The sequence below is a fragment of the Melitaea cinxia genome, chromosome 30, assembly GCF_905220565.1.
Source record: "Melitaea cinxia chromosome 30, ilMelCinx1.1, whole genome shotgun sequence".
Lineage (NCBI taxonomy): Eukaryota > Metazoa > Arthropoda > Insecta > Lepidoptera > Nymphalidae > Melitaea > Melitaea cinxia.
This window is the reverse complement of record NC_059423.1, coordinates 304,641-448,819: the sequence shown is the minus strand read 5'-3', so window position 1 is coordinate 448,819 and position 144,179 is coordinate 304,641. Positions and strand designations below refer to the sequence as shown.

Here is a 144,179-nt window from a genome sequence, read left to right as displayed (position 1 = left end):
TACAACATTATGTAATTAATTAATTTAAATTAAAGTTAATTTTTATAATACATTACAACATTACAATTATTATTTTTATAATACATCTATAAAAATCATACTATTACAAAACAAAAAAATAATTTACAATTCAATAAATTCAAACTTCAAAACTAAAGAATTCCATTAGTCCTAAGTAATATACTCGTGATAGTCTGTAATCTTAATAAAATGTATATTGTAAAAAAAAATTATTATCTTTACCTCTATATGCTAATGTAACATTCTTAAAAGGTTTTCACAATCTCATAAAATCGGAAATCACGCAAAACAAAGCAAGCAAACCACGAAGTGCCGCTAATATTAAATAATGTTCTTGCACACAAATTAGCGTACAAAATTATTGATACATCAGAGTTTAATATGAATTTACGTGACTATATCATTGACACTTCGGTCCTATTTGTCGTAGAGTGATAGTATAATATATACCTTACCTTACCTATAACCATACTCGATACATGGCGATGCAACTCTAAAAGAATTTGTCAACTTGATCAATTCCTAAGATAAGCATGGTTAACTTAAAAAAATCTTCAGGTTTATTATATATTAAACATAACTAGATAACCGGGCAGATGTTATGGCAAATGGATGGGGTCCCTGTCAATCAGACATATCAGACACTGACCTTTCTTGTGAACTATTAAATACTCGAAGTTGAATTCATCACCTTAGCCTAGCAGTCGAAAAATGGCGTGAACTCATGTGTGTTGCCCGTAGTCACCTCTCTGGGCAGGAGGTTTGGTGACCGCAGGGCTGGCTTTGTCGCACCAAAGACATTGCTGCCCGTCTTTGGCTTGTGTATTTCAAAGCCAGCAGTTGGGTGGTTATCCCGCCATCGGTCGGTTTTTTAAGTTCCAAGGTGGTAGCCAAACTATGTTATCGCTTAGTCGCCTCTTACGGCATCCACCGGAAGAGATGGGGTGGCTATATTCTTCACTGCTGTAACCACATAGCAGTTTTTACATATTCTAAAATTTTCTAATATTCTGCGCAATTGTTTCAAATTTTCATTCCATAAGAAGTATCTACAAAGTATTAGAAAACAAAAAAAACCGTCCAGTTATGGTCGAGTTTTTTATATTATTAACAACATCCACGGGATCTTAGTTGCCCATGCTCTGTACTACATATTTTTTTTTTCTTATCGATGTACGTTTTTTTACAATAGTTTAACTTCAGACCAGCAGCGCTAAGACTGTCTAGAATCGCTAAAATATGAAATGAAATAAAAATGTGGCGACATCTATCGCGCGAAATACGAACGACTACAAACTACGTAATTAGAGAAAAACTGAAGTATGCTACATCGCGCTATCAGAGTTTTCAAAGTTATTAAGTATACTATATACAAGATCCCGACAACAACCGTTAGGGCCGTTAGCCCGCCAGACACGACACCCGTCTGGTGGAGGATCCTCCCTTTTCGATGGCGAACGCGATTCTTCACACCACGTTCTTTTCTTCACACTACAAACTGGTGACCCCGAGCATGAACATCAGCGCAGCCTTCGCATGCTACGTCGTCATGACGTCATCATCACTTGATCCCGAGCATGAACATCAGCGCAACCTTCATCGTCATCATCACTTCCTCAAGCTTTCGAGCAGCGAGTAGCATCCAATATCTACGGCTTCAGCCAGCCAGCATCTACGGCTACTACGGGTATCCTGACCACCAGCATGCAGCGGACGCGCATTCCTGGTCATCACCCACAGCCTTCTCAGCGACTTTGGCACAGCACACTGCACTTCGGCCGGCCAGCAAGCAGAGACGAACTTCTCTCCTGGTCGACGCAGCAGCCAGCCACTACGCAGTACTGCACCACTCCGACTCACTGGAGCATATGCAGCATCACCGCAGACAGTTCCGACTCACCGTGAACTATGCGGCATCTGGTTCCGACTCACTGGAACATTCCACTGGCCCGGCAAGCATCACAAGATGAATGGACGACTCAACCTGCTATCGACCTCCGGTCTCGGAGGGGAGTGATGTGGCGACATCTATCGCGCGAAATACGAACGACTACAAACTACGTAATTAGAGAAAAACTGAAGTATGCTACATCGCGCTATCAGAGTTTTCAAAGTTATTAAGTATACTATATACAAGATCCCGACAACAACCGTTAGGGCCGTTAGCCCGCCAGACACGACACCCGTCTGGTTGGAGGATCCTCCCTTTTCTTCACGTCTCCAAAAAAACATTTATTTCGTCCTAAGGTGATATCACCTTACAAAAGTCAAAATAATGTCAATTACATAAATAATAATACAAATAAATTAAAAAAAAAAAAACTCGTCAATTATAAGAAAGTTAAGGCAGCAAAAAAAATCAAACAATAAAATAAAAATTTATATATACATTGGGTACACTACAGACTTAGGTAATATACCCAGTGTTATGTGCAACCTTAATATATAATAAATATAGTCCGACACATACAAATATATGATAAATACATATATTTCATAGTGTTTTTTCGAGTTTAGCTCTAAGCGACAAAATTTTCACAGCATTTTTATTTATATACAAAATATACATATTATGAAATTATGTAAATTACTAGAGATACTAATTATATTTTAGTGTATAGCAAGTTGTTGATATTCAGTTTAATCACTAAAATGTTGGATTTATAAGCATTGAAACCTATGAATAATGTTGAAACTTAAACAAATAAAAACTCTTTAGTAAGTAAATTTAGTTAGTAAATTTTTTTTTTAATATTTTTTTTTTTTTTTTTTTAGTAAGTAAATTTCGTCAATCAAAAATTATCTTCAAGTGGACTTCAAAAGCACTTGAGTCGTCATTATACAATTAAATAATTACATATAACTTTCAATTATTTAATTATAGTTACTGTGAAGGTACCATCAATTCGGAACGTAGATTCTGCAGAGAAGAATCGGCGAGAATCTCCACAGCTACTCTTTTATAAATCTCCTTTCATAAAATGATTTATAGTAGCGCATATCTAATTGTAATAAGTGGATAAGCAAAAACATTCTTAACTACTCTAAAAGTAATAAAAAATTATATATGCTATAAGCATTTCCTTTTGACATAACGAAAACATAAAAATATATTCCATAAAAATAAATAATACCAAAAAAATTTACACAAAATGATCTTAATGACCATTACATAAATAAATATAAACATTCAAAAACACAACATCTCAAAACAAACTCTCTAAAGTGGTTATTCAATAGAATTTAATAAAAAGTATAAATGAAAGTAGAAAAACAAATTTAAAATTTGCTAAGTATCTAGTCCGAACTAGACAAAAACATTAGCTTCTTACTTCCTAATATAAGTATGAATCTATATATATAAAAATGATTGTTTATTTGTATGTCCCTTATAGAATCGTAAGCTATCCATTTGATCATGTCATGATCTTCAGCAAAGTGTTGTGCTTGAGACCACAAAGATTTCTTAGTTAGTACGACCAAAAATATATGCTGTGTGGTTACGGCATCAAAGAATACAGCCACCCCCTCTTCCCGTGGCGACTAAGGGATAACACAGTTCCACTACTACCTTAGAACTTAAAAAGCCGACCGATGGCCGGATAACCATCCAGCTGGCTTTGAAATACACAGGCCGAAGACGGGCAGCAGCGTCTTCGGTGCGACAAAGCCAGTCCTGCGGTCACCAACCCACCTGCCCAGCGCGGTGACTATGGGCAATACACATGAGTTCACGCCATTTTCGGTGCGAACTTGTAGGGGCCTATGTCCAGCAGTGGACTGCGAAAGGCTGCTGTGATGACGACCAAAAAAAAAAGCGTAGCAACGCGCGTAGGGTACAGCTAGGATTTACATAAATGTTTACACTCACGTAATACTAGTTAATATACTCTTGTTAACATGTTATGTAATAATGTATGTGTTTGATATATGAATATTGAATAACATTAACATTTCACTGCTTTCTATATGTAAGAGAAAGCTCGAACCTTAATCCACCACGCTGATCAACTGATTGTTGATATAATATATATATATATATATATATATATATATATATATATATATATATATATATATATATATTGAAAATCTGAAAGCAGTCCGACTGGACAAGTACCTCGACCTTACAGAAGATTACAGTTAAATAATACTGCTTTCAAGCATTTGTATTCCTGTGGTAAGTAAGGTGGCTAGAGCTCTCGTAGGGTCGGCAACGCGCTTGCGATGCTTCTAGTGTTGCAGGCGTCTATAAGCTACGGTAATCTCTTACCATCAGGTGAGCCGTACGCTTGTTTGTCCACCAAGTTGTACAAAAAAAGACCATCGGGTGTCTTTGATAACAACCGGAACCGACAGCTTAATGTGCTCACTGAGGCACAGTTTTAAAGGAGCACTTTATTTCTCAACTCGATTTACAATCATCTACTTAATGAATATGTAAGTATATAATTACCTATAATATTATATCATATATTTGTATTTATGTGTGTACGTATGTATGTGTATATATGTATGTATGTAAGTAGTGTGTGTGTATATGTATATGTATGATATATGTGTATATGTATGATATCTATATGTATCTATGTAAGTGTATGTATTTATACCTGTATGTAATATATTACAGTTTTTTAGCTATTATGTTATTAATTCTTGCACTGTGTTCCCCGCTATATGACACTCTCTCTCATGACCATTGGTTGACTGGAAGAGATCTCTTCTAGAGATAAGTCACCTTTGCCATCAACTATATGTATAATTTTTCTGTACATTATTTTTAGTGCAATAAAGTATATATATATAAAAAAGTATAATAAAAAAAAAAAAAAATAAAAAAAAAAAATATATATATATATATATATATATATATACAGTGGGGAGACATTGATAATGATTATTACAAATAACATACGTATAAACAATTTATTATAATAAAAATAATATTCATTATTGCACACCATTAAAAGATACAAACAAAACTAGTACAATTAGAGGAAGATGTACAAAGGCGGTCTTATCACTAAAAGAGCGATTTCTAGCAGACAATCTTTGGCTATAGTACAGGGCAAAAAAAAGTGACACACAGCGTGCATACCAACGAAACGTCCCGTGAAAATCGGTCCAGCCGTTTCAGAGATTAGCCGGAACAAACGGACAGACAGACAGACATAAATTGTAAAAAATGTTATTTTGGAATATGTACCGTGTAAACATCCATATGCATTTAGTAAAAAGCGGTTATTTTAATATTACAAACAGACACTCCAATTTTATTTGTACAGATCAATTTAGTCTAAATAAGGCTTTTGATTAAAGAACATTGTAAACTCATAAGATCCACTCGAAAACCGTTAAGCTTTTACCTCCGACCTGTGTATCGTCTAATACACCCTAGAGATAGATTAAAGTCAAGATCAAACCATATTTACACCATTAGCGAAAGAAGCACCATATAAATACATATTATGTTTGTGTTGTGTGTACTAACAAAGTAAAAGTGTACAGCTTTTTCGTTCTATTTACAAGGACTTAAACAATATAGCTTGGCCTACAAGGCGTTATTGATACTAATATACCCTCTAAAGTGAGAATAACCAATGAAATTGACACCTTTCAGAAACAGAAATTTTCCTGAAAATAATGGAAAGGTCAATAAATAAAATTATTTTTAAAGTCTTCTGTATTATCTACGTTAATGGATGATGAAATAATGCTCTGTCCTATAATAAAACAATATCCTTATAGTTTATACTAAAATCGGCCGTGTATATTTACAGAAAATTACCTAGATATCAGTAGATACGTAAAACGAATACAAGATAACTCACTTTTTATCTATATGTATGCTTCAGCCTGTAATATCCCACTACTGGGCATAGGCCTCTTTCCCCATATAGGAGGAGGATATCTGTAATATTGTTACGAACACACAAAGAAACTAGCGCCATCTAGCGGTAACCATCGAAACCACACAAAGACAGCGATAACATGAAATTCTCTACTCAATACTAGATGGCGTTAGAGGTACTATTGTGGAACTATATAGAAGTATAGTCTCGAAAACCGGGTACATGCGCGAACTTTCCAGAATGGTCTGGGCCTCGTCTCGGCCGATATAAATAGCCGCAGCGAGGCGAGCGAGTACAGTTCAGTTTGAGCGATCTTCGAAGCGACTTCAAGAGTGAAAACTAGTGATCAAGAGTGGTACTAGCGAAACCTACGACATTGGCTACGACTGAGGACATTGTGAGTGCTTAGTGTTTGAACTTAGTGCTTAGTGTTTGAACCTAGTGCTTTGTGTTGGACCTAGTGCTAGTGAATAAAGTCTTGAAAAGAGTCAGCAGGTCTTTCTCTCCAAATCCTTCGAACCCTAACACGTAACAACTGGTGTCGGAAGTGAGATTTGGAGATGCCATTGACTCCGAGAGAAGACTCCAAGGACTTCAAGGGCGTCAGGACAAGGGCACAACGAGCTGCGGAGGCCACACCTACTGGGGACCAAGCTCCGCCCACTCGGGCTCAGGCCCCGCCCACTCAGGCTCAGGCCCCGCCCACTCGGGCTCAGGCCCCGCCCACTCGGGCTCAGGCCCCGCCCACTCAGGCTCAGGCCCCGCCCACTTTGTCTCAAGCTCCGCCCACTGGATCCGCCTACCTTACCACGTCCACCAGCGACACCGTAGCTTCTACAGACTCTCAAGTGGCTCTTCAATTAGGAAATTTAATTAAATTAATGGAGCTGCAAAGGGCTGAAATTCGTGCTTTGCAAGAATCACAAGAGCAGCAAAGGGTTGAAATTCGTAGTGCTTTGCAAGAATCACAAGAGCAAACAAGTTTCAAATTGCAAGAATCACAAGAGCAGCAAAGGGTTGAAATTCGTAGTGCTTTGCAAGAATCACAAGAGCAAACAAGTTTCAAATTGCAAGAATCACAAGAGCAGCAAAGGGTTGAAATTCGTAGTGCTTTGCAAGAATCACAAGAGCAAACAAATTTCAAATTGCAAGAATTACAAGAGCAACAAAAAGAGCTCCAAGAAAAAACGCTTTGGGCTGTAAAAGATGTTAGCGACGCGGTGACTAAGCTTCGAAAAGATGTCGACGTAGTGGAAGAACGAGTTGCCGGGTTAGGATTGGATCTTGAAAATGTGAAAACCGGCCTCACTGAACTACAGAAGAGAGTAGTACGCCTTGAAACCATGGGAATCGTGATGTCTAGCGGAACTACCGTAGTGGCGCAAGGACCAAAAGTGAAAGTGCCTCCATACGACGGCACTACTTCGTGGAACGCTTATCGTCGACAATTCCAGGCTGTTGCTATTGCCAACGGATGGACGGAAGAACAATGCCTGACCGCTCTCACTGTTGCGCTCAGAGGGCAGGCTTTATCGGTTCTGGAAGCACTGCCACATACAGGAAACGGGTTCCAAGACTTGATGGAGGCACTTGAATCCCGATACGGGGAGCGACACCTGGAGCACGTATTCCGTGCCCAACTGCGTGACAGAGTCCAACGCTCAGGGGAAGGGCTACAACAATGGGCGTTGGAAATTGAGAAACTCGTCAGAAAGGCATACCCAGGAGCAGACACCAAGATGGTAGACACGAATATTGTTCAAGCATTTGTCGACGGAATCAAAGACCTGGAGGTCAGAGCTGCAGTGAGGCTTCGTCACCACACCTCGTTAAAGGAAGCATTGGCGCATGCTTTAGAGGTCGAGGCTGTTCGCCATGACATACGGCAGACCCATAAGATCCACGAGGTTTCTGAGGAAGTCAAAGAGGCGAAGGCTCCCACGAAGAAAAGCTATGGAGTCATGTGCTACAAGTGCGGCGAGAGGGGCCATCTTCAGCTCAACTGTCCGCAGAAGAAGACCCAGATAGCAAGGATGAAGAGGATCGAGGAACAAATAGAGGAGCTGAAGAAGCAAGGGGCTTCGCCCCCTGCCCGGGATCAGGAGTATGACTTCAAGACGAAACACCGCAGCGGAAAAATGCATGGGAATGCCGACGCACTCTCACGAAGGCCGTGTTCGGAAGACTGCAAACATTGTGTTAAGCAAGAATCTAATGAAGTAACATTAAAGCTAACAAGAACAAGTCCTTTGGGTATCTGGGAGAGTGATGCTATGAGGGAGGCTCAAGAAAGAGATGACGACCTTCGGCACATCATCACATGGAAGAAACGGGGTGACGTAAAACCTATCTGGAGTGAGGTTGCACCCACTGGCGCTGTCACTAAGGCGTACTGGGCTCAATGGGACAGTCTGATACTTCAAAACGGAATACTCTACCGGAAATGGGAGAAGACTAACGGCAGAGAGTTCCACCTTCAGATAATTGTCCCAAGAAAGAGAGTACCAGATGTTCTCCGCGAAATACATGATGGCGTATCAGGAGGTCATCTAGGTGTCAAGAGGACGTTAATAAAAGTGCGAGAACGATTCTACTGGTTGCATTGTCGAGATGATGTACAGGATTGGTGCCGCAAATGTACTACATGCGCTGCTGTAAAAGGACCTCAGACCAGGAGCCGTGGGAACCTGCGGTTGTATAACGTCGGTGCACCGTGGGAACGAATTGCAGTTGACGTAGCGGGGCCATTTCCTGTAACGGAATCAGGAAACAAGTATTTTATGGTCGTCATGGACTACTTCACCAAATGGCCCGAAGTGTTCGCCATACCAAACCAAGAAGCTACAACAGTCGCTTCTAAGTTAGTCGAAGAAGTGATATGTCGCTTTGGTGTACCTCTAGAAATCCATTCTGATCAGGGCAGGAACTTCGAATCGCAAGTATTCCAGGAAGTGTGCAGAATTTTGGGTATGCATAAGACGAGGACCACCGCGTACCGTCCACAGTCTGATGGAATGGTTGAGAGATTTAACCAGACCCTTGAGAGGCATTTAGCGAAATTGGTAGACGACAAACAAAAAGATTGGGACAAGTATATACCGCTCTTCCTTCTGTCGTACCGAACCGCCGAGCATGAGAGCATAAAAGCTACCCCGGCGTATGTCAATTACGGTAGAGAATTACGAATACCAGTAGACCTATTGACTGGAGGGTCACCGGAGGAACCAAATACCGTACAAGACTATGTCAGCGATTTAAGGGAAAAAATGCGCTATATACACGCCTTGGTTCGGGAAAATGGTTTACAGTCAAGTGAGAACATGAAAACCCGATACGACCGGAAATCGAACACGAGCGGCTTCAAGGAAGGGTCACTGGTGTGGCTGCATAACCCGACCCGCCGGAAAGGGAAATCTCCAAAGTTGCAGACCAAGTGGGAGGGTCCATACAAAGTGGTTACCCGACTGAATGATGTGACTTACAGGATTCAAAAGCAACCAAGAGGGACATTCAAAGTGGTACACATAGACCGTCTGGCGCGTTACCATGGCAGTAACAACGATGCTCGGGACGAGCATCTCTAAGAGGGGAGTAGTGTTACGAACACACAAAGAAACTAGCGCCATCTAGCGGTAACCATCGAAACCACACAAAGACAGCGATAACATGAAATTCTCTACTCAATACTAGATGGCGTTAGAGGTACTATTGTGGAACTATATAGAAGTATAGTCTCGAAAACCGGGTACATGCGCGAACTTTCCAGAATGGTCTGGGCCTCGTCTCGGCCGATATAAATAGCCGCAGCGAGGCGAGCGAGTACAGTTCAGTTTGAGCGATCTTCGAAGCGACTTCAAGAGTGAAAACTAGTGATCAAGAGTGGTACTAGCGAAACCTACGACATTGGCTACGACTGAGGACATTGTGAGTGCTTAGTGTTTGAACTTAGTGCTTAGTGTTTGAACCTAGTGCTTTGTGTTGGACCTAGTGCTAGTGAATAAAGTCTTGAAAAGAGTCAGCAGGTCTTTCTCTCCAAATCCTTCGAACCCTAACACGTAACAATATATAATGCAAAATTCTAGAGGGTAGACGAATGTTTGGATGAATGAAGAATGGCCACAGCTTTTTGTGTTCTACAGTCGAGATCTTGTTCAATTTTTAGATCTTTATATTCGCCAATTCTCAAGGAATCAGTCCCTATACAGTACATGGTACTGTTCTACGAATGTCGTCAGTTTTAACGTGGGGTTAATTCTTTCACAGGTGATAATAAAAATGCAAAGGAGGCGACCATCCAGACTAAAAACGAACTAAACAAATCAAAATGCCAGTAGTTTCACCGTCTAGATACACCCCGACCTCCTCTACTCTTACGGGGTCTTACCGCTCGACCCTGACCTCTTCCTCCAGCATAGACAAGCCCTACTACAGAACTAGCAGTGGTACCTACGTAACGTCCACATTGAGAAGTAGTTATGGAGACAGGACCACAGAGTACAGGTCGAGGTACAGCGAAGTCGATGGTAAGAGGGAGAGGAAGACATCCTTAGTGGAATATTCCAGAAATAGCAGAGCTCCAAGTGTGACTGAATCTGATAGTGGTAGATACAGGTCTGAGCGAAGCGAATCCAGATCTAGAGATGTATCGACGACGAGGAGCGAAAGTTCCAGAACATCAGATCTTAATCGCGGTAAAAGGAATATCATAAGTACAGCGGCACTGGCGATGTCGACCGCGGAATTATATAATAAGTATTCCCCAGCTAACTACGTCCCTCTAACTCAGAGGATACAACAGCAAAGTCAGAATAATTACGGAGAGATTTCTAGATCTAAGTCGATCTCGAACGATATCGGCAGACCACCGGCGCCTGACTGCAGATCTAGGAAGCCTAGGAATTCAGCGGCCACGATAACTGAGGTAAATATGACCAAATATGGAAAATATTAGCAATGCCATCTATCGAGGGTAGTTTTAAAATTTAACGGCTTTCAATGATGGCGTTGCTCTTGTTTTTCAATTCACATAAACATGTCAATATTGGCTTGTTTATCAGTGGGATTTTTCAATTTTTTCGAATATCGTACCCAAAGTTTCCATAAGATGACAATGTCAGACAAACTTCATTCCTATTTATACCTCATCCAATCTTAAAATTCTGTTAGATACTAGTCTCATTTCAATACTTAAAACAGATTTCCATATTAATAAACGATTCGTTTTACTCACAAACGTTCGCAAACAAAACGGAAACGTTTTCCAATGTAGACCAAGTTTAGTCCACTAGGAATGTCATTTTGCAACCCTAATCTTCAAACTTTCGAATATATCTTTCCTTATAATCTAAAGTACCATCATATGTCATTTGCTTTTAAAATACGTCCTTCAGGGATCCAAATTACCTGAAAAAAGATACGGACACGATTAGTGACTGTCATTTGTTTTTTTAATAAATTACTGTAAATACCAAAATAAATTGATATATACGTTATTGGGATTTCAAGTAAAAGTTAATTTATGACGCTTGTATACTCAACGTTATAATACAATTCTCTGAATTATATAACAAGAAAACTTTACTTAGTGAAAGTAAATTGTAAATGCAAATATTAACTAAATTCCGTTTTGAGATCAGTAATGGTATAATGAAACAATTTTTTGGATGAGGCCTCCCGTGACAATGGTTGCTGTAAAGTGTCTGAACGTCGGGCGTCTAAAAAACTTAGTGAACCGCGATAAAATCCAAAAAGTTGTTTCGTTATCATGAGTGAAATTCGCTTAAACATCACAAATCGGTAATGTTTCTCGAATTGTTTAAGTTCATTGCGATGATACATAGTAACTTTGTGACGTACGTGTATGTTACCAAAAATGGATGTAACATTCGTATCGACGTGTTTCCCCCAGTCTGAGTAATTTCTAGTTATTTATTTATTTACCCAAATTAACACATGGGTTATTCATTCATGAATGATAGTAATTATCATAATTGTATTAAATTTTCCTTCCGTTTTTACCGAAGGCATATTTCCAAACATGGTTACATTTTTTTTTTTTTAGTTTTCTTTGTCTACATAAAATGACAATTCAAAAGTGCTTTTGAAGTTTGCTTAAATAAAGATTTTTTTTATTTTTTTTCGATTTTTGATATGTCAGCCCTATCCTTAACGAACTCGTCATAATTTTTTTCAAGTTCTGAATGATTGTATATATAAAACTCCCGCTGGTAAACAAGTCGCGTGCGTGTGAGTTGTGTGTTCATGTTCTTAACCATCGCACTAAACGAGTCATCCAAAACAGCTTCAAATAGAATCACGCGCCGCTCGAAAGACGTTCAAAATTATTTTTAAATATCCAACGAAAATTCCAAAATTTTTAGATGATCTCTTTTAAGGGTAGTTGTAATTTCAGCGCCTTTCGTTCGGCCCTTTTTAATAGCATCGTAGCGTTCCAATCAGACCGAGGCATGTGCGGTTTTGTTAGAACTAACACACAATCACATGGCGCTCTACCCATGACTGTATTACCATTATCGCTAAGTGTAAATTTTCAACACAACCAGAAACCGGAAGGGAGATGGTATAAGGATAGCTCGCCGACAAGCTACAGCAAGCGGAACTCAATGTCGAACGGTGTTAAGGACAGCAATGGTAATGAGGTACCTTCTGTATCTGATATACGGAAGAGATTCGACCCTAAGATGACAGTTACGAAACTACCCGCAAACGACACGAGGTATGCCTCAAAGACGGTCGAGCACTACCTCAATCAGCTGAAGGATTGCGAGAATGGTTCAGTGGGGTACACGAAAATTAGTCCTAAGGATGATCAACCAGTACCGGTTCACCTCCCTTATTCTGAGAAGAATGGTATACATAGATGGGAAGGTTCGCCCACTTCTAGGTCCAATTCTAACTCTGATCTGACTATTAGCAAAACTATATCTGAACCAGTGTCTCTAGCTAAACCGTCTGTAGATAAGAGTAATAATATGACCACATCCCTGACGGCTAAACTTCCATCCGATAGACTAGCTAGTATCAAAAGCCAGTTAGACCCCAATAATCCGATCGGGAAGATTCTAGAAAAGTCGACAGTTATCCAAGTAGAAAACGGTGATGCAGATCATTCTGAGCGTAGGAAAATACGGAACAGTCCTGAGACTAAAATAAAAGATTTGAAAAGCGATATAGAAAAGCAAACTAAGACACCTAAACATACGACTAATTTCGCTTCTTACATACAAATATCGCAGCCTGTAGCGTCTGGCGCGACGCCTAAAACTAAACACGCTGATAGTGACGAAGCTAAAAAGGAACCTAAAAAGTCTCTCAATTATATCGATTCCGAAGAAGATCGCTTAGTCCTAGATAATGATATTGAATCTCCAAGCGGTACTGGGTTTGAAAATAAAACGTTCGAACACGAGAACTACCTCAAGAAGAGAACAGAAAAGAGTGAATCTGAAGATCTAGAAAATGGCGTCAAGTCGATGGAGACTAGCACCGAGAGCACTATCAGCGAATCCACAGAAGATTCCAGTCCAGAAACTCCATCTTCTAGAAGAAAGATCCTGGACATTAAGGATTACGACAGCGTCAAAACGGTAAGTGATCATTTTATTACCATTCAAATAAGGCACGAAATTGTTTTCCAAGGATTTCAAATACTGTATTAACAACAAAGTTGGATATATAATCCAAATACAAAAAATTTAGCATATTTTTATAAGAAAAAGTGTTACAGAATTACTATTATTCGTTGTTTTATTGATATATTTTAGAAAAGTTTAAGATTGCTGGATAACACTGGGTGCATTACCTAAGTTTGTAATGTAGTACATAATGTTAAAATCTAGCAATTTTTAAATTGTGTGTGTTTCGGTTACCATAACTTAGTTACATAAAATGTAGATTTTCTTGACGTTCATTAAGTATGTATAATCATAATATGCCGAGATAAATGATTTAATTTTATATCAATAACATTGTCAGTTTTTGTTTACGCTATTACAAGACTACATTTTAAAACTCCAAAATTCTATTATAAGCTTTTAAGCTTTAATTTCTAAAATCTCATCCTAAAATTGAGTCAAAATGGTTTTTGAATTATCACGGTCACCATAAATACTTCTACTCATACGATTGTCGCGATGTCATTTTGAAACTCCCCATATTTCGGCGACGTTGCCGCCATGATCACGGGTGACCCGAATATCAAAATATAATGATGAATGAATATCAAAATGGCAATTGCCCATCTCATAAGTCCCGTAAAAGCACAAAAGGTAGCTGAAATCTGCACGAAAAGTACATGATTGACTTTTTTGCAATGTCATGTATGAAATAAATAATTCTTCTTAAACTAGAAACTTTGCTAATTAGAAGCTAAATTTGGGGGTAATTACAAGGTCTTAATATATTTCAAAATGGCGTACGTATTCTTTAAAGGGCACACATAATTAAAGACAACAAAATAAGACTTTAAAAGAATCAAAAGTTTATTGGCATTTACAATGAGGTCGTTTGTGTTGGTGTGAGTGACTCATGCGCACGAATTTGAGAGTGTGTTGGATGAAATTTTTGTCTGTCATCCCGACGAATCTTATATATGTACTGGCGTTACACCGCGGCTTTACTGCGTTAATTTGAAAAAAAAAAACGTATTTAAATATTATATAGTCTATAAACCTTCCAAGTAAATAAACTATCCACCTCAAAAAGATTTTTTTCAATTCGAACCACTTCCTGAGGTTAGCGCAATCAAACAAACAAAACTTATAACATTAGTGTAGATGTATATTTATTATTTCTATAGTTTTTGCGCACTATATTAAGTTTATGAATAATAAGTATTTTTTTTTTCTATTATAGTTTAAAAATGTAATAGTTAGGTATTTTGGAAACAGAAAGGAGTGTTTATTTCAAATAAATTGTGTAATTATATTTAATTTTCATAGTTTTTCACCATACTAAAGCACCCAGAAGTAATACTAATTTTAGATTATTTACTTACAGACTTGACTTACAGAAACCATAATAATAACCTGTAAATGTCAACAAAACACAGATTAAGTATTTAAAGTAAAACCTTTTTACGAGAACTTTTTTTTTAAATCGAAAAGAAAAGCAAAACTCAGTCAGACGCCAGCGTCCTCCTTGAATAGATTCCAAATCTATAAATAATTTGCGCTAAATGTAATGTCTAGGAATAATACACGCGGGAAATGTTGACGTGCTACGCTTTTCGCGCCACGTGCTCGTCTGACGTTCCGCCATCTTGGATCTAAGTGACAGTTACCTTTTTTTTTCTTTCGCTGTGATAGTGTTTTTGGTGTATATAAACTTTTTTGTAAGAAATTATTGTTTTTAATAAGATGAATTAAAGTCAATTATGGAAATCTAAATTTTATATTTACAAAATTTATTTGCATAGCATAATTTAAAAGTCGGTCGCTTCGTTCACTTTGTTCCATCTTGCGAACTTCCAAACGCGTGAAGTTTAAGTACCTAGTCGTTACTTTTCTGAAACTTTACAATTTTCTGAGAAATTTCTTAATTTTACTACCATAATCTTCGATCAATGTTAGAATACTTTCTTTTCCGCCTAGCAACACATCGAGCGATTTATTTTTATTATTATAAATTAAAATAGCCTATATACGCATTCAGCTATTAGCTTACGTAGCTATCGTACGCGTCTACGGGCTTTGGACGATTATCAGTCCGCTGATAATGCAAACTCAAAGTCTAGCTTTGTCGTGATAAAATTTGAGATGGTGACTTTGTTGGGTTATGTTCTAATTGCAATTGTTTTTGCTGCACTATTTTCCAAAAGAAGATAAAAAATCTTGTTGATGCAATGTGTCAAATTGCAGACTCAGAGACAAGTATTGTTTAGAAATTTTTCGTCCGATGTTGTCAAGTATTTAATCAAATCCCTTATCAGAATCTGCTAGAATGATTTTTGATTTTTATAAATTATCCCTTGTTGATTGATGTAACTAGATTTTAGTAATTGAGGTATTTTTGTTTAAGTTTTTTTTTTTGTGCGTGTTGCGATTAATTTGTAAAAGTTACAATGGGACTGGCGTGTCCATGTAGGACAAAATTCCCTAAAATTAATAAAAAAATAAAAAAAAAGATTTATTACTTTAAAATTGAAAAAATGTTCTATGTACCAACAAATTTGTCGTTAAATTAGTTTGTCAAACCTACAGCTACCGCCGACTCTTCATCAATGCAGAATCTCCATTTAAAAAATTTGTAAAATGTACATCACATCATCATTATCATCATCACATCAGCCTTTCGCAGTACACTACTGGACATGGACCTCCACAAGCTCACGCCAAAAATGGCGTGAACTCATGTGTTTTGCCCATAGTCACCACACTGGGCAGACGGGTTGGTGACCGCAGTACTTACTGGCTTTGTCGCACCGAAGACGCTGCTACCCGTCTGTGTATTTCAAAGTCAGCAGTTGGATGCTTATCCCGCCATCGGTCGGCTTTATAAGTTCCAAGGTGGTAGTGGAACTGTGTTATCCCTTAGTCGCCTCTTACGACATCCACGGGAAGAGAGGGTGTGGCTATATTCTTTATAACCACACAGCATGTAAAATGTACGTGTACGTTCAAAAGTTCAAGTTCAATGAGAAAAAGAAAGCTGTAAAGATTTGATTTAACAAGTCAAAACACTTACCAATGCTATAAGTTTTAATCGTTGATCAACTATATCTCAAACGTTTTTTTTATAAATAAACTAGCTGTACCCGGCAGATTCACTCGCGGTCATAATCGAAATAAATTATAGCTTATATTTTAAGTTGGAAGCGTCACGAGCGAAACATTAAAAATATATTCAAGGATGGATAACCTAAATATTTTCAATAAAATTCTTAAGCCCTGTCAAATCGGTTGCTGATAAAACTGTCTGGCATATGATGGTTTTCCAACACATAAAAAATTCTGATATACTATTCTTTTTTATATACAACTAAGTCGGCAAACAAGCGTACGGTTCTGATGGTAAGCGATTACCGTAGCTTATAGACGTCTGCTGCGAAGATAGCATCGCAAGCGTGTTGCCGTCCTTATCCCAACAAGAGCTTTGATTTCTTCTCTTCTTCTTCTTGAAATTCTTTCTCACCATTAAATTCTATTTTATTCCATTTTAATTTCACAAGATGTGTATAAAAAAAGTCGTAAATTATTAGATTTGCGGAGAAACAGGTCCTAATTCCCTACTCTACCTTCTGTGGTTAAAGTCTATTCGTAACTTTTGTGCTGGACAAACGTTATCCACAACCACAGAAAAGACTCGTAACTAAAACGTGAAGTAATAGTAGAAAAAAGAAATTAAACGCAGTACTGTTTGTACGCGCATAGCTTCCGACTTGGGTAGTAAGCTGGTGAATGCGTGACGAGAGCGTTACGAAAAGTGTGATCGGGCGAGGTGAAGGGAACGAGAGTGAGAGGTGTGAGCACACATTTTCTTTCACTCCTCTCATAGCCGTTACGTTTCGTATATCTAAGACACAGCGCAGACCTATTGTGCAGAAGTCTTACTTCACTCGTGTGGTCTAAAGCACATTCGTTTTTTTTTTGTATTCGTTATTAGTAGGACAAGGTTTGAGTGAAAGAGATTTAAAAAAAAATCTATATATTCAAAAGAAAAAAAAAATATGTCGGCCGAAAATCTCCGGGTTGGCTAGTTTTATTTTTTCGTATAGATATCATAGTATTTCTGATACTCCTTTGGCGATGCGTGTGAAACGTAGTGTGAAGAATCACGTCGGCCATCGAAAAGGGAGGATCCTCCGACCAGACGGGTGTTGCGTCTGGCGGGCTACTGCGCCCCTCCCTTACCTTCAACACCAGCTGCTACGCCGGAACATGCGCCTTCTGCCTCGCTTGTACCAGCCGCGCCGGTGACCAGATCTGGACGCAGGGTTCGCTTTAAGCAGATCTTAGATCTCTAAATTATGATCATTTTCTTTTTTTTTTTTTTTTCACCTGCGGTTTCCTTTCTCCGTGGGGGGGTGGTGTGGCGTTTATATCAGAACGCACCCATTAAAAATAGCGGCAACACAGTTGCCCGCCTATACTGCTGTCATTAACAGAAATAAAGATTTTACTTCCGAAGCTTCTGGAGTTTTACTTCCTTAGACTAGTTGCTCATAATTCGCTATTCTAATTCTATCCGCCAAACTCCCAATCCTTTCTGGCTGCCACTAAACTACTTTTAAAAAAACTATCTCACGTCAAACGTCTGCCAAAATTTTTCCGATGTCATTTTCTTAAACGATTTCTTTGAGAATTTATATAATTATATCTTTTGTAAAAGTTTTATAATTGTGATACGAAAAGGGAATTATTACTTGAATGTTGATATATTTATTTAATCTGTGTGTAATGTGCGTTTGTCTGTGTTAGGATTCACCCCTTATCCCTTTCAAGGTATTTTCGGTAACGTCAATATTATTGTCTGAGGTTTGATGCGTTTTTGATACTTAAGGGCTTTTGCATCCGTTGTTAATAAGGATATCTGGTGGATAACGGTATCCAATAGATAAAAGTTGCAAACTTAATTTTTTTTTTAAATTCGCTATCAGTGAATCTATAAGTTGTCGTTTATCAGTTGGATTATAAACTTTTAACGACTTGGTTTACTTCCAATCGATAAAACCTTTTCTAAATCCGAACGTTATTAACCGACTTCAAAAAATGAGGAGGTATCTCAATTCGACCGTATATATATTATGTGTGTTCGCGGATAATTGTCGCTTATGAACCGATTTTGCTGATTATTTTTATGATCCCAAGGGTGGTATCATGATAAGGAAACCAAGATCTGATGAGATCGAGAGAAATCGAGGGGTACCTTCGAAAATCGTTGTGGAAACTAGTGCATTTGTTAATTTTTTTCGTCTACTTACGTTGCATTACTTATCGATGTAATTTAAGTCGTTTTTTTTTTAATTTGCGAGCAAACACACGTTTTTTTTTTTTTTTGTTATAACTATAATACTCGACTTGACTTAAAATCTGCTAAATTTTCTTCTAAAGGCAATTTCTAGGCTTCAATTTAACAGACCAATGTTGAAAATCTATTTTTATTATAGTTTCTGTTCAGCAACTGAGTAGTTTGAAGTATTACAGCATAAAATTCTCGTTAGAATAGTTTTGAACTACAATATCCCACTGCTGGGAATAGGCCTCTTTCCCTGTGTAGGAGAAGGATCAGAGCTTAATCCACCACGCTGCTCCAATGCGGGTTGGCGGATGTATTCCCTACTATGAGTAACGATCGCTATCAGGTGTACATGATAACAACCGGGATCGACGGCTTAACGTGCTCACCGAGGCATGGTGGGGAGACCCACAAGGACTCACAACCAGACCGGAAATAAATATTTGTATAAACACAAATAACAACTCCAAACGGGAATCGAACCCGCGACTGTCGCGCGAGTGGTCGTTATTTACGGTTACTGCTCATCAATTTTTGATTTGACGTGCTGTGTTATAGCCTATATACATCTTTGAAAAGTAGGCTTTGTAAACCAAACGGAAGTGTTGGTATCGGTACAATCTGAAATAGGCTTGTTTGAAAAAATGTTTGATTATTAGTTTTTAACCGATGTTAAAAAAAAGAGTTTCTCGATTCGATAGCATTTTTTTATGAGTATTACTTCATTGAAAGAATCGAAGTACTAATTATTGTTAATGTTGCTTGTTTATTTTATTTCTTGTTTGGTGTACAATAAAGTGTAAATAGATAAATAAAAGAAGTGAACTTGGGGAGGCCTATGTCCAGCAGTGGACTGCAATGGGCTGAATTGATACTGATATCTCATAACTCTTACTGCGGCAGATCATGCTTGGCGCAGTTGCGAATGCAAGGAGGGATGTTGGGAGGCCTTTGCTCCGTTTTAAAGACTGCGCCAAGCGCGATATGGTCGCTTTTAACATAAATCACAACAGCTGGGAAAAGTTAGCCGAGAACAGAGACCAATGGCGTAAGAGCGTGAAGGATCAACAACATCACGATGAAGCCTGGTTTGGACTCTTATCGGACAGGAGAAACCAAACACCAGAACAGCGACATCAGTGACACTAGCACATCTTTTCCTTGTTCGGTGTGTGGTAAAATCTGCCACTCCCGTATCGGCTTGTACAGCCATCAGAAGAAATGCTCTTCCGACACCGTTTAAATCGTCTGGAATAGACGTAAAGGCCTATGATATATACTGGGTGTACCGATTATGATCATTATTTTTCCGATCGATTATTTAAAAGCTGGTGCTTGTGTACCATTGAAATTTAAGCGAGATCTGGCAACTAGTTTTTGAGTTGCCACTAAAAATGGGTAGGTATTTAATTGATCATTCTTCCACCTAGGTAACGTTTCTATTACTTGTCGATTTAATTGAAGTCATAGAAGTTTTTTTTTTCTTTCTTTTTGTTTGAGTATTATTACAATTATTTTTGTATGTGTAATATACCGAGCTATGTAACAGCAGTACATATCCATGTGATATATTCTTAAACGTTACGTAAATGAAGCCGTATATAACATGACGTTAGTGATAACACGTAACTAAAACGTGTACGTAAACTGCGTAAACTGCGTAACGTAAACTACGTGTCAATCCCTATCGTTAAACGTCTCGTTTCATGCCTGTAATTTTAGGTTATTATTTTATTTTTATTTTTTTTCTGTACCTTTTTCATTTTGTTTAAAACGTAAAAATGCATATTTAAAACCAATTTCAATCTAATCAAGTATTATTGTTTGCTTTGGAAACTAATTGGTGATTTTTAAAAAAACGTATATTTATATAGTGAGTGTGTATTGGAACATATCAAATGTCACCGTACCTATCCTATGTGAAATGGATTATGGATGACCTATTATTTATTTTACCTAGCAAGCGTTATTTATGTTGAAAGAATATTTTTATTACTTACTTTAGAACTCAAATATAAACAAAGCTGAATTGTACTCTAATGTATCGGAATAAGAACGAAATTCCTTTCAATGTCCAGAGCATTTCACTTTGCCGTATAATATATTAGTCCTATGTATACTTCACTATATCCATTTAATTTTCATGTTTCTTTTTCTGTATTCCGATTCTGTATGGTATGTGGTGTTGGTGCGACCGTGTTGTCACCCGACGGCTCAAGCGGAAGATCGGCGCTGACAGCTCTGCCAGCATATGCCGAGCTTGAGACCGGGTTTGCAATATCCTTATTGTATAATTTAAATGTTTAGCTTAATGCATATGTATTATTGATTTGTGTGGATGTTGCAAATAAAAAAGTATTATTATTATTATTATTATTATTATTAAAACGCCCGGTTTCCATTATTCGGAAAACGATTCGTTTCACTTACGGGCCGTTAAATTTTTTACTATCGAAATTTAATATTTTTTTAATGAGACACGGAAAATTTTTAACGGTCCGTAAGTTAAACGAATCGTTTTCCGAATGTAGAAACGGAGCGTAACTACATACTAGTAAAATGTCAAGATAAACGCTTTGAATGATCTTGTAAAGATTACGTATGGTTTTGATTGTGAAATTTGGCATCGTCGTTTGGCCGAGTGTATCCCGGCGCCTGCTCAGTACACTGCCGGCCCTCGTAATGGCAGTCCGGTGACGTCACAACGAAACCGCGCAAAATGCCCTTTCCGCCGGGAATCACCTAAAAACCGCGATTTTTTAAAGGTTCTCCTCATATCGATTGAATTTTTTCGGTACATCATAACTTTTTACTGGGTGTACCGATTTTGTTGATTCTTTTTTTAATCGATAGCTGGTGCTTGTGATTCGGTCTGATTTAAATTTGATCTAGATATCATCGGTACTTTTTGGAATATCCCTAATAATGCCTATTTAATTGATTATACTTTTTCAACTACCTACGTTGGGTTACTTTTCTTCGTTTGCACGATTAAGTTTTGTGATTTTTGGGTGCTTAATGTTTTTGGTTTTGAACTGTGGACTTGAATTGTTGTATTAATGAAGTGACCTTGTCGGTAAAATAGTCGTGTGCCAAATGAAATCGAAGGTGTGTCTGAATCGGTGTGTATGAGATAAGGAGTTTTGTGTGACGTGATCTAGTGTCAATAAATCTGACACTGATTAAAATATTCTAAAGATATCTGAACTTGTGATAACGTTACTATGTGAAGAGCAAAATTACTACTATTTTCTTTATCTGTATAATTTTGTCGAACATTGTTGCCTCGACCTTGCTGATCGATCACCTTCATGTATTCTCCTCTGGGTTTCTTATTATAGCATTAAAAAGTAACCTATGTGCTATCATGGTTCTCCAGCTATCCACATACCAAGTTTCATTCCAATCAGTTCAGTAGTTTTTGCGTGAAAGAGCAAAAAATATCCATTAATCCTCACAAACTTTCGAATTTGTAATGTTTGTGGATTCATTGTGACATTGGCGAAATCATCTGTGTATTGGCATCATTGAAAGCCGTTCAATTATGAATGAATATAATGTATTATAGGGTTTTGATGTTAATTACTCAAATCAAAATATCTCACAAACTTTTTTAGTCTATTACAGTTCATAGTTAGATAGGTCCCCAAGTTCGCGCCAAACATCTCTGTTGTGCGTAATCTTCATTCAAATGTTACTGTACAGATAACATTCTGTATTTGGTTCTATAAAACCTAAGTCTAGTTGTTTCCTTGATAATGAATATCATTTATAATATATTCACCAGTTGAATTGAATACGTAATTATGACATCAGGCTGTCCATTGATACAAATTTTAGCAAATCTTTATTCAAACCATATGAATGAAAATCAAACTATTTTTAAAATGACAGTCAAAGCAAAAATAAAAATCTAGAACTTTAACATCATCAAAATAATTTACTTTCGAATATTTCAAAGATAATATACTTCTGGACATCCAAAAGGGTTAGAAAAATATAGCTCTAGTCAAATAGTTAGTACTAGCTCTTCTTCGAACTAAAGAGGTCCTTTTTGTTAGATATTCAATTTGGGACAGTGTCTGTAATCCAAAAAATACTGGTGATCAAACTTTAATTTTATGCCCCAGTATCTTGCTCAAGTGCTAAACCTGATGGTGTTTTGTGGAAGTGATTCAAGAAAGTGAATTTTAGTAACAAGTGTCAGTGATTCTTGTAAACAAATTCGTTGTTTGTGCTAGTGACGAAGATTCAAGTAATCTTCTGCAAGTAAGTGGTGCTGAAAATACAAATCAGAGTAAACGATAGTGGCCATTTTTCCCCCCAATTGTATTATATGAATGACTGAATAGTGCCAGTGACTTGAAAACAAAATTGTGACAGTAAAAAAAAACTTCAATAATCTCCTGTAAGCGCTGGAGATCCAAATAAGGGTGAACGATAGTGACCAAGTGCTTTGTCACGCTGTTCCAAATTGGGTTGGTCGTATGCTCTGGTACTTAGAGCTGGTGATCCTGGCATGTGTGACGACCGGGGTGCTGTCGGCGCTACGCAATGAGGTGTGGTTGCCGGCGATGCTTCGAACCGCGGCCTCGGACTGTGGCTCGCGCAAAACTACCAACTTATGGAGTCCACTATCAGGTCTCACGCTAATTTTTTTCTTACTATATATAGGGCTTTCTCCCTCTAAAATACCATAAGTGATTGAAACGACTGTATTTTTATTTAGTTGATTGATCATATTGGTAAATTACTTAAGTTAGTTGTTACTTAGTTATTTACGTTGTTTTGTATAATTGTATCAATGTTTGGTTCGTTGTTGATTAAGACATCTAGTTTTCATTAAATTACATTTTTATTAAAGTCTAGCTTAGATAATAAATTTGTCTCAATTTAAACTTTTTTATTCTTAAAAATTAATTTAGAATAATACTCTCATAACACGTCCGTTAGAGAGCGCGGCTGGCGCACGACTGCCCACTAGAAGACCCGTGGAAATTTCTGCGGTGACATTTACACGAATGGTAACAAGTAATAGGGATAAACGTATGCTAAGATGACCTAAATTGTAATTAGGATGATCTAAGTTGCAAATTAAAAAAAATAAGCAATGCAGACGAATCACACATATTATGTCTAAGGCTATAAATGCTGTGTTACATCTTAGCATACGCTGAGCCTGAATTTATGAGTGTTATGTGATTTAAGTTTTCCTGTGCTTGCTTGGAGACATTAACAACCTTTCTAAATCCTATACTTTTGGTGGATGAGTGTTTATTTGAGATTTTGATTTATTGACTCCTGAAATCCTCAATGAATATGAAAATACATTGTAACCATAAATATGAAGATACAACGAATTTGAAATGGATGGTCAAGCAGAGGCATTAAAACACCATACACTACATACAATTTCGACATAACAGTCAAATAGAAGCAGGAGTTTAATCACGTGATAGATTTTCAATAGAACTTAAACTAGTTCTATTTGACCGATGTTTGTGAAATGTGTTGACCTTGGAAAGGTCAACTCATCATTTCATGAATAATTAAAAAATGGTATATAGCGTATGTGGTTTAATTTGGTGTCTCGTTTGTGTCCCTGTACATGTGTACCTACGTATATAATCTTAATTATCATCATGTACCTTACACTTATATATGTTATTATATGTATCTTGTATATCAATCTACGATAACTTGAAAACTTTGTTGTCAATACAGTTTAGGTTTAAAGAAACGACGTGCCTTCAAAACTTAGAAGTACTGTCATTCATTAAAGTTGCTGTATTTTTCGTTTTGTGTTGTTTGCATGCGTAGACTTAGCTATTAGTTTTTTAATAGTATTTTGCTTCACTTAGTTTAAAAACATACATAATTATCTTCAATCTAATCCGATTTTAATCAAAATTTCTGTTTTTCTTATGTTTTTCCTAATAATAGATATTATAAATAATGTGACCTAAAATAGTGCCCTGAAAACTCCATCATTTTGATTATATGAAATCAGTTACCCAGAACTATAGGTAATATTTGTCATAAAGCGGTCATATACATAGTCTGCTTATTTATCTTAATATATATAAATCTCGTGTCACAATGTTTGTCCTCAATGGACTCCTAAACCACTTAACCGATTATAATAAAATTCGCACACCATGTGCAGTTCGATCCAACTTGAGAGATAGGATAGTTTATATCTCAAATTATAGTCGCAATTTTAATTTATTGCTAATTATTTGTCTGTTATTATTTGACAGTCACAATTATCTGTTAACTCCAAATGATTCTAACAGATGTCGATACCTTTCGACTGGGTTGAGTAAGTAATCAATAGATGGCGCTGCTATGGTAAATCTACGAATGTGTCATATAAGCTACATTTTAACGAAAGGGCTGGATCAATTTTTAAGTTAAGTTATAAAGGGGAAGGGATTTATAACATATTGCAAAACAACGTTTGCGGGGTCAGCTAGTAGATATGTATATCTTGATAGGTAGAGACAGATAAAGACATCTCTCTTGATTTATTAAGGTGTCATTTCAATGATTAATAAAAGAGGTTAGGATGTGTAAATCGATTTTTTTGTTTACAAAACTAATTTGACTTCATAAATATATCTTCATTTTGGTTTGTCAGGGTGTTCGATAGCCATTTGCGTTCTTTTTGAAGGATAATTATTTTATGATTATAAAATGGTTGTCATGTCGTGATGTCATGTTCTAAAATAAATCTAATCATTTAATACAAATATATAATCTCCAAAAGAACGCGAATACGATCAAATATTGAATTCAATCATATACAAAAGATATATTGTGATTTATATGTAAAACGGGATATTTACCATAATTGTTGTTAGTTATTTTAAGTTCACGGTATTTTGGTATGAACGCATGACCATAGCGCTTATACTGTACCGAAATTTAAGAAACTCAAAAAGACCACCCACATTGTTGCTAACCTTTAACTTATATGGGACTTACCGCTATTGTAATTTTGAGACTTCCGATATTTCGATGACATTGCAGACTCCCTAATCACGGGCGATTGGAAAAACTTTGATGTCGATGTCTTTTTCGGGTAGGTCGTAATAATATTCTCTCTCTCTACTCTTGGTTAATATGGCGCTTTACATATAAATCATAATATTAATGACCATGGAGACTTAAAACTTTATAAGTATGTTGTCATAAACGTTGGATGTCCAGGAGTTGGCCGGCGGTAAGAGCGGACCCAGCGGCTTCCGCCGGAGCAGCGAGAGATCTGACATAAGCGAGCGTAGCGAGAAGTCGTCCAGTCATTCGAGTGGTACGTATATCAACTATTCAAAATCTTTATATATATATTTCTTGTGTGCGTGTGTATGTCACTGGACTCCTAGATGGCTGGACGGATTTTGATGAAATTTTTGGTGTGAGTTCAAGGGGATTCGAGGATGGTTTAGATTCACAATTTGGTCCACTGGAAAATGTTTATTTAACTAATTTTTCATTTATAAGTAGTTGTTAATTTTGGAATGTCTTACATTGGATCCGGTAGACTGCGCTACCATCGCAGCATCAAATATGAAATATTATTCTATTTTAATTTCAGTTTGTCCCGACAGTTGGTGCTGCGATCAAATTGAGAGAAATATTTGAAATTTTGTGTTATGACAAAACAACGTTTGCGGGGTCAGCTAGTCATATATAAATATCTCGTACCCAACGGCTCTCAGTAGGATTATCTGTCCGGAAATGCACAAAAAAAAACATATATATTGGGTACTACTTTTCACCCTATCTTTTGTTCTTCCGTGGACTTATTGTCTTTTTACGGTGCTGTGGACGAGCTCCTAGTATAAAATATGACTGTCAGTTGACGATGCCCAAACTCATATTTTAAATCTGACTTTTGCTTTATAAATGTAAACTGGTAATTTATGGTCAATCATTTCAGGTCTGAACGGTCTCCGGAACATCGGGAACACGTGTTTCATGAACAGCGTGCTGCAGTGCCTCTCGAACACCAGACCCTTGCTGGAGTACCTCACTGAGGACAAATACGCGTCCGAGATCAACACAACACTCTCCTGTATGAAGGGCGCTCTCATGAAAGGTAATTTTTTTAGCACACACACATAAAACACATGCGACAAACAAAAATGTCACCACTAGAAGCTCTATTAAGGTCAGAGTACAGCGGGAAATCTTTTGTTCCAAATCTAGAGTAGCTTGACAAAGAAAGTACCTCGACCTTACAGAAGATCACAGCTAAATACAGTTTTTAAGCAGTGTCGTGTCCTGTGTTGACTGGGCTTGGGGTCCTGGTGTTGCAGGTGTCTAAAGGCTATGGTAACCGCTCACCATTATGTGGATAGCGTGCTTGTTCGCCACCATATTGGTACTAAATACATCGTCAAATCCTAGAGAAGTTAGAATGCTTTCTTCTTGAGACGTTTTGGGTCAAAATTTTGGATTGGAATTTTGGTTTGGATTGGAATTTTGGAAAGAAAATGTAATAATGTCAAAATTCTCAGAAAAGTATTAAAAGTTGACTGCCTTTTACCTCAGCATGGCAGAGTAGGTCAAAGTCACCGCAGGTCAGATCTGTATATGTGTGGTTAGGTAATATGTTCTTGAAAAGATATAGAAAAAGTAAATACGGTGGTAATAGTATTTAGTTATAATCGAATCACAGACATGCCCTCAAGGCTGCTACTTATATGCAAGAAGCCTCTCTTCACGTTCTGCGGAATTACTATGCTATCACACTCCTGCATATTTTCTACGATGATATAACATATAGTGGTATCTTTTTTTTATTTTTAACAAAATAAATGAGGATTTTGTTCTCATAACTTTTTACTGGGTGTACCAATTTTGATGATTCCTTTTATGTGGGTCTCCTCACCGTGCCTCGGAGAGCACGTTAAGCGTCGGTCCCGATTGTTGTTATTAGGCACCTGATAGCTATCGTTACTAATGGTAGGGATAGTTCTGCTCCAATCCTTCTCCTACATGGGGAAAGGCCTATACCCAGCAGTGCGATGTTACAGACTGAATCGTTTGTTCGTTGCTTGTCGTGTGGTCCCGTTTTAATTTCATCGAGATCTGACGATTAGTTTTGGAACTATCCCTAATATTGTCTACTGTTTACGTTACGCGTTGGCGCAACGGTCACAGCACTGGTTTGTGGCAGTTGCGCTGGCGGTTGAGGGTGTCGATCGTCGCACATGACAATTTGTATTGACCATATAGATGTTTGCCGTGGTCTGGGTGTTTGTGCAGTCCTTTATGTCTCCCCACCGTGCCTCGGAGAGCACGTTAAGCCGTCATCGGCCCTCGGTCCCGATTGTTACCACAACTGTACACCTGATAGCGATCGTTACTCATAGTAGGGAATATATCCGCCAATCCGCTTTTCAGCAGCGTGATTGATTAAGCTCTGATCCTTCTCCTGGGGAAAGAGCTGTGGGATAATACTCTCTGAAGCGTAATATCTACTGTACCATACTCGTCGATGTTAATTGAAGTCGATTTTTTTTGTTTGTAAACAAACACAACTATTATCTCGCCAGCGTTCGCGAGTGTGATAAAGGAGCTGTGGCGCAGCGGGGAGCGCGACGCGGTGGTGAACACCACCAGCCTCAAGTCGCAGGTGCAGCGGTTCGCGCCGCGGTTCATGGGCTACAGCCAGCAGGACGCGCAGGTGCACACGCACACACACACACACACACACACACACACACACACACACACACACACACACACACACACACACACAATAATATGAAAGATGTAAAATACTTAGCAAGCAATATCGTGCCAGAAACGCATAACTGCATTCCCCGAAATACGCGCGCACACACATACAGCTAACAAGAACACACACACATAGGGAACGTCCATTAATGACGTGAGCTCAGGGGGGGTCCAATGAAATCTCACCAAATCTCATTTAAACCTTAATCGAAAATCTCACCTCAACTTCAAAAGATATTACACGAAAAAGTACACAAGTCTCCATGGCTTAAGTAAAAAATTTAAAAAAGTTTTGTTTTTATCTGTTTTTGCTTTGAATTTAATTTAATAATTTAATTTAACTGTAGTATACCCCGGTTTATTACTTTCCCGAATAATAAAAATAAATCTAGTTTAAAATACAATCTCACGTAAAGAGAAGGGGGTCCAGGCAAATCTTACTAAATCTTGGTGATGGGGTGGAGGGGACGGGTCTAAACTAATCGAAAAATAGCTCACATAATTATTGGATGACCCCATACCACCTTCATTTCCTAATACAGGATAGCAGTAATTATAAAAAAGGAACGTCAGTGAGTAAGGAGAAACAAGTGTTATTATTACTCTGACTAGGCCTTATTTTGTATTACAGGAGTTTCTCCGTTACCTGCTGGAAGGTCTGCACGAGGACGTGAACAGAGTGACCGTGAAACCGAAGCCGATATTAACGGAAATCGATGACAATCTCAGGTGGGGAGTTATTTGCTTTGGTTAATCACTGATCTGAGTTGACAAACGTTGTCTTGAGATTTGTCAAACGTGTGAAGTTTTAACAATCGTTTTCCGTCAAAACTTCTACAGAGTATTAGAAAACTTTAAAAAAAAAAATAAGCTGAATTAATCCAGTTATTCTTCAATTTTCGCTTATCGCTTATAGACACATAAACACTTACAATGGGATATTTTTAACGGTCCATCAAAAAACTTCCATCAATGAAATTATTCTTACATCAAATACATTTATTTAACAGCAAGTAAACCGTGTTCGTTGTTATTGTTCGTCATTAGACTTATATTTTTGGTTTCTGCTTAGGAATATTTTTTTAGAAATACTTGTAGCTATACAAATATTTTTTTATAGTCTAGATTTATCGGCCTCGGTTATTACTACTGATAGATAAATTATCAGCCAACCTACCATCCTTTGACATGGAGAAAGAAGCCTATGCCCAGCTGTGGGACGTTGCAGGCTGAATGTGTCGAACTATAATTAATTTACAAAATTTCAAAAGTGCTTTTAAATCAATCTAAATACCGTATCGGTGGTACCATCACAGCACCCAATAAAGTACTGTTCCCCCCTCCCCCCAGTGACGCAGCGAAGGCCGCCGAGGCTTGGAACCGCTACCTTCGTACTGAAGACAGTCGAGTGGGAGACATCTTCGTCGGCCAGCTCAAGAGCACCCTGCGGTGTACACACTGCAGGCACGACTCCGTCACCTTCGACCCCTTCTGGGACCTCAGGTGAGACCACACCCTGTGGGAGTCACACACACATACACACACATAACACTTCAGGTACAACCCCCCCCCCCCCACAAAGTCACTCAAAATTCCCCTTCTGGAAAGTTGTATTATGCGTGTACTCCTGTGGCTATTTAACTGATTTTAATGCATCATCCGTAGTGTTATGTATATATTTATGTATGTTTACAATTTCAGTCTGCCCATACCCTCCCGGACGGGCAACCTGAAGCTGCAGCAGTGCCTGCAACACTTTGTGAGGGAAGAGGAGTTGGACGGCGACGAGAAACCGGTGAGATGATGATGATAATAATTATTATCACCTAGGTTCTTGTATATATTTTCAATCTTCGGATGACGTTTAATATCACGATGTAGGATACATCAGTTCGTAGTTCGTATGCTGCGCGATAGATGGCGCTACTAGTTTTTTTTTTTTTTTTTACAAAACTAGGTCAGCAAACAAGCGTAAGACTCACCTGATGGTAAGCGATTACCGTAGCTTATAGACGTCTGCAACATAACTCCCCCCTCCCTCCCCAGGAGCTCTGGTCACCTTACTCATCAACAGGAACACAGTACTGCTTGAAAACAGTATTATTTAGCTGTGATCTTCGTAAGGTCGAGGTACTACCCCAGTCGGGCTGCTCCATATTTGAGCAGGATGTTTCCTGCCGTCCCCTACCTCAGTTAAATTAATGACAAAAAGCCGATTCTTCTCTACGGAGTCTACATTCCGAATCGTTGGTAGCTTCAGTGTAACTACAATTAATTAATTTAAAGTAATATAATTTAAGTTGGACCAACGATCTACGTAAGCTTGCCGGTGTGGGCTGGATGAGGATTGCGGAAGACCGGGATGTCTGGCGCGGACTTGGGGAGGCCTGTGTCCAGCAGTGGACTGCGATAGGCTGAACTGACTGACTGACTGAATATAATTTATGACGTAACAAAAGTTCTTTTGAATCCTATTTGAATAAAGATGTATCAAAAACGAAACCTAACTTAACCTCGATTTAATGCGTGTCTGTCTGTTTGTTTCCAGACATGTTCGAAGTGTGGAGTTCGTCGCAAGTGCCTCAAGTGGTTCACGGTGCAGAAGTTCCCGCAAGTGCTAGTGCTGCACTTGAAACGGTAAAACTTTTGTTTATTTATAGTTTTATTTCAGGACTTACCGAAATTGTTGTTTTGAAATTTGCGTGGGTAGGTTGATATCGCTCTGGTTTAGTGGAGTGAGTCTCGTGGGCCTAAATAACGGTGGTTGTGGGTTCGATTTTCGCTCAGAGATAATGTTTATATTTGACAAATGATATCTGTGTTTCTGGAGAACTATAACCTGGGTGTCTTTAAGTCACGAGTGAATAGATTACTTCTAGGTAAGCGTGCTCCATACTAGACTGCATTGTCACTTAGCATCGGGTGAAATAGTGGCCAAACGCAAGTCTATCATTGTTTTAAAAAAAAATTCCGACCTGAGTGTCTCCCCACCGTGTATCGGAAAGGTTGATTGGTATTATAGTTAAGTGGGAACAATATTTGACCCCCTCTCTTCCCGTGGGTGTCGTAAGAGGCGACTAAGGCATAACACAGTTCCGCTACCACCTTGGAACTTAAAAAGCCGACCGGTGGCGGGATAACCACCCAATTCCTGGCTTTGAAATACACAGGCCGAAGACGGGCAGCAGCGTCTTCGGTGCGACAAAGCCAGCCCTGCGGTCACCAACCCGCCTGCCCAGCGTGGTGACTATGGCCAACACACATGAGCTCACGTTATTTTTGACGTAGACTCGTGGAGGCCTATGTCCAGCAGTGGACTGTATTGGCTGTAATGATGATAATGATGAACTACTTTGACTAGCCCGTTGGCGCAGTTTGTAGTGATCCTGCTTTCTGCTCCGAGGGTTGTGGGTTCGATTCCCACCCCGAGTCTGGGTGTAATATAAATATTTATTTATATATGTATTATTTATAAGTATGTTTATCGAAAAAAAAAAAATGTAGCTATATACCAGTTGCCTGTTACCTATAACACAAGCATTAAGTTGCTTACTTTAGGAACAGACGACCGTGTGTGTATTGTGTAAATATTTATTATCTACACTAATGTTGTAACATTCTGCTTATGTTTCCAATACTTGACTTATAATTACTACTGTTATAGCGCAGACAACAAAACACTCAATTTAAGCAATTTCACATGATGGTATAATATCCACATCGATATCGTAAAATCTCATTATTACAACGCGCGCATGCGCGCAGCTGCGCTCTCATTGGTTAGATTTTAATGGCGGCAAAATCACTGTGACCAATACACGTACGCGTGAATTTTATTTAATAAATTAAAAGTTAAAAATGGATAGCGACGATGATATTTGTACGCCTCCGGATATTCTAGAATTGGCAACAAAATTAACTCGCAATCTTTTGCCAGAAAAATCTAGAAAATTATATGAAAATTAACATTAACTTTCAGGATTGTACCATCGAAAATTTGAACAATTATTATAAATAAACTATTGTCAGCTTTTACTCTTGTTGTTTGATTAATTGCATTAGTGAAGATAAAGTAGTGTATGCAACTGCATATAACACGGGTATTAAAACACTCGTTACTATTATGAAACTCGCTGCGCTCGTTTCATAAACTCACACTCGTGTTTTAATACCCTTCATTATATGACAGTTGCATAAACTACTATTATTATTTCACTGAATGTCACTCCGCCCGCCCAATACATAATAGATACATATATTATAATAACTACTTATATAATTATAAAGTAAATTTACTTATACTTACATATATAAATATAAGCGGGTGGAGGAATACGCCCCGGCAGGGAGATCAAACGGCCGGGGGTTAGGGCTGTAGGCTGAGAAACCGGCGGACAATCCTAGCCGAGTCAAGTAACACCGCCTTCTGCATCCTGGCTGCGAGCGAACCGTCCCGGATCCCCAGTTGCCTCAGATGGTGAGCGAGGCTAACCGGGATCAAACCATTGGCAGATACTACGATAGGGATTATTTCAGCAGACCCCACACCCCACATGTCGACAATCTCGTGCGCCAGATCCAGATATTTACGTTTTTTCTCAGTCTCGGCTTTCACGAGGTTCTCGTTATGCGGGACGGTGATGTCCACTAGAAATACCCTCGACCGTGCCCTGTCCATCACCACGATATCAGGCTTGTTCGCCAGTATCGTCCTGTCTGTGGCGATAGGCAGGTCCCAGTAGAGCCGGACTCCGTCACGTTCGAGTACTGGCACCGGTGAGTATTGGTAATACGGCATCCTCTGTTCCAGGAGACCGTACATACGAGCAAGCTCTTGGTGGAGAATCTTGGCCACTTGGTTGTGTCTGTGCAAGTACTCAGTATTAGCAAGCGCGGAACAACCCGAAAGCACATGCCTGAGTGACTCACCGGGATGACGACAGGCTCGACAGAAGTCGGGAGTGCCATCCTTCAGGACGTGCTTTCGGTTGTTGTTCGTCTTGACCACCTGATCTTGTATTGCACAGACAAAACCTTCGGTTTCCCCAAAGAGGTCGCCGAATCGCAGCCACTGCACGGAGGCCTTACTGTCCACGTGTGGTGCGTGAAGCGCCTTGTAGAACCGTCCATGCAGTTCCTTCTCCATCCATACGGTCTCCCGGTCAGAGGTGCTCAGTACGACCGGTTTCTGCCAGTTCTCTTTGGCCAAGGCTAGGGGGGTTAGTCCTTTGTCACACATTGAAACGTCGCCATGCAAAGCGCTGTCCCGTCTCGTCTCAAAGTAGGCCCTGAGGCTGCACACCTCGCGGTTATGCATGGTCTTTAGCGCTTAACATGCCTCGACCACCACACTTCCGCGGGATGTACAGTCTCATGACCGACGACTTAGGGTGGTGCATGCGATGGTGCGTCGTAGTTGTGCGGACTCTTCTGTCCAGGGCGTCAAGTTCGGTCTGAGTCCATCTGAGTATGCCAAAGGTGTACAAGAGAGTGGGCATGACCCAAGCGTTATAGGCTCGGACCTTGTTGGCTCCAGACAAGTAGCTCCGAAGAACTTTTGTCAGTCGTCCAAAAAAGATTTCACAAACTGCCTGTTTCATGTCCACTTCCTTCACCCCTATGCATTGTGACATACCCAGATACCGGTAAGATTCAGCTTCGGAAAGGGTCTTGAAAGATGTTAATTCGAGACTAAGCTGCGACGATTGAGTCACCTGACCCCTGTCCACATGCACGACCGCACACTTATCCACTCCAAGCTGCATCCTGATGGAACTGCTGAACTCCGTAGTGATTTTCAGCAGTTCCTGCAGGCGTGCAGCGTTAGGTGCCAGCAATTTGAGGTCGTCCATGTAGAGAAGGTGGGAGACTTTAGTACCTCCTCTCCGAAACTGAAAGCCTGTCCCCGAACGCTCCAGCAGGGTGCTTAGAGGGTTCAAGGGCAAGCAGAACCATAGTGGACTCAGGCAATCACCCTGGAAAATACCCCTCCGTATCCTGATTGGGTCATCCGCACCCGTCAGTCGCTCGCCCTGGAGACATAGGATCGTGCTCCATTGCCCCATACATACTCCGAGGAAGTCTCGAACTGCCTGGTCAACCTTGTACAGCTCGAGGACCCTCAGGAGCCATGAATGAGGTACCGAGTCGAAAGCCTTTTTGTAGTCGATCCAGGCGGCCGAAAAGTTCCGACGGTTGCGTCTGACAAGCTGGCCCGCCACAGAGTCGATGAGAAGGAGCTCCTTTGTACCGCGACCGCCTCCACGACATCCGTTCTGAGCTGCAGACAAGATATTAAACTCACCAATATGTCGTGAGATCTTACAGCTCAGAACGGACGTCAGTGTCTTGTAGATGGAGGTCAGACACGTTATGGGGCGGTAGTTGGTGGGATCTGCGGTGTTGGTGGACTTAGGAGCTAAGTGAGTGATCCCGGTAGTGAAAAGGTTCGGGAGTGTCTTCCGATCTATTGCCTCTTGGTATTGTCGAGCCAAGGTCGCATGGCAGACCGAGAGCCCTTTCAGCCAGTAGTGATGCAGACCGTCGGCCCCCGGACTTTTCCAGTTCGGAGCCCGCCGGACCGCACCACTGACGTCCTCCGTAGAGATGGCGATTGGGTTCATCGGTTCGATTTTAGCACATGCGTCCTGAACCGCCGCAATCCAAGGGCCCTCCTCGTGCTCCACCTCCCCTGACCATATGTTGCGCCAGAAAGCGACGAGGTCAACCGTACTCGGTTTTAGGGAAGCAGAGTCCGATATCGGGTTCTCCAGCTTTCTATAGAACCTTTTCTGATCACTCACGAAGAGGCGATTTTGTCGAAAGCGCTCAACTCTCTCAGAGTACCTGCGAATGCGCTTTCCCCATGCCGCGATTCTCTGCTTCAGGCCGTCGATGCGCTCCGTTAGTTTATCGGCTATGTCAGGCTGATCGAGGCTGATGCCTAGCCCGTTGAAGGCCATTCTAACAGAGCGCACAATCCTTGGCCTTGTGTTGCCCGACCTGAAAGCTAGCAGCCTACCAATGAGGGCCCTGGCCAGGTTGATACGGCGTTCTATTCTCATCTTCCAGGCTGGTACGTCGCTATTCTTATGAGTAGCGCGTCCAGACTCCTGGGTCTTGGCTCCGACAAGGCGGTGCACCGCTAGAGCGGCGCCGAAGAGAATAGAACCCGTATCCTCCAAGCTGAGGCTGCCTTCCAAATAGGGCGGCGACAGTCTGTTGGCTGCCTCAATGGCATTCCGCGTCGCGGCATTGAGGGGGAGGCGAGAGAGTCGCGGTCTCATTTCCAGAGGAGCGCCTCGAGTCTCGGAAATCGCCTCTTGCAAGATCCCTCTCATCTGTTCTACTTTTTGGGCGACTGCTCCCTCAGTGATCACCTCCACAGGCGCTTCGCTACGAACGCCTTCTTGTTGCGTTGACACTTCGTTGCGCACCGTGGACACGGGTTCGACTTCAGGAGCAGCCTCACGTCGAAATCGTTCGAGCTCGGCGGCGTCAAATATGCCCTTTCGTTGGATGTACCGAGCTCGATCTGCCAGGTTCTGTTCCGTAACAGTTAGCGTAGGCTCAAGCAGTAGGAACTCGCGGTGCATTACTGCCCGGTAGCCAGTCCGCCCGGTTTCACGTCCTACAGCCCAATAGTACGCACGCATGACACTCTCGTTCATTTTCGGTGTCCATCTCATGCGACGTACTCCACCAGCGGCGGGCAACGAATGTTGAGTCCCTTGGGACTCTGTCGTCGCCAAGCCAACTGGTGGGGATGGCGGATAACCCGACCGGTCAGGTGGTGGTGCCGGTCGGCGGGGTTGGCTGGCGGCCCGCATGCTGCCACGTCCAGCGCCAGCTCCAGACGCGCCCTGGCGTCCCCCAGGCAGCGGCCCTATGCGCCTTTCCAAATCGTCCTCCATCATTTTAGTTTTTTGAGTGCTACTATACTCACTTGGAGAGGCACTCACGCTCTCCGAGGAGGCTGCGTAGGTGTTATGCAGCTTTTGTTGCCCTTAGTCGCCTTTTACGACAGCCTAGGCGTAGGAAGGGGTGGTCCTATTCTACTCTGCCGGGAACCACACGGCCATTATTATTATTATTATTATTATACTGAATGTCACTCCGCCCGCCCAATACATAATAGATACATATATTATAATAACTACTTATATAATTATATAGTAAATTTACTTATACTTACATATATAAATATAAGCGGGTGGAGGAATACGCCCCGGCGGGGAGATCAAACGGCCGGGGGTTAGGGCTGTAGGCTGAGAAACCGGCGGACAATCCTAGCCGAGTCAAGTAACACCGCCTTCTGCATCCTGGCTGCGAGCGAACCGTCCCGGATCCCCAGTTGCCTCAGATGGTGAGCGAGGCTAACCGGGATCAAACCATTGGCAGATATTACGATAGGGATTATTTCAGCAGACCCCACACCCCACGTGTCGACAATCTCGTGCGCCAGATCCAGATATTTACGTTTTTTCTCAGTCTCGGCTTTCACGAGGTTCTCGTCATGCGGGACGGTGACGTCCACTAAAAATACCCTCGACCGTGTGTTATTATTATTATTATTAATGATGAACAATATCTGAACCGACATAGTTGTGGGTATTTATGGTGATGGTGACTGTCTCCAGGTTCTCGCCGACGGAGCGGTTCCGCGGCAAGCTGTCGGTGGAGGTGCAGTTCCCGCTGGCGGGGCTGGACATGGCGCCCTTCGCCGCGCCCGCGCCCGCGCCGCCCGCCGCCACCTACAACCTGTACGCCGTCAGCAACCACTCGGGTGAGACACACAGACACACAGACACACAGCACTGCGGGGCTGGACATGGCGCCCTTCGCCGCGCCCGCGCCCGCGCCGCCCGCCGCCACCTACAACCTGTACGCCGTCAGCAACCACTCGGGTGAGACACACAGACACACAGACACACAGCACTGCGGGGCTGGACATGGCGCCCTTCGCCGCGCCCGCGCCCGCGCCGCCCGCCGCCACCTACAACCTGTACGCCGTCAGCAACCACTCGGGTGAGACACACAGACACACAGACACACAGCACTGCGGGGCTGGACATGGCGCCCTTCGCCGCGCCCGCGCCCGCGCCGCCCGCCGCCACCTACAACCTGTACGCCGTCAGCAACCACTCGGGTGAGACACACAGACACACAGACACACAGCACTGCGGGGCTGGACATGGCGCCCTTCGCCGCGCCCGCGCCCGCGCCGCCCGCCGCCACCTACAACCTGTACGCCGTCAGCAACCACTCGGGTGAGACACACAGACACACAGACACACAGCACTGCGGGGCTGGACATGGCGCCCTTCGCCGCGCCCGCGCCCGCGCCGCCCGCCGCCACCTACAACCTGTACGCCGTCAGCAACCACTCGGGTGAGACACACAGACACACAGACACACAGCACTGCGGGGCTGGACATGGCGCCCTTCGCCGCGCCCGCGCCCGCGCCGCCCGCCGCCACCTACAACCTGTACGCCGTCAGCAACCACTCGGGTGAGACACACAGACACACAGACACACAGCACTGGGAGAGGTCCAGCGACACGTGACACTCAAACACCCAGACCCCCGCCACCGCCATAAGCCAGTGCTATGACTGTTGTGCTAACACGTCGTCAAGACAGACATAGTTATCCGTACACTTTATATACCCCCTACTATTGTATTTTTCGTTTTAACTCTGATGAATATTCTACAGTTCAATGTATTTCGCAACTTTGCATTAGTCATACAGATCTGAGTGCCTAGTACGAGTTTTATTCATAGAAACACGAGGGAAACGCGTTTATACGTGAAGATTATTTTGCATGGGAATTTAAACACTGCAGCCTAGACGATAAAGAATAGTATACGATACAATCGATACAGAGCCATCTAGCGGCAAACGCGAGAACTAGATTGAAATGCCGAATTTCCCGTACAAAGTGAAGTTAAATTTTACGCCCGTTATTGCGAGACGGATTAAACAAAACTCGCACTAGGCACTCTGGTGGTCTGAGTGATTGTGTTCTATCTGTCTGTCTCGATACAGGAGAAAATTTTACCGGGGATCGTTAAGTCTGAGATTTTTTTTTCCTTTATCTGTATTAAACAAATAAAATTTACACCACATAATAACTGACAATGTTGACTATATTTTACATGTATTTTTTTTACAATGTACACACACAGTCATCTGTTCCTAAAGTAAGAAACTTAATGCTAGTGTTATACTCGTAGGTAACAGCCGACTATAGCTACATTTTTTTTTTTTCGATAAATATTCTTATAAATAATACTAGACTAGACGGCTTTCTGCTCCGAGGATTGAGGATTTGATTCCCGCTCCCCAGTCTGGGGGTAATATACATATTTATATATGTATTTAAAAAATATGTAGCTATACCACAGTTGGCTATTACCTATAACACAAGTATTAACTTGCTTACCTTAGTAACAGACGACCGTGTCGTCCATGTGTGTAGTATATATCTTGATTGTATTGATTGATTGATTCGGCATGTAATATCCCACTGCTGGGCATAAGTCTCTTTCCCCATGTAGGAGAAGGATGGGTGTTACAGATTATTATTATTAAACCTTTATTGCGGATATAGTTAACAATGTTTCTTACAATTCATGTTGATCGACAATATTACAAAAAGGGTACATGCTAACGTATATCTGCGTGTCTTTGGGACACAAAGGCCTCCTCTAACTCCTTTCACTTCTCTCGGGACAATGCAGCCCTCTGCCATAATGGGCCTGCAACCCTTCTGATCTCGTCTGACCGTGGCTGTTACAGATATTAATTTATCAATAAAACTCATTTCAGGCACGACGTACTCCGGCCACTACACGGCGTACTGCAAGCACCCCTACACCGGGGACTGGCATGAGTACAACGATTCGCGGTAAATACATAACCATTTATATATTTAGGATAACTTAGGGGGCGTCCATAAATTACGTGAGGTGTTTTTTTAATTTTCTCCCCCCCGATGAGATGTCGTGAGATTATATTCAACCCCCCCCCCCCATCCCCTAATCTCATGTGAGATTTTTTTAAATGTACGTTTCTTACGTAAACGCGTTGGATTGTTATTGTAAAAAGAAAAAAAAATTGCTTCGTGCTTTTATTTACGACCAGTTAAGACTTAGTAATCAGACACGATCAACAAATCAAACAATCAATAGATGTATAACGTCGAAGCCTGATAGCGATCGTTACTCATAGCAGGGAATATATCCGCCAACCCGCATTAGAGCAGCGTGGTGGATTAAGCTCTGATCCTTCTCCTACATGGGGAAAGAAGCCTATGCCCAGTAGTGGGATATTACAGGCTGAAGCGATAACGTCCAAGTATGAATGAAATTATTTTCGTTCGAACGAATTAGTGAATGATATTAATCGTAATACGATTACGCTTAAGATTAAATCTTAAGCAAGTACAATCTGGATTAAGTGGACCAAAAGAGTATAACTTTTTTTTGTTTCAATCAGAAAAAAAATTGCGTGATATTTGCCAAGGCCCCCCCTCTCCAACGTAAGATTAGATGAGATTTACCTCGACCCCCCCTCCCTTAAACATCTCACGTATTTTATGAACGCCCCCTCAGTTGTGTAACCGCACCCAGTATTTGTATTTAGACAAATTATTTCCGGTTCGGATGTCTGTCCTCGTGGGTCTCTCCACCGTGCCTCGGAGAGCACATTGAGCCGTCGGTCCCGGTTGTTATCACGTACACCTGATAGCGATCGTTACTCATAGTAATGTATTCGTCTAATACCCAGCAGTGGGATATTTTTTTTTATAATATCTATAACATATACAGACGGTCGTCTGTTTCTACGGTGATCGACTTAATCCTATATATCATCGCATCGTGATAGTGATGTTAAAATATTCCGTTGTACCTGTTCCAGCGTGTCCACGATCTCGGCCCGCGACGTGGTGTCCGCGGAGGCCTACGTGCTGTTCTACGAGCTGGCGCGCGCGTAGCACCCGCGGTGAGGCGGCGCCACCACCACCACCACACCCCCACCAACCCCCCCCCTGACCACACCCCCACCACCACCACACACTACACTACATTGTTGTATACGGTTGTATTGTACCCGGAGCAACACAACCTCATGCACTAGACCAATATCATGAACAACCTGGTTATGTTAAGGTAGCATTCGGATCAAGACGACCGCGACGCGAGACCGCGACTCGAGACCGCGACCGGCGACCGCGACCCACTGCTTTATATGAATTAATAGGAAGTGCTGACGGATGCAAGCAACCGAGTCGCGCGACGTGTGGGCGTGGCCTGCCGGCGACTTGCGTCGCGCGACTCGGTCGCTCACAAGGCAGTGCCGTGGCGCGACAGATGCAAAATGGCCGTGTTTTCTTCGCACGAAGACGAAATTTTAATAGAATTATTAAAGCAGCCCTCTTCTTCTCGCGACGTAAACAATGTATCGATTTTCATCCTTTTTTTCGGAATTAGAGCACATAATAAAAGAAGCATATCATCGTCTTCTTCTTCTTCGTCTTCTAATAACTGTCGAATAAATCTTTTTCTGTTCATAGTTAAAACGCGTCGTGATGGAATACAACCGTTTAGTTTAGTAACTGCAAGCATACTGAGTTTCGTATGGGTCGCACGACTCGTGTCGCGTAGATTCGTAGGTAGCTGTCGTCCTGCGACCTGCGACTGGTTGCCGGTCGCGGTCTCGAGTCGCGGTCTCGCGTCGCGGTCGTCTTGATCCGAATGCTACCATTAGGCCAAGCATGAGAACAATAGTCAAAATGCTTGATCAGCAGAATAGAAGGACTAACATTGTTTCACGCTTTGAATCGTATGTCATGAGAAAGTCTTTCTAGAGTTCTTTCTGCTGGTCAAGCAATTAGATCGGGGATTCACTCGAGCATGTAAGTGTGTTCGGTCGTGTCCATTTTATAATTTTAAATGATTATTATAATTAGTTTTAATGCTGTGTACACTGACCACAAATATGAGCTATGACAAAACAATGTCTTTTGTAAAGAAATTTTGTAGTAAAATAATATTTTCCTTGTGATTTTCTTGACTCATTTCCTCTGCTCCTCAATACATTCTTAACACTGTCTAACTAATAATAATATATTGTTATCAACACTACAGCCTATTGCAGTCTACTGCTGGACATAGGCCTCCACAAGTTCGCGCCAAAAATGGCGTGAACTCATGTGTGTTGCCCATAGTCACCACGCTGGGCAGGCGGGTTGGTGACCGCAGGGCTGGCTTTGTCGCACCGAAGACGCTGCTGCCCGTCTTCGGCCTGTCTATTTCAAAGCCACCAGTTGGATGGTTATCCCGCCATCGGTCGGCTTCTTAAGTTCCAAGATGGTTGTGGAACCTTGTTATCCCTTAGTCGCCTCTTACGACACCCACGGGGGTGGCTATATTCTTTGATGCCGTAACCACACAGCATATTGTTATATTTTAACAGAAAAGAACGCGGTACGACCGCGTCCGCCGAGCGACGCGCCAGTCGCCGGCACGTGAAGTGAATATTTACATAATAAGGTCGAGTAATAAACGTAACTAAGGGAATAATGTTTAAATATATAGGCCTTATTAATGCCGAAGATAGGCTGATTTAATGCACACGATAGGCTATTTTAGTGCTATGTATAGACCTTATTAGTGCACTCGATAGGCTATATTGTAGCACATGTGTGGAACATGATATTCGGTATTGAAATTGTTCTGTACGTGATTCATTTTTAATTGTAAAAGTAACGACAGGCCTTGTTAAGTTTATTTGAAATTGTGATCCTGTTTGCGTGATAACGCCGTAAATTATTGTATTTTATTTTTCGTATCTTTCTTTACAAGTACATTTGCAGTAGCCATTTTTTGTAATTTTAAAACGCCTATTATAAATCAAAATCATAAACCTATAATAGACCAGGGTCGATAATTTTGAGACTAAAAATTTTTAACTCCCACAGAAAAAATTTGACTCACGAAATTTCGTGTAAATTAACCTTTTTATATCCTAAATACTTATTAATATCTTATTCCCCTATTTTGATTCAATATCAAAGAAGTATAATTTTCAATCGATAATCCTCACATCAAAATATCATCTGCTTTATCAAATTAATCGGATCGCCTTTTCTTCTTCGGAATCTCTTTTCGATGGTATTTAAAAATATGTACAATACTATGGAAAAATTGTCGCGAAAAAACACGAATTCTAAAATTTGTTCAATCAACCACTTGTTAAATTTTGATCTAATTATTAAAATGTTACGCTTTAATTATTTGAAAAATGAAAGTCTTCATAAAACAGTGTTAAATATACATATATTCTTTTCTATTTTTAGTTTTAAGCCATGATACACACAGATTCAGAATGTAGATTATGTACAGATCGGGATCGGGAAGAAACTCCGCAGTTACTTTTAATCTTGCAATTTTTAGAATCTTGAACTAAATTGTAATTTAAACATTATTCCCATAGTATGAGAAATATGAACAAATATATAAATTTTATTTATTAATGTTAATTCAAAATTACAAAATGGCCATAGATAGAAAAAAAGTAATGACTTTTACAATATTAAAAAAAAAATTGACATCTGTCAAAATACAAATTCCCGCCAAATGTTTCTTGTAACAGATAAAAAAACTGAATTACTTTTAATACGATCTCTATAAATATTACTATTGTAAAAGTCATTATAAAGAAATAATATTTATTGATAGTTACACAAGTGTGATCTGAAAAATGCATTTTTCATTCAAAAAAACAAAAAATATATACAAATATGGTATTAAAGTTATTCCCTCCATAGTTATTAAGTTGTATCGAGAGTCTGTTTCACCGGTTATTGATATAGGTTATCCAGAATATAACTTACTAATAAACTTTAACTGCAGGAATTAAGTTAGACCATTTACCTGTTTCTACTCAAGTAATAAATTATAACTTTCATATTTACAATTGCAAATACAAATGTACCATAAATACAGTGGAATTCGATGGTCGAAAAATATCTATATATCATTATTATTACATAGTATAAAACAAAGTCGCGTCCCGCTCTATGTATGCTTAGATCTTTAAAACTACGCAACGGATTTTGATGCGGCTTTTTTTAATAAATAGAGCGATTCAAGAGAAAGGTTTATATGTATAATACATGCATAATACGGTAGAGAAACATAATTTTAGAGGTTTCTACTTGCACCCGTGCGAAGCAGGGGCGGGTCGTTAGTATATCAAACAATTATATCGCTGTCCCCGGGCAATAAAGCGGTAATATCAAAAATCAAATTTTACAGGAGAAATAAAAGAAGCTAATTTGTTTATAGTGCAGTGTACAGTGATCCAAAACAGACGTTCAATATGTCAAATGAAAGCTATTTTTTTTACCAATTTAAGCTTTTAAAAATAATTTTTTAAAAACAAATCGTATAATTTTTTAATGAAATAATTAAAAAAATGTATAATACAATTCATAGATGATACTATTTTAATTGCAAGATCATTAACAATTACTGTAAAGATGTTCACCGGTTTTTTGTGTTATTTTTCTTAGAGTACTGCAATAATACATAGCTTAGTCGTAAGAGAATTATCCATGCAATTAAACGGTTATTGTCATTTATTCTAACGAAATATTAGTAAAAAAAACTGAAAAAAATAAGAGTGATTGATTGATACTCAGAGAAGCCAAAAATTAAATAACATTAAAAACGGTGTAACCGGCGTATACCGCTTTATTGCCCGGGGCCAGCGATATGTCGGATACCATCTGACAAATACCGTTACCCACAACCGGTGGAGTAGACTTAAACGCGGTTCCTATATGCGAATAACTATTCGTTTTGAATATAGGGAACGTTCTTAACCAACTTTGTTGAAATAGATAATAAATACTTATTATTGAGTAGATCGAAATTATTAGTTTAGTAATGTGTAGTCAACTATCAAATAAATAAACATTACAATACATTTAGAATATCGTTCAAGAAAATGATAATATTCTGACTTAACCAAAGTGTAAAGATGGTTTTGTTCTTTATCACGTAAGCTGTTTTAATTATTACTGCTTATAATTATTTGTATTATAGTTGGTTTAATAAATCTTTAATTTTTGTCATATATATTTTTGTATATAGACATAATAATTATTAATTAAAATTATGAAAGCATAAGTTATTTGATTTTTTTACAAATTTATATTTTTTTTTTGTTTTTTTTTTTGTTGTTTTCTTCATATTCTAGTCGAATACTTTTAAAAATGAAAAATGCAATTTTCGAACCAAACACCGCGTGATTGTTGAAGTTCTTAAAATATATACGTAAAAAGTATTTGAATTATTTATTTATTAGATAATTTTGTTGATATTATTTATCTTTTTCTGTTTATTATGTATATAATAATAATATTATATTGTCAATTAAATTAACTCGGACTGACTAAATGCGTTAGTCGAGCGACGCGATCAAGCGGAGCGATAATTGTACAATTATTGCTAATCACATCAAAATCAAAATATGATTCAACCAGGCTTCAAAAGTAATTTCGTAACGCCATTTTATAAATTATAATCATACGAGCAGATTGAAAAATTGTTCTCTCAAATAAAACTAAACTATAACGAACGAAAGAAGAATTATCGAATTCGGTTCAGTCGATCGTAAGTTGCTTGCGTGCATACATATCGGAGGTTAATGGTTATTTATGTTGAGTATACGATCGTTTCGATTGATCGCCTGTGTTCAAAACTGTCATTTGGATTCTTAGAATGTTTCATATTTTAAACATTCACAACAAAATGAAATAACTTGAATATTCAAGTTTTCTTTCATTTTTTTGTTATCACTGAAAATATTGAATCCAGAATAACGAAGTCATTGAAAAATTGTGTAAACACAAAGAAACTTTAGGATTTTGGAATGTTGTGACTCTAAAGTAAGATCGCATAGTAATATTTAAAAAAAAAATAGCTTGGTGAAATATAATTGACTTGATATATTTTTGAAGTCATTATGTTATAAAATGACTGACAGTCCCATAGTTATGTGAAATAGCAACTCGATAATATTATAAAAAATTAAATAAAAATCATTATTACGAAATAGATACATAATATTTTTGCACCACTAGCAAATTACTAGTATATAAGACATAAAACCCGACTACGTATGAAAAATTTATTTATAATGAATAATATTCTGTACATGCTTAACACTGCGAATTGTAGTCCAGATAAATCAAAATATTTTTTGATTGCTTCAAGTTTTGACATCCCACTGCTGGGCCTCATTCTCCATGTAAAAGGGTCGAAGCCTAACCCATCACGCTGCTTTACTTACGGTTGCCAGATTCAAGCATGCAATTTCCGGTACAATTCGATGATTACGAATTCGGTCCGTTGTATCGCGGAATATTGATAATATATTTTGTAAATCGCTAGAAAACTAGTAGTATTCGAAATTCGGGACAGTCAACTATAATTCCTGGACACGGGATAAGACACGTAATTCCGGGACAGTCCCGGATTTCCCGGCCATCTGGCAACCCTATCTCCACTGCGGGCTAAAATATATGTCTTACATAAACGCAAACAAAACCGCAAGACCAAGCTAGTTTAATTTTCTCGTCTCGTTCAAAGAGAGTGTTATAAAATGATATACAATGTTATAAACTATATGTCAGCTACAAATATTAACATAAATGTGTAGATTTATGCATGTACAGCTGATATTTATATCGTTAATATATTTATGTATTTTTTCTCTTTTGTTGTTATGTAAAATGGTACATTTATCATGTTCGATCTGATATCACGTTCGTTCTGATAGAGTTCTGGACACTTCGGTAATGTTGAAATCGCTTGCTGGTACACTTTAGTGTACAGCGTATCGTACAGGTGAACATCTGTACTTTAAAGTGTAAAATGGTAAATATATCATTCTACACCAAAATAACTGGGTTAGCGACCGTAAAAGTTTGAAAAGCTATGTTACTTTGCGTCTTAAGTGCTTTCATCGGTTGCTGATAAAGCTATCTGACGTATAACTGTATCTAACAGATAACAGTTTAAAATTTTTTTTCGCCATCAAACAAAAAACTTTAATCTATCAAATATTCCCACCTTTTAATCCAACAATTATTTATTAGTTCCTCCTTCTTATGAGGCCTTTCATATAGGCTTTATAACATATAGGCTGTATAATGTATAGGCTTTATAAAGTTTAGGCTATATAATATATTTACGAGATAAACTTTACCAGCAACTTGTGAAACAGTCCTTCAGTATGTTTTTAGATATTAATACTCATAATCATTATGTACCGTAGTCGGGTTGTTCGGAACTCGACTCGCTACCCGATAGTGCCCTAAATGTATGTGAAATTATATAAAATAGTTATAAAAAAATGCCTTTTCGGCGGAAAACGTCCGGTAACGTCAAAACGACGGTTAACTTTACGATAGTTGATGAAGAGTAAATTTTACGTTGTTTTGACGATGTAAGTAACGCCGCGGGACAGAGCGTGTTAGAAATGACAATTTGGAATATAGAGGTCGTTAGAACGGGAAAATTTCATGTTAATTTATTTATTATTTCTTTAAAAAACAATACGTACTAAGTTTGTACGTAGCTAAGATTTAAAGTCATACCGAAAAGAGATTCCAATGATTAATATTATAAAATTACTTTTGTCACATAATAACAAATAATAATAATCGAAACAATTAATTATAATTTGTTTCAATTATTAATGGTTAATAGATTTTTTTTTTAATAATATCATTTGTCAAACATTCTTATATTTTGAAGTTAAAAATATCTCAAACTCTATTAAAAGTCAAAGTATAATCGTTATTAGGTACATATTTATGAATAACTAAAATTTTATTTCGCCTGCGTGGATAACACGATTTTTGCTTATTTTTCCCTGTTAAAATATAGCCTATGCCAGTCAGTAATCCGTTGCAAAGACATAAATCGAATCTTAGATTTTTGTAGTTTTAATAATATATATAACATGTTATGTTATGAAAATTATATATATATGTATATAGCTGAAAAAATGTAATAAAAATGTCATTTCCCTGTATTAGTAGTTTGTCATTTCTAATCTCTGTCCCGGGTCATAGTTAAAGTTAGGTAAGTGCTTGAGGCGTGATCGTTTTTTGTTTTTTATTATTATTATTATTATTACTCTGTATTATTTTTAATTCTATTCACTGTTGAGCATTAACGCGGGTTTCCGTATGTATTGTTAATTAATATTACTAATGTACATGTGTTGTATGTTTTACGATTTTTACCGATATATAATATATATATATATATATATATATATATATATATATATATATATATATATATATATATATATATATAGGTATATATATACATTTTAAAGCGCTTTTGTATATTAAATTGCTCGAAGAGGCGTTATATACTTAGATAAACTTATATTGTTACATAAAGTATATAATAGTACAGTATATTATATAGAAATCGGTGAGAATCGTAAAAAATAGCTTTAATTATAGTCAAGTAACGGGAACCTCTTTCTGTCGTACACAAGGAATCTTACTTAGCCAAAGATATTGCTAAATTGTTGATCGCTGTATTATTAATATTAATAAAAAATTAATTTATTATTTTAATATAATTGTATTTTTAATAAACGGATCGGTTCGCGGGCTCGCCCACTGGCTGCGTGTGAAGTACGTGACAGGTTTATATGATAGATATATATATTTAAATGAGTAAATTATTATTAAAAATATTGGTGTTTTATTTATTTATTTTACCTCTGCAAGATGGACACATCAACTTCTCCAAAGACATTCGTATAATAAATAAAAATATACCCAACTATAACCATAGAATTTATAAACTACAAACAAACAGTCAAATTCGAGGTCACCAGTTTGGGAGGTGTGAAGAAAAGGGAGGATCCTCCGACCAGACGGAAGTTGTCTGGCGGGCTACTGCGCCCGACGGTTTTTATCGGGATCTTGTATATATACTTAATCACTTTGAAAACTGATAGCGCGATGTAGCATACGTCAGTTTTCTCTAATTACGTAGTTTGTAGTCGTTCGTATTTCGCGCGATAGATGTCGCTACAGATAGGTCAAAAACTTCCTTATTCAAGGCTTTCATCATTTTTATCGTAAGTATGGCTGAAATGTATGGTTTTTTTTTGTAGGTGGATTGCTTTATTTATATTTACGAAAAGCTGAGCAATCCCAAACACTCTTAATAATAATTGTTGGCAGGCAAACGAAGAAAAACCGACTTCAATTATATCGACAAGTAATACTTTTATTTATTTATTTATTTATTTAATAAAGGCATACCAACTAAGTACATAAAAAAGCTTTCTACACTAAAACAATACCACAAAGTTATACAATATGCACTTAAATTAAAGGTTTGCACAACATTCTTAGAACGCTACTGTAATCAGACATAAATCTTAATTGTGTAATTTACCAAAAAATGACATTTGTTACAATAAAAAAATAGAGAAAAAAACAAAACAAAACAAAACTATTACAATTATATATCAAAGTCCATCAACATTTTAATTATTTTTCCCTTAAATTGGCTTAATGAATCTGCAAAGATGTCTATGTCTATGTTAAGAAAAACTGCATTTAGATTTTTTTTGCATAAGATTAAGCGGTGAGTTATTTATATACTTAGATTTATTATGCATTAAGTAAAATGGTTTATATATTCTAAAGAAGCTATCCCTGGATGATATTCTGGGTACACTCAAATTAATTCGTTTCAAGAGGGAGGGACAGTCAATCATACGATTAAGCAGCTTATACAGAAAAATGCCGCCAAGAGCCTGATTGCGTTTCCATGACGGAAGGTAGTTGAAATAACGTAACCGATCGTTGTAGTTATTGAGAAGCAGATTGTTTTGTGTTCTAGCTTTAAAGGATAGTCTTTTTAAAAACATTTTTTGCACCTTTTCAATACGCTGTACACACGTAATACAACGTAGGTAGACGAAAAAATAGTCCAGTAAATACGCATTATCAAAGATTACTCCAAAAGTTGTAATCAGATCTCGATGAAATTTAAATGTACATACATGATAAACATCGGCTTTCGATTAAATTAAAAATCATCGAAATCGGTTCACCCAGTAAAAAGTTATGCAGATTTTCGAGTTTCCCTCGATTAGGATCCTATCATCAGATCCTGGTTTCCTTATCATGATATCACACCAGGGACATCTCCTTTCGAACAAAATTTTTTTATTAAAATCTGTTCATATACGACGAAGTTATCCCCGAGTCGAGTATCGAATTGAGTAACCTCCTCCTTTTTTTGAAGTCGGTTAAAAATAAGACCTGGAATTAACACAGCGCGATTCCTATACATATTCAATTTTAGAAGGAATTCTAGCAATTAAAGCGCTGAATTTGTATAGACGATAATTATATTTTACCACAAACCCTTATGTGTAAGTGACTGACGTGATTCAAAAGCGCAGCGGTCACAGCACTAGCTGTTGTGCTCACATTTGTATTGGCCATAGATGTTCGTCGTGGTCTGGGCGTTTGTGCTTGTGTATTGTGTGGGTTTCCGATCACAGGAGAAAATCCTACTGGGGGCCTTTGTGTGTGAAGCCTTTATTTAAAATCAAACGAACTAGAGCGACAAGGGCTTGAAGTAACACTGGTTTCTGCTCGCTGTGGGTTCGATTCCTTTACAAATAATAATTGCATCTATAACAGTCTTCTGTTGTCCAAAGCAGATGCATTTAGATGTTTTTAAATTTTGACTTTGTCTCAATACACGAGCTACTGTGGCAACGTACTTCTTCAAAACCGTCCAATACTATTTTTATCAGCCCTAAGAAACGTCGACAAAGTGAAATATTAATAATAACTGCCGCATACAAGATACAACTAAAGAACCGCATGTTGTAACGAATTAATAATATCGTTCAATGTAAATCACCCCGTGTGTATCCACAAGCTACTGCGACTGCAATCTTTTGTGATTGATTGATTTGTAAAACTTGGAGGGTAGTTGTGTAAAAGTTTTGATCGTATTGTTACTGTTAACTTGTTATAATTATGCTATTGAATTATTTTCGATATTGTGAGTGTACGATGTCGTATGCCGGAACCCCCCATTTGAAAAAACGCAGTTATGAGTCATAATAATATTTAATTACTAATTATTATTATGACTCATAGCTGCGTTTATTTAACATTTATGTAATATTTAATTTTAGCTTGTCCTGGCTTTTTACTGTAGGTATCGATTTTTATGGTACTTTTTATATTCGATTATATACGAATTTAATTTATCCTATCCTACCTAAACATGCGTCACTCACTCACTCACTTCAGCCTAATACAGTCCACTGTTGGACACAGGCCTACACAAGTTCACACCGAAAATGGCGTGAACTCGTGTGTTTTGCCCATAGTCACCACGTTGGGCAGGCGGGTTGGTGACCACAGGGCTGGCTTTGTCGCACCGAAGGCGGGCAGCAGCCCGTCTTCGGCCTGTGTATTTCAAAGCCAGCAGTTGGATGGTTATCCCGCCATCGGTCAGCTTTACAAGTTCCAAGGTGGTAGCGGAACTGTGTTATCCCTTAGTCGCCTCTTACGACACCCACGGGAAGAGAGGGTTTAGCTATATTCTTATTTTGACTATGTCTTGTATTATTTGACGCCTACGTTGTATTGTAATGTGCGTAGTATTGTTGGGAATGTAAATCGAAGTCAGTTTCCATTTTGGTTGAGAAGTTATGCATGCAACCCAGACCTCCGTGTTTAATTAGTACATGACTATTCTCCTGACTTTGCATTGCCACCGGACAGCTCATAGAATTAACTCCGTGAGACAAAACATAGATATTAAACATTTTTGAATATCATATCAAAAATCGACCGCTCCAGCGGGGATCGAACCCGCGTCTCCGACTGACCGTGTCGCTGCTATAGCTAATTAAGCTATGGAACGATGTACCCGCTAGATCGAAATTTTTGATATGTTGATTTTATTTTCGGTTTAAGCGAACCGTGGCGCCGTCTATAGTGAGTTCTTTACAGAAACCAGTAACTTCGGTTCGCTTAAACCGAAAATAAAATCATCATATCAAAAATTTCGATCTAGTAAAGTAGTTGTAAGACTTAAGTGTAGACGCGTTGGCGCAGCGGTCATAGCACTGGCTGTTGCGCTGGCGGTCGCTGGTTCGATTCCCGCTCACGACAGTAGCTTGTATCGGCCATATAGATGTTTGTCGTGGTCTGGGCGTTGTGCTTGTGTATTGTGTTTCCGGACCCCCGACACAGGAGAAAATCCTACTGGAGGCTGTTGAGTGTGAAGCGTTTAAAAAGCGTGGAAGTTTTGACTAGATATCGAAAAACAATAAAACAACAAAATAACATTATGGAATCGGAATTGTTTATTAAAATAATATTTACAAGACAATTTAAACATTGATAACTCGACGCTAACTACTCTTATGGCGATACACTTACCTAGCGGACAGACGGCTGTATACAAAAATACATAAGTAATTCAGGGTAAAATATATAGTTATATTGTTGAGGGAATCTGAATATCCAACCTCCGTCATCGTACAATGTTTCGTTTACCGTCGTATTGTTATAACTTAAATATATGTACAGCTCTTAGCGACTAAATGGAATATTACAATAAAAATAGTTCAGGAATAAATAAGTTCAATCGATAATTTTATAACACAATATACAAATATATAAAACAGAAATAAAATTATATACATTTGAATGAATCTATAAAATAAGGTTAAAAATTTAGTTTTTTTTTGTACAAATTTTAAGTCGAAAAGAACACGATGAGACCAATTTTACTAAAACTCAAGACGAATACAATATCATTGCAAACTAAGCGCCTGTTCCACCAGTTTCTGATTAAGCTATCTGACATTTAATGCTATTGAACAGATACCAGTTTATTATCTCAGGTATTTATACTCGCAACCTCTGAATTGAGAAGTTATAGTTTAGTAATTAAGGGTAAAGGGTCGGTTTTACTATCTGCTGATAAATTACCAGCTCCAAAATTTTAACGATAGGCTTTATAATGTATAGGCAATATAATGTATAGGCTATGTAATGTATAGGCTATATAAAATACAGGCTATATATATCTTGATGGTGCGTTGGCGCAGCTATCACAGCACTGTATGTTGTGCTAGCGGTCGCGGGTTCGATCTCTACACATGACAGGCATTTTTATTGGCCATATAGATAAATATCAATACTGTCGTGGTTGCGTTTGTGCTCATGTTATATTTGTCGTGGTCTGGGCGTTTATGCTTGTGTTATATATACAACACAATACACAAGCAAACTATAGCGAGATACATTTGATCAGCAACTTTTGAAACAGGCCCTGAGTTAGTTTGTCCACAATAGGCATAATAATGTACACAAGTACACTCGTGTGCACGAGACTTATCAAGAAATCAGTACGGGAATGGAAATTCGGAACAAATAAATGCGTTTTTTACTACGAATATTAAATTTTAATGATATGGATGATATATTGGAACAAAATTTTTAACCTATTACAGTCCACGCTTGATATGGACCTCTATTTGCATTATCACATTTTTTTATCATATATATATAAGAAAAAATAATTTTTATCATCTATTATTCGGACTAGCTTCCCAGAAGAAAGAAAAAAATAGACTTGTTTTTTGCAGTTTGCTTATTCGTGTTTCCTTAGAGGAAATAATTGCATTTAGCAAACCACCCAGTTTCAATTTTTATCTCCATTTTAACTTAAAAATGGAAATTCGCCATCTACAAACTAGCTTCAATATTGCGTTAAAAATATAAAACTTTAACACTTACATAAGTGCTAACATTTTACATCTAATGTCTATTCACGTTAAGAAAATAATGATTAATAGCCCTTGAACAATTTAATCTTAGCAACTGGAAGGCCATGTTCAAATTGACAAGTTAAAGATAACCCAGACAAGCGTTCTAATTAACTATGATCGATTTAGTCTAGGCGCGTGGCAAAATGACTATGAGTCACTAATTTCTTAACGCGAATAAACTAATTTTAAAAATTTTAATGTACCGAGAGTACCTTTCGAGAAACTTAAGTGTTCTCGTGTCAAGTCTTAAAACTTAATATCGGTTATACTTTAAACTGGACATAGCACCGATTACATGCTACAGCAAATGACTTCCGATGCGGAATAACTCATAGCATGAGATCCGGCAAACGAAATATGTACCCTATATACATATATATTTCTTAAGCTGGATCTTAGACTATCACAAAAACCTAACTCCATTCTAAACGGTCAAGCTCGTGATCAGTTGTTGACACAGCTTCCCATACTCGCGCTGATCTCCAGATATCCTCCTCATCTTCAGGCCCTTCTTCTCCTGGGCCTTGTTCTCGCAAAGGACCAGTTCTATCTGGATTCCTCCAGAATATTCTAGATTTAGGAAACCTGTCAGCGCTTCTGTGTCGTCGTTCTTTTCCTTCTGGTCACCAGTTTCTATGAATATGTTTTGTGGTGGGACTCTAGTGTTGATGGTTTCCTTTAGCAGCTCTACGATTCTTTGGGAGTCCAGTTGAGAACAAACGGTGGATAGAGCTACTTCATAATACTCCTGGACGCAGGAAACCTTTTGAGGACTCAGCAGTATGGGTATATTCTTGTCTTCTGGTCTGCATATCTCAGACAAGCGCAAATCCATCGTCGAACGCTGTAATTTCTCTATTTCATGCGAGTGGGGACTTTGGGGACTTTCCTCGTCACATTTCTCCAAGTTCTTCTCCCTGGGCATGTAAACGTCCTCGCAATATTCCTTGACTTCACCGAGAATCCCTTGAGCGGAAAACGAGGATCGAGGCGTTTCTCCTTTTTCCGAAAAACTACCCCTTCCGAAATCGCTTCTTTCTGAAAACGACGATCTGCCAAAATCACCCCTTTCAGAAAAACTCCCTCGATCGGAAAAGGAGAATGATTCTCTGTGTTCGGAAAAACTACCCCTATTTTCGCTAAAACCTGAACTAATTGACACTATATTCGAATAAATTGACTGTATATTGTGTTCGCAGTTTGGAGACACGTTTGCGGAGTCATTGCTCAGAGAATCATCGCTAAAGCCTAAGGACTTGTCACTGCCTCGCCTCGCCAGCTCCTCAGTCAAGTATTTTATGGTTTCATCCACGCTCTCCTTAGGCGATGACATTTCTGTATCTTTATCTATATTCTCTACTTCTTTGGGCGGTTCTACTGACTCAGTTTCCTGGCTGACCTTCCTACCGATACCTTTGGTTATTGAAGGTCTATCATCTAAATCCGAAGGTTCAGATATAACGAACTGCGGTAGGGGGTACTTGGAATTTTCTAAACTATCGACGCTGTCTTCTGATGAAGATGCGACCAGGGTAATTTCTGACCCTAGACAGTCGGTCAGGCTGATCTGCGGGTGAGTTGATGGGTACTGCAAGAAGTTTCTCTCCTGAAACTTCGTGTCACCATTCTGGCCATTACCTATTTCCTCCTGGATCATATCCAACGGGGACCCGGGGTTGGAAATTGGGGAATTATTTAGTGATCTATGGGCGACAACGTGGATTTGAGGATGTACCATAGGGTGTAGTTGGGGGAAGGTGTCCATTTCTACGTTGCTTCTTAAATCTAGGGGGGTGGAGTTGGGCTGGGGGGTGCCCCGTGTGATGGAGCCAGTGTGAAGGTAGCTGAGACCCTCAGTTATCTGGTGAAGAGGCGACCCTGGGCTGGCAGGGGAGTTGTGACCGGAAATCAGTCCATAGCTACCGTAGGAGTGCAGCGATTTAAGCACTTCATGCGATATTTGGGGAGAGTACAGCGTGTTCAAATTGATGCCCAGCTTCAGGGATAAATCCTGAAATTAATTTGGTGTTTGTTACTAATGGATATTAAAAAATTAACTGGTGTTTGTTTGCCACAGTGCTTTTGTTCTCTACCTGAATAAAGTGTTGTTCGATTTGATTTTGCATCAAAATTAGTAAGAAAATTTCAACATATTCTTATTCAAATATGTTTATAACCTAAAATTTCTCTTAATATTATTTTGTTTACTATATTTGCTACAATATACAAACGTATTGTCTAAGTATTGCACATAATAAAAATGTGAAGTACATTAATTTGTCTAATATTGAAATGATGATATTTACTTAAGTTCTCTTTGGGTGTTTGTGCAGTCCTTGTGGGTCTCCCCACCGTGCCTCGAGAGCACGTTAAGCCGTCGGTCCCGTTGGTTATCATGTACACCTGATAGCGATCGATACTCATAGTAGGGAATATATCCACCAACCCGCATTTGAGCAGCGTGGTGGATTAAGGTCTGATCCTTCTCCTACATGGGGAAAGAGGCCTATGCGCAGGAGCGGGATATTACAGGCTGAAGCGTACTTAAGTCTCTTGTTTTAAATTTTGCTTTAAGGAAGAAATAATGGAAGAGCGCACTGGTTCGTTGTGGCACAGGCCTTGCCTATCACAAGAACCAGGGAACTCATTATCGTACGTAAATATTTTTATGACTAAAGCATTAGCATTTATACTGTATACTGTAAGATCTGACGTTCGTTTGTCTGTTATGACATAGTATATTTACCTGCGCCGGGTCGGTGGCATTGAGATCCAAAGTAGGGGCGGAGGAACCCGCGTGAATCGGAGATCCTTGAAATTAAATAAAAATATGATTATTTTTCTACTTTAAATTTTAATTAATATTTCAAAAATACCACACAATTTGAATACAATAATAACTTTTTTGATATTATTTATTAGAATGAATCCAACTTCGCCCCAAAATTAAAATTTCAGAAAAACCTTAAAATACCTGTAACTTTTCTCTTTTCATGGGTTCTTTAAGGACTTACGTATTTGTTGAGAAGCATTTAGGACATTACATAAGCTTGTGATATATTTAATGTTAAGAGGAAAGGGTACCGGCTCTTTCTCCATACAAACGTAGTCGACTGTTTTCTCCCTGGATAATGACACTAGATCAAATATTTTTGTGTCATAGAACTCTTTGCTGCCATGACCATGCCCCTATGTTTTGATTTTTTTCATATTCTTATTATCATAGGAATTAGGAGACTTCAAAAACTCGAAATCTTGCATAATTTTTTGTACATTTTCAGACACTCATTAAAAAAAATATATGCATATTTTCAAAAAAATGAGAACATAGGGGCATAGCCGAAGTCTTCTTTTATTTTCTAAAAAAAAAATTAAAAAAAAATTGTCATGTTTTGAGGAGAAAACAGTCGACTACGAAACACTGTTTTGGTCAAAAATTATCTACCTAAAACGGTCTGAGCTGCAGTTGTCCCTTTCTTGCTTTTTGGGGGATAGGTCTGGGGGAGGGAAGGGTCAAAGCAATACGTATATACGCCAGCGAAGTGATGCCTCATAGTCGATAATTCTATTGATACACTAGTGATGTAATTTTTAGTCGATATTTTCTAAAATTCGTATTAACAAAATTAAATAATTTCTCTTTTCATAACTACAATAAAACCGTATTTGTATATGCGGTTTTTATTGTAACACTGTGTAAACCTGGACCAATGAAGGGTTTCGCTAACAAATAACAATGATAATTATGGTAAATAACTGTGTTGTTTGTTTTTGGTATCAAATTAGAGGGCTCAATACAAGGATTTCAAAAAAGTATATTATGATTATTATTACCGTAATACTAATAAAAAATAGAATAAGAAAGTTTAAAAAATTAGGACTCTGCTCTTTCCCATGCCTATGCCAAGCAAGCTGCGAGCCGCGCTTCTTCCTCGCCTGCTAGGCGAAAAACAACTTCGGGGTTTACTCTTTCCAATATATTTTTTTATCAATTTCGGAATACTCTGTAAAAAGTTCATTCATTCATTACAGCCTATACAGTCCACTGTTGGACATAGGTTCAAGTTCACGCCAAAAACAACGTGAACCCATGTGTTTTGCCCATAGTCACCACGCTGGGCAGGCGGGTTGGTGACCGCAGGGCTGGCTTTGTCGCACCGAAGACGCTGCTGCCCGTCTTCGGCCTGTGTATTTCAAAGCCAGCAGTTGGATGGTTATCCCGCCACCGGTCGGCTTTTTAAGTTCCAAGGTGGTAGTGGAACTGTGTTATCCCTTAGTCGCCTCTTACGACACCCACGGGAAGAGAGGGGGTGGCTGAATTCTTTAGTACCGTAGCCACACAGCACTTCGCAAATAGAATCATATTTCTGAATTGCGTAAAAAACTCAAGCATAGCAGGGGTAGCTCGGGGTAGCATTCCTTGGAACCCCGGGAACCTTGGGGCCCTGTATCAAAATTAGTGGGGGGGGCAGGCAAATGATGGGTAAAGATTTCTCACAAAAAAATGCTTGCATTGAATTAAAATAAATATTTATTGATTATAAGTTATTACTTCCTCTTAGAATAGACAATAGTGAGTGTAGTCTGCTGTAGCTGTTCCTGTTCCATCGAAATCCTTAGTTAATTTTTTATCAGTTTTAGTTTTGAAAAACATCAAGTTAATACCTCCGGAAAACTGGATGCAAGGTTATTGAATTTTATCAGTAATAATTCCATGAGTTCTTTAATGGAATGAATGTTTTGAATTTCGGATTTTAAGCTAATTTAAAGAGCTTGTAGTTCCAAGCTGGAGAGTTATTAGCCTTGACCTGCAGCAATAGATGCGGGGGATCGTTCGCTTCAGCCTGTGAGGCCAATACTATTAGTGAATTCCTATGAATCTTCCGCATCTATAAGGGGGATTCACAGGCGCATAACCTGAAGAAGAGATTCAACGCTGCCTCCAGGTCTTACAAGTAGTAAATCGCTAGGGCAAAGTTCAAACACAGCAGAATTGGCGAGAGACTATTGGGCTTTCCAAATGGAACCCGTGCCTTTTGTTTCTTACAAAAGCTGTCGAAGGTAACGTTTTTTAGTCTACACTTCCATCATTGCGCGAACCTGAAGGCTCTCTGGCACATTATGCGAAAAAGTAAGCGAAAATTCTTTACACTCTTTTTGCGTCGAATTCAACTCTTGACGATGAGGGAAAAGCACCATCGAGCATTCCACGGTGCGAGCACGCGATGCGTAATGTGCACTATGAGCAGTGTCGTTTGTCGTGTTCTGCATTCTTTCGATGCCAAGAAGTCTAGTGGTGCTAATTGTATCCACCAGTGGTTTGCAACCAATGTGTGAGCTTCGTGCGCATTCTTTCCGTGTACATTCAAAGTGTGGAATGACCTTACTAAAATTTGGGGGTTTTCAAGCGTCTAGTGTCTACATCTTTTCTCTAAAGGCCATGGGCGACGGTAGCCGTTATAAATCAGATGGCTTCGTCTGCTTGTGTGCCCCATTCTTATATAAAAAAGATTAATTCACTGTTCATAATGATTAACTGAATCCCGAAATAAACGATACAGAATGTTATCCACAATTGGGCGCACGCTTGACTTGGATAAAAGGGGATTGCTTTTCAGACTTCAGTCATTTCTGAAGTGAAAACTCTATAGGTATGTATGCCATTTTTTTATTCTTTTTTCCAGGAAGCACAAGATTAAGTGACATTGTGGATAATATTTTACTAATTTTTGCTTACACACCTTACCTGTAATACCCTGTAAATAGGGGAGCCCGTATCATTGATACGGCTGATACGGCAGTAGTTACGCCCTGAGTGGCACCCAATTCCCTACTGCGGGAATACGTATATTCTCAACTTACTTTACTCTATTCTTTTTAACCCTGTTGTACCTGCTTATCTAAAACGACGATTTAAATTTCTTAGTGATTCCAATGAACGCAGTCTTCGTTCTGAGGAAAGCTTACTTCTTGAATTTCCCTCTCACTCCTCTTTCTTTTATACTAAATCTTTCACTGTTCAAGCTTGTCGACTTATGAATTCTATAGACGTGTAAAATCGGTTTCTATTTTTAACCGACTTCCAAAAAAGGAGAAAGCTCTCAATTTAACTGTATTTTTTATGTATGTTACTTCAGAACTTTTGACTGAGTGGACCGATTTCAACAATTTTTTTTTAATCGAAAGGTGGTGTGTGTCATTTGGTTTCACTTAAGTTTATTTGAGATCTAACAACAACTTTTCGAGTTATATAAATAATACGTTTTTACTTGACTATTTTCGTCGACCTACGTTGTATTTTATATAAATAATACGTTTTTACTTGAATATTTTCGTCGACCTACGTTGTATTATACCGCGTAACTTTTTACTGGGTGTAACGATTTTGATGATTTTTAATTTAATCGAAAGCTGATGTTTATCGTGTATATTTAATATGACTATATTTAAATTTTACCAAGATCTGATTAGAACTTTTTGAGTATTCTTTAATAACGCGTATTTACTTGACTATATTTTCGTCTACCTTTGTTGTATTACATGTCGATGTAATTGAAGTCGGCTTTTTTTCCTTTGCGTACAAGTCGAACTCGGTCCACCCAGTCAAAAGTTCTGAAGTAAAATATATACAAAAAAAAAAAGAAAAATACAGTCGAATTAAGAACCTCCTCCTTTTTTGGAAGTCGGTTAAAAATCAATTTGATACGTATTATTATTTTCTGTTGGTGTACAATAAAGTGTATTGTTATGTTATGTCATGTTAATCAACCACTCTTTAAAAAAAATGAATAGATTACGTAATTTGCCTAACTAAAAAAACATAAATAAAATAATAATTGAAAGCATCGTGCTCAGATCACAGATGGATACGCTTCGACGTGCAGGTAAACACAGTCCCAGCAGTCCCTAGACGTAACCCACGCAAAACCAACCGCGTGCATTACGTCGAGAGACTGGAGCAGCTGCTCAGCGAGCAGACATGCCCAGACAGACTCGAGGGAACAGGACAGATAGAAAAACAGGTAGATATGATAACTAACAATATTATACACTCCTACCAAACTGCATGTCCCTTATCAATCCCACCGGAGAACAAAGTGAACTGGTGGGGGCCTGAACTGGAAAGACTCAGGAAAAAGGTAAGGCGACTCCTAAACAGAGCAATGAATACATGCGCCGATCTGGACTGGGACAAGTACAAGAAGGCCAAGTCCAGATACAAGAAACGTTTAAGGTATAGTACCGACTCGTGGCGCAAATTCTGCAGCAGCGTGGAAACCTGCGAACAGGCCAACAGGGTAAGGAAGGTTCTCATTAACCAATCTAGCCAGTTGAGGGGCTCCCTGAGAAAGCCAGACAACACCTTCACGAGCACGCTGGAAGAAGCTGAGACCATTTTGGTGCAAACGCATTTTCCAGGCTGCCGCATTATGCGGTCGGTCGATTGGCTCGAAGAGGATGTGACCCCAACAGAGGAGCAATGGGAGTATGCACTCAAGGTAGTAAGTCCACCAAAAGTTAGATGGGCTATCAACAGCTTTGACTCCTTCAAATCCCCAGGGTTGGACGGGGTCTTCCCAGCACTTCTGCAGTGGGGAGGCAACCAACTGACCCATAGGCTTACCGCTGTCTTGGTAGCGTGCTTAGCTCACAGGTACGTGCCAAAGCAGTGGAGGGAGGTAAAGGTAATCTTCATCCCCAAACCGGGAAAAAGTGACTACTCCGAACCCAAATCCCACAGACCTATCAGCCTAACATCGTTTCTGCTGAAGACCCTCGAAAGGCTGTGTGAACGGGATCTGAGAGAAAACGCCCTGGCTACAGTACGCCTACACTCACACCAACATGCGTACAGCCAAGGTAAATCAACAGAGTCAGCTCTACATGCAGTGGTCAGCAAAATAGAAGAGGCCATTGAAAACAAGGCAATGTGTCTCGGCACCTTCATCGACATAGAAGGTGCGTTTGACATGACCAACTTCACCAGCATCTCGTCGGCCCTGGTTAAGCACGGTGTACACCCGGTAATGGTTGACTGGATAGGTAACATGCTCAGTAAAAGAGTCATCAGACTTACATCATCTGGGACACAACATGCACTGGTGGTTAAAGGATGTCCACAGGGAGGGGTGCTCTCCCCACTACTGTGGAACGTAGTGGTGAATGACCTTATAACCAGACTGAACCAGCACAACTACTTCACGATCGGGTATGCTGACGATATTGCCATTCTAATTAGCGGCAGAGTCAGCAGTACCGTGTGTAATGTTACACAACAGGCGCTACGGATTGTGGAGAGATGGTGCATAGACAACGAACTTACCGTCAATCCCAGAAAGACGGAACAGGTAATGTTCACTAACAAACGACTACTGGGGAACTACAATCCCCCTAGACTGTTCGGAACTGAGCTGCAGTTCAGCTCGGAGGTGAAGTATCTAGGAATCATTCTAGATAGCAAACTGAACTGGAGCAGCCATCTCAACAGCAAGATTGACAAGGCCACAATAGCCTTCTGGCAGTGCCGCAGAATGATAGGTAAAAGATGGGGTTTATCCCCGAAAATCACTCTGTGGCTGTACCAGTCCGTCATCAGGCCAATTATCAGCTACGGCGCAGTGGTTTGGTGGCCGAGAACCAAACTAATCACCGGCGAAGCAAAGCTACAACGACTTCAAAGGCTAGCTTGCATGGCGACTACGGGCTGCATGAGGACCACCCCGACTGCGGCCCTGGAAGCCCTACTGAACTTGCCGCCGCTGCATCTGTTTATCCAACAGGAGGCGGGAGCGGCCGCGGTAAGACTCAGGAAGCTAAACCTATGGAGAAACGTAAAAGTAACACATACAGGTATACTTGGAGTACTGGCGAACAGGGAACCGCTCATCGAAGCGGTCACCGACAGAATACCCAAACAGTACGTATTCGACAAAAAATATAGAATACAATTACATGAAGACCCAGGGGAAGGTATCAACCCCAGGGAGTTGAGAATCTTCACAGACGGGTCGAAAACATCAACAGGTACAGGTTCTGGGGTTTACTCAGAAGACCTGAATATCAACATGTCATCGCCATTGGGAATCCACAACACCGTCTTTCAGGCGGAATGTATGGGAATCATAATGGCTGTAACAGCGATCACGGCTAGAGAGGTACAGGGTTTTCCAATCCGTATTCTTTCCGATAGCAGATCGGTCCTGCAAGCCCTACAGAGCGACACCATGACATCGGGGCTAATATACGAGTGCCATCGAGCTCTGACGAAGGTAAGTGAAACAAACACCATTATCCTCCAATGGATAAAGGGCCACAGTGGATCGCGAGGCAACGACGCGGCTGACCGACTGGCGAGGAATGGATCGGAGATGAGGGTCTACGGACCCGAACCCATTCTACCCCTGCCTTTCGGATGGCTGCGCAGCCAGCTGCGACACAACACCAAGGTAATGCACCAAGAATATTGGACAAACCTAACCACCTGCAGGCAGACCAAGGAAGCTCTTCCGACGATCAACCCAGGATTGTCCCGCAAACTTCGCGGCTTTGGGAGAGCCCAGCTCCGACTACTGGTCGGGGCTGTTACCGGACATGCCTTGCTCAACAAACACTTACACAATTTAGGTGTTACAGACAGCCCCCTATGCAGAGCGTGCATGGAGGCAGAAGAAACGGCCACACACATCCTGCTGGAATGCGGTAGTGTGGCGAACTACAGGGCGACACACCTCGGGACACCGAGGTCGCTCCGGGAAGTCGTCGGCAACGCAAGGGGTCTGCTAGGCTTCCTCAAGGAGCTAGGCTGGCATGAATGAAGCCCCCAGCCTACCACGCAAAATAGGCGCACTAAGTCGTCGAGTTGCGGAGAATAGCCCGTTGAAAATCAATCAAAAATCAAATAATAATTGAAAAAGCCGCCTTCATGATTTTTGTGAGTGTACAGTACATAATGTGTGAAATTGTTGTGATTTATTTAGCTATCTTTGTGTAATTATTGAATTTTTATCTTGTTCAGGCCTTTTTAGTTGACTTTCTAATAGTTGTTCTTCACGCAGGCGGCTTTTCTTGTTTTTTTTTCTTTAATTATAATATTATTTTTAACCATTGTTATATCGCCGCTATTATATGTTAATTAATACATATAACATATACCTATGTACTAATAACTGCGACAAACATGAGACATTACAAATTATATAGGTACTAAGACAAACATTTTATACTGTGTATGTACTACATTACATATACAGGGTGACTGGTGAATTACTATCAATATTTGAGGACGTGTTAATTGACGATCATATATGACGAAAAAAAATTACATATAAAATAAATATTCATAAACTTCTAAGTAAAGTTAACCAACAGTTATCTCGTTAATTACGCGTCGTCTGGACGCCCTAGCTGCGCAGTCGTCACAAAGCAGGTGTGTAGGTATAGATACATTAAGTTATCGCGCGGTCGTTTACCTACGTCCAAACACCGCCAAGTGTTAACAGGGTAGCAGGCTATTTTTGATAAACCAGTATGATCCAATCCCCCTTCATACTTTAATTTTGGCTTAGGACAGGCAAAAATACCAAGATAAGATTAGGCCGACCCCTTCCCCTTGATAAATGTTCCCCTTGATAATTTGATAAATATTAATTTATTACGTAAGAATCTAAACGAAAAAATGAATACACGTTTGGTTTGTTTCAATTATTATTTTTATTTGTACTTTAGGTAGGTACTAATAATTTTTATTTTTTGGTAGTAATAAACTTTGGTTTTAATTATTGATCTTTATCGACATAAGATTTTCAGTCCAAAGGCTTAACAAAAAAAAAAAAAAAAAAAAACAAATAAAAGAAACTATTCACACTTCAATAATCCAATTATTATTCAACTACAATATTAATCAACGAAATAACGAATGTTGTTTACGAAAGCAAGTGACAACTAGTCGCCACTCGCGCGGTTGTCCGCGATTTTTCAAGGTATTTTCACTTTGCGCATTTTTGTAATTTTACCTAAGAACTATCGAGACTAAAGACATGATCGACCCCCTCTCCCCCTAAATCGTCTTACGTAATAAATGAACCATACTTATTGTCTTTTACACGATATAACACGAACGGGTCACTTTTAAGTACTCTGCATTTGTGTATTGATAAGCCATACCTAATTACTTATAACAGGTCACATTCGTACGAGACATATTAGGTATACGCGTAAGATCGATCACTAGGCGCGCGCGCGGAAAGATGGACGTATTCCGGCGTACCTTATGGCGGCGCTTGCCCAACTGACCTAGTGACCTACTAATCGAATTTAGGGGGGAATTAGAATTGGCGGGGGTTGCGGCGGGCGGCGGCAAGCGGCACAGTACAAGGCCAAGGCCGCACGCGCCGCTATTATGGCTGAGAATTAATATGTCTACATTTCATTTATTTAACTTGAAATTTATGGGAATTTTGTCAAAAATTAAGTACCTATTTTTTTTACATAATTCGAATGAGAATCATGTACCGAGTATCCTCTGTAAATATTGATAGTAATTCACCAGTCACCCTGTATATACTATACTTACACTTATACTATGTACTACATGTATACACTATAATTATGTATGTATTTCATTACCCATTCTTACACACACCTCAACCATGTAATTACATACCTAATTCATAAATAAAGTACCTAAGAATTTCGATAATTACCCACAAAAATATAGTAATGTAATCAAGTCACAAAGAGTATCCAAGTCAAAATAATAAAACATAATAATAAGTAGTTTACGAAATCCAATAATAGTAAAGCCGAATCACAGCAATACGATGCAGAACAAATTCAATAAAACAAGCCAAATTCAGAAAAATAGCACTATACGCTATATGTACTCGTAGTCAATCAGAAACGAAAGATGCGAATACTCAAATATCTTCAACAATTAATAGCTGAATAGCCGGCGCACGCACACTAAGAACGCGACAGTCACACATAGAAAAAACGGGGCGGAGATGGCGCGGGGCGCGGTAGCGGCATGCAGCGCGACAGAAACATTTTATTCAAATACCTATTTTTGAAAAGTCTCTTCGGTACCCTTTCCTCTTAAGATGTACAATTTTTTAAAATTGTATGTGGTTTTGCTACCATCGGTTATTAATTATATCTTATTAATATGGCTTTCGTTAAGTATGTACAAGTTTAAAGCAAAATGAATCCTTGACGTTCGTTAAGTTTTTATAACCTTGTGGTGAAACAATTTTATAACAAACATGCAACTTGTAGGCATTATTACATATAGGCTATATTACGTACCAGGTACGGAGGTAGCGGGCGTGTGGAGTCGCTCTGCAGGGGGAGACGCGCCCCCCACTGCACCCGCTGAGCGACGCTCTAAACCACGCTGGAATATATAAAAAATATATATACTTGAGTCTTTGTAATTTTACATATTTTTAAATAATATAAAGTTTGACAACCGTGTGCCGAGTGATAGCCATGACTCCCTATTTTCTTAACGCAAATATTTGGGATATTTATACGGGATATTTATTTATTTACTAGCTGACCCCGCAAATATTGTTTTACCATATATTTTACTAACCTTCTCAATCCCACCCCACTTATAACTTAGAGGAATGAAAAATAGATGTTGTTTGATTCTCAGACCTACCCGATATGCACACAAAATTTCATGAGAACCGGTCAAGCCGTTTTGGAGGAGTTTAACTACAAACACCGCGACACGAGAATTTTATATATATTAGATATTGGCTCAGCTTACAGTGGACAGTAAGACCCTGTCACGCAATTTGACGGGTTAGTAAATTGTAAAAATGTATTGTACAAAGTAAAAATATATATATTAGTATTAAAATGTGATGGTATGGTGTGTTTTGGTGTGGTGCATCACGACGTGCTGATGTGATTAGTGTCACGATGTGTTAGGATCATGATACGGCTGGTGGTGCGCTGGTGGTGTGCTGGTGGTGTGCTGGCGGTGTGCTGGTGGTGTGCTGGTGGTGTGCTGGTGGTGTGCTGGTGGTGTGCTGGTGGTGTGCTGGTGGTGTGCTGGTGGTGTGCTGGTGGTGTGCTGGTGGTGTGCTGGTGGTGTGTTGGTGGTGTGCTGGTGGTGTGCTGGTGGTGTGCTGGTGGCGTGCTGGTGGTATGCTGGTGGTGTGCTGGGGCACCGCCTCACCTGCAGCTGCTGGTACTCGAGGCGCGCGGAGGCCAGGTCGTCGGCGGCGCGCGGCGGGCTCAGCTCCGCGCGCCGCACCGGCGAGTAGCGCTCCGCGTGCTCGCGGGCTACGCACGGAAATATACGTGTCACACTATTTGTATATACCACTATGGTGGCAAACAAACGGACAGCCCACCTGATGGTGAGCGGTTACCGTAGCCTATAGACGCCTGCGATGCCAGAAGCGTCACAAGTGCATTGCCGACCCCTAACCTACGAGCTTTAGCTACCTTACTGACCACAGGAGCATAACATAACTTGAAAGCAGTGTTATTTAGCTGTGTTATCTTCTGTAGGGGTGAAGTACTAACCCAGTCGGGCTGCTCGAGATTTTGAGCAGAATATTTTCTGCTGTGTTCTAACTTAATGAATCTACTACTTCCGTTACGAAATGCTGTACTATCCCCAGTACTGTGTGTGGTCTATTCGCGTTAAGAAAATAGTGACTCATCGCTGTCACTTAACCACACGTCTTGACCAATCAAATTATAAATTAGTATCGCCTGTCTTAAAGACTTATTTCAATAAATGAATTTGAACACGATTTTCTAATTTACAATTTAATTGGTCATGGGTGGTACCTAATTGACAGCGATGAGGAACTGCTTCCTTAACATGAATAGATCATTACTAGTAGCCCCAGCTGACAAGGGGGTAAGAAGGAACTGACTTTGGGATGAGACGTGTTGATATAAAAAGGACTACTTTCCGGTTTTCTACCTTCCAAGTAGCGTCGGATGGCCAGCCATTTTGTACTAAAACTGCTTTTAAAGTCTTCATACATACTTAATCGCCGGGGTCCCCGCAGTTATAGAACCGCTGAGCATGAGGGTTGTCGAACCGAAACTTTGATTGTAGCTAAAGTTACCAAAACCAACACAAGCTCTTTACAAAAGCTCTTATTTAAAAAATATATAGATTTCCTCGAAAGCTGATTTCATCTAATAAGTAAAGTGTTGACTTAAAACGCAAACGTATAAAACGTTCAAATCTCTCGGCCAGTATATTTTCCACAACCCGTCATGCCAAAGCCAGTTTCCCACCTGCAATCACCTTGAAAGGCGCTGATGATTAACTATTAATTTGATGCTCTAAAAGCCAGTTTTAACGATGATTTCTTTCACCGAAAACAAAGGACAAATATGGCATATGAGAACAGTATTAGATTGAATTGGAACCGCAGCCATATAGGGTTAATATTGTGTCCAAACTTTTGGAATACATAAGGAACTTTCAACTGATTTCAAAAATCTATTAAAGATTTTGCTTACTATTTTTTTTTTATGTCACTAGGTCGGCAAACAAGCGTACGGCTCACCCGATGGTAAGCGATTACCGTAGCTTATAGACACCTGCAACACCAGAAGCATCGCAAGCGCGTTGCCGACCCTATCCCCAATCCCCCCAGGAGCTCTGGTCACCTTACGCACCAACAGGAACACAATACTGCTTGAAAGCATTATTATTTAGCTGTGATCTTCTGTAAGGTCGAGGTACTACCCCAGTCGGGCTGCTCCATATTTTGAGCAGGAAATTCCTGCTGTGCCCTACTTCAGTTGCACTTGTAAATATTCTTTATTTTTACGTACAAGTTAGTTCCCAAGCATTGTAAATATAATATAGGGCTATAGACAGTATGTATGTGTCAAAATATGTCGTAGTAGTAAAAAATGGATATCATTCTGAAAAAAAATTAAAAAGCCCAAAATGAACGATACGTAATAATAATCTTGAATTATTTATTTTACTTACCTCGACTCTTTATTGTTATTACAGCATAACACTAGCTACAATACACACGTGCACACACAGTTAAAACACACACACAAGCCAAAAACCTGAAATACCCTATCACCAACCAACCCGGATAACCTTAAACCCGGTAAAAGAAAACAAAATTACCCATTTCTTGTACAGTGGCCAACATTTGCAGTTTGACACGTTGGGGCCCAGAGTACTTCCGGTGACGATACTGACTCTGATTGATCCCGCTGACCGGGGTCCCCGCGGTTATAGAACCGCTGAGCATGAGGGGTGTCGAACCGAAACTTTGGTTGTAGCTAAAGTTACCAAAACCTATGCTCTTATTCTCCAATGGCGTTCCAGAGACGATTGACCCCTGGCTTTGTATACTACCAGAGGAGAAATGCTGATTTTGAATGGGAATACCAGAGATTATCGAACCCTGGCTTTGCATGGGAGTACCAGACATTATTGAGCCCTGAGTTTGCATGGGTGTACCAGACATAATTGACCCCTGGCTTTGCATAGGAGTACCAGAGACTATCGACCCCTGATTTTGTGGATTATTAGCAGAACTGAAATTCTGACATTGCATGGGAGTACTACTTAAGATAGACCCCTGACTCTGAGTACTTGACGATGGGAAATTCTGGTTTTGGACCATCGACTGGTTTTGAATGGGGGTTCCAGACATAATGGACCCCTGATTTTGAATAGAGGTCCCACTCATGATCATACCCTGATTTGATATGGAAGTGTTCATCTGCTGGTTTGCCATTGGAGTCCCAGTAATGATAGAACCTGAACTATTAAAGGTTTGACTTTGTATGGGGGTTCCTGTCATTATAGACCCTTGGTTAGGGGTTCCGCTGACTATTGATCCAGTTTGGGACGCGACTGCCCCATGCGTGGGCGAAAATTGGGATATAGAGGGCGTGTAAGGCGATACAGCTGGATTAGAACCCATAATACTCCCCTGAGGGATGGTTTCTAAGACTGGTTTCATGGAATTTTTGGTGAAATTAGGGGTGCCAGCAGTTATGGAGCCCTGGTTTTGAGGGTTAGGTGGGGGACTCTGATGGTTTTGGTAACTGTAGCCTATCGATGGGGGGAGGTAGTTGCGCTTCATGCGCGCCTCGACCTCCATTACTAGCTCGGGGCTTATTACTAGGGGTTGGAGAAATAAAAAAATTAGCAAATAAAAACAGAAAAACTACATGCAGGCGTGTTATATGAAGATTTATATAAAAACAATAACAAAAAATTATAGAGAAACATCAGCAGATATATCGGAAGCAAATATATTTAGGATTTTTCCACTTGTGTATCTGGATGATTTGAAATAAATAAATTATTATTATTTTTTATTTTTATAAATCTTCATATAACATATGAACTAAAAATAGCATTATAAACAGGCGTAAAACTTTTACTGCAGGACGATTTTCGACAATTTTTTATTTTCATCAGAGAATTATCTGTTTTAAATGTTGTCCGTTGTAAAAAATATATTTTTTTTATTTAAACAACTACATATATTATTAATCTGTCTTTTAACTTTTATCTTTATTTCAGAAGTTATCTTCAATTGAATATTAAAATGTCATTACTGTATATATTTGAGAATTTAAAAAGGTTTTATGCATGTACATTTATTTTTTTTATCTCAATCAAGGACCAGCAGATACAACACTGAGTGCGTACGGGTTTCTATTATATCTTGCAGTAAAACAATTAAAAATTAAATTGGCTACAAAAGTGTACTTTTTAATAATTAATTAATTATGTAAATAAAATATTCGATCTAAATTTACATTTTTGTAACCAAACGTAACATTGCAAAACATTTCTTTTGACATTATTAAAAAAAAAAACTTAAAATGTATACAAAAAGTTACAAACACACAAGTATAAGGTTATTGCAAATTAAATGTTTAAAAAAAATAATGAATGTATTAATTTAAAGCAAAAATCACAGAACTTTTTTTCCACCGAAATAAAAAAGAATAGTATAATGAGATAAAAATATATATATATTTTTTTTTACTTTATAACTAGAAATTTGTAATAACCTCGGTTCAGAAACAATAACCGAACGATTTGTTAACGATAATCGCAGTTCAACTGTCAAATGAACGATTTTTTTTTGCTTGTAAAGGAGAAGAATAATTAATTTATAGTGGTTCATTATAATCAAATTCATACACAAGAGACAAACTACTTGGGAGTCTACTAGAAAACTACTAGCAAAAAACGATACAATTTTTTTGGTAGCATAACATCCGGGATTCATGTTTATGTATTCTTATATTTGCTGGCAAGAGATGCTTAAAAAACTTATAATTATTTTTGAAACATTTCGTTGGTTTAAAGCTAGTTACTATAAATAATTAAATCATCAGATCCTGGTTTCCTTATCATGGTACCAAACTAGGGATATCCTCTTTCCAACAAAAAAAGATTTCTCGAAATCGGTACATCCAGTAGAAAGTTATGCGGTATAATACAACGTCGACGAAAAAAGCGTCAAGTAAAAACGCATTATTAGATATAACTCGAAAAGTAGTTGTAAGATCTCGAATAAATTTAAATGGGACCAATTGGCACACACCACCTTTCGATTAAAACAAAATTTGTCGAAATCGGTCCACACGGTCAAAAGTTCTGATGTAACATACATAAAAAAAAAAAAAAAATACAGTCGAATTGAGAACCTCCTCCTTTTTTGGAAGTCGGTTAAAAAGAATTATAAATATCAATTAACAAATCGTCGGTACAGATACGTGTATTAAGCTACTACAGGTGTGTGCGTGTGTTAGAGCCTCACTCACCAGGCGGCCTCTCAGTGACGGTGAGTAATCCGCTACGACGTACTCGTACACTACTGGCGGACGCCGCTCCACCCGCCTAATAGGTAACAAGAGAACAGACATACAGAGGTTAGTTTTTTATACTTTATTTAATAGAGCTGACCTGGCGAACTTCGTGCCGCCATATTATTTTAATTCTGCAATAAAAATATTGCAGTCATTAATCGAAATATATATATAGCCTATATTTTAAGTTGGACAAAGTTGTGATATCACATATAAAACAACAGTTTCAACATTATTTTTATTTACTTTTAAATTATATTTCAATAAAATCACATTCGATTCTACGTAGACATGAAGAATAAAATTATTTTAATACTAACAATTAAACTTTGAAATGTCATGACACAAGACTTCGTATTCCTCCCCACCCTTTGTCACACAATGTCACACTTCGCCTACCCCTTATGGGTGACGTAATTTATGGATGACCTCTTATTGGATAGATAATCGAAAAAAATTATAGATTTTGTTAAATTCTTTTACGTTAAATTTAAAAAGATAACCGGTGTGTAGAAAGCTTAAGGCTTAACATTTAGACTTGTCAATACGTGGGAAAAGCTTTTTGGTCCTAATCTTGTCACATCTCACACAAGTTTATGCCTAGAGCAAACATTTTATCAAAGATTATTTTTCTAAGTTTTTTTTTATTACGTTTTTTTTAAAATAAATATAGAAATTTATAGTAAATACAAATGTTACGTTTTAAAGTTACTATAACACCTTACTTTCATAATAATCTTCACTAATGATGATTTTTTTTCTATTTCTTTTTTTAATTGAAAAAAAAAAATGTCTAATTTTCATAAATCAAAAATTTTCACAAACTTTTTTATAGAATAAAATAATTGCAATTCAACGATTTTATCATTTTTTTTTTTCTTTACTTTTTCGGAAAATTAATTTGATAACAAAAATTATAAAAATAATATAAAAAAAAGAAACCAAAAGGTCAATTTTTTTAAAAGTTATGGCTATTTAAAAATAAAAACCAGTTTATTTTTTAAATGACAACTTTTTTGGGTTGGATAAATATTTTGAAAGAAATCTCAAATTTTTTTTCAAGGGACAGAAAAGAATGGAAAAATTTTGGCCAGATCAAAAGGGGTCGGGTTCAAAAATGGTCGATTTGTCAAAGAATACCCCCATATATATAAAGATACTTGCCAATTATTGCTGGTTTTGGCCAGTTCGAAACAGGTCGGGTTCAAAAGTCGATTTAAGATTGATCACTTTTGAAGGTACAAAAATTTATAACCAACTACCCTCACTTATAAAATAAATGAAAACCCGTTTAAGGTATTTAAACGAAGTAACAAAATATACAGGGTGACTGGTGAATTACTATCAATATTTACAGAGGATACTCGGTACATGATTCTCATTCGAATTATGTAAAAAAAATAGGTACTTAATTTTTGACAATATTCCCCCCACACATTTCAATTTAAATAAATGAAATGTAGACACATTAATTTTCAGCCATAACGGCGGCGCGTGCGGCCTTGGCCTTGTACTGTGCCGCTTGCCGCCGCCCGCCGCAACCCCCGCTAATTCTAATTCCCCCCTAAATTCGATTAGTAGGTCACTAGGTCAGTTGGGCGAGCGCCGCCATAAGGTTTGTATGTCGGAGTACGTCCATCTTCTAGCGCGCGCGCCTAGTGATCGATCTTACGCGTATACCTAATAATTATGTCTCGTGTGAATGTGACCTGTCATAAGTAATTAGGTATGGCTTATCAATACTCAAATGCAGAGTACTTAAAAGTGACCCGTTCGTGTTATATCGTGTAAAAGACAATAAGTATGGTTCATTTATTACGTAAGACGATTTAGGGGGAGAGGGGGTCGATCATGTCTTTAGTCTCGATAGTTCTTAGGTAAAATTACAAAAATGCGCAAAGTGAAAATACCTTGAAAAATCGCGGACAACCGCGCGAGTGCCGACTAGTTGTCACTTGCTTTCGTAAACAACATTCGTTATTTCGTTGATAAATTTTAATATTGTAGTTGAATATGTGTTTTTTTTTTTTTTTTGTTAAGCTTCTGGACTGAAAAGCTTATGTCGGTAAAGATCATAATTAAAACCAAAGTTTGTTACTACCAAAAAATAAAAATTATTAGTACCTACCTAAAGTACAAATAAAAATAAACATTGAAACAAACCAAACGTGTATTCATTTTTTCGTTTAGATTCTTACGTAATAAATTAATATTTATCAAATTATCAAGGGGAATATTTATCAAGGGGAAGGGGTCGGCCTAATCTTATTTTGGTACTTTTGCCTGTCCTAAGCTAATATTAAAGTATGAAGGGGGGTTGGATCATACTGGTTTATCAAAAGTAGCCTGCTACCCTGTTAACACTTGACGGTGTTTGGACGTAGGTAAACGACCGCGCGATAACTAAATGTACCTACACACCTGCTTTGTGACGACTGCGCAGCTAGGGCGTCCAGACGACGCGTAATTAGCGAGATAACTGTTGGTTAACTTTACTTAGACGTTTATGAATATTTATTTTATATGTAATTTTTTTTCGTCATATATGATCCTCAAATAACACGTCCTCAAATATTGATAGTAATTCACCAGTCACCCTGTATAAGTAAAACGAAGACAATAGGTACAAGTAGGCTGTATTTAATACACACGAGGCGCGCAGCACTCACCATGGCGGCGGGCGCGGCGGCGGCGCTGGCGGCGTCCTCGGGCGTGGCCATCGTGTGGCGCTTGCTGCTGCCGCGCGTCAGCATGTACCTGCGCATGGCTGGCGTCAGGTCGCGGACACTCGGAGCAACCCACACCCGCTCCAAGGAGGGGCGGCGGGTGTATTCTTTCCGATTTTGACGTCTACCCTCGTGAAACTTCCCCCTTGGGCCTCGGATAGCACGTTAAGCCATCAGTCCCAGTCGCTATCATAGACACCTGATAGCGATCGTTGCTCGTGGTGGAGAACGATTTTTTTTTTTTTTTAAATAACACAATATTAAAAACATCCGTATAATAAACATATCCGCCAACCCGCATTGGAGCAGCGTGGTGGATTAAGCTCTGATCCTTCTCTTACATAGGGATTGAGGCAAATGCCCAGCAGTGGGATATTACAGGCTGAAGCGAATAAATATATATGACACGTAAACTCGAGATAGAAATAGAACCCACACTTAATAATTGTGTTTGCTCGCAAACGAAAAAAAAAACCGACTTCAATTACACCGACGAGTAATACAACGTAGATCGACGAAAAAATAGTCAAGTAACTACGCGTTATCAAAGATTACTCAAAAAGTAGTGATCAGATCTCAATAAAATTTATATGTGACTACATGACAAACATCAGCTTTCGATTAAATTAAAAATTATCAAAATCGGTACACCCAGTAAAAAGTTATTGCGGATTTTCAAGAGTTTCCCTCGATTTCTCCGGGATCCCATCATCAGATCCTGGTTTCCTTATCATGGTACTAAACTAGAGATATCTTCTTTCCAACAAAAAAAGAATTATCAAAATCGGTACACCCAGTAAAAAGTTATTACGGATTTTCAAGAATTTCCATCAATTTCTCTGGGATCCCATCATCAGATCCTGGTTTCCTTATCATGATACCAAACTAGGGATATCTCCTTTCCAACAAAAAAAGAATTATCAAAATCGGTACACCCAGTAGAAAGTTATGCGGTATAATACAACGTAGGTCGATGAAAAAAGCGTCAAGTAAAAACGCATTATTAGATATAGCTCGAAAAGTAGTTGTTAGATCGCAAATAAATTTAAATGGGACCAATTGACACACACCACCTTTCGATTAAAAAAACATTTGTCGAAATCGGTCCACACGGTCAAAAGTTCTGATGTAACATACATAAAAAAAAAAAAAAAAAAAATACAGTCGAATTGAGAACTTCCTCCTTTTTTGGAAGTCGGTTAAAAAATGAAAATATGAATTTATTATAATCATTCTAAGTACAATTACCTGCACAAATTGTTATTGTACGTAGAATCGCTCGACTGTTCCTCTGATTGTTCTGCGTCCGACTGTCGTGTCGGGGGCCCGCTGTCTGACACCTGAAGTTAGTAATAACTATATTTATATGTGATAGGGACGTTATAGATTTCACTGAGATGGGGGACAGCTGGAAATATCCTGCTCGACATCTGGAGCAGCTCGACTAAGGAAGCACCTCGACCTTACCGAAGATTTTGATCTAGGTCGGACACAACGAGATACCTTTTAAATTTCAAACAGCTCACCTGAAGAACTACTTCCTTTTCGTTTCCGTGGCGAGTAAGACGACCAGAGCTCCCGGGGGGTCGTTCGGCAGGCGTGGACGAGCTACGGTAATCGCTTAGAATCAGGTGAGCCGTACGCTTGCTAGCCGACTGTGTCTAACGTATCAAGGGAGGTAGGCCGGTGCGGTGGGGCGGGCGGCGACTCACGTGGGCGGGCGGGCGGGGGCGGGGCGTGGGCGGCGCGTCCGGCGCTCGCACGTGCGCGCCCCCGTCCGAGGCGCGCCGCCCGAACGACGACGCTGCAAGTAACAAACGACTTCGCGTTAGACCACACCACCGAAGTCAAACTTCTTTAGCTCCATCTAACTTGTATACGTTTTTTTTTAAATATCATATCAAAAACCGACCGCTCCAACGGAGATCGAACCTGCATCTCCGACTGACCATGTCGCTGCTCTAGCCAATTAAGCTATGGAACGATGTACCCGTTAGATGGAAATTTTTGATATGGTGATTTTTATATTCGGTCTAAGCGAATTCTAATTGTATTCGATGCTAAAGGATTTTTTAATACGTATAATAAATTATAAAATTAATGGAACGTGTGCGTTCGCGTAAAATGTGTGTGGAAACAATTCGCACACGGCAGAAGTGAAACTTCTGAAAGGTAACCTACGAGAAATTTTTTCACCGAGAATATAAAATACTGTGTAAATGTATGCTATCTCATTCTCTCCTATACAATTTGTGTTCCTTTCTTTACGTGACACATTTTCATTTCATCGAGTTTCAAATCACAACGATTTTATACGAGTAGAAGTCTCACTTCGAAAATTAAATAAATATCAAATGAACGTACCTTGTGTCAACATAGCGACGGGTGGCTTGAGCAGGTGGTGGTCCTTAACACTGCAGTAGCGCGGCGGCTGATGCTCCACGGCGGGCAGCTTGGCGGCGAGGTTGGTGTTGGGCAGCAGCGACACTTCCGTCTGCGCTAGCGCCGGCGTCGCTTGCCCGCACTGTGGGACACGAGCCTTGGTGATGAATATTAATAATAACGCTTGGGATAATAATATAGTGTGGTAATAATATAATATAGCCTATTGTTATGATACAGACTGTTGTTGTATTATAGCCTATTGTTACAATATAGCCTATAGTTATAATATAACTTATGTTGTAACATAGCCTATAAAAATAATAAAGTATATGATAATAGATACACATACAATACAGCCTACGAGCCGCAATTATAAAATAAATTAAAATGAAAATATTTATTTCGCCATAAGGTGTATGACAACAATGACGTGACAGACACTGAACGAATATCGAAAAAAAAATTACATTTCAAAAAATAAATAAAAGAATAACAGAAAGTCGACTAACAATTTCAAAATTGCTAAAATTTTAACATGACATTACGTAGGTACATTATTAACTCAGGTAATGTACCTTGTGTTATGCAATGAATAACAATTTTTATTTTATTTTGTGTCTCTGAAATACGCATAATAATATTTGAGACTTATCCAAGTTAATAATTATTTTATATTTAGTGCATTAGGAGCCAAAATTATACCTAAAATTGAAGATTTCACAAATTAGGAAATTAAGCAAAAATTGATACACAGTGATGAGCGAAGGCTGTAAAAACCCATTTAAATTACTTAAGATTACAGAGAATGGCAAATAATTAAAACATAGATAATTACTATATTAGATCGGTATATCTATACATACAATAAAATGGTAGGAAAGTCAAAACTGTACATTGAATATTTTTTTAAAAGAATACTTGGGGTGTGAACTACAATCGATACTGAAGCCAAAAATATAGTTTTTAGAATTTTTGTCTGTTTGTCTGTTTTTCTGTTTGTCTATATATATGTCCGGGATAGACTCAAAAAGTACAGCATGGATTTACATCAAATTTGGCACGAATATTATTAAGAAGTCGGGTCAACATATAGGCTACATATTATCACGCTATCACCTACGAGCAGTGAACCTTTATTTCCTCAACGCATTCTGTAACAACGTGTAATCTAACGACGCATATTTGAATGTTGTTATTATGTTAATAACCATGCTATAAGGTGGCTTCACACTATAAATAAAGACATTCTTTAGTATATTTAGTATCAGCATTGCACCCGTGCGAAGCTGGGGCGGGTCTCTAGTATCGGTGTATAATTGTTGGCCACAAAATAATTTACCAAAATAATTTACCACTATTAACAAATAAAATATAACTTTGTACGTTTTATTGAGAAAAATGAAATAATCAGATAAACTTTAGAAAGTTTAAAAACAATTTAAAAAAAATGGTTAATTTAATTTAAAGAAACATAATTATAATAAATTATATTATCTGTATTATTTAAAAAAGAAATAAAAAAACATTAGAAAAAGATTTTTCCCGTACCGGGAATCGAACCCGAGCCTCTTGGGTGAAAGCCAGGTATCCTAGCCACTAGACCATACGGGAGATGATATAGGAAGTGAAATTGACGTTCATAAGAAAATTATTTAAATTATCTGTTATTACGCTAAGATAACGTATATAAGGTAATATTTGCCTCCCTTTTTAGGGAAAAAAACATCTTACAATTTCTCCACATACATTATATATCATTTTACAGATTATTGCTTGCTCTACCGGCATCTACAAATAAATTTTTTATTATTGCTATTGTTCTGTAAATTAATGAATTATTAAAATGATATATATGATGGCTTTAATTTTAAACTTCACTGCTCGTTCCCCGTAGGTGATAGCGACTTCTTCATAATATTCGTGCCAAATTTGACGTAAATCCATGCAGTACTTTTTAAGTTTATCTCGGACATACATACAGACAAACAGACAAACAGACTAAAATTCCAAAAACTATATTTTTGGCTTCGGTATCGATTGTAGATCACACCCCAAGTATTCTTTAAAATAAATATTCAATGTACAGTTTTGACTTTCCTACCATTTTATTATATGTATAGATTAAATAAATATTATATTTATTTTAATACTTACGCTGAAGTGCGCTGAAGCACAGTGAGGTACATTCCGACCAGACAGCTCGCCTGCCTGCAACATACATAACAATATAAGACATATAATATACACAAATAAATAATAATAAACCAGCTTCAATTACATCGACAAGGTAGGATCAATTGAAATGAGACCACATAAAAAGTATCAGCTTTTGATTAAAGTCATCGAAATCTGTCTCCAGTCAAAAGTACGAAGTACATACAAAAAAATTACAATAAAATTTAGAACCTCCTTTTTTGGAAATCGTTTTAGTTTCGTTATTGTCAGGTGAAGTAAAAAAATTTAATTATAATTTCATAGATTAAGAAAAATACATAAGTTATTTTCTAACTTGTTGACATTTTGAAATGACATAAAAAAAATAATATTTACAATTTAAACTGGAAATAATGGCTTTTAAGAAAAATTTAATAAATTAAAATATAAACAGTAACACTGTATCGAAGTTTATCTTAAGCACTAGTGATGACATCTATCGTATAACGCAAAAACTATTTCATGTTGATTTCATTACAACTTTTTACATTAAATAATAATCACAATATTATTTTTAAATCTTTTGATTAATGATAAAATAAAATATATTAGAAAGAAAAAATTAAAAAAGGTATTGATTCCCGTACCGGGAATCGAACCCGAGCCTCCTGGGTGAAAGCCAGGTATCCTAGCCACTAGACCATACGGGAGATAACAAATATAGCAAAATACTCAATCAGAATAATTTTTACTGTTAATTGTATTATGTATTGTATTTATGTTATTTTGTTTACAAGTTAATATCACATTTTGAGTAAAAAAAACGAGTATGCTTTAGACCACACGACTGAAGTAAAAGTTCTTTAGCTCCATCTAACTTATATCTCCCTCTCAACTTTCGTTCGCCTCGCCCGATCATCATTATCATTACAGCCTATACAGTCCACTGCTGGACATAGGCCTCCACAAGTTTACGCCAAAAACAACGTGAACTCATGTGTTTTGCCCATAGTCACCACGCTGGGCAGGCGGGTTGGTGACCGCAGTACTGGCTTTGTCGCACCGAAGACGCTGCTGCCCGTCTTCGGCCTGTGTATTTCAAAGCCAGCAGTTGGATGGTTATCCCGCCATCGGTCGGCTTCTTAAGTTCCAAGGTGGTTGTGGAACCTTGTTATCCCTTAGTCGCCCCTTACGACACCCACGGGAAGAGAGGGGGTGGCTAAATTCTTTAGTGCCGTAGCCACACAGCTCGCCCGATCACACTTTCCGTAACGCTCTCGTCACGCATTTACCAGCTTACTCCTCAAGTCAAGCATGCGTAAAGAAGTTTTACTTAAAAAAAGGTAAAGTATGCACAGCAGCGGTAGAAAGAGTTACGCTAAAGCAGTTGTTCTTCACCTAGGGTCGGTCAGTCAAGTGGGGTCTCACTAGGTTACACCAAACAACCCCCCTACCTGGCGGCAGTCCCCGGGCCCCACGGTGTGCCGGCGCGCGGCGGGCGCCTCGTGCGCCAGCGAGCGCTCCGGGGGCGCCGGCTCGCCGGGGCGCGGCCCGGACCCGAACTGGGGACCGAGGGTTTTGTTAATTAGCTGTGGTGCATTGTGAACTCTTGTAACCTCCAAAGGATTTAAATACATATAAAATAGAAGTTTAGAAATTCGATTGATGATTATTTTTTTTGTTACTCTTTCAAGAGTAAATTTTTATTTTTTCATATAATATTTCAGCTAATGAATCGGTGACAAAGTTTTTTTAATGGAGATCAAAAAGACCCCACATTTAAAATAATTTTATGTATCAATATTACAAGAAAAAAAAGGAGTTACAATGAAAACTAATCAACATAAGCCCAAATTAACTGTGATCATTTTGTCGGGGGTCAAAAAGAACCCCAGATTAAAATACTTTTATAATTATTTAAAATCAGACCTTTTCAAAGCTATCACCCTGCCCCGCGGCGAGATACTCGGGCGCCTGGAGCCCTTCAAACCCTGAACTGCTGTCCTCGGCTTCCATTTTCTCATCTTCGTTTATCTGAAATTGAAATTAATAGTTTTAGACTTAAACTAGTGGACTCAGCAGACGTTGTCCTGCCCGGAATACAGCTACCGAATTTGATTGCTGACATACCGATAGCAGCGCTACATACCGGATCCAATTTTCACACCATCCAAGAACCCATAGAAATATACGTTCAAAATTTTAACCAAATCGGTTCAGCCGTTTAGGAGTTCTAGTCAGTTCTAGTAGTTCAGAGAAATATATATTTCTTATGTGCGCATGTTTATCACTGAATATGTTTAGATACATCAATAACGATACCATAATTGTGTTTATTCTCAAGCAAAAAAAAAAATTAGCATTCATCGACAAGTAAAAAATCAGAACATTAACTTCATCATTCATCATCATCATCATTTCAGCCTATTGCAGTCCACTGCTGGACATTGGCCTCCACTAGTTCGCACCAAAAATGGCGTGAACTCATGTGTGTTGCCCATAGTCACCACGCTGGGCAGGCGGGTTGGTGACCGCAGGGCTGGCTTTGTCGCACCTAAAACGCATTAACAACGCAAACATTAACTTAGTCAAAGTCAATTAAATACGCATCACTAGTGACAATTCAAAAAGTTTTTGTTAGATTTTGATCAAATTTAAATGAGACCACACGACAAGAAACTAATAATAATAAATTCAGAACGTCTTACTTTTTTGAAGACGGCTATAAATAAAAATGACAATTTCCTTATTGAAGCTTTAAAATCACTTATAAATTAATTAATTTGTACGATTTTTATTTTTGTATTACCCACACATTAGGAAATTCTAAACATTTTTTAAATATCATATCAAAAACCGACCGCTCCAGCGGGGATCGGACCTGCATCTCCGACGTACCGTGTCGGCGCTCTAGCCAATTAAGCTATGGAACGATATACTCGCTAGATCGAAATTTTTGATATGATGATTTTATATTCGGTCCAAGCGACCGTGGCGCCATCTATAGTGAGTGCTTTACATTTTTAATTAATTAATGATTATTTAATCATCATTTTACAAATCCTACAAAACTAGATTTTTCAAAATATAGATTCTAATTAGAACAACAATAAACTAAACTAATTTCAAGTATCCAACATAATTAGTAGAAGATATAAAAAGTTAAAATATTTAGTGATTACAAATCTTAGTAACAGCAATTATGTAACGTTTACCTTGCAACTAGTGAGATCCAGCGGTTTGCCAGTCGTGGAATCCAGTGAATCTGGAATATATCGTAATGGGAATTAGTATCACAATGTTATGTATTTATATGATTATATGATTAGAGTGTCCTAGGCGACACAGTGTCTATCTGACACTGTCTAAATTGTCTGCAACAGACGGTCTAAGGCCAATGGGAAAACTACGTAAAATGTAATGTAAGGTATAGAATTTTGTATGGTCCCTAGTTATTGTGCATCTGTCTTGATTGAATATAATTAACTATCGACAAGAATTCACTCAAATAGCTTGTGCTTTTATGTGCTTTATTACATGTGGTCGTGTATTGAATTCCGGTTTGTGTACTTTTCTGTCACGTTTATTTTTTCTATACAACTATAGCCTGTGTTGTTGTGTTGCTAGTTTTTTGCGAATCATTAATAGTGATATGCCACTACCGTAACTTTACGTAATTTACAATCTTGCATCGTTTTTCAGCAATAATTACAAAAATGTGTCTTTAAAACTTTAGAATGTGGCGACAACCATAATGTACCTATAGGCATACCTATATATGTACCTGTATGGCTAATGTATAGATATGATAAATGAAACACACCTATTTTTTAAGTATTTATTAATCTTAGTAATCACATGCAAATTAAGGCTATGCTTTAGATTAAGAACTATGGAATTATAGGGTTTTGGGGGATGGAGGATGGAGGGTGGAGGGTGACCTACACTAGGTAAGACTGCCATCATTCGGAAACCAATAGTTATGGAGATATTATGGAGATCTATCTATCTCAGTCTATGTTGTCTTTGTCGTTTATGTCAGTTCGTATCGTTTGTTGATCTTGCAGGCGAGATCAGTTTTACGTACTCCTGTTCTAAAATAACATGTGAAATGTGAAACAAACGTGTGAAAGCTGCGGAATTCTTCTTTTAATCTCAAAACTTTAACCATGGATATCTCCATAATATCTGCATAACCATGGGGTTCCGAAGGGTGGCAATGATACCGGAGGTACCAGTTTTTCTTTATAATTTGCATTATGTGCAACTTTTGGAGCGCTCAAATTCTCATTCTCCTTGTGCTCCTTGAGCACTTTGTACACCGAACTCCTGGCTAGTTTAAAATTTCAGCAGTTTTTAAAACACATTCCTTTTACTTCGGCGTTTCAGTTGGAGATTCTGTTCTCTTTTCGGTGTATACATATTTGTACGCGTTCATTATCATGTTTTTTCCACTTGCGGTGAAAGAAATATGCTTATGTCTTTTTCTTGGCGAAAAGTTTTATTCAGCACGTTTACACGACAAAGTTGAGGGCTGAGCGTCCATTATATATGGCTCAAATAAAATAACAAAACTTAACAACAAAAAAAAACAACGTAACAAAAATGTGTGCATGTACTGGTGTACACACGTAAGACGTGAAACTTGTTTATGACCTTATTTTTCGAAAAATGATCTACTATATGCAACTTTACAGAAATTGGTTATTAAAGTTAAATTTGATAAAGTTTAACAAAAGGCTTTTATTATCATAGAAATGAATTCAAATAATACAATTACTTCATTTTACCTTATTACTACTAAGATTATTACAGCATTTCATTAATTATAATAGAATTATTACTATCATTGTTATCGTTATTATATATTTTTGTTATTAATGGCTTATGGTAACTGAAATATGAAATATATTGTTTACATTCCACAAGATTTAGTAACCGTGGTAGAGACAAGAAAAAGATGGCGCGTAACGGAAAAATGTGACGCGTGACCTAGAGAAGATTCACTTTAAAAAAAAAACAAAACAAACAAACTCAACGAAAAGGAAACAAATAACACGTGAAATCGCATACGACAACGGGCGCATTCGAACACTTCAGAGGTTGAAGGACGAATGCCATGTATTCAAAATAGCGCCGTGTTTTCGTTTTTAATGGCAATAGCTACAGTCTATCGACCAATTTCTAACTTATTACTGCGTATTCTTCAAGAACAAATAAATATTTTTTTGTATTTACTCCGTATAATGAGTAATTAAAATTGAAAAATATTTTTTTTATCTCTGATGCTCCCTAGTTACCATGATTTTTAAAAGATTCTTCAAATAATAATAATAAAATTATGTGGGCAAAGTAAAAAGTTACGATTCATAAAACCGGTATCTTAGTACAATACTATTACTAAAAAGCTGGTATCATTATTTCGAAAATTGACATTCGCATGTGTCAATTTAGTCCGTAGCGAAAAAAACAGGGTATAGATAACTTGTAGCTTATAGATATTTGATATTCTGTAAGGTCGAGGTACTCCCCCAGTCGGGTTGCTCCATATGTTAAGCAGGATATGTCCTGCTGTATCCTACCTCAGTGGCGTCACATGTATGTTATATAATGTGTAGTATTTGTGGTTTAATTTATTGCCTTTTGTTACTATTCATCCTGTATATAAATTGGTAAGTTCTAAAAATGCAGAGACAACACAACGATAGATTTTTTTGCCCCCACTCTGAGCCCTCCTACATACAAGTTCGAGGGCACGCGTAGCGTGTTGCGTTATGAATGTATTAGAAATATACATATGTAGATTTAAAAAAGTACCTCTCGCTTGTAATTTATAAGTTTAAGAAACGTATAAGTATCGCGGTAAGACAACGCAACTTAAAACTTTCCCCTACTATAGTAGATTTAAAAAAGTACCTCTCGCTTGTAATTTATAAGTTTAAGAAACGTATAAGTATCGCGGTAAGACAACGCAACTTAAAACTTTCCCCTACTATAGCCCTCCTTACTTAATAGTCAATAATACGCCTGCCGTGTCGCGTTATAAATGTGTTAGAAATAGTATGTAGAATATGATGTGGTTTGAGTTAGTTCCTCTCACTTGTCTATTAATTGAGAAATATTGTAATTGTCCACTTATTACATACATCCCATTCAAATATTCAATGGCACGCCTGTTGTGTCACGTTATATATGTGGTTTAATAAAGTACCTCTGTCCATATCTTCGGAGTCATCCTTCTGTTGCAGTTTATCCATTAGCAAGTGGTAAATAGCAGATATGTGGTCGAAGCGTTCCTCTTGTACTGACTGGAAATAAATCATAATAATTATGTTATTTAAGTAAATGAAGTATCATAATTATATCCTTTAAATAAAAAGATTAGATAAGGTGTTCCCCTACACAATGACGTATTTTGGCTGAGATGACTCATGAATTAATTTTGTAATATCTTACGATAAGATATTTAATGTTTAGCCTGTAACATCCCACAGCTGGGCGTAGACCTCTTTCTCCAAGTAGGGGAAGGATTGGAGCTTAATCCAACACGCCGCTCCACTGCTGGTAGGCGGATATATTCCTTACTGAGTAAATATCGCTATCAGGTGTATTTGATAGCAAGAGGGACCGACGGCTGTACGTGCTCTCCGAGGCACGGTGGGGAGATTCACCAGGACACGTATTCTTAGCTGTCAGTCCAGATTAGATGGAAGGGATGAACGAGTGTGAGTGGGCGGCGGCCTCACGCACGCCGCACCGTGCGCCGTGGCACTCGCACGCGTGAGTGTCAGTGTGTGTCAGCACGCGTGAGTGAGTGTCGGTGGGCGGCGGGCTCACCTGCTGCACGCGCTGCGCCGTGAGGCCCGGCAGCGCCAGCACGCGTGAGTGTCAGTGTGTGTCAGCACGCGTGAGTGAGTGTCGGTGGGCGGCGGGCTCACCTGCTGCACGCGCTGCGCCGTGAGGCCCGGCAGCGCCAGCACGCGTGAGTGTCAGTGTGTGTCAGCACGCGTGAGTGAGTGTCGGTGGGCGGCGGGCTCACCTGCTGCACGCGCTGCGCCGTGAGGCCCGGCAGCGCCAGCACGCGTGAGTGTCAGTGTGTGTCAGCACGCGTGAGTGAGTGTCGGTGGGCGGCGGGCTCACCTGCTGCACGCGCTGCGCCGTGAGGCCCGGCAGCGCCAGCACGCGTGAGTGTCAGTGTGTGTCAGCACGCGTGAGTGAGTGTCGGTGGGCGGCGGGCTCACCTGCTGCACGCGCTGCGCCGTGAGGCCCGGCAGCGCCAGCACGCGTGAGTGTCAGTGTGTGTCAGCACGCGTGAGTGAGTGTCGGTGGGCGGCGGGCTCACCTGCTGCACGCGCTGCGCCGTGAGGCCCGGCAGCGCCAGCACGCGTGAGTGTCAGTGTGTGTCAGCACGCGTGAGTGAGTGTCGGTGGGCGGCGGGCTCACCTGCTGCACGCGCTGCGCCGTGAGGCCCGGCAGCGCCAGCACGCGTGAGTGTCAGTGTGTGTCAGCACGCGTGAGTGAGTGTCGGTGGGCGGCGGGCTCACCTGCTGCACGCGCTGCGCCGTGAGGCCCGGCAGCGCCAGCACGCGTGAGTGTCAGTGTGTGTCAGCACGCGTGAGTGAGTGTCGGTGGGCGGCGGGCTCACCTGCTGCACGCGCTGCGCCGTGAGGCCCGGCAGCGCCAGCACGCGTGAGTGTCAGTGTGTGTCAGCACGCGTGAGTGAGTGTCGGTGGGCGGCGGGCTCACCTGCTGCACGCGCTGCGCCGTGAGGCCCGGCAGCGCCAGCACGCGTGAGTGTCAGTGTGTGTCAGCACGCGTGAGTGAGTGTCGGTGGGCGGCGGGCTCACCTGCTGCACGCGCTGCGCCGTGAGGCCCGGCAGCGCCAGCACGCGTGAGTGTCAGTGTGTGTCAGCACGCGTGAGTGAGTGTCGGTGGGCGGCGGGCTCACCTGCTGCACGCGCTGCGCCGTGAGGCCCGGCAGCGCCAGCACGCGTGAGTGTCAGTGTGTGTCAGCACGCGTGAGTGAGTGTCGGTGGGCGGCGGGCTCACCTGCTGCACGCGCTGCGCCGTGAGGCCCGGCAGCGCCAGCACGCGTGAGTGTCAGTGTGTGTCAGCACGCGTGAGTGAGTGTCGGTGGGCGGCGGGCTCACCTGCTGCACGCGCTGCGCCGTGAGGCCCGGCAGCGCCAGCACGCGTGAGTGTCAGTGTGTGTCAGCACGCGTGAGTGAGTGTCGGTGGGCGGCGGGCTCACCTGCTGCACGCGCTGCGCCGTGAGGCCCGGCAGCGCCAGCACGCGTGAGTGTCAGTGTGTGTCAGCACGCGTGAGTGAGTGTCGGTGGGCGGCGGGCTCACCTGCTGCACGCGCTGCGCCGTGAGGCCCGGCAGCGCCAGCACGCGTGAGTGTCAGTGTGTGTCAGCACGCGTGAGTGAGTGTCGGTGGGCGGCGGGCTCACCTGCTGCACGCGCTGCGCCGTGAGGCCCGGCAGCGCCAGCACGCGTGAGTGTCAGTGTGTGTCAGCACGCGTGAGTGAGTGTCGGTGGGCGGCGGGCTCACCTGCTGCACGCGCTGCGCCGTGAGGCCCGGCAGCGCCAGCACGCGTGAGTGTCAGTGTGTGTCAGCACGCGTGAGTGAGTGTCGGTGGGCGGCGGGCTCACCTGCTGCACGCGCTGCGCCGTGAGGCCCGGCAGCGCCAGCACGCGTGAGTGTCAGTGTGTGTCAGCACGCGTGAGTGAGTGTCGGTGGGCGGCGGGCTCACCTGCTGCACGCGCTGCGCCGTGAGGCCCGGCAGCGCCAGCACGCGTGAGTGTCAGTGTGTGTCAGCACGCGTGAGTGAGTGTCGGTGGGCGGCGGGCTCACCTGCTGCACGCGCTGCGCCGTGAGGCCCGGCAGCGCCAGCACGCGTGAGTGTCAGTGTGTGTCAGCACGCGTGAGTGAGTGTCGGTGGGCGGCGGGCTCACCTGCTGCACGCGCTGCGCCGTGAGGCCCGGCAGCGCCAGCACGCGTGAGTGTCAGTGTGTGTCAGCACGCGTGAGTGAGTGTCGGTGGGCGGCGGGCTCACCTGCTGCACGCGCTGCGCCGTGAGGCCCGGCAGCGCCAGCACGCGTGAGTGTCAGTGTGTGTCAGCACGCGTGAGTGAGTGTCGGTGGGCGGCGGGCTCACCTGCTGCACGCGCTGCGCCGTGAGGCCCGGCAGCGCCAGCACGCGTGAGTGTCAGTGTGTGTCAGCACGCGTGAGTGAGTGTCGGTGGGCGGCGGGCTCACCTGCTGCACGCGCTGCGCCGTGAGGCCCGGCAGCGCCAGCACGCGTGAGTGTCAGTGTGTGTCAGCACGCGTGAGTGAGTGTCGGTGGGCGGCGGGCTCACCTGCTGCACGCGCTGCGCCGTGAGGCCCGGCAGCGCCAGCACGCGTGAGTGTCAGTGTGTGTCAGCACGCGTGAGTGAGTGTCGGTGGGCGGCGGGCTCACCTGCTGCACGCGCTGCGCCGTGAGGCCCGGCAGCGCCAGCACGCGTGAGTGTCAGTGTGTGTCAGCACGCGTGAGTGAGTGTCGGTGGGCGGCGGGCTCACCTGCTGCACGCGCTGCGCCGTGAGGCCCGGCAGCGCCAGCACGCGTGAGTGTCAGTGTGTGTCAGCACGCGTGAGTGAGTGTCGGTGGGCGGCGGGCTCACCTGCTGCACGCGCTGCGCCGTGAGGCCCGGCAGCGCCAGCACGCGTGAGTGTCAGTGTGTGTCAGCACGCGTGAGTGAGTGTCGGTGGGCGGCGGGCTCACCTGCTGCACGCGCTGCGCCGTGAGGCCCGGCAGCGCCAGCACGCGTGAGTGTCAGTGTGTGTCAGCACGCGTGAGTGAGTGTCGGTGGGCGGCGGGCTCACCTGCTGCACGCGCTGCGCCGTGAGGCCCGGCAGCGCCAGCACGCGTGAGTGTCAGTGTGTGTCAGCACGCGTGAGTGAGTGTCGGTGGGCGGCGGGCTCACCTGCTGCACGCGCTGCGCCGTGAGGCCCGGCAGCGCCAGCACGCGTGAGTGTCAGTGTGTGTCAGCACGCGTGAGTGAGTGTCGGTGGGCGGCGGGCTCACCTGCTGCACGCGCTGCGCCGTGAGGCCCGGCAGCGCCAGCACGCGTGAGTGTCAGTGTGTGTCAGCACGCGTGAGTGAGTGTCGGTGGGCGGCGGGCTCACCTGCTGCACGCGCTGCGCCGTGAGGCCCGGCAGCGCCAGCACGCGTGAGTGTCAGTGTGTGTCAGCACGCGTGAGTGAGTGTCGGTGGGCGGCGGGCTCACCTGCTGCACGCGCTGCGCCGTGAGGCCCGGCAGCGCCAGCACGCGTGAGTGTCAGTGTGTGTCAGCACGCGTGAGTGAGTGTCGGTGGGCGGCGGGCTCACCTGCTGCACGCGCTGCGCCGTGAGGCCCGGCAGCGCCAGCACGCGTGAGTGTCAGTGTGTGTCAGCACGCGTGAGTGAGTGTCGGTGGGCGGCGGGCTCACCTGCTGCACGCGCTGCGCCGTGAGGCCCGGCAGCGCCAGCACGCGTGAGTGTCAGTGTGTGTCAGCACGCGTGAGTGAGTGTCGGTGGGCGGCGGGCTCACCTGCTGCACGCGCTGCGCCGTGAGGCCCGGCAGCGCCAGCACGCGTGAGTGTCAGTGTGTGTCAGCACGCGTGAGTGAGTGTCGGTGGGCGGCGGGCTCACCTGCTGCACGCGCTGCGCCGTGAGGCCCGGCAGCGCCAGCACGCGTGAGTGTCAGTGTGTGTCAGCACGCGTGAGTGAGTGTCGGTGGGCGGCGGGCTCACCTGCTGCACGCGCTGCGCCGTGAGGCCCGGCAGCGCCAGCACGCGTGAGTGTCAGTGTGTGTCAGCACGCGTGAGTGAGTGTCGGTGGGCGGCGGGCTCACCTGCTGCACGCGCTGCGCCGTGAGGCCCGGCAGCGCCAGCACGCGTGAGTGTCAGTGTGTGTCAGCACGCGTGAGTGAGTGTCGGTGGGCGGCGGGCTCACCTGCTGCACGCGCTGCGCCGTGAGGCCCGGCAGCGCCAGCACGCGTGAGTGTCAGTGTGTGTCAGCACGCGTGAGTGAGTGTCGGTGGGCGGCGGGCTCACCTGCTGCACGCGCTGCGCCGTGAGGCCCGGCAGCGCCAGCACGCGTGAGTGTCAGTGTGTGTCAGCACGCGTGAGTGAGTGTCGGTGGGCGGCGGGCTCACCTGCTGCACGCGCTGCGCCGTGAGGCCCGGCAGCGCCAGCACGCGTGAGTGTCAGTGTGTGTCAGCACGCGTGAGTGAGTGTCGGTGGGCGGCGGGCTCACCTGCTGCACGCGCTGCGCCGTGAGGCCCGGCAGCGCCAGCACGCGTGAGTGTCAGTGTGTGTCAGCACGCGTGAGTGAGTGTCGGTGGGCGGCGGGCTCACCTGCTGCACGCGCTGCGCCGTGAGGCCCGGCAGCGCCAGCACGCGTGAGTGTCAGTGTGTGTCAGCACGCGTGAGTGAGTGTCGGTGGGCGGCGGGCTCACCTGCTGCACGCGCTGCGCCGTGAGGCCCGGCAGCGCCAGCACGCGTGAGTGTCAGTGTGTGTCAGCACGCGTGAGTGAGTGTCGGTGGGCGGCGGGCTCACCTGCTGCACGCGCTGCGCCGTGAGGCCCGGCAGCGCCAGCACGCGTGAGTGTCAGTGTGTGTCAGCACGCGTGAGTGAGTGTCGGTGGGCGGCGGGCTCACCTGCTGCACGCGCTGCGCCGTGAGGCCCGGCAGCGCCAGCACGCGTGAGTGTCAGTGTGTGTCAGCACGCGTGAGTGAGTGTCGGTGGGCGGCGGGCTCACCTGCTGCACGCGCTGCGCCGTGAGGCCCGGCAGCGCCAGCACGCGTGAGTGTCAGTGTGTGTCAGCACGCGTGAGTGAGTGTCGGTGGGCGGCGGGCTCACCTGCTGCACGCGCTGCGCCGTGAGGCCCGGCAGCGCCAGCACGCGTGAGTGTCAGTGTGTGTCAGCACGCGTGAGTGAGTGTCGGTGGGCGGCGGGCTCACCTGCTGCACGCGCTGCGCCGTGAGGCCCGGCAGCGCCAGCACGCGTGAGTGTCAGTGTGTGTCAGCACGCGTGAGTGAGTGTCGGTGGGCGGCGGGCTCACCTGCTGCACGCGCTGCGCCGTGAGGCCCGGCAGCGCCAGCACGCGTGAGTGTCAGTGTGTGTCAGCACGCGTGAGTGAGTGTCGGTGGGCGGCGGGCTCACCTGCTGCACGCGCTGCGCCGTGAGGCCCGGCAGCGCCAGCACGCGTGAGTGTCAGTGTGTGTCAGCACGCGTGAGTGAGTGTCGGTGGGCGGCGGGCTCACCTGCTGCACGCGCTGCGCCGTGAGGCCCGGCAGCGCCAGCACGCGTGAGTGTCAGTGTGTGTCAGCACGCGTGAGTGAGTGTCGGTGGGCGGCGGGCTCACCTGCTGCACGCGCTGCGCCGTGAGGCCCGGCAGCGCCAGCACGCGTGAGTGTCAGTGTGTGTCAGCACGCGTGAGTGAGTGTCGGTGGGCGGCGGGCTCACCTGCTGCACGCGCTGCGCCGTGAGGCCCGGCAGCGCCAGCACGCGTGAGTGTCAGTGTGTGTCAGCACGCGTGAGTGAGTGTCGGTGGGCGGCGGGCTCACCTGCTGCACGCGCTGCGCCGTGAGGCCCGGCAGCGCCAGCACGCGTGAGTGTCAGTGTGTGTCAGCACGCGTGAGTGAGTGTCGGTGGGCGGCGGGCTCACCTGCTGCACGCGCTGCGCCGTGAGGCCCGGCAGCGCCAGCACGCGTGAGTGTCAGTGTGTGTCAGCACGCGTGAGTGAGTGTCGGTGGGCGGCGGGCTCACCTGCTGCACGCGCTGCGCCGTGAGGCCCGGCAGCGCCAGCACGCGTGAGTGTCAGTGTGTGTCAGCACGCGTGAGTGAGTGTCGGTGGGCGGCGGGCTCACCTGCTGCACGCGCTGCGCCGTGAGGCCCGGCAGCGCCAGCACGCGCCGCAGCACGGCGTCGTGCAGCGCCGCGCCGTGCGCCGCGCGCGCGCCGTGGCACTCGCACGCGCCCGTCGCCGCGTCTGCGGGCAGGGGCTGGGCTGAGCGCGGCACCACCAGCGGCGACAGTGCCGCGCTCAGAGTCAGCCGGCGAGCGCTGGCTTCCGGCTTGCAGCCGCTTATAGGCTATGGTAATCGCTTACAATTAGGGTGTTCGTATGATTGGTTTTCACCTTCACCGTTAAAAAAAGCCTTTGTCGTTAATAACAGTCAACTCTTAGCACAATTGAATGTTAAATGTCTATAACTATCTATTCAACTGAGGTAGGGCCCGCAGGAAATTTCCTGCTCAAAATATGGTGCGGCTCGTCTAGAGTCACACTATCTACATACATGTGACGTCACTGAGGTAGGATACAGCAAGACATATCCTGCTCATCATCTGGAGCAGCTCGACAGGGGAAGTACCTCAATCTTACAGAACATAGAAGCTACGTAATACTGCTTTCGAGCAATATTATACTCCTGTTGGTGAATAAGGTGACCAGAATTCTGGGGAGGATTGGGGGTAGGTTGGCAACATAGCGATGCTTCTGGTGTTGCAGACGTCGACGCGCTACGCGACCGGCCGTCGCCGACCAGCAGTCCAGCCTCACCTGGGCCGGGCCCGGGCCCCGGCTGGTGCTGCAGCCAGCGGTGGCGCGCCACGCCCCGCAGCGACAGGCGCCGCTCCGGGTCCACCACCAGCATGTGGCGGATCAGCTGCTCGCACTCTGGAACCACCACCAGCACTCAGTTACACTTACGGCCAGCTCCCCGCTCTCGTGGCCGTTAGCTTGACGCTATACAGCCCATTAAACTCCTCGATAAAACCTGGTCGTTACATTACTTATCGGAGTCTTGGTTCATTGTTAAATACTATTTACTCGTTCTAAAGTTTTGACATATGTTACCAATTCATATTTAAAATTTATAATTTACGGTTCATATTTTTCTAGATGCATTAATATGCATGCTTTTTGTTATTTTATCTCAAAATAAAGTTTGTGTAAATTTTCAGGGATTTATTTTTTCTCCAATTTAAAACCAAATAGGTACATACTACATACATCATCACATTTCCATTAAAGTTACCTTGTGACATAAAGTAGGGTATCCTGAACTTCCCGCTGAGGACCACGCTCCTCAGTTCACTCAGCGTACTCCCATCGAAGGGCAGAGCCCCACACACCAGGACATACAGCACCACGCCTAGAGACTGGAAGGTTTACAGAAATACTATAAAAGGTAACTTAGTCAAAAACATAAAAATGAAGCTAAAATATTGGTAAAGCTTTAGATTAGGAAAAACCGACTTTCGGGATCGTGGGGGAAAGGGGGGGGTGAACGCTACCTCCAGTACCACTTTCACACTTCGAAACCCCATGGTTATGGAGATGGTCCATGGTTAAAGTTTTGAGGTAAAAATAAGAATTTCGCAGCTTTCACACGTTTTTTTCACATTTCACAAGCGCTTTTTCACATTTCACACGCTATTTTCACATTTCACACGTTATTTTCACGTTTCATAAGTTATTTTCAAACAGGAGTACGTAAAAACGATCTCGACTCCAAGATCAACAAAGGATACAACTTACGTTACACATGCTCCGTTCCATAGTTTTCACATGTTATTTTCACATTTCACACATGATTTTAACATTTCACACGTTAATTTAACGTTTTCACACGGTTTTTTAACAAACGATAGTTGTATCGTTCGTTAAAAAACCATAACATAACATGAAACAAGGCTGTGTGGTCTTCGACCTTTGCCTTTACAGTTATTCAAACAAAAACAATGAATTTATGCTTGTATTGCTTTGGAGCGAAACGATAAGTGGCGCGCCATTTTTTTTAAAGCATCTATCTCTCAGTTGTTAAACATCAGTTGTATCGTTTGTTAAAAAACCATGTGAAAACAATAACTTAACGTCTGAAATGTTAATATCAAGTGCGAAATGTGAATATAGCATGTGAAAGCTACGGAACTAAGCATGGTTACCGCTAAAAAGGCTACACTTAAAACAGTCGCTGTCACAGCAAAATCAAGTGAAAATTCAAAAATCGCTATATTTTAACATAAGGTATATTACAATGTTATATAATGCTCCCAGATGTAATAGGAAACGTTCTGTAATTCAACAAAAACTATTTACCACAAATGATACGACTGGGAAGTTTCTGAACTTATTGAAGTTATACTTTTATTGTTTGTTATTAATAATAATAATCTTTATGTATACGTGCCTAATTAATAGAATGAGTCTAACTGTAGATGTGTAAGATAACGCTTAGCTTTTAAGAGTGTCATTTCATTACAACCTATACAGTCCACTGCTGGACATAGGCCTCCACAAGTTTACGCCAAAAATAACGTGAACTCGTGTGTTTTGCCCACAGTCACCACGCTGGGCAGGCGGGTTGGTGACCGCAGTACTGGCTTTGTCGCACCGAAGACGCTGCTGCCCGTCTTCGGCCTGTGTATTTCAAAGCCAGCAGTTGGATGGTTATCCCGCCATCAGTCGACTTAAGAGTGTATGCTACCTCAAATTGCTTATTTTCCACTCGGCAGGATGTCCATATCTTCCAAAGTACCGAATATTTAAGTTTGAAATTTATGTATGGTAAAGTTCAGGACATAAACTATCTTTCATATGTTTCGAAAACACTATTCCATAAAATTTTCTCGATACAAAAAAAATCGCAGTTACCTCTATTATTGTATTAAAACCTTAATATCCTCAGTAAGTATAGAAGTTATGGACTTGAGATTAAGCATGGTAATTGAAATAAGTATGAAGAACATTTTATATGTTGCGTTTTTTAGAAAATAACTTTTGATAATGTTTGTGGGGAGAAAACACATATAATTCGCGCGATGAACAACCAAGCGCTCTCAATTCTCACGCGTGGTTAGTACGGGTGACATCTGAATTCGAGCTGAGGTAGTGTAGCCCCTTAAGATATTTTGTTTATGATTATATCTGTCTAGTGTCAGATTCTATCTTGTTGGTGTTAAATAAATAAATAAATACTGCTTTTGAGGCGTTAGTAAAAAATGATGATAGTAAATATTTACGATGCGCGCACACCATCACATAAAACCAACATCCTGAAGTTAGCTAGTCAACGAAGAAGTTAGCAACGTGAACTTAGCTAGCGAATGAAGTATAACTTCTTACGTGCGTACGTAAGTAAAGACACACTTTTTTTTAATGAAAGCCCTCTAAAGAAATAATTTTGTTTGCTCACAAACGAAAAAAAAAATCGACTTCAATTTCATCGACGAGTAATACAATGTAGATCGACGAAAAAATAGTCAAAATCGGTACACCTAGTAAAAAGTTATTGCGGATTTTCAAGAGTTTCCCTCGATTTCTCTGGGATCCCATCATCAGATCCTGGTTTCCTTATTACGGTACTAAACTAAGGATATCCCCTTTCCAACAAAAAAAGAATTGTCAAAATCGGTACATCCAGTAGAAAGTTATGAGGTATAATACAACGTAGGTCGACGAAAAAAGCGTCAAGTAAAAATGCATTATTTAAATGGGACCAATTGACACACACCACCTTTCGATTAAAAAAAAAATGTCGAAATCGGTCCACCCGGTCAAAAGTTCTGAGGTAACATACATAAAAAAAAAATACAATCGAATTGAGAACCTCCTCCTTTTTTGGAAGTCGGTTTAAAATTAAGAAAAGACAATATTATTGACGACCTGAATTGATGTAGTCGATTTTCTCTGACTATTATATTGGATTTTACATCAGTAAAATTGGATTATTAAAATTCATGAACTAAAAAAAAAAGTAATCGACATTAAAATTTATTATTTTTGAAGATAGTTAGACAGCTTCCACGTGCAAGCGAACCCAACTCATACCTTGTCTCTTTTAATCACATTTACCTGAACTTGGGTGAATGGGGGGGGGCACTCACTCCAAGTGTGACATCAAACAATTCCAATGAAATTGACTAAAAAGGCTCTGACTATGATTGACTCCAAGATAGATGATTTTTTATTTATTTATTTAACACTGCGGGGTGGCGGATATGTGTATTATGAGTAAAAATCGCTAACAGGTATCTCTGGAGGCTTACCCATATATCCGCCTTGGGTCCATCATAATGTCTCCCTTCAAATAGCTCTGGGGCGGCATAGGGCGGACTTCCACACCACGTGGACAGCGGAGACCCTGCTGTGTATTCATTACTAAAACCGAAGTCTGCTAGCTGAAAGAAAAACGGCCTCATTAAACCTGAGTTCCGTGGCTATTGCAAAGAACTTGAACGATTGATGTTTCATGGCCTGTAACCTTCAACAAAAGACTTGCACCAGAGTGTTTTATTAACTGTATAACTGAATTATGACGTGGAAATTTCGTAATAATAGGTGCAACAGATCAGCTGAGATAGGGCACAGAAGGATATATCCTGCTCAAAATATGGAGCAGCCCGACTGGGAAAGTACCTCGACCTTACAGAAGATCACGGTTAAAGAACACTATTTTCAAGCAGTGTTGTGTTCCTTTAGTAAGGTAACCACAGCTCCTGGGGGGAGTGGGGTGAGGTCGGCAACGCGCTTGTGATGCTTGTAGGATTGGCGACGTCTATAAGCTACGGTAATCGCTTACCATCAGGTGAGCCATACGCTTGTTTGCCGACCTAGTTGTATAAAAAAAAACTTTGTTTTTATGCCACTTTAGGAGCAAAATATCCTATGACCCATTTGATGGCAAACGATTACCATAGTCTGAAGAAGGTTGCAATACGAGTAACTTACCCACAGTCAATACATCTCCAGCTCTGGCCACTCACCACTACTTGAGATAAGTATCACTGATCTTCTGTAAGGTTGAGGTACTGCCCACTCCGGCAGCTCCAAACTTCGACCAAGATATTTTCTGCTATACTTAATACTACTTCAACTGTATCTTTGATGATATGTTTAGAGTGAGGCCAAACGAGCGTAAATTCGTCAGTTGTCAGTCGCGTAATTTCGATGGCAGAAATTCTGCCTTTTCAGAAATTCGGACTTTTGTATTAAACCGAACGCAGCAGATATTACGCGACTAACAACTCACAAAATTAAGCTCGTTTGGTCTCACCCATAATGGCTTTCAGTTGAACCAGTGAAGCACGGTTTATTCTGCCAATGCAGGGTGGAGAATATATGGAGGATATGGATATGGTGTGGTTGAGATAACAATCTCAATTTAAGACAAAATAGTCAGTCTTAATTTGTTACAACTTTACACCGTACCTTAATATTCATATCCTTATCCAGTAAAAGGTTTTCCGCTTTCAAATCTCTGTGTACAACTCCATTCGCGTGGCAATACCCGACTGCGGCTACCATCTGAGCGAAGGCCCGCGCCGCCTCTGACTCTGGCATTCGCCCCTTTGAGACCAGATGATCTGCCGGCGGGTTCAAGGGGAAAATTTTAATTTTTTTTATATGTGCTAGTGGTCGCCCAAATGTCGAAATTCGACCATAATTAAAAATTTAAATTAAACAAAAAAAAAAATGAAAATAAAGAACCTTTTTTTAATTTTTCGTTTTGACTAAAGACTTTAGATAATCAACAACAGTATAATATGCGTGTGTGTCAAATACATGGTAGTGTGTGTAATGCTTTTTTTTACTGATCTAATATATTTTTATGTATAATTTTAATAATATATTATTATTCTGCACTCCTTCTCTATATAAACTATAAGCGTCCGAAATTTCATACTCCTCCGTCCGCGCAATGTTCGTGAAGGGGTACCAAGTTTTTGCTTCACTATTAATATACAGATTTATATGTGAATCGTTGCTCCTAAGCTTCAAATACCAAAAATCAAATCTAGATCCAACGAAACTATCTAAAAACAGAAGGCAGGATCACTGCAGTCGATTATGCCAATCTTTATATACCTAAATATCAAAGATTAAATCTGGACCAAAATTATAAAAAAATCGGGAAAATAGAGATTGTTGGCACAAACTTCGTAAAGATATTAATGTAATAAGCATTTCAAACCGTAGTCAAATAACTATAAATCAATCACAATTATGTCATTAGTAGAATACGAATAGATCGTTAACAAACATATGATTTGACAGTTTCGGTAATCTACTAAATAAGTTATAATTCTTTGATAACAAACTTGTAGTTTTGGTAGATTATTGTTTTAACCGTATTTCAAAAATTATAAGAAAATATCCCATAAAACATGATATATATAACTACATAGTATAAAACAAAGTCGCCTCTCGCTGTCTGTCCCTATGTATGTATAAATCTTTAAAACTACGCAACGGATTTTGATGCGGTTTTTTTAATAAAGTGATTCAAGAGAAAGGTTTATATGTATAAGACATGCATAATATGGTAGAGAAACACTGATAATTTTAGAAGTTTTTAACATATCTTTTGTTGTTTATAGCATTAGTATTGCACCCGTACAAAGCCGGGGTGGGTTGCTAGTATTATAAAAGGAAATGTTACTTTACTTTAACGTTTACTGTTAATGTATGTTAATTGTGTAAGTTATCATTCCATAGTATAAAACAAAGTCACTTCCCGCTGTCTGTGTGCTTAGATCTTTCAAACTACGCAACGGATTTTGATGCGGTTCTCATTAGTAAATAGAGTGATTCCAGAGAAAGGTTTATATGTATAACACATGCATAATATAGTAGAGGAATACTGATAGTTTTTGCAACCGTGCGAAGCCCTAGTTTTTTGATTAAAGAAAAATTAAAATTTTTAAATACACTTACCAAAAATTTCACCATTTGGCGCGTATTCTGTTACAAGGTACAGCGTGTGAGTGCTCTCCATCACCTGGGGACCAGTTCCGTTAAATATTATCACATTGAGCAGCATCATAACGATACATTACATCATCATAATTGCAGCGGACTATGAGACAGAATAACTAGACAAAATGATGAATAAATTGAAGAAATAGGATATATATATGTATACTGGCTTTGCTCCCGACTATGTCCGTGTGGAAAAGTGACTACATATTCAATGCGATTCTTTAAATTGGCATAACTTTTTTATTTATGTACCGATTGATATGAAACAAACACTAAATGTTAAGCCAAGCTTGCGTACAATGTATTAGTACAAACCACATCTAAATCGGATAAGCCGTTTCCGAGATTAGCGTGCACAAATACATAGACAAACAGACAAAAATTCTGACAATTATTGTTTTGGGTGCTATTTGCGTTGATAAAGGTCACAATAATATTTTTTCTCATATATCTTATATGCACAGACAGCGACCCCTTACATTTTTGTTATATGTATCGATACAAACCTTACACTCTAGAAAGACCCCAGTAGGATTAAGTCAGCATCAAGACACATGTCTGGGATCCAGAAACACACACACGAAATCCCCACCACGACAAATATCCTGAGTCAAGTAGCCATCGTAAGTCAAACAGTCTAAAGTACATTCAGTGGTCACGGGCGACTTATGACATAGACATGGTACTTTCAACGTCACCGGCGGTAAGTTAATAAGTAAAACTGTTGAGCGTCAATGTGGGAACTTAAAAACTTATTTAACATTTTAAATGAATGACGCCTCACACTCAAGGCGCTAAGATTTATTCCTATGCCGGGTTTCGTGAAACACAAAATACACAAGCACAAACGCCCAGCGAACGGCAAACACCTGTATAGTCAATACGAATGTTTGTCATATGCGCGGATCAAATAAAACGCAACAGCCAGTTCTGTGACCGATGCATCGATGTCGTCAACGGCATCGAAGTATCGGGAGATTGAAAATCACAATCTCACACTCCACACAATCTCACAGCTCTTGGGGGGATTGGGTCGGCAACGCGCTTGCGATTCTTCTGGTGTTGCAGGCGTCTATAAGCTACGGTAATCGCTTACCATCAGGTGAGCCGTACGCTTGTTTGCCGACCTAGTGACATAAAAAAAAAACAATCACCGTAAAAGTAGTGTTGAGAGTGAACGTGAAAGCTTAGACCTTACAATATCGTTTGACGACATACCTGGTACAGTCTCACTATGTGCGGATGCCGGAGTCTCTTCATGATGGCTATTTCCCTAAACGTTTTCTTCAAGTTATCCTCATCTAACCTAGATTTGTCTATTATTTTTATTGCTACCTGAAAACAAACACACCGTTGTTAAATTAAATGGATTACTCACACTACCGACAAGGAGGATGACCGCTCTGGTGTAATAGTGCGTGTGCCGTGTCGGCGGAGTGGATATTTACGTTTATACAAATATTTATTTCCTTGTGGGTCTCCCCAACGGGCTTCGGAGAGCACGTTAAGCTGTCGGTCCATTATCATCGGATCGTTGCTCATAGTAGGGAATATATCAGCTAATCCGCATTGTATAGAATGGTAAATTAAGCTCTGATCCATTTCCTACATGAGGAAAGAGGCCTATGCCCAGCAGTGGGATATTACAGGCTGGAACATATTAGAACGTATTTGTAAATGACCAGAGCTCCTGGGGGGAATTGGGTATGGGGTCGGCAACGCGCTTGTGATGATTCTGGTATTGCAGGCGTCTATAAGCTACGGTAATCGCTTACCATCAGGTAAACCGTATGCTTGTTTGCCAACCAAGCTATATAAAAAATGGCAGTGCCAAAAACCAATATTAAAATTAATAAATATTACACTACACACTCAGAGGACCCAAAACAAAATCCTTGCAAAGGTAGTGCACAACAGCTCCTGCTCAAAATCCTCCTCCTGCTCTCGAGCAGTCCGACTGGGGAAAGCACCTCGACCTTACAGAAGATCACAGCTAAATAACACTGTTTTCAAGTAGTGTTGTGTTCCTGTGTGAGGAAGGTGGTCTGAACTCGCTTGTACTTTGAGAAAGTGTAGGGGTGTAGTGGTACCGGGGGTGGTAGTGGTGAGTAGGGGTACCTGGGATAACTTGGTGTTGCAGGCGTCCATAGGTTACGGTAACCTCTTAGCATAAATTTTTTGACTTGGGGAGTGAGCTGGTGAATGCATGACAAGGGCGTTACGAAAAGTGTGATCAGGTGAGGCGAACGGAAGTTGAGAGGGAGATATAAGTTAGTGAAGATAGAAAGAGAGTAACTCTCTTTTCGTTTCGTAAATTAATTCGTAAGTTTTACTTCAGTCGTGTGGTCTAAAGCATACTTGGTGTTTTTGGCTTTTTACTAATTATCTTTTCCAATATAGAAAAGCAGGTTTTACTTTATACATACGAGTACTGTTTCAATTCATATTTGTGTATTTTTTTACTAAACGTACTTATTTACTATTTACATCTTACAATACAAGATCAAAATCAAAAATTACTTCATTCAAATAAGCTTCAAAAGGACTTTTTCAAACGTCATTCATTGCACATAATAATGGTGTTTGCTAGCAAACGAAAAAAAACCGACTTCAATTAGATCGACGAGTAATACAACGTAGCTCGACGAAAAAAGCGTCAAGTAAAAACGCATTATTAGATATAACTCGAAAAGTAGTTGTTAGATCTCAAATAAATTTAAATGGGACCAATTGGCACACACCACCTTTCGATTAAAAAACATTTGTCGAAATCGCTCCACCCAGTCAAAAGTTCTGATGTAACATACATTAAAAAAAAACAGTCGAATTGAGAACCTCCTCCTTTTTTGGAAGTCGGTTAAAAATAATACAATCATATACTAATTATCGTTAAAAGTGAAGCCACCAACGATTCGGAATGTAGATTCTGCAGAGAAGAATCAGCAAGAAGTTCCGCAGTTACACTAATTTTTTTTTAAATAATACCTGAGAACTGAGGTAGGCACAGCAGGAATTTCCTGCTCAAAATATGGAGCAGCCCGACTGGGGTAGTACCTCGACCTTACAGAAGATGACAGCTAAATAATACTGCTTTCAAGCGGTGTTATGTTCCTGGTGGTGAGTAAGGTGACCAGAGCTCGTGGGAGGATTGGCGATTGGGTCGGCAACGCGCTTGCGATGCTTCTGGTATTGCAGGTCTATAAGCAACGGTAATCTCTTACCATCAGGTGAGCCGTACGCTTGTTGCCGACCTAGTGGTATAAAAAAAAATACCATATCAACCTACATGTAATTCCATATATATAAACATACATACATACAGTACATGGGTAAATTCAAATGTGAGTGAAGCCATGCGGCACGTGTTGTATGCATGGATGTGCGATGTCAATGCTAAGCGTATGATTTCATTCCTCGCACGCAGTTTTAATTATACAGTTTCTCATTTTGCATTATTTACTGTCAATCGATGTTTTTTCCGACTTTTCGCTGTGTTACGAGGGATTTTACATATACTACTTTTGCAAATAGGGGAATAGAGATGAGATTCCAGAGTTATGTACAAGATCGAGAATATTTGCGTTTGCTAAATAGGCTTCGAAAGCACTTTCGAATTGTCATTTTTAACCGACTTAAAAAAAGGAGCAGGTTACTCAATTCGACCGTATATATTTATTTATTTTTTATGTATGTTCGGGGACACCTTCGTCGTTTATGGACCGATTTTGATAATTCTTTTTTTGTTGGCAAGGAGATATCCTAAGTGTGGTACCATGATAAGGAAACCAGGATCTGATGATGGGATCCCAGATAAATCGAGGGAAACTCTCGAAAATCCGCATAACTTTTTACTGGGTGTACCGATTTTGATGATTTTTAATTCGAAAGCCGAAGTTTATCACGTGGTCACATTTAAATTTCATCGAGATCTGATTACAACTTTTCGAGTTATGTTTACATGTTTATGCGTATTTACTTGACTATTTTTTCATCTACCTACGTTGTATTACTTGTCGATGTAATTGAAGTCGGTTTTTTTTCGTTTGCCAGCAAACAATTATTCAGTCGGTTAAAAAAATATTTAAAAAAAGTTAGTGTCATCTCCGAAACGCGACTGAAGACAAATTATATCAAACTAGATGACCCGGTGAACCTCGTATCACCTACATTTATATTTGGCTAGTTTTTCATGTAGGAAAAGTTTGGAACCTTATCTGTACGCGTACACACACGGTCGTCTGTATCTAAGGTAAGCGATTTAATGCTTGTGTAGTTGCGTTATAGGTAACAGCCGACTGGTATAGCTAAATATTTTATTATTACTTAAATAAATATAAATACAACAACACACAAACACAATACAGACAAAGACAGCCCTACGGTCACCAACCCGCCTGCCCAGCGTGGTGACTGTGGAGGTCTATGTCCAGTAGTGGACTGCGAAAGGCTGCTGTGTTAAAATAAATATAAATAATAGCCCAGACTCGGGCGGGAATCGAAACAACAACCCCCGGAGCAGAAATCAGGGCCACTACAAACTGCGCCGACGAGCTAGTCAATTATTATTTTTTTATTACTAGGTCGGCAACAAGCGTACGGCTCACCTGATGGTAAGCGATTACGGTAGCTTATAGACACCTGCGACACCAGAAGCATCGCAAGTGCGTTGCTGACCCTATCCCCAATTCCCAAACTGAAAAGTTTGTTTGTTCATCCTATTAATTTCAGTTCCGAATTGAAAAAATCATTTTGTGGTGGATAGCCCATTTACGGAGGAAGGCTAAAAGCAATTTTTATCCTCAAATTAACGCGCGTGGAACTGCAAGGCACGCCTAGTTAATAAACAAAAACAACCCCATACAAGCATGCCCAAGCATAATGCATCGATTGTAAATTGTCTAAGCATGTTCAAACAAGCCACGTTGAACGTTTCAGCTCATCCGCTGCTCCCAGACGGTGACCTCGTGACCTCGCCTGAAGGCTACTTCTGAAGGACTCGACCTCGCCGTGAGGTCACGTTCGCCTCGACCCGATTGAGAGAGATATAATGTTCGTATTCTCTTTACTATTAGATATAGTATTATATAACGTACACAATTATACAGGTATATCCTTGTACCTGTTTGCTGGTTTAAACGCGCTAATCCTGAGATTTCCTGAGAACTCCTGGTTCGAATATGTTTTGTTTTTTTTTTTGTGAGAGTCCATTTACCGATGAAGGCTATAATGAATATAAAATCACGCTACGACCAATAGGAACTGAGCATTAATAAAAAATTGTTACGAAAACGTAAAAAAAAAATATTCTTTATGAGTTTCCATTGCGTACGCTACTTGAACGATTAAAGCTACCAAAAAATTACGTACGACGGAATTGGACGTCATTAAAAGTTCTAAAAAAAGTCCGCGACAGCTTATGTCTATCTTTTAAGGTTAAACCATTATAACCTTTTTATGGTAATCAACTTTATTCCAAAATAAGGTGGTTTTATAGACATAACTAGCTGACCCCGCAAACGTTTGTTTTGCCATATATTTTATTAACCTTCTCGACCCCCCCCCCTCCCTTATAACTTAGGGGTATGAAAAATAGATGTTGGCCGATTCTCAGATCTACCCGATATGCACACAAAATTTCATTAGAATCGGTCAAGCCGTTTCGGGGGAGTTTAACTACGAACACCGCGACACGAGAATTTTATATATTAGATATAAATCCTTATCCAAATAAGTACGTTATTCATCAAAAGTATTTATTTGTAAATAAAATTGTCCTTCAAATCATTTGATCTAAATGAATATCTTAGAAGATGAGTGCAACGAATTAATGATCACAATGAAATGAAAAGGTTATTACAGGTTATTACATATCTAGCTGTGCCCGCGACTTCGTCCGCGTGGAATTTAACACAATAGTTATTGTTTATTTCGCAGTTATGAAATAAATAAAAAAAACTAAAATAAAAGTAACCTAAGTTTTTTCTTATTACATCAACTATCTGCCAGTGAAAGTCTCGTCAAAATCGGTCCAGCCGTTTCAGAGATTAGCCGGAACAAACAGGCAGACAGACAAAAATGATAAAAAACGTTAATTTGGTATATGATGTACCGTGTAAACATGTGAATTTAGTAAAAAGCGGTTATATTAATATTAAAAACAGACACTCAAATTTTATTTATTTGTATAGATTATTATGAGCCGGCCATATCCTTAATCGGCCGGAATCCTTACGAATGAAAAAACACTTCATCAACAAGGCAAATTTATATGAACTTTGTCTTTGGTACATTTAATTCGGAAGCGTAATTTGTGAGATAATGTAAAATCAAATGAAACGACGCCACGTCGCGCCGCGCGTAACGTTTTCAAGTTGCACGGTAATGGTTTAAAAATATGTCCATAAATTTTTTCCTCAAATTAATTGTATTATCCTCAATTCGATTATATTTTTTTTATATATGTTACCTCAGAACTTTCGACTCGATGATCGATTTCATCGAAAGGTGGTGCGTGGAATGTGGTCCCATTTAAATTTAATTGAGATCTGACGAGTACTTTACGAGCTATATCTAATAACCCGTATTCACTTGATTATTTTGTTGGGGTTGGGTTGTCTGGAAGAAATGGCTAATTACCCATAAGTCCGCCCATTGTACTTCACTGTCTGTAACTATCTTTATGCTTTGTTTGTAATATATTTGTGGTTTACAATAAAGTATAAAATAAAAAAATTTTTTTTTCGTCAGGTACGTTGTTTTTTACCGCATAACTTTTCAGTGGGTATGCCGATTTTGATGATTCTTGTAAAAACGAAAGCTTGTCTTGTAATTTTGTCCCATTTAAATTTGATGTACATTCGATAACTACATTTCGAGTCATCTTTGATAACGTGTATTTATTTGACTATTTTTTTTTTTTTTCGTATACGTTTTGTTACTTGTCGATGTCATTGAATTCGGTTTCATTTTCGTTTGCGAGAAAACAAATTATTATATTTTTACTTTTTTGTGGGTTTAAACAATAACGAAATGAAAAAAAAATAAATATTTTAATTACCTATAATGTGACGATAATAAAGAATCAGGAAAATTTTGTTGAGACAAATTTAAATTTTATGCATATTCTCAATTGTGTTTGCTCGCATACGTAATATTCTCCTCCATGGGGAAAGAGGCCTGTGTCCAGCAGTGAAATATTACAGGCTGAAGCGCAGCATACGAAAAAAACGGAATTCGATTAGATCGACCAGTATTACAAGGTATTTAGAAGAATGTATAAATAATGTAGTGTGTTAGCAATGCCTAGAGCAGGTAAGATGAAGAAAAAAAAAACAAAGTCGTAAACTGCGTGGCGCCGCTAATTCTTAATATTTGTGGTTTTCGGTATGTATGATGATAGTACAAGGTTTAAATAATTGTGTTTGCTCGCAAACGAAAAAAAACCGACTTCAATTACATCGACGAGTATTACAACGTAGATCGACGAAAAAATAGTCAAGTAACTGCGCGTTATCAAAGATTACTCAAAAAGTAGTTGTCAGATCTCAAAAAATTTATATGTGACCACATGATAAACATCAGCTTTCGATTAAATTAAAAATTATTAAAATCGGTACACCCAGTTAAAAGTTATTGCGGATTTTCAAGAGTTTCCCTCGATTTCTCTGGGATCCCATCATCAGATCCTGGTTTTCTTATCATGGTACTAAATTAGGGATATTTTCTTTCCAGCAAAAAAAGAATTATCAAAATCGGTACACCCAGTAAAAAGTTATTGCGGATTTTCAAGAGTTTCCCTCGATTTCTCTAGAATCCCATCATCAGATCCTGGTTTTCTTATCATGGTACTAAACTAGGGATATTTCCTTTCCAACAAAAAAAGAATTATCAAAATCGGTACATCTAGTAGAAAGTTATGCTGTATAATACAACGTAGGTCGACGAAAAAAGCGTCAAGTAAAAACGCATTATTAGATATAACTCGAAAAGTAGTTGTTAGATCTCAAATAAATTTAAATGGGACCAATTGACACACACCACCTTTCGATTAAAACAAAATTTGTCGAAATCGGTCCACCCGGTCAAAAGTTCTGATGTAACATACATAAAAAAAAAAAATACAGTCGAATTGAGAACCTCCTCCTTTTTTCGAAGTCGGTTAAAAATAAGCAATTACCGCCTTCACAGACATCATTATAAACTACAGACATTAAGATATTGTAGTTTATTTATTAACTGACTTAAACGAAGGACTATTGGTGAGTGTACTATATTGTCACCAATATTATTTAAATATTAATTTGACTAGCCCGTTGGCGCCGTTTTGCAGTGGCCATGCCTTTTTTTATAATATACTTTACTAGCTGACTCGGCAAACGTTGTCTTGCCGCTATACGGGCTATATTTAAAAATAGGGGTTGGTGGTAGAAGGGTAAAAATTTATGGTTGTATGTATTCAACACCAAATCACAATAAAATAAAAAATAAATAATTTATCTAAAAACTAAAAAAAAATGGAGTGGACTGCCCTTAACATTTAGGGGGATAAAAAATAGATGTTGTTCGATTCTCAGACTTACACAATATGCACATAAAATTTCATGAGAATCTGTCAAGCCGTTTCGGAGGAGTTTAACTACAAACACCGCGACACGAGAATTTTATAATTACACTCAAAAATACATATACTCGTAGAAACATAAAATAATAGTAGTGGCAAAGGTGGACTTATCTCTGAAAGAGATTTCTTCCAGTCAAGCCATGGTCATTAATTATTAACCTACATATATATATATATATATATATATATATATATATATATATATATATATATATAGGTACCTATTATACGAGTATATCTCTCACGGTCAATTTTGGACTCACCATCGAATTAGAGAAAATAAGCTTTAGTTCGTAATTCGAAGCATGCAGTGTTGAAACTAATACGCCTCAAAGTTTTAAAAAGGTTAAAAATATAAATAAAAAAGACATGGGCACTTAAGAGCCCATGGATGTAAAAAAAAAACAACGTATTTAGAAGAAAAAATAGTCAATTAAATTTACATTATTAGGACCTCGATCAAATTCAGATATGAACTGTTTCAATCACCATCTTTCGATTAAAAAAAGGATCATCAAAATCGGAAAAAGGTTACCTTACACCCAGTAAAAATTGTAAAGTAGCACACACAAATAAATAATCGAACTAATAATTTCTTTCTTTTTTTGAAATCGGTTAAAAATGTAAAACATAACATAACATAACAATATACTTTTGCACACCAAAACAGAAACAATACATATCAGATTGATTTTAACAGAGTATCATAAAGTACAAAGGCTGGCCTTATCGCTGAATAGCGATCTCTTCCAGGCAATATGGAGGCAGAGGAGATGGCAGAGTATAACTATGATCATTAATGGTACCTATACTATACAATTATACATCGATCTATATTTATCAATAAAAAAAGTAGGTTTGTGCTTATGTACGCACGTAAGAAGTTATACTTCATTGGCTAGTTAGCTTCAGGTGTTGGTTTTTTGTGGCCTCCAAAAGTATAACTTCAAAATGTATGTATAAGCGTGACTTCTAAACGACTGGGTAAGTTCTGGGAAGTTATTGTCAGAATAATGTTTAACTTATTTAAAAAAAATATGGTTGTACGAATATCACCATATATTTAATGAAAAAAGTAGGTAGGTAGTAGTAAAATGTGGTAGGGCACAGCAGGAATTTCCTGCTCAAAATATGCAGCAGCCCGACTGGGGAAGTACCTCGACCTTACAGAAGATCACAGCTAAATAATACTGTTTTCAAGCAGTATTGTGTTCCTGTTGGTGCGTAAGGTGACCAGAGCTCCTGGGGGGGATTGGATCGGTAACGCGCTTGCGATGCTTCTGGTGTTGCAGGCGTCTATAAGCTACGGTAATACGGTAACGCTTACCATCAGGTGAGCCGTACGCTTGTTTGCCGACCTAGTGACATAAAAAAAAAAAAAGTAAACACTCCAAATTGTGAAGTATGTAATTATGTAGAAGACGTACATGTTTTGATGGAATGCGTACGTTACAAACGGAGCAGACGAGATTTGGCGTCCAAGTTAGACCTGAATTTATTGGAAGTCGGCTTGTTCGATCAGAGCTTGTCTGAAATCCAAATCCCAATGTGCCAAATCTATACTAGAGTTTATATTTAGTAGTATTAAATTAAGATCTAGTTATAATTTAGTCTTATAATTTAGTTTATTCAAAAATGTTAAAATTGTTAGTTTTATATAGCTATGTTTAGTATAAGACTGGTTTTTACATATGTAAAAAGTTCCTAAATAAAGATATTAAAAAAAATCTACGATTCACTTTTAGGTAGAATTAATTTTAATTTTTTTTCCAACTATTCAATTTCAGAATTAATGTTAATTTATTCAGAGCCGACTTCAATTAATATAATTTACAAACAGCCATGAACAGTTTCAATAAGAAAACAAAAACGTTATTCTAAGGTTTCGATAATTTTGACGGAAAAATATTTGTTTTGTCATCGATAATAATTTATTATTGATATTGGCAACACTTCAGAGCAAATGCGGGGATTTTACTGACACGTTTTCCCGCGTGAATATTATTAAATATAGTTATTTTTTAACTAACTTTTACGCGTGGTTTTTCATGCGATACTCAGCTTCTATTGGTCGTAATGTTATGTAATATAGCCTGCTGCCTTCCTGGATAAATATGCTACTGAATAATAAAGGCTGTCAATTGGAGAAAGTGGTTTGTTCAGATGAAGTAACAATGGATACTTTTACTTTTTTATTTATAACGAAAATTCTATATTTTTTATGTTTTTAAGATAATCCGAGGGCTATATTTAGAAGTTCCAAATATAAAATTTACGTTTTCCTAATTAATTAAATGCCACATCATAAATTTCTCAAGGGCCTGTTTCACTTTCCTGTTTGTTGTTGTTAACAGTGACGTAGCGAGCTTAACTCGCGCCCGGGGCATAATAACATTTTAGCGCTCCCTCATTCGAAACCATACACTATGCCCAGCAATTTTTTTTTGTTTTGCAGATCACTTGGCGTCCCCTTGTGAGTAGCGCCCGGGGCATGATGCTCTCCCATGCCCCCCCTCGCTACGCCACTGGTTGTTTAATGCATGTTTTTATACCCTACAAGTTTTTCAAGTTATCATATATATGGTAAGCAGATGTCTTTAATTACAATATAATAATAATACTAATAATTTTATTTCATTAAGACTTACAGTCCACTTGTTAGTAACATTAGTAACTTACAACTACGTTAGTATACTTAAATTAAAATTAAAATTAACAATTTACCAATTCACTTGCTTAACCTTTCTTGCCTCACCACTACGCCAACAAAGTGCTGAAGCATAGGCTCAGTAAGCTTAGCACTGAACATTTTCAGAATTTTATTAGAACTGAGCCGCATTCTGTTTAATAGAGAGGCGGTCCGTTTCCTCAAGATTGCGAAAAAGGAGTCAGTATTCGCTTCAGTAAACATTGCAGACGCACTACAGAAGCGTCTCAGTCCCAACAAAATCCTAAAACCATTGTTATATTGCACTCTAAGTGCGTCCAGCGATTTTTTACTATACCTGGTCCACAGGGCACACGTATAAAAAGTTTGACAATATGCTTTAAACAAGGTTATTTTTTAGCATTGTTGCTACAGCGAGCAAACCTGTGGGCCAGCATATTACATCTAGCGGCAAGTGACCTTCGTTCACGTTCTATGTCAGCATGGTCCCTGAGATCCTCGGAAATGTAATGACCTAGATATTTAAAAAGTTTTACCCGTCGTAGTTGAACATCGTTTAGTTTTAACACTGACTCGTAGTCAATTACCCCTCCGCGGACCACAAAAACCATGTACTCATTTTTATTTACATTGTACGTCAGGCCATGTTTTACCGCGCATTCTTCACAAATTTTTAATAGCGTCCTAATAGAGCCAGCCGACGGACCCAGCAGCACCATGTCATCTGCGTAACTAAGATTATTTAGGCAAATTCCATCAATCCAGCATCCAACACGTCTGCTGCTGAGTCCCACAATTAGCTCATTTACATACAAATTGAAAAGCTTAGGTGATGTTATACCCCCCTGCCTCACCCCGCAATGCAACCGATAAGTATAATAAGGTTTCGCCCCACTTCACATAGTTTTCTTGGTTTAAATACCAAAATTAGCGGTCATATAGCGGTCGCTTAGAACCGAATATAAAAATCATCATATCAAAAATTTCGACCTAACGGATACATCGTTACATAGCTGAATTGGCTAGAGCACCGACACGGTCAGTCGGAGATGCAGGTTCGAACTGAATTAAGGCACAACAGGATTTATCCTGTTCAAAATCTGGAGCAGCCTGACTGGGGAAGTACCTTGACCTTACAGAAGATCGCAGTTATATAACATCGGCTCAAGTAATGTTGTGCTGCTGTGTTAGTGAGGTAGAGAGCTCCTATATAGGGTCGGGGTAGGGTCGGCAACGCGCTTGCGATACTTCTGCTGTTGCAGGTGTCTCCTTTTTTTCAGTCAGTTAAATCGTAATCGTGATTAAAAGTATCATCCTTATGTAATCTTATATATAAAATTCTCGTGTCACAATATGTATTTATATATTTATCTCAATATATATTAATCTAGCGGCGCCACGCAGTTTCACTCACGTAATTGCCGATCCCGTGGGAATTTCGGGATAAGAATGTCGGGATAAGGATATAAGCCTATGTGTTATCCGATATTTCCAGCTATCTACGTACCAAGTTTCATCAAAATCAGAGGAGTAGTTTTTGCGGGAAAGAGTAACAAAAATATATCCATCCTCACCAATTTGCTCGAAATTCGATCATAATTAATTGAAACTATAAGTTTCATTATTAAGGTTCTGTTGTCATAGACTATACTTCTATAATAATAAACAAAAGAGTATATATGCGTGTGTGTGTCAAATATATTATAGTGTGTACTGTTTTTTCTTTTTTTTTAAATTGATTTTATGTATTTTTATGCATAATTAAAAAAAAAGTATTAGCTTTCTGTACTCCTCTATATAAACTATAAGTGTGCGAAATGTCATACTCCTCCGTCCGCACAATTTTTGTAAAAAAGGGGTACAAATTTTAGCTTCACAAATTATTCTATAGAATATAGTGGGATTGGTATGATCTCATTGAGAACGTATCATTCATTAGCAGAAGTAAATTTTTATTAGACTTAAGTTTAACTAGAACAAAACTAGAATTTACTGTTCATATTAGCATAGGGAACTTTGCTATTTAATACATTTAAAAAATGTTATCAAAACAATGCGGTTACTCAGAAACATTATTATACTTGCAATTAAACAAAATGTTACGCTGTTTGTATCTGTGGTTTTCCGTAAACTTTGAAAAAATTAATCTTTTATATATCATGTCTGTTTGTTTATATTATATAATTACTAAATGACCCATCAAACGTTCTTTTACCGTATATGCTATTAACCGCCTTAACCCACCCCCTGTAACTTAAGGGGGTATGAAAAATAGATGTTGGCCGATTCTCAGACCTACCCGATATGCACAGAAAAATTCATAAAAATCGGTCCAGCCGTTTCGGAGGAGTATTGTAACTGACATTGTGACACGAGAATTTTATATTAAGATTACATAAGGATGATACTTTTAATAACGATTACGATTTAACCGACTGCAAAAAAGAAGACACCTGCAACAGCAGAGGTATCGCAAACGCGTTGCCGACCCTACCCTGACCCTGTATAGGAGCTCTCTACCACCTCACTAACACAGGAACACAACTCTACTTGTAGATGTTATTTAGCTGCGATTTTCTGTAAAGTCGAGGTACTTCCCCAGTCGGGCTGATTATATCGGAATTGATTGTTTGCTCGCGAACGAAAAAAAAACCGACCTCAATGATATCGACAAATAATACAACGTGGGTAGACGAAAATTATTGTCAAGTAAATACGCGTTATTAGAGTGCCAAAAAGTACTCATCACATCTCAAATACAAATTCAAATTCATATACAAATATACGTGATTGTACAACCAGAAACGATACTTGTAACATAAAATATTCAGGAAAAAAAAAAACAAAAAAGAAATGTATACAAATAATTTAACAGTTTAATTCACCAGTTCTCCCCAGTAATGCGTATTTAACTGCCTGTTTTATTAACTAACCAACGTCATGTCACTTATTGATGTAATTGAATCGGTTTTTGTCGTCTGCAAACAAACACAGTTATTTAAAGTCATTTTAAGACGTATAAAAGATACACTTAAAGAAAACTACTTCAAAAACTAAAAAGCAAAAATCTATATATATATATAAATCAATTGCTGTTCGTTTGTCTCGGTACTCGAGAATGGCTTGACCGATTTGGCTAATTTTGGTTGATTTTGATCTTGAAATATTTGTGGAAGTTCAGGGAAGGTTTAAACGGTGAGAAACATAAATAATAAGTAACGGAAAATACTAAAAACGACGATTTAATTTGCAAATACAAAATGTACCTACCTAGCTGGGACAGATTTGACGTCATTTGTCAAAATAACTGTCACTTGGTTGTCAAACATTTATAGATGCGTTCTAAGAAAAGAAAGTGTTTTGTCGATATTTTTCACAAATATATGTAGATGATAAGAAGTTCACCGGGTCACCTATTAACTTAACAAAGATTTCAAACTTATCAGTAAGTACCACATACAAATAGCAGTATCTTATTACAGGTGAAGTAGGTTTCGGTAACCAACCCGCCTGCCCAGCGTGATGGCTATGGGCAAAACACATGAGTTCACGCCATTTTTGGCGCGAATTTGTGGAGTCATATGTCCAGCAGTGGACTGTATTAGGCTGAAGTGATAATTATGAGTGATGTAGTGGGTTTGCATTTGAAGACGTGTTTCTAACTAAATATGTATCATTTTATGCTTTTTTGTTTTTGAAGTCGGTTCTTTAGACGTAGTTTTTTGTTTACTTTTTAGTGTTCATAACAAATAGGTTGTTTTATAAATAAAAATAGGACTTTTCTGGATTAGACCAGACAGACTATAGAAGATAAAAAATACCAACCGAATTAATTACCTCCTACTTTTTGAAGTCGATTAAAAATAGCATATTTACCATGACTAGTGATTGATCATGGATCAAAATTCGACCATAATTAATTTAAATTAAAAGTTTGAATATTATTAAGGTTCTGTTTTCAAAGACTATACTTCTATAATAATAAAAATTGAGTATATATGCGTGAGTGAGTCGAATAATGGTCGTGTGTAATGTTTTTTTCTTTGTTTAATTCATTTAATGTATTTTTATGCATCATAAAAAAAAAATATTAGCATTCTGCACTCCTTCTCTATATAAACTATAAGTGTGCGAAATTTCACACTCCTCCGTCCGTGCAATTTTTGTGGAAGGGGTACAAAGTTTTGGCTTTACGTATTAATATGTAGATGTAGATAGATAGATACGCTAGGTATTCGCATTCACAGTTGACAGAAAATAAGCGTTTATATTAAAAGCAATAGATAGCTGAAGCATGTAATTCTGTTCAAGATTATATTAATGACAAGGACGAGTAGGTTTAGTCACTGACGTAGCGAGCTTAGCCTCCCCGCCCATTCAAAAACCATATATGTCCAGCATTTTTTTGTTTTACGGACAATTTGGCGCCCTTTTGATAGTAGCGCCCGGGGCGTGATGCTGCCCTCCTCGCTACGCCAGCGGGTTTAGTGGCGCTGTGGCACGCAAGACATGATTGAACTTATGATGATTGACAATATTTAAAAGAGCAACTACGGAGTTTCGTGCTGATTCTTCTTTGAGGAATCTACATTACATATATAAGGTAAACTTTAGCTATAGTTAATAGATTAAAAGTTAATTTAATTATAATTAATGAAATAACGACCCAAAAGTACTCCATGAATAAGGTTTTTTTTTTGTCGTATAAAATTATTGTTTCTCTGTTCCTATTTCAACGATTGCCAAAAAGCTATCAGTCAGATAACTGTATTCAACAGATAAAAGTTCAATATTTTCCTAAAGATACATAAATATACTATCTTCCTGAATAAAAAAAAAAACAAAAGCATTAAATTACCTATCTTAGGAATAGACGACCGTGTGTGTGTGTTAAATATATTTATATTAATCAAATGCAATGACAATCAGTCAATGATATAGCCGTGAAAGCGTAACAGACACACACTTTCGCATTTATAATATTATGGAATAAGTTAAATTTGAAGATTGGGCTCGTGGTTTTATAATATTAACATATGAAGGTACTAATTAGTTGTAGATCGCGTATACACGCCGGAGTGTGCTAAAAATATGTATTACAAGTATTTTTAAATTGCTTGCTCCGATATAGAAAACGTGAGTAAATAAATAATTATAATTAATCGAGGTACACTAGGCACAGCAGGAAATTTCCTACTCAAAATATGGAGCAGAACGATTGGGGTAGTACCTTATAGAGGATCACAGCTAAATAATACTGTTTTCAAGCAGTGTTGTGTTCCTTTTGGTGAATAAGGTGATCAGAGCTCCTGGGGTGGTAGGGTCAGCAAAGCGTTTGCGATACTCTGGCGTAGCATCTGTATATTCATGGCTCTGGCAGGCGTCTATGCTACGGTAACCGCTTACCATCAGGTGAGCCATACGTTTGTTTGCCAACATAGTTATTAATAATAATAAAAATATTTGCCCCTTATTTTCGTGGTTTGTCTGATTTTTTGGCAAACAAGCGTACAGTCAGCCTGATGGTAAGCAGATACCGTAGGCTATGGACGCCTGCAGCAATGGGATTATTGAAAACGCGTTGCCGACTCTACCCTTGACCCTCCCCAGGAATCCTACCCTACTCACACAGAATTTTATATATAAGATTACATAAGAATGATACTTTTAATAACGATTACGATTTAACCGACTGCAAAAAAGGAGACTCTAAAGAAGTATCGCAAGTGCGTTGCCGACCCTACCCCGACCCTATATAGGAGCTCTCTACCTCACTAACACAGCAGCACAACACTACTTGAGCCGATGTTATATAACTGCGATCTTCTGTAAAGCCGAGGTACTTCCCCAGTCGGGCTGGTTATATCGGAATCGGGATAGGTTAATAATTGTTTTGCTTGAAAACGAAAAAAAACCGACTTCAATTACATCGACAAGTAAGAGGCGACTAAGGGATAACACAGCAGCAGCGTCTTCGGTGCGACAAAACCAGCACTGCGGTCAACAAACCGCCTGCCCAGCGTGGTGACTATGGGCAATGCACATGAGTTCACGCCATTTTTGGCTCCAACTTGTGTAGGCCTATGTCCAGTAGTGGACTGCGATAGGCTGATGTGATGATGTAATGAGAGCAGTGTTATTTAGCTGTAATCTTCTGTAAGGTCGAGGCACTTCTCTACTTGTCCAAGCTTTAGAAATGGAGCAAGATCTTATGATAACTCGTGTATGTATTGTAGGAACGCAATTGTACGGAAAACTCCATTCGTATTTTGCTGTACAAACGACATTACTGAAAGTCCATGTCATACATTCTTTATTATATAATATAACAATCAAATCTTATCATAAAAAGGAACCACTTAAAGGTTTAAGTGTCAATATCGACACATATCTCAGTCATCATTCACATTCGAACGAAATACTTTATCGTACGATCCACTTTTTGATACTACACTGATACACAATTGCAATTTTATTCACCAGAATATTCATTGTTTTGAAATAAATAGTACTAATTGCATTGTAAACACGAGAAGGAATAACAAAATCGTAACTCCAAGTTTCCGACTGCGCAAAGTAAACGTCTCCTTTCTGGGTTATGATATTCGCAGGTATAATAAAATCCCACAAACAATTTTGGAATTGTCTCACAATAAATTTAAAGTTTTATTAAAAAAAAATAATAGATAGAGCTTATTATTCGGTGCAGGCTTACATAGTTGATAAAGATGTGTGGACTTGATGACACTGTATTTTATGCAACATGTTACTAATTTTGTACTAAAACACAGTTTATATATTATTTTTCAAATGAGTAACTGCGGAGTTTCTTGCCGATTCTCCTCTGCAGAATCTACATTTCGAATCGGTGGTAGCTTTGCTTTTACAAAATAATAATTTATTTTTAAAGTTTTAATTTGTAAAATGACGATTCGAAAGTGCTCGTGGGGCCTAATTGAATAAAGCTGTTTTTGATTTTGATTTTGAAAGAAGGCAATTTCCTGGTGAGACTTTTACCAAAATCTATAAAAGAATACGGACTATCTGAATCAATAGACGTTGGACAACGTGAAGTTTAAAACGTAATTCTTAATATTCGTTTTTCGGAAATTTCACAATTTTCTTCGCAATTTTCTTAATTGTTATTCCGCAAGAACATTTTCAAAGTATAAGTTCTCATATTTGACGAAACGTTTTCATTCATAACCTAACCTTAACGCGCTGGCGGTTGCGGGTTCGATTCCCGCACATGACAAACATTTATATTGGCTATACAGGTGTTTACCGTGGTCTGGGTGTTTGTGCAGTCCTTGTGGGTCTCTCCATCTCTCACAGCTCTCTCAGCTCTGATCCTTCTCCTACATGGGGAAAGAGGCCTATGCCCAGTAGTGGGACATTACAGGCTGACGCGTTTCATTCGTAAAGATTTCCAATTCATCTAACTTTGGTTATAAAGGGAAGTATTGTGAACTGAGACATGAGTCTCAGTTCTTGAACAGCAGTAAATTTCTCTGTTGCATAAAGGACACTAATTAAAATGAACAAGGATAGAGCAATACTTTGTGGTCAAGTTTTTTTTTTTTCTTTATTGTCGATTGTGCGATTTTAATGCGATGAATGCAAATCAACAACTATATACTGGAGATAGAAAACTAGCTGAGTGAGAATACGTGATATTGATGTCAGGAGAATAGCCAACTGTTAAATGGCCCTGGCTAAAGAAATAATAAGAAGTGCTGGAAAGACAAGGTTCCAAAAGAGATATTAAGTTCCTACTGTTTCATTTTCTTGACTTACGGATTTAAATCACGAGATTTTCTTCTCGAATGTGGTACAATACCAAACGAGTCTGTGATACCTTAAACATTCATGCAGGATTTTTAGATTAACTGCTCATCTATTCATGTGATAATATATAACGAAACGTGTACTATAATTGTAATTTCTTGGTCTCTCTATGAAAACTAGTAACAATATCTATTAGCTAATATTCCATAGAATCCTGCGTCGGTCTACATTATAGCACACATTAGCAATATAATAAATAAATAAACTCAAAAGGCCCCCAGTAGGGTTTTCTCCTGTGTGGGAAGTCTGGAAGCACACAATACATAACAAGCACATAATAAAGAACAAACGCCCAGACCACGACAAACTATATGGACTATATAAATGCCAGTCAATAAAAACAGTATAAGTTTCTCACAGTCCAGGATGTGATGCTGCCTGGTCTAAGAATATAGACAACACATTCACGTCAATGTAGATTCTTGTGTCATTTTTGTGGCCAGAGTGATTATATATGATATACACACACATGATACAGACACTCAAAACAAGCATCTGTATAACTCGTACAAACACTTTTCATGAGCATCTGGCAATCGCTACCACTATTTCCTGTAACGGTCCTAATCAAACTATCAGTGTAAAAAGGTTTTTAAAATTTTATCTACGAGTATTTTGGACTAAGTATTTTTATCGTCGGTTTTTAAGTTCCAAGGTGGTTGCAGAACTGTGTTATCCCTTAGTCGCCTCTTACGACACACACGGGAAGAGAGGGAGTGGCTATATTATTTACTGCCGTAACCACACAACAGAGATAACCATGGCTTTTAAATACACAGGCCGAAGACGGACAGCAGCGTCTTCGTTGCGACAAAGCCAGCCCTGCGGTCACCAACCTGCCTGCCAAGAGTGGTGACTATGGGCAACACACATGAGTTCACGCCCTTTTTTGGCGCGAATTTTTGAACGCCTATGTCCAGTAATGGACTGCGGTAGGCTGAAGTGATGATGGTGATGAGGGTTACAACCTTCTAGATCACATATCTTTTGCGCATCGTTATCGGCGAATCTATAACATGCGACGCTGATCAGATACTAAGATACTAGTAAAGTCAAAAGATGTAACTGATTTTGAAATAATATTATCTTTATTTGATATTGCTGTAGAGTACAGAGTTTGTTTCTTTGGATGAATAATCTTGGAGTTTACTGGTCCATTTTGAAAATATTCTTATGTTGGAAAGGCTGTATAAGAGTAATGCCATAAGTTTGGAAAGTAATGAAGAAGCGTAGACTAAAATCTTGCAATTTCCTTAGGCATCCCGAAAGTTGACAAGGTGTTTCATGAAATGCTGAACTATCTTGCCTCTACCGAAAACTACCATCAGAATACCTGTTGGCTTAGGATACTAAAATATCGAGGCAAGACAAAATTCAGTCGTGGTTTGGACGCGTATTTTTGGCTCATTATTGTCTGGACAAGGACACAACAAAGAATTGAACCACAAAATCGATTCATCCACGAAATAAAAATATAGCGTAATCGATTAAGAAAACAAATATAAGAAACATTTAGCTGTAAATTTTGTGTTTTTTTTTAACGAGCTAATCTCAGCAACTACCAGTAGTTGCCCATTAGCCGAGGAAGGCTGTAGACAATTTTATTTCCTCAAATTAACGCATGTTAAACCGCGGTGGACAGCTAGAGGCTCTATATTTTCTTATTTATAGAAAAGAACAGGAAATATAGAGCTTATAATTTGGACCAGCCCGACTGGGGAGCACCTAAACTTTACAGAAGAGTAAAAATGCTGCTCTCATAGATCTCCTAGAGATGGTCGGGGGGTGGTCAGCAACGCACTTTCAATGCTTCTGGTGTTCCGGCGTCCATAGGCTACGGTATCCACTTACCACAAGACGCTTGATTGCTTTGACCTTTAAATGTAGAAAAAACTTGGTTGTCTGTAAAGTTGGATTACGGACGACAGTTTAACGTGACAACGTCGTGACACGAAACATCTTCTCGGAAGCATAAGCCAATCGAGTGGAAGAGAGATAGATGCGGCGCAAGCGTACAATGAGTGTAACGGGACAATAAGTCATCCTTTTTCGTGCATGCAGCCGGCGTACATCGATATATTCGACGTTGTCACGTCATAAATATGTTTATTTCATTCACTCATTGAGTTTTTGAGGCTTTAAACGGAGCGAAAAGATTTTGTTTATGTTGTGAATCGTAGATTGAACGTAACGAAGCAAATTCAAAAGGTTATCATCTTATGGTTATTTTTCTTATATCCTATTTTTCGGGTAATTATAAATTGAATATAATATTTTTCGTATATGAAATCGCTTGGACGTTTCACGATTCAGTCTATAAGATCCCACTGCTAGGCATAGAACTCTATCTCCATGTAGGAGAAGGTCCAGAACTTAATCCACCACGCTGCTTCGCTACGGGTTGGCGGATATATCTCCCAATATGTAACAATCGCTATCAGCTGTATATGATAACAAACGGGACTGGCCGCGGAACGTACTGCACAATAACCAGACCGGAAAAAAATATTTTTACAAATACAAATATCCCTGTTAAGCGGGAATCGATACCCGCAATCGCCATTGTGAGCGCCCACACGGTACACCCACCACTACAAAAAAAAAGCGATGTTTACGTTTATACATACTGTAAGATTGGTATTCCAGAATAATTGTGACTCCCGTCAACTACGTTGCCTGAAATTGTTTGTATAGAAACCTGATAGCGATCGATACTCAGTAACGAATATATCCACCGGTACTCTTAAGCTCCGTCCATTCATGTTACAGACTCAACCAATCAAGCATCCTCTCTATTTTATTCTATATACGTATTATGCTTCTGCCCGCGACTTCATCCGCGAGGAATTGTTACTTTGAGCTAATTGGGGAAGCTCTCAGAAGGAAAAAAATACGATTTTGAGACATTGTTCATTGGTGCTCCGCTCCTATTGGTCTTAGCATGATGATATATAGCCTATATCCTTCTGCGGTAAATGGGCTTTCTAACACTAAAAGAACTTTTCAAATCGGACCAGTATTTCCTGAGATTAGCGCGTTCAAGCAAACAAACAAACAAACTCTTCAGTTTTATAATATTAACTAAGCCACTAACGTTACTCTATATTTCCTCCCTTTTTTCCTTTTTTATCTGAATTTTACTGGTAATCGATTTTGCACACCTACTAACGTCTGCTCTTGTACGTCCTAAAGTTGGCTGATAGAGAATGCTTTTAGCATCAAGCCCGCCTTTTGTACAATTTTATAATGTATTGTGCAATAAAGTATTAATAAATAAATAAATAAACATATTTTATACACTGATGCTCACCTGATGATAAGCGTTTACCGTAGCCTGCAACAATAGGAACATCGCAAACGCCTTGCCTACCCTACCCCCGACCCCACCCAGGCTACATTATAAACTATAGAAATACAACTCTGCACGAAAGCAGTATTATTTAGCTGTGATCTTCGGTAAAGTCGAGGTGAGGTACTTCCCCGGTCGGGCTGCTCCACATTTTGAGCAGGATATTTCATGCTGTGCCCTACCGCAATAATGACATAACATTCGACTGCTGTGAAAGTGTCTTCAAGATAAAGGTTAACGATAACCGTAACAATTGCTATGACGTATGTATTATATCAAACGGCTCTTCAAGGATAAAAAATTGATGGAGATATCCACAAAGAACAGAAACAAAAATTTGTACATATACAAATATGTGCCCCGAGCAGGAATGGAACCAGTTACTATCAGAATCGATAATCTTTAATAATGTTTATTTTTAGTCGGCTATTACCTATAAACACAAGCATTAAGTTGCTTACTTTAGGAACAGACGACCGTGTGTGTATTGTGTAGATATTTATTTATTTATTTATTTAATGATTGCTTGTACGCCTGTAACACCATGACTTACCACCTGTCGTCAACGTAATGCTTCCCCGGGAGGTCAGACTACCTTACTCACTACAGGAGCCGAGTACAGGAAGAGTTGGATTCGAGAACACTATTGTTTATAAACATTTTTTAATATCATATCAAAAATCGACCGCTCCAGCGGGTATCGAACCCGCGTCTCCGATTGACCGTGTCGGCGCTCTAGCGAATTAAGCTATGGAACGATGTACCCGCTAGGTCGAAATTTTTGATATGATGATTTTTATATTCGGTTTAAGCGAAGTTGTTTAGAATTCCTAATATGTGGGTAACACAAAAGTAAAAATCGTACATACTATTGTTTGTATTATTATTATTTTTTTAAGTTTTCTCCTTAAGAATCGATTTTCATATAAGGCTAACGCCGAGTTGCACGAAACAAAATTAAAATTTTAGTAGAGATTAAACTAATTTAATCACGAGAATTTCATACAATTCTCGTGATTAAATTAGTTTAATCACTACTTAAATTTTAATTTCTTTTCGTGCAACTCGGCGTAAATCTACTAAACGAATGACATCGTTACGTTTCTCTTAACGCCATCTATCGCGTAAAGTCTAAAGGCGTAACGACGTTTTCTAATAACGCTATCTCGTCGTAACGTATCATCGATATATAGCGTTATTTGATTCGTTTATTTGCCATTTTATATGGTATTATTTTTATTAGACTAGTAAGCCTTTTTTGTAACTATTTAGACAGTCGATCTGAAGGAGTAAACTTCAGTCGTGCGTCGGAGCTGACACACCCATTTTTTAAATATTTCAGGGATAGCAAACAAGCAAACGGCCCACGTAATGGTAAACAATTACCGTAACCTATATAACTTTGAAAAATCAGAAGCATCGCAAGCGCGTTGCCACACTACCCAAGTTCTGGCCACCTTACTCACCACAGGAACACAAATCTTCTTGAGAGCAGTATTATTTAATTGTGTATTCTTTATGGTTGAAGTACATTCCCTGTAAGCCTACTCAGGATTTGGACAAGATAGTTCTTGCTATCCTACCTCATTCTTCGTGGTATGGTTTTTAGAGTTAATTTGAAACGAATTATTTAGCTAATGTACCCATCATCATTACAGCCTATACAGTCCACTGCTGGACATAGGCCTCCACAAGTTTACGCCAAAAATAACGTGAACGTGTTTTGCCCATAGTCACCACGCTGGGCAAGCGGGTTGGTGACCGCAGGGCTGGCTTTGTCGCACCGAAGACGCTGCTGCCCGTTTTCGGCCTATTTATTTCAAAGCCAGCAGTTAGATGGTTATCCCGCCACCGGGCTTTTTAAGTTCCAAGGTGGTAGCAGAACTGTGTTATCCCTTAGTCGCCTCTTACGACACCCACGGGAAGAGAAGGGGTGGCTATATTCTTTAGTACCGTAGCCACACAGTACAATGTACCCATAATATGATATTATTAGTAACGAGAGGATCCGGTGAACTTTATACACCATTCTTGAAGTAAAACTTCTTTAAGCAGGCTTTATTTGGGGAGTAAGCTGGTGAATGCGTGACGAGAGTTACTAAAAGTGCGATCGGGCGAGACGAATGGAAGTTGAGAGGGATATATAAGTTAGTGAAGATAGAAAGAGAAAAAGTTACGTTTCATAAGTTTTACTTCAGTCTTGTGGTCTAAAGCAGACTCATTTTTTTTTCTCCTAAATATATCAATTGTTTTTTAATTTTCGTTTTATACAGAACTTATCTCAACAATAGCGAACGCCAAAAAAAGAATTACGAAATCTGGTGCAGACGTTCGGAAGCTACGCGCATACTTACATTTTGGAGATAATTTTTTTATATGTGACATATAAAAACTACTTATACTGGTGTGCTTCGGCTGCGTACACGGTCCTAAGCTTCAAAACAAATAATTTTATGCTAAATCATCGCCTTTTTATACGTCCATAGACTAAATATTTATTTATTTATTTTTTACCTTATCTCTACGTAAGTGTTAAATTAAAATAACTTTTAAACAAACACAGCTAAGTATACTACTATTAACTGATTACTACTTAAATAAAATATCTATTGTAATAATTTTATTATAATTTTGTTTTAATTGCGATTTATATTCTACAGTTCAAGGCCTGTTACACCAGTTGTGGACCGCTATTTGACGGATGACGGTATCCAACGGATAAGTTTTTGATATAGTACCTATTCGTTTTACCGTCGAATTGCATGTATTTATGAGATATTTCTATTTGCTAATGTGAATCTAAAAATGGTAGTATATTATTTGATTTTTGATATAATTGAGGAGAAACAGAATACAATGGCCTATTCTACTTACAGCCGTAAAAGTCTATTCGTAGCTTATTTGCTGGATAAACTTTACCCACAACCACTGAAACACCACCCCCTCCCCCGTTGATTTAATTTTTGATATTGCTAGTCATCTTTAGTACTAACTTTAATATTATCCAATTAGAAAGAATTTGTGAACAACACCCAAGTTCCTATTATTAAATAAATAGGTAAATTATGCTTCTGCACAATAGGCCTGCACTATGTCTTAGATATACGAAACGTAATTGGCTATGAGAGATAGAGAGAAAGAAAATATGTGCTTGCTCTCTGTCTTGCTCCGTTCGCCTCGCCCGGTCACAATTTTCGTAAAGTTCTAGTCACGCCTTCACCAGCGTACTCCGTAAGTCAAGCGTGCGTGAAAAGTTTTAGCTTCAAAAATATATTTATTTTACAAAAATAATGAATCGTTATAAGAAAAGTGAGCCTTGTTTTCAAATTTCTCACTTTTGTTTCATAAATATGTTTAAAATACACATACGGTCGTCTGCTCCTAAGGTAGACGACTGAACGCTTGTTTTAGGGAACAGTCGACTGATATAGATAGTTATTTCTTTTACATTAAACCGTATAGCTATTACATATGTAAATAAATATTACATTGAGACTCGGGCTGAGAATCCATTACATAATCGCAGAGCGGATAACATTGCAAACTACATCAGCGGGTAGTCAATATACTATTATTATCAATGCCTATAAATGCACGTATATTTGTTTTATGTATGTATATATCTGGAGAAATTTTCGAATCATTCATGTCAAAATACAACTTTTTAAACAAAATTATTTAGTTCCAGTTAGATCTACTAAGTACAAGACGTATAATATAATTTAAACTTTAAATATATCATTATTTATATAATTATTAATATTTAAAAGATCTAATTTTGTCCCTATTTAAAAGAATAGTGTATTAGAAATGAGTATATGTTCCAATGTTTTCGTAGCAGGCATTGTGAAAAAAATAAATTTAAATAGTTTAAATTACATTGTGATATTTATGGTATTTTCTATAGATATATATTTATTTATAATGATTGATAGAGACTCAATAGCTATCATTACTCATAGTAGGGAATATATCTGCCAATGCACATTGGAGCAGTGTGGTGGATTATGCTCCGATCCTTCACCTACACGGAGAAAGAGGCCTATGCCCACCAGTCAGGTTGTTACAGGCTCAAATAATCAATCACTTAGTCATTGACACATGTCTCTTCTCTTTATATACATTATCTAAAGGTTGTTTTTTTTTTATATTTTTTATTAAGAAGCCAATATACTTACAGCAAGTTTTAATATTCAATTTTTCTCTAGTTTTGCCTACTAACGGTACATTTTTACACAATTTATCTGGAGTTTATGTCAAAATTCAATCTCTAGTAAGCAAACTTAGAGATAATATTGAAACTGGCCATTAATAAACAAACAATAAATTCCTTAAATTAATACAATTAATACAATCAATACAATAACTGAGAGATCTCTTTCAGTGACAAGACTGCCATTTGTATATATTTAAGTCTTAATTCAATTATAAATAATATCAAAAATTATATATAATATTTATTTATATATGTAGTATTTATTAGTATTAGTAGGGTGTTTGTGCAGTCCATGTGGGTCCCCACCGTGCCTCGGAGAACACGTTAAGCCGTCGGTCCCGGTTGTTATCGTGTACACCTGATAGCAAACATTACTCATAGTAGGGAATATATCCGCCAACCCGCATTGGAGCAGCGTGGTGGATTAAGTCCTTGCGTCTGATCCGTCTCCTACATGGGGAAAGAGGACCAGTAGCAGGATATTAAAAGCTAAAGCAGGTATTATTTATATTTATCGAAAAAAAATATGTAGCTATACCAGTCGGCTGTTACCTATAACACAAGCATTAAGTTGCTTACTTTAGGAACGGATGACCGTGTGTATATGTTGTAGATATTATTCTTTAAAAAAAATCAATTTTATGTAGCTTATAGACGTGTGCAACACCAGAAGCATTGCAAGCACGTAGCCGACCCCATTCCCAATTCATGATTCCCCATGAGCTCTGGTCACCTTACTCACCACTCTAACACAACACTGCTTGAAAGTCTTTAGCTGTGATCTTTTGTAAGGTCGAGGTACTTCCCCAGTCGGGCTGCTCCATATACTGAGCAGGAATTTTCCTGCTGTGCCCTACCTCAGTTAATAGTCTCAGTTTGAGTACCATAAGGCATCATACTAACTATCGCTGACAGTAGCAAGACTGTTATTTAGATATAGTGTGGATATTTTGTTATAATATGAGGTATTAATAGTAAAATTTAAATTTTTTCCTTTATAAATTTTGATAGATGATAGAAGCAAAATATTAACTCATGTTTATGTTAAGTAATATAAAGTCATTAAGTATGATTTTAATGCTTTGTAAGGATATTGTTTGACTACTGTTTTCATAGTTTAAAAATACATTTTAATTCATAAGGTAAAAATAAATTACACATTCAGAATAAAAGGCAGATTTTTTTTTTTTCTATGCTGTATCTTAAAAAAAAAAATGGACTCTTTCAGACTTATGTTTTGACAAGAACATAATTTATTGTATGAAATAATTTTAGTGTATAATTTTAATTTAAGAAAAGTATCTGCTTGCCTTCATGACTAATACTTTAATAATTTATTGTATATTAGAGGTGTTTTGGACATATTTATCAGTGATAAAAAAACTTTGTAAATAATCTATGGTATTTCTGATTTGACAGAATGGAACTTAATTAAATAATTTATTTTATTTCCTATGTTTTTGCAGTACAGATTTTTTAATTAATTTATCTTGCAGACTAAAGTTCGACTTGAGTTTGTCAATATTTAAAGGTTATAAAAAAAATTCTGACATAAAAAGTTTTCAACGAATTCTCTGTTTTTGTCAACATTAATTCTAATTATTTAGAAGTCAACCAGAACTTTCTTTGTAATAATGATAAAGAGAAAACTGAAAATAATAAGATCATTCTCACGTATTGTTCGAATGGCCGAGTAGTTGAATTGAAATAAGTTGTAATAATGAAACGACACCATAATTGAACGGAGGACATCCAATGAACTTCTCAATTGAAAATAATTGTCGCAAAAACATTTCGGAGGTCAATCGCTCCCTTTCTAGCGAAAAAACTAACGAATCAATGCGAATGAACGGGAGAAAACTACTTGCAAGAAAAGTTTGTTAACTAAAATTTCGCTAAAGAAAATTTTGAAGTTCGATTATAACCCGACCGAGTTGGAGAGTGCATACGACATACCAACCGAGTATAGTAAACAATGGACTGCGAAACTTGACGGGTTCTGTCTTTATTTTTTTTTACACAAAACACGTTTTGTCGTTCTCGCCCCCATCAGTCAGCCAGGTACGTCTCACGGAACGAGTTCTCAATGTTACATTGCTAACCTGAGCGCCGCTACAAACGGCCGCAGCTCGACCAGTGGAAAAAACCGATCACACATCACAAACACACTAAACACTGCGTCGACACCTCGATCCGGTAGGAACTGGTAAGGCACACGCGTAAAACGTAAATCTACACCGTGGGGACACAGATATCACTGAAATACGCGTCGAAAGATACCCACCTTACTCTTAGTAATAGAATGTGTTGCGAGTTTAACGACGGCGAAGTTGCCCGTGCCGATCGTTTTCTCCAGCTCATAGTTCCCGACGCATACTAGCTGGTCGATCGGGAAGTGTTTGGTCTTAGCTATCGGCTTTATATTGTTGGCCATCGTCGGGGATCGCGTCTTAGACCCGTACTTCCCGACGGATTTCTAGTTACTGTCGTTAGTTCGCTTTCCCGCCGCGGCGGCGCTCGGCACTCACGTCATTCGACGAGGAGGCACAACGTCGGCCCGCGATATTTCATTAACAAAAACAAACTTATATGTAGTGACATACTGAAAGTAAGGCCATGCGACACATTCAAATGCTGCAGCACAATTTTTAAGGTATTTTAAACTTCGCTAATATCAAACAAACAGCTCTAGATAGCGTAATCAGCGGTTCGTTATCAATCCGCGAGGCACAAGTTGAACGTCTCCGTGTCATAAAAAAGTACTTTATTCACAAGCTTATGATGGCTGTTCTCTCTCATTCAATCTATTTTGTTATCAATTAGTGTGAGGGAGATAACGCTAGTCCGTTGCGAGTGACGTAAGAGGTCAGTTTTACGTCACCGGCGGCAATTTCAAACATCGTCGTACGTCAGACGGAGGTATCGATTTTCAGCAAAGGAGGAAATTTTGAAGGAATACAGCGGGTGGAGTGAATGACTTTCATTAAAATGTTCTAGACGTATTTTAAAATAAATTTCGGTTATTTAAAAAATTAAATATTAAGTTATTAGTACAAAATACTTTCTATATGGGTTTTTAATTGAAGTGTTGTAAAAACGAATCAGATTAAATTTTAATTTTTTTATTTCAAAAAAAAAGAAAGCACTTTTTTCTTTATATTATATTATTCCCCTAATTGTGAATAATTTTTGCACCCAAAGTTCGTTTAATTAATTTTATTATTAAACAAAATTTACCTAATTCGTTGTTTCTAAATAGAATAACAGAAACAGGCGAAATAAATTTATTTTACACTGTTGTCACAAACAATAAAATAAAATAAAAACAGACCTATAAGGTATTCATTACGAAACGAACCCAGTTTAGTATTGTGCTGGAGTCTAGAAACTAATCTTTCAAAAGAGCCGCTTAATAATACCGCAAAGACCAGCAGACACACACACAGCACATGGTCATAGCAAAAAAAAAAATCACTCAAAAATATTTAGAAAAATAATTGAGATAATTATATGAAGTTTTTATACCTATTGTTGTAAATATTTTTATATACACATGTATGTGTGTGTGTAAATAAGAAAATAATTTATTCGTTTACAGATGTTGCATTTTTTTGTCATTGATATACCTTTTTTGTCTTTCCACTTTATTCTCTTCGTGTCCTTTCCGAAGGTTCCTGGAAGAGATGAGTCCCTTAGGAATATCCTTCGTACATAATTTTTCTTTTCATTATTTTTTATTTATATTTTTATATACAACGAGTTGACCCAGCGAAATTCGTCCAACTATTTTTTTTTAATATATCGTCTTTTTTTGTACAGACCTTATACTCACAATAACGAACTCAGAAAAAAAAGGATTATCCAATTTTGTGCATTCGTAGTAGCACCAAAGTTACGTACTTCTTATTTATGCAACATGTACGTCCAAATGTAACTTTAGGGTACTTAAGTTTAGGGAGACATACCATAGTCGAAATTGTACGTGAAAAGCAGTAGTAAGTACAAAGTAAGAAAGAGACTACGTAAAAAATGACTTTAAAATCGACAAATTTGAAAAAAAAAAACTATAAAACTCGGTTGATTCGATTCACACAACACTAACGTACACACAATGGTAATCTATATAAATAAAAATAAATGTTGCTAAGCGCATAACTCGAGAATGGCTCGACCAATTCGGCTAATTTATTTTTTTGTATGTTCCTTAAGACCTACGGAAGGTTTTAATACTAAAAAAAATTAAAAAAAGAATAATTTTCCCGCCAACCCGCATTGGAGCAGCGTTGTGGATTAAGCTCTGATCCTTCTCCTACATGGGGAATGAGGCCTATGCCCAGTAGTGGGATATTACAGGCTGAAGCGTAATTTTTACTATTAAATTTTGATAGAACGAAGTCTATCCGGGTAGCTAGTTTTTTTGAATAATAATTATTTAATATTTATTTTTACTAAAGCGTTAGGGAAGTAAGTTGCATATTTAGGGTGTAAAATCGATTCTTATATCGCAGTTAAATGGAAGGACGCCATTTTAAAAACTATTTATTTTATCTGTACATACGATATGTTTATTAAACTCTAATTATCTACTAATTAGTAAGACGTAAGTTTATTAGTTATAAGCCTGTGTGATAAATAAAATAATAACAAAGCAAATTTGAGTTCATATGTCAAATATTATATTACAAATATAAAAGATGCGTAGGCTTAATAACGCTAGCTTCCTTGTAGTAATGATTCAACATAAAAAAAATGGTAGAAAACAAGTCATTTACAATTATTGCAATATCCGGCGGCCTCGCATAGCCTGTCCTGTGGGTACCAGTTACAATAACAATTCACTATTAAGTCTAAACTGACATCGGTAAAGTTATTTTGTTATTACTTTCTAATTAAACAAGACATAAGTATAATATCAATATATATAAAAAAAATATTTATCTGTCCTTTATGGAATCGTAAACTATGCATTTGATCAAATCATGATCTTCAGCTAAGTGTTGTGCATGAGCCCACAAAGGTTTCTGAGTTGGTACTACCAACCAAAAAAAATAATTAAAAAAATCGTAGCAACGCGTGTAGGGTACAGCTAGTACATAATAATGATCAATGAATATTTAAAAATTAATATCATAGATACACATAAACATTTATTAGTAGTTTTAAGTAAATAAATATGTCAACACTAGCGCCGTCATACGCAATTAGAAAGGAATTTATAAGCAACAGATGCAACGATCGCGCCACCTAGCACATTGTTCGATAAGTCATCTACCCTCATTTATTATATTACTCGAGTTATTCTGACGTGTACGAAACGAACGGTACAACCGCCGCTAAGGCAGTCTTGGCTCTGGCTTGGCACGATACACTTGTTGTATCCTGCTAGTAGCTTAACCTAGACTCATTCAATAATTAATTTGTGCAAACGAATTAATTGTTATTATCTATTACGATTAATGTGGCTAGGCGGGACGTATAACTCGAGCAGTGAAGGTGAGCGTTGATGCGCATCTCAAAGGAGGCCTCCTTAAAACTACACCTGGGTCGCAAGTCCTAGGCCCTGCTCTGAGTTACTCCCTATGCCACACGATAGATTGGATCGGATCGCATTACAATTTTGTTATAATCATTTTAAGTACTACCTACATAGTATTGTAAAGAGTGCGAGTATAACCTACGCCCGTGCCTTGCAAATATAGAAAAGGAGCTTCCAATTCAGTCGAAAGACTACATCAGAAGTGGGATAAGATCCACCCCCACTTTCAAAATGTAACTAATTTAGTTAGTTACATTGAACGAAGAAATGTCTCTCTTCGTTTCCGGTATGGAAGCTATTTCAGAAAATAGTTGAAGTTATAGGCTCACCTCCTGACGATACATCTGTTTTTAGCTAGTGTGCAAGTTAGTTGCAATATTTTGTGGTGATTAGTGGGTACATCGATCATCGTTTTATTTTCTTTTATTAGTTGGTACATCGGTATTTTAGTTCTTTTCGGTCGTTCTGTAACATTCTTATCGGTTAGTAAGCTGGTTGGACGGGCTTTGTACGCCCGGGCCATGGGTAGCTGGTTGAAGGGGCCTTGTACGCCCGGGCCACGCTACAGAGTGAGGGTGAAGGGGCCTAGCACGCCCGACCCACGGTTGTTAGCTGGTTGAAGGAGCCTTGTACGCCCGGGCCACGCTACAGAGTGAGGATGAAGGGGCCTAGCACGCCCGACCCACGGTTGTTAGCTGGTTGAAGGGGCCTTGTACGCCCGGGCCACGCTACAGAGTGAGGGTGAAGGGGCCTAGCACGCCCGACCCACGGTTGTTAGCTGGTTGAAGGGGCCTTGTACGCCCGGGCCACGCTACAGAGTGAGGGTGAAGGGGCCTAGCACGCCCAACCCACGGTTGTTAGCTGGTTGAAGGGGCCTTGTACGCCCGGGCCACGCTACAGAGTGAGGGTGAAGGGGCCTAGCACGCCCGACCCACGGTTGGTAAGCTGGTTGAAGGGGCCTCGTACGCCCGGGCCACGCTATGTTAGGAAGGGATGAAGGGGCCTAGTACGCCCGACCCACAGTTAGAAAGCTGGTTGAAGGGGCCTCGTACGCCCGGGCCACGCTATGTTAGGAAGGGATGAAGGGGCCTAGTACGCCCGATCCACAGTTAGAAAGCTGGTTGAAGGGGCCACGTACGCCCGGGCCATGCTATGTTAGGAAGGGATGAAAGGGGCCCAGTACGCCCGACCCCCTAGTGCATTACGGTCTCAGCGTTTTGGTCAGGAATAGCCGAACAGTTATTAAAGTCACTCGTTACTGTTGTATAGGTCGGGAGGAGTAGCGCCGAGTTGGCGGATGCACGACATGAACGCACGAGGTCATGCGATTGTCAGGGTTTAGCTAGCTATTTTAGACGTTACATAGTTGATGTTGCCCGAAAACCGCTTGTATTGTCGATCGCTTGTATCAACAGTGAAGCCGGCGCAGCACGCAGCGAGCGGCGCGTGGACGTGTGCAGCGTTCAACCTCCGAAGGGCACATTACACGTATTACGTGTAACTTGTCAGACTCAGGTCCGTGGGTGAGCGATGTGAGTTTAACTCTGGCGGAGGTCGTGGTCTATGGAGACCGTTGTTGTGATAGAGTCATGTGATTGCTCTTCGGCTAGAAAGCCGTGGTGTTAGAGGTATTTACTCGGGGATTTCTGTAAGTTTGGTTGTAACTTGTTGTCGAAGTCTATAGTATTGGTTGTGATGACGTTGATGGTACATGGCTATGGTATTTATCTGTAGTGATTAGTTATGATTGAGATTATTGTAAAGTTCTTCCTTTTACGTTGAGTTTGACTGAGTGGTACAAGGCACTGTTGTAGCTTTTTCTTCTACTCAAGGCTGACCATCACACGAGGGCGATGGCAGGATGGCCGTGTCAACACTAGCGCCGTCATACGCAATTAGAAAGGAATTTATAAGCAACAGATGCAACGATCGCGCCACCTAGCACATTGTTCGATAAGTCATCTACCCTCATTTATTATATTACTCGAGTTATTCTGACGTGTACGAAACGAACGGTGCAACCGCCGCTAAGGCAGTCTTGGCTCTGGCTTGGCACGATACACTTGTTGTATCCTGCTAGTAGCTTAACCTAGACTCATTCAATAATTAATTTGTGCAAACGAATTAATTGTTATCTATTACGATTAATGTGGCTAGGCGGGACGTATAACTCGAGCAGTGAAGGTGAGCGTTGATGCGCATCTCAAAGGAGGCCTCCTTAAACCTACACCTGGGTCGCAAGTCCTAGGCACTGCTCTGAGTTACTCCCTATGCCACACGATAGATTGGATCGGATCGCATTACAATTTTGTTATAATCATTTTAAGTACTACCTACATAGTATTGTAAAGAGTGCGAGTATAACCTACGCCCGTGCCTTGCAAATATAGAAAAGGAGCTTCCAATTCAGTCGAAAGACTACAAACATAAAAACTTTTGCAATTTGATTGCAAGAAATGAATTAATAAATATTACAATATTGGTATTAACCTGCGTTTTTCTCTACGTCATCATAATTTAAATAAATCAACACAATAAATAAAAGCTTAACACTCAATGGCCCCAAGTAGGACTTTCTCTTGTGTCGTAGGTCCGGAAACAAACAATACATAAGTACAAATGCCCAGATGGGCCAGACTACGACAAATATCTATATGGCCAATACAAATGTTATTCATGTGCGGGATCGAACTCGCGACCGCTTGCTCAAAACATACAGTGACAGTGATGTGAAGTTGTGAACGCTGGATCAACGCGTCGTCATTTTATCTTCATCAAAATTTTCTTAATATGAGATTATTAGATAGTGTATTGACATTTTTAAAAAGTAACGATTGAGATTATTGACGGTTCTCAGCACAGCCTACATTCAAAATCGATAATAGTTTTACAATTTCCCATTATCTGTAATTAAATTATTATATATCTAATAAAATCATTCAAAATCGAAGATATGATTTTTTTTTGACCGATAACCCCGGCTTCAATTACATCGATTAGTCATACAACATTAGACGAAAAACTAGTAAGTAAATACGCGTTATCAAAGATTACTCTTTAAGTTGTCATCATGTCTCGATCAAATTTAAATGAAGCCACAAGATAAATATCAGCATCGATTAAAAAAAATAATTATCAAAATCGGTAACCCAGTAAAAAGTTATAAGGTACAATACAACGTAGGTTGATGCTAAAATAGTTAAGTAAATACGCGTGATTAGATTAGATATAACAAAAAAACGAAAAGTGCGAGTCAGATCTCTATTAATTTTTATTCGGACCAAATGATAACTACCAACTTTAAATTAAATAATTGTTTTGTTGGCATACGAAAAAAAACGACTACAATTACATCGACAAGTAATACAACGTAGGTAGACGAAAAAATAGTCAAGTAAATACGCGTTATCAAAGATTACTCAAAAAGTTGTTATCAAATCTCAATGAAATTTAAATGTGACTACATGATAAACATCAGCTTTCGATTAAATTAAAAATCATCAAAATCGGTACACCCAGTAAAAAGTTATGCGGTATAATACAACGTATGTCGACGAAGAAATAGTCAAGTAAAAACGTATTATTAGATATAGCTCGAAAAGTAGTTGTTAGATCTCAAATAAATTTAAGTGGGCCCAAATGACACACACCACCTTTTGATTAAAAAAAACTGTTGAAATCGGTCCACCCAGTCAAAATTTCTTTTTTTTTATATATCACTAGGTCGGCAAACAAGCGTACGGCTCACCTGATGGTAAGCGATTATCGTAGCTTATAGACGCCTGCAACACCAGAAGCATCGCAAGCGCGTTGCCGACCCAATCCCCAATCCCCCTGGTCACCTTACTCACCAACAGGAACACAATACTGCTTGAAAACAGTATTATTTTGCTGTGATCTTCTGTAAGGTCGAGGTACTACCCCAGTCGTGCTGCTCCATATTTTGAGCAGGAAATTCCTGCTGTGCCCTACCTCAGTTAAACTGCGTTCTGAAGTAACACACATAAAAAACAGTCGAATTGAGAGCCTACTCCTTTTTTGGAAGTCGGTTAAAAAATCCGACTTCAATTACATCGACAAGTAATACAACGTAGGTAGACGAAAAAATAATATAGGTCCTAACATCGTTCTGCTCCATATTTTGAGCAGAAAATTTCATGGTGTGCCCCACTTCAGTTAAGCTAGCTTTGTCTATCACTCAAAGATTATTTTAAAATCGTAACCGATAAATAAATTTAACATAATTATAATAAAAGTGAATCACGTGTTTGTTTGTTCCTAATATTACGCTAATTGCACAATATTTCATAATGACTTTTAAAATCATTTCTGGTCCTAAGCAAATCTCAGTGTCTACGACTAAATTAAACAATTACTATTTATAACACAACTCTATTTAAACAGCTCTGAATTATGTTTGTTCACTTTTATAGTAAACTAGTCTTCCGCTGCGACTGCGTCTATTCCCCCCTTATATAGCCTGTGGCTACCACAGCTTTACCAGAAGCATTACCGTCCATTATTACCATTTACCACTTTACCGTTATTCCATCCATCCATCAGCATTACAAGTCCACTGCTGGACGTAGACCTCCCCTTATGCTCGCCTCTCCATTCGGTTTTGTGCCCTCTGAATCCAGCGGCCTCCCGCTGTTTTCCTTAGGTCGTCAGTCAGTTTATCGTTAGAACCACAAGCCAAGTTACCTTTACCAAGAGGCAAAAAGTAGTTCTAAAAAGAACTGTTTCATTAATAATAATAATTATTATTACCTCTATTCGACACTTAGATTTCGACATGACTGAATTGTGTAAAAATTTACCTCACTCAGTAATAGTGTGGTGTACTCCTGTTAAAAAAAAAATCATTTTTTTCCAGTAGTTTGAGTTTTTCCACCATAAGCAACGGAAAAAAACTCTCATCATTATCATTACAGCCTATACAGTCCACTGCTGGACATAGGCGTCCAAAAATTTGCGTCAAAAATGGCGTGAACTCGTGTGTTGCCCATAGTTACCACGCTGGGCAGGCGGGTTGGTGACCGCAGTACTGGCTTTGTCGCACCGAAGACGCTGCTGCCCGTCTTCGGCCTGTGTATTTCAAAGCCAGCAGTTGGATGACTATCCCATCACCGGTCGGCTTTTTAAGTTCCAAGGTGGTAGCGGAACTGTCTTATCCCTTAGTCGCCTCTTACGACACCCACGGGAAGAGAGGGGGTGGCTAATTCTTTAGTACCGTAGCCACACAGTACAAAAACTCTAATCCTAACACAGTAAAAAACTCCCATCTTTATTATATTAGTTTTACTGTTGTATACATTTGTATACAACAGTAAAACAAAAAAGGCACCATTTTGACCGTATAAAATACACCCTATGACGTTGATTTAATTGAATAAAAACAACAGGCTGAATAAACCGAACACCGATTAGCAACCGAATAATGTGGCATTTATAATCTGTACGTATGACAGGCTGTACAGGTATTTTCCGTGGTCTAGGCTTTTGTGCTTGTGTATTGTGTGAGTTTCCAGCTCCTGATCCAGGAGTAAACCCTATTCGGAGCTGTTGAGTTTAAGCGTTTATTTATATACTTTAAAAATCAAGCATAGTTTTATTTATTTATTACTAGCTGCGCCCGCGACTTCGTCCCCGTGGAATTAACAAAAAAGTTATTGTTCAGTTTTCAGAGTTTTAAATTTGATAAAATTCTAAAATAAGAGTAGCCTAAGTTATTCCTTATTACATCAGCTATCTACCAGTGAAAGTCCCGTCAAAATCAGTCCAGACATTTCAGAGATTAGCCGGAACAACCAAACATACAGACAAACAGACAGACAAAAATTGTAAAAAAAATTATTTTAGTATATGTAGCACGTATACATCCATGTGCATTTAGTAAAAAGCGGTTAATATAATATTACAAACAGACACTCCAAAGTAAAGTTAACCAACAGTTATGCAATTAATTACGCGTCGTGTGGACACTCTAGCTGCGCTGTCGACACAAAACAGGTACCTGTATGTAGGTAGATACATTTAGTTATCACGCGGTAATTTCCCTACGTCCAAACGCCGCTACGTTTTAACAGGTCAGAAAACTACTTTTGATAAACAAGGCTTAGGACAGGCAAAAATATCAAGATATTTAAAGTAAGAAGAAATGGCATAAAAACTTTTTTTCTCCATGCGACTAAACGCCCAGGTCACATACAATGCTAACAAGTTCAAGCCAAATAGCAATGATACTTTATTATGGTAAGATGATTATATCATTTCCTAATGAATTTAATGACTTGTCATTTTTTAATATTTAGAGACACTTCGTTATTGGAACACAAATCGGAAAAGCTTAAATTAGTTTCAAACGCAATGCAATTCGAAATTGAATTCATATGTATATATGTGTGTGTGTGTGTGAATAATTTTGAGTAAATGCTAAACATCTGAAATTAAATGAATCAAGTAAGTCATTAATTAAAATTAAAAACAGCAGAGGTCTCAAGATCGGTCCCTGTGGGACGCCAAACTCCTGATCATTAATCATGACATTTATATTTATGTACTTAACTTTATATAAATATCAGAACTTTTCATTTCCATTTATTCCATAATATTTTAATGCCATTTTGGAAAAATAATATTGATCTATATATTAGAAGATTGAATCATCACGAAACATCAAAAATTAGAAGGTAGACGAAATTTTACAGAGATGTAGTTTATGGTTAGTAGGCGTACGCTAAGAACGGAATTTTTGATAGGCCCGGATTAAAGGTATCTAAAGGCTCTTACAAATTTGTATGAAAGTCCTTAATTTTTTATTTTAGATCATTTTAGCTTAAAATTTGGCAGAAAGATAGTTAATAAACGTCTACTAAGAACTAATTTTGCGACAGGGTCGTATTAAGGTCTAAGGGCCTTTGAAAGATTTTATTAAAGTTCGTAATTTTTTTTGCTAAAAACTTAAAATTGTACAAAAAGGTAGTTTATAGTTAGTAAAATTCCGCTAAGAATAGATTTAGTGACAGGACTGGATTAAGATCGTCTAAGGATTCAAGAAAGTTTGTATGATGGTCTTTTATTTTTCGTGCTACAAATACTACAAATTTATCGTCAAATAAGGGTTGAAAGTTTGTATTTGCCATTCAATCTGTCCGTTCTGTTTTATTTTAAATTGGAAGCATGATTTGAGCAAATTAATTTTTTCATTATTGATTAAAATTGAATACATATCTATTTCAGCATCAGTGGACAATCCACCCTTAAAGGAATCAAATTTAAGTATTAAAAGTTTAAATTCGTCATATTTGAAGCTGAAAATATCAAGTTTTAGTTAGTTTTTTCCAAAATTCTAAAATAGAAGATGAATTGGCTTGGTTTGGTAAGGCGCATCCACGCCATGTACCTACTTAATATGCGTTAACAATCTTTAGAAACTGTTCTGGTGATAATTTTCCAATTATTTCCATGAAAAAAAAATAGAGGATCTCGGTTATTTCTGAAGTTGGTAGCCTTAAAAATTTTTCATAGACGGTTGAGCAGCATTTTCGAAATCCCTCACATCAAAATCATTGAATATTATCAATTTCTATGCGAGCGACGCCGCGGGCATCTGCTAGTACATATATAAAACAAATCGAAATAAAGCATTGTTTATTCAAGTGGACATCAACAGCACTTGATTCGTCACGTTACAAATTATTGTTTTTCCATTAAAAAACAAAAAAAAAAACATCAAATTTGTTTCGTATTGTATTTATAGATGTCGTCATGTTACAGACAGCAAAATCATGCATAGCTTTTTACGCATTTATAACACAAAATCAAATAAATAGTTATTTATTCATGAGTTTCATTATTTAAATATAATATTTACGCTCGCCGACGATAGCATGATTGATAAAACATTTTTCTCCGCCTTGATAACTGATAACTGACAACTGATAACACGCCAGTATCAGTCAAGCTTGTGAAACGTACTTTGACTTTGGCAAATCGAGGTCTTCCTTGGTTTCTTCAAGGTTGGACTTCCTACAGTGTTGATTTAAAATGTATATAAAATAGAATAAAATAGAGAAAAATCGCAAAAAAATGTTATTTCTTAAATAAGGGATCTCTTCTAGACGATATTTGGACAAAGGACGTGTAAGAATTAAGTAGAAAGAAGGAATTACGTTTGCAGCAGTCAGGAAATTGAAAAAAAACGAATAATTATTAATTATTTATTAATATTATATTAATACAATAATTATCTTATAACTAACGACTGCTTTACTCGAAGAGAGAATAAAGAATGATTAAAACAATATTAAAATTAATAAAGCTAGAAATAAACTAACTAAGGTGTAACTGAGGTAGGGCACAGCAGGAATTTCCTGTTCAAAATATGGAGCAACCCGACTGGGGTAGTACCTCGACCTTACAGAAGATCACAGCAAAATAATACTGTTTTCAAGCAGTATTGTGTTCCTGTTGGTGAGTACGGTGACCAGAGCTCTTGGGGGGATTGGGGATTGGGTCGGTTACGCGCTTGCGATGCTTCTGGTGTTGCAGGTGTTTATAAGCTACGGTAATCGCTTACCATCAGGTGAGCCGTACGCTTGTTTGCCGACCTAGTGACATAAAAAAAAAAAAAATTATATCACCGGGGCATTAAAAAGCTAATACGGGGAACTCGGGAGCTAGTTGCCTGGAAAGCTTCCATTAGTACGTCAGCATATTCGTGGGATAAGGGTTTGTACACACAATGATAAATAAATATTTATCAACAAAAACATAGAAACATACATAAACATCAACAGGTAATATTCAAAATTGTACAAGTCCACTTATCCACAATTCCACTTACGGCATCATTTGACATTGAAAACGTGTGTACTCATTAATAGGGACATCATTACAGCCTATACAGTCCACTGCTGGACATAGGCCTCCACAAGTCTACGCCAAAAATAACGTGAACTCATGTGTTTTGCCCATAGTCACCACGCTGGGCAGGCGGGTTGGTGACCGCAGGGCTGGCTTTATCGCACCGTAGACGCTGCTGCCCGTCTTCGGCCTGTGTATTTCAAAGCCAGCAGTTGGATGGTTATCCCGCCATCGGTCGGCTTTTCAAGTTCCAAAGTGGTAGCGGCACTGTGTTATCCCTTAGTCAACTCTTACGACACCCACGGGAAAAGAGGGGGTGGCCATATTCTTTACTACCGTAGCCACACAGTACCGTAGTAGTAGTACAGTAATAGTAATAGGGACATATTGAAATTATTTTTTAAGAATTTACATTATATATTATTATTATTTGGTGCGAAATGAATTGAAATGGTTTCAATTCACAGTAGAATGATTTTGTAAAATTTTGTGAAAGCTTACATTATGAGATGACGACTTTAAAAAAAATTCACTTCACATTATATTACGACAACAGCATCTAGACCGGGTAGGCATCTTAACCTGACAGAAAATTTGAGAAAAATAGTATTGTGATAAAGTAATTTAGTGTTCTTTTGGTGAGTAAGGTATATTAACCAGAGCTGGCAGAACTACAGGTTGTGTGAGGACAGTGGTGGTAGGGGCAGTGTTGCAGGCGTCTGTTGGCTCTTTGGTTACTAATTAACATTTCATGTAAAGCTGTTACGGATTCGAAATGTAGTTACTGATAATGAGAAGAGCTTATACACTCGTAAATCTTTCATGAATGACTGGTTGAAAACGCATGAAATACGATCACTGGTTTTTGATTTTTTCGCCAACATACCAGACGCAGGCAGCGCTGAATTTTGTTATATGATTTAACATGGAGTGATATCAAGTGTATTTTAATCAACAGTCACATTGTTAATTTATATGAATATTAAAAAGGAAACTTTCTATGAACTAAAGATTTAATTGAGAAATATTCTATAGGTACTAACGAAATTTCTAAAACTTCAAGTTATTGAGACAATAGTATGTAGGTACATAACATTATTAATTATTATGAAAAATTATTTGAATAATTTTTCAACCGTGTATTATTTGAGTAATTTTTTTTAAATATCTAATTCGATTCACGGTTTTGTATTTTTAATGTCGCTTTGTAATTTATTACGATAATTTATTAGTTACTTGCCTCGGGCAGAGGCTAGTTAAAGTAGAAGATTGGGTGGAGGCAGAGACATTGCGATTGGATACAATTTTCCTCTGCCTCCATATTTGAGTAATTAAAAACCTACGTCTATATGTGTATAAAGATAGTAAAATATTTTCCGATAAATATATAATTGGAACGAAGTTCCTTACGGCAGGCTTGACATTTGGCTGGGCGACCGAACTGAAAAAAAAATGTGATACTAAAACCGTAAGAAAAATATATAACGGAAGTGACGTAATATCAGTCACACGACTGTATAATATGACGTTTGTAAAACTAAAATATTGCTAGTAAACTTTTTTTTAAATTATTTATGTAATTTTATACCGTCGACAAAAATAAATAAAGACATGTTTTTTTATTTCACTTAATAGTTTGAATTATTATTTTGTTTGATTTATTTTATTTTACGGTATTTGTTACGTTCTAAAATACTAAATTTCCTAAATACTTTTATGTACTTAATTAAAAACCAATCAACAAAATTTAAAAAAAAAATCAAGAACTAGAAAATGTGTATAAAATTCAACATTTTTTTTTTCAAATTGTGTTGCTTCTATACTATCCGAAGGAACTTCGTTCCTACCTGGTGTCCCATGACACCACATAAAATTTAAAACTTCTTCGTTGTTTCGAACATTTAAAATGTAGAAATTCATTAAATTCATAGATTTAATTGTAAAGCTCCAGATTCACATTCAGTTTCAGAGATATTAAAAATATATTACCTATTTGATTTTATGAAAAAAAATGGCGTACATTGAATATACATAGTTCTTAATATTTTCCGCTTTTATGGCTACCAAAAACTTCGAGAGTCCTCTCGAGACCATGGTTGCTGTAAAGTATGGATCCGAAACGTCGGGCATATATCTAAAAAACTTGACAAACGTCGATAAAATCCGAAAAAGTTGTTTCGTTATAATGACTGAAATTCGAGTAAACATCACAAAACAAAAGATACATAGGTCTACGGTTTCAAAAGCTCTAGAAAGTAGAGCAAATATTTTCATTGTGTATAACCCAATCATATTTCAGTAATTCGCTGTTTATTCAAAATGTATTTTATGAATAGAAATTTACTACAATCGGGGTCCAAGTGAATGAATATTCTAGTACTTTATAGTCAAAACCATTCATGAAACAAAGACGTAAGGTCCTGTATTGATTTGATGAAGCCACTCCATCTATTATTAGTATGAAAGAGTAGAATGGCTAAGTAGTTTCAGTAAAATTCGATAGATGACGCTAGTATGTTTGAAATTTGTAGGGCCTATTTCATCGGGTGTGGACAACGATATTTGACGGATAACGGTATCCAACTGATAAAAATTCTTGATACATTTCTTCAATAGTCGGTCAATTTCGATAGCTCCAATCCAATAATGAGCTCCAATAGTGAGTGCGAGTGCGAAGTAAATTTTATACGCCTTTGATACCTGGTATCTGCCAAAGTAACCATGAGCTTAACTTTATATTTGGCAATTGCTTCTATCAGAGTTGGAAGTATGCACTGAAAAGTTTTTAGCTTTTTTGAAGTGACGAATTCTGGCCCTCCTGGACTCTCGGTCTATTATGAACTATTCAAAAATGAAAATAATAAATTACTCAATGCAAATAGGCTTTAAAATTACTTTGGAATCGTCATTTTACAATTTTAAATAAAATCAGTTTTATTAAATTAATTATAGTTAAAGTAAAGCTAGCACCGGTTCGGTGTAGATTCTGCAGAAAAGAAACGGCAAGAAACTCCACAGTTACACTTATAAAAATCTGACTATGTTTTTCAGGTTTGAATCCTTGTAGTTTGTATCCTTGTTGAGGTGGGTAAGAGTGGGTGTCATTGTGTAGGGGAATTAACCGCCAACCCGCAGTGGAGCAGGCCCATGGAAAAAAATGTCATAAAACCTCATAAAACATGAACAAATGCAGACCAAATTCTCACAGATCTCATAACTCAGTATAAGAATTTGTTCTGAATTTGTCCTTGGGAGCGTAATTAAAATTTCTTCTATATGGAAAACAAGCTTTTGTTTAGATATGGAAAATTAGTTCCTGCTTAATTTCTTCGACCGAAACATACTTTAACATCGACAAACATAGTTATATAACATATATATTCGGATTTTATAAACATAGATATAACTCAATAAACTACTGTGCCTTAGACCACACGACTGAAGTAAAACTTTCTATCTTCACTAACTTATATATCTCTCGCAACTTCCGTTCGCCTCGCCCATCACACTTTTGGAAACGCTCATCGTCACGCATTCACCAGCTTACTCCACCAATTCAAGCGTACTCAAAAAGTTTTACTTCAAAAACTATTTTTTAGGTATCCATCTCGAGCCAAAATGGAACCAAACAACAAGCACCACCTTTTGATTAAAAAAAATTATCATCAAACCGGTACATCTAAATAAAAATCAAATTAAGAACCTCCATTTTTTGAAGTAGATTAAAAACTTTACCGCTTCTCTTATTCTATGCTATGTCCTATGCCCAAATGTTGTCTGGAAGAAATCAGCGATAAGACCGCCTTTGTACATCTTTCTTTGCATGTATCACTTTCTTTTTGTAGTGTTTCTTTGTAGTGTACAATAAAGAGTACTTATTATATAAAAAAAAAATAAAACAACAATTCTAAAACATATATTTAATTCGCTTATAATTACAGCGGTAAGGCATTTTAAAGGCTGGACTTTGTACTATAACAACATTATACCAAATAAAACTCATATTGCCACTTTACGGCGAAATTGGTGAAAAAAAAGGTCCAAATCAGAGGCATTGCTGACACTGGATAAATTATCATATTATATTCTAGGCCCTCAAGGTAAGGGGGCCTGCTTCAAACACATAATCAACTTTAGTGCAGTTGGACAAGGGCTGAAAACAATTCATATATAGGGTAGTTTGTTTAGCTATGCCACTGATTCAAATATATACTATATAGAAGAAATAATACTTTTAACATTTATTATAACGTACTTAATCACAAAGGTAATTTAGTACTACAGTACGTGAAATATTTGAATACATAGTTTTATCAATCAATTTTACAGATAAAAAATGTATTTATGGCTCGTTTAGCCAGTTGCCGAGAAATGATCGCATCCGATACAGTGGCGTAGCGAGCTTAACTCGCGCCCGGGGCACAAAACCTTTTTAGCGCTGCCCTCCATTCGAAAACCATGTAATATGTCCAGCAATTTATTATTTTGCGGACCATTTGGTGCCCCTTTTTGAGTAGCGCCCGGGGCATGTTGCCCCCCATGCCCCCCCTCGCTACGCCACTGATCCGATATAAGTTTGTGATTTATTGCATCTTTCTATTCGCTATTGTGAAGTTGCAGTGTATTGAGGCGGAAG

General features: G+C 39.3%; 2 protein-coding genes and 2 non-coding genes across 4 annotated transcripts in view; 1 reads left to right on the top strand and 3 right to left on the bottom strand.

The window, feature by feature from the left end:
* The window catches only part of LOC123668291 (ubiquitin carboxyl-terminal hydrolase 4-like), a 44,154-nt gene extending 1,039 nt beyond the window's left edge, over positions 1–43,115 (top strand). The window contains exons 2-14 of the mRNA XM_045602056.1: positions 10,137–10,794; positions 12,437–13,480; positions 26,061–26,160; positions 26,791–26,949; positions 28,412–28,542; positions 29,227–29,324; positions 29,946–30,098; positions 30,297–30,390; positions 31,144–31,232; positions 37,235–37,380; positions 39,428–39,506; positions 40,520–40,603; positions 42,077–43,115. Of these exons, the coding sequence (XP_045458012.1) occupies positions 10,198–10,794; positions 12,437–13,480; positions 26,061–26,160; positions 26,791–26,949; positions 28,412–28,542; positions 29,227–29,324; positions 29,946–30,098; positions 30,297–30,390; positions 31,144–31,232; positions 37,235–37,380; positions 39,428–39,506; positions 40,520–40,595 (2,766 nt within the window). The 5' untranslated portion in view covers positions 10,137–10,197 and the 3' untranslated portion in view covers positions 40,596–40,603; positions 42,077–43,115. The remainder of the gene's footprint in view (positions 1–10,136; positions 10,795–12,436; positions 13,481–26,060; positions 26,161–26,790; positions 26,950–28,411; positions 28,543–29,226; positions 29,325–29,945; positions 30,099–30,296; positions 30,391–31,143; positions 31,233–37,234; positions 37,381–39,427; positions 39,507–40,519; positions 40,604–42,076) is intronic.
* A 10,026-nt stretch (positions 43,116–53,141) lies between these two features.
* Positions 53,142–127,657, bottom strand: LOC123668051 (serine/threonine-protein kinase par-1). The gene is made up of 23 exons (XM_045601844.1): positions 127,424–127,657; positions 99,657–99,773; positions 98,394–98,457; positions 96,888–97,042; positions 95,726–95,857; positions 92,713–92,836; positions 92,235–92,351; positions 91,540–91,661; positions 84,854–84,950; positions 81,858–81,907; positions 80,572–80,676; positions 80,097–80,204; positions 78,643–78,696; positions 76,468–76,627; positions 75,816–75,907; positions 75,352–75,443; positions 74,034–74,134; positions 71,333–71,398; positions 68,661–69,668; positions 66,717–66,823; positions 65,834–65,921; positions 56,277–56,341; positions 53,142–55,541 (listed from the first exon to the last, which is right to left on the bottom strand). The coding sequence occupies exons 1-23, from the start codon at positions 127,571–127,573 to the stop codon at positions 53,955–53,957; spliced, it is 4,761 nt and encodes a 1,586-aa protein (XP_045457800.1). The 5' UTR covers positions 127,574–127,657; the 3' UTR covers positions 53,142–53,954.
* Trnae-uuc lies at positions 78,028–78,099 on the bottom strand. The gene has a single exon. It is a non-coding gene; the product is annotated as a tRNA-Glu (tRNA).
* Positions 79,281–79,352, bottom strand: Trnae-uuc. The gene has a single exon. It is a non-coding gene; the product is annotated as a tRNA-Glu (tRNA).
* Positions 127,658–144,179: the final 16,522 nt, after the last annotated feature.

Excerpts from the sequence above, each read along its gene's own strand:
- LOC123668051 (XM_045601844.1), bottom strand. The coding sequence starts at position 127,573 with ATGGCCAACAATATAAAGCCGATAGCTAAGACCAAACACTTCCCGATC. Across the intron at positions 92,352-92,712 it reads ACCCTACTTTATGTCACAAG|AGTGCGAGCAGCTGATCCGC; the intron begins GTAACTTTAATG and ends TGGTGGTTCCAG. Across the intron at positions 71,399-74,033 it reads CGCCATGGTGAGTGCTGCGC|CGGCGTCCGCCAGTAGTGTA; the intron begins GCCTCGTGTGTA and ends AGGCGGGTGGAG.